General features: G+C 35.2%; 5 protein-coding genes across 8 annotated transcripts; 3 read left to right on the top strand and 2 right to left on the bottom strand.

Moving 5' to 3' along the window:
* Positions 1-3,337: 3,337 nt before the first annotated feature.
* Positions 3,338-17,592, bottom strand: MS3_00006675 (uncharacterized protein). Its single transcript, XM_051214881.1, has 3 exons — positions 17,362-17,592; positions 5,014-6,376; positions 3,338-4,695 (listed from the first exon to the last, which is right to left on the bottom strand). The coding sequence occupies exon 3, from the start codon at positions 4,646-4,648 to the stop codon at positions 4,100-4,102; it is 549 nt and encodes a 182-aa protein (XP_051068063.1). The 5' UTR covers positions 4,649-4,695; positions 5,014-6,376; positions 17,362-17,592; the 3' UTR covers positions 3,338-4,099.
* A 10,082-nt stretch (positions 17,593-27,674) lies between these two features.
* Positions 27,675-33,087, top strand: MS3_00006674 (uncharacterized protein). Of its 3 annotated transcripts, none has more exons than XM_051214878.1 (5): positions 27,675-29,331; positions 29,368-29,507; positions 29,541-29,750; positions 29,798-31,338; positions 32,280-33,087. In XM_051214878.1, the coding sequence occupies exons 1-4, from the start codon at positions 29,310-29,312 to the stop codon at positions 29,804-29,806; spliced, it is 381 nt and encodes a 126-aa protein (XP_051068060.1). In that variant the 5' UTR covers positions 27,675-29,309; the 3' UTR covers positions 29,807-31,338; positions 32,280-33,087. The 3 variants fall into 3 exon arrangements, with proteins under 3 accessions (XP_051068060.1, XP_051068062.1, XP_051068061.1); XM_051214880.1 differs by having other exon boundaries at positions 30,985-31,338; positions 32,280-32,495; XM_051214879.1 differs by having other exon boundaries at positions 30,985-33,087.
* Positions 33,088-33,183: 96 nt separating this feature from the next.
* GRAMD1C (Protein Aster-C) lies at positions 33,184-100,100 on the bottom strand. Of its 2 annotated transcripts, XM_051214876.1 has the most exons (12): positions 99,550-100,100; positions 99,467-99,505; positions 98,574-98,977; positions 92,759-93,052; positions 62,929-63,016; positions 57,717-57,826; positions 52,610-52,792; positions 46,333-46,461; positions 39,063-39,872; positions 36,486-37,126; positions 34,705-34,963; positions 33,184-34,427 (listed from the first exon to the last, which is right to left on the bottom strand). In XM_051214876.1, exons 3-12 carry the CDS (start codon positions 98,895-98,897, stop codon positions 34,272-34,274), a joined length of 2,994 nt encoding a protein of 997 aa, XP_051068058.1. In that variant the 5' UTR covers positions 98,898-98,977; positions 99,467-99,505; positions 99,550-100,100; the 3' UTR covers positions 33,184-34,271. The 2 variants fall into 2 exon arrangements, with proteins under 2 accessions (XP_051068058.1, XP_051068057.1); XM_051214875.1 differs by having other exon boundaries at positions 34,705-57,826; positions 99,467-100,100.
* Positions 79,006-86,766, top strand: MS3_00006673 (uncharacterized protein). The gene is made up of 2 exons (XM_051214877.1): positions 79,006-79,108; positions 81,060-86,766. Exon 2 carries the CDS (start codon positions 85,616-85,618, stop codon positions 86,615-86,617), a length of 1,002 nt encoding a protein of 333 aa, XP_051068059.1. The 5' UTR covers positions 79,006-79,108; positions 81,060-85,615; the 3' UTR covers positions 86,618-86,766.
* Positions 100,101-114,583: 14,483 nt separating the features above from the next.
* On the top strand, positions 114,584-120,273 carry URI1 (uri1, prefoldin-like chaperone). Its single transcript, XM_051214874.1, has 2 exons — positions 114,584-114,665; positions 118,731-120,273. The coding sequence occupies exon 2, from the start codon at positions 118,808-118,810 to the stop codon at positions 119,891-119,893; it is 1,086 nt and encodes a 361-aa protein (XP_051068056.1). The 5' UTR covers positions 114,584-114,665; positions 118,731-118,807; the 3' UTR covers positions 119,894-120,273.
* The last annotated feature ends 1,623 nt before the right edge of the window (positions 120,274-121,896 follow it).

The raw sequence follows: 121,896 nt of genomic DNA, 5'->3' as shown, positions 1-121,896 counted from the left end.
CTACCATCTCAATGCTTTAGTTTAGTGGCATGATACCCTCTAATAATCCCAATTAAACTGAATGGGAATGAAAGGCGAATTTCGGGGAAAAATGCGTGAAATTGGATGACAAAAATTCGGAAATAATTCATGCGAAATTGCAACTTAAGTCGCCTTTTCGTCCACTCTGAAGAAATAATAAAACATATAGGGAACTATTTCCTTAAAATGTCCACCATGAGGCGAGAAATCTATAAGTTCACACCTTGTTGATCTCTAAATAGTCTACTTTTCGCCAAGATTTAAGCCATATTGTCTCACTTTCGCCTGACTCCATTCAAACTCCAGATATCTCCTGCACTTGCGAGATATATATGTTCCAATTGTAGCCTGAATATTCTCGGATTTCGCCTTCGCTTCTATGTGAAAATGGATATCACTAAGAATGCTCATTAGCACATAATATCAAATTTATTTCAATCCTTGTTATTCAGAAGGAATAACATAAGCATAAAAACCCGTATTACATCGGTACGTGTCCATACTAACCGGTGAGTCCTATTACCATCACTGTACATCTGGAAAAGAAAAATACCTTATCGGTTTGTGAACATTTTTGGTGTAGCAGATGACATAGATAAAAAATCACACGTTACATAATTAATTTGTTAAAAGAGGTGCAAAATAAACACTAGGTTCGGGCTCCCTTATAGACATGCACTCACAAACAATGTCACTACCAGATATCTACATGTGCTCATGACTAATCACTGGGCACATAAATATACCTTTATCACTAGATGGGAAGAGTTGTAAGACGAAACCCGAAAAGTCTGCACGAGGTCTTAACTTATGTGTTCCATTTTCACTGACATCAGTTTTGGTTGTCATCAAACAATCGCTACATTATCTGGCCTAATTGGTGTTAACGTAGTATTTCTGTGTGACAAACTTTTCTGGGGTCATAAGGAAGAATGTCTTGGGTGGTGGATAGACAAATACTATCTTGAAGCCTACTTGAGGTGTTCACGTCCGTAATACCATTTGTATTCTATTATTATTCAACTCCGTTCTGACAAAATCTTCTGATTGTTTATAGAACTTAGGATAAGACAAAAAATAGGTTGAAAATGCTAGCCGTTTAAAATTTAGATAAAGAGGTTGTGGTAAAACATTTTAAGGAATTACGGGTTCCCAAATACCTTGATACGGCCGAGGGTGGGGAGAGTCAGTTCTCCCACTCGAAATGCTCTCTCTGGTTTTCATTTTGTTCGATTCAACTTCAAACCTGCGCACGTTTTTATTAGATCTTAAGTTTGTTACATCTTTTTCATCTCACTACTATATGTTATTATTCACATCAGTACTGTGGTTATCAACAATCGGAGCATCCATTTAATTTATCTAGAATTTTCTTATGTTCTTTTATATTCTTTTGTTGTGTCCTTTGCATTTCGATATCACCTACATAAAATAAGATCAAAGATATTAGGTAAGTAGTTGCGACATTCTATATAGAATAGAACCACTGGTCCTGAAAAATTCCTCATGGTGGTCTTCAACTAGGCATCTTGGACCCCACCGATTTTTTCTGTCGTCGTCCAGTTAGAAAATATGTCATCCGTCGAAGTAGACTGCTTCTTATTTTATTTTATTTGAACACATAGATTTTGGTACAAGACGGCACCAAATATATATGCTCCACACAAAACAATGAGAATGGGAAGAGAAAACGGTAAGGAGTATATAAGAAAAAAAGAACAATAACGACCATAGATTAGTGTTAGGTAATGTAGTAATAATAATAATAATGGGGGAAACGGAAAGGTACAACAAGAAGAATTCTTTCAGTTAAGGAAGATACAACCACCCTTTATGAAGAAAGTAAAAGAAGTTTACAGCAGGATCGCCACTAGCTTCTATTCTGAGGCATATCTGATAACGTCTCTAGCCACTGTGTTGCACCATCCCTCGGACCCCAACCAGGGAATCTTGAAGGACCAACAGAAGCCAGTCCTTTGCAACTTTCTTTCATACCACGACATCATGTCATACACTGACCACCTCTCCGCTTTTTCCAACCAGTCCTGGCGTCCGCAAATTATGACTGCTTCTTGTACCAATTTTCTTAAATTTAAATAACAAATAGACCCGGGTCAGGTTTAATTGACTAAATCGCCACCAACAATCGTCTTTGTCTCATGAAGCATCCTATTCTAAGAAGAAGGTTAAGTCAATTAAATTTGCTCCAAAGATGAACATCCAACAGTGAATAATGGCAAACGTCCTTAAAACAAACAGAAGACGTGCTTAAAAATCAACCACATAAAACAGAGCAATCAGTTTATAAAGTTTCAATAAGAGTATGACAATCCAATACAATGAGCACCATAGAAACAGTTTTGAACAAAACGAAGATTAAACGGTTATTAAATACCCAACAATATCAGATACATAGTTTGGATTCAGAACATGTATACAGTAAGGTAATGATAGCTGCAATCAGTCTTAAAATGGTGACCAATACACAAAGTACACATAGCACTAAAAGAAACAGTATAAACTATCGGTCATAAGAATAACAAACAGTAAATACTTCATATCTGAATGAAATCTTTTTTCTTTAGACAGTTTCCTTGCTGCTTTTATATAGGATTTTTCATTTCTGTTCTATAGCGATGCATCTACTCTCCATTACAAATTGCTGAATTTTGTGACTTATAATGATCTGTGCTCAATAAACTGACTTGTACTTGACATGAATTAATTATTAATTTGGCGAATAAATGTAGATATACACTATTATATCGTTAATTATCTATGACCAGTAGATATTACTAATATGAGTACTTAAAATTTAATGAAATTCCATAGAAGATTGGAAAAAATCAATTTTGAATGTTAATCTAACTCAAATCAATTAGGTATCGGTTAACCATATCATTTGTATTCATTGGTGCGTACCTATTATACAAATTTTGCCATCAAGTACAGTTTTTTCTTTAATCTTCTTCGACTTTAATTTTAATCTAACAATACCTTGGAATCAGTTACTACTACTTAGTCTTCTGTATATTCATAAACGTAACTTACTTAAACTTCTGAGCCCGCTTTTTTAGTCATGTAAATAATGCAATAAATCGTCACATATTTGTCATCTTTTAAATTGAATGATTATAATTATAATTACTAAAAACCTTTGGGCCAAACGATGATGGATGTTAGTATATTTTCCTTATACGTATCTTTAAAAAGTCTAGATGCCATGAAACTCATTCATTAAAAAAAACTTAATAAGTTCAAAACTATTCAAGAAAGTTTGTGAGTGAAGTCTAATAGCTTCACTCTAGTGTTAATAATTAAATATATATTTGAATATTCACTAAATAAATGAATAGCAAATAAGAATATTTGCTTCTCTGCTACAAATTCGATCAATGCCCCTATAGCTTTGTGATTCGTACTATCCGCCAATAGACTGTTATCACCGCTTCTTATTGCCTTCTGATTTCAAACACCGTTGAAATGTATATAATAACAGTTACAAAGGTGAATGATTAACGAAGCACAGCCACTACAACATGAAAATTCCCTAAATTTTATAATTTCCCCATGAAACTTAAGTACCAAATCTCCCTACACATTATGAAATTGTAATTTGCAATTGATTGATCACTGGGTGGTGATCGATGCCATGTATATCAGGTCCCTCTTAGTGCAGATCGAATACTATCAACCATGTTGCAATGTGGTCACTACTCTAGGTGACTCGACATTGCGTGCATTATGTTGAAATAAGATGGTAGTGAACAGGAAACCCTGGACCAAGGTTTCGTGCTACTTGGCAGTTATCAGCAAGGTGTAACTCTAATCTTGAGGGAACTGATGGTCGCTGACGGATTCGATCCCTTGTCACCTAGGTTCACAGTCGGAGATAACTGATATTTCTTAAAGTAATTATTCATAAATAACAAGAATGAAAATTCGCTCAGCAAATAGAGAAATATCTTATTTAATAGCATGTTTTATTTTAGTTGAACAATATGTTACAATTCTTGACTCAACCAAACTATGATTATTGTGAACAGAATAAAGAAAATTTATTTCAATAACAATCCATTTAAGCTGATTTCTTAAACAATGTTATTCGTTTGTTTTGTTTTTCACTCTTTGAAACTTCATCTTTTTGATTGAAATAATTATTCTCTTTATTTCGTATCATACTAATTGATTGTCTTATTCTATCATCAGTTTCCGGATCTCTGTTAACTTTTGGTAATGTATTCCTCCATGGTACTGATGCTACAGCTAAACGTGAACATTGTAATAATTTCTGTGAAAATAATTTATTATTACGAGTACATAAAAGAGGATGTTCTTTATGATAACCTGTATAAAAGCATTCTCTGCATAAGACTATATTTGGACAAAATAAACAAGTATATCGTTCACCTGACCATTTGAATTTTTCACATAATTTACATGGAGTTTGTAACCATGTTTCATTCAATCTTTCGTGTTCAATAGTAAGTGGTTGTATTAAAATATTTGGTAATTCATCAGCTCTACAAAAATTGAAAAATGAATTCAGAGGTTTTCCATCGGAGTACAAATGAGGAATAGTATAAATTCGACAGATTTGACCATTATCACTAAAATATTTAGCCATTTTTTTCAAACATGATTTTGTTGTGATTTGCACAAATTCGTTATCACCTGGAGATTTTCAACAACAAAAAAGAAATAACGAAAATAGTACGTTAGCAAAAGTAACTGTAGAAAATCTTATGTAGTTGACAATTAAGCTCATTTTAATACTAATTTTGTGTAATCTGTTGTTTTATGGCATTTCAAATCCAGATATAACTCTTTCCCATAGTAGAAAGATAATATTCAGTACTTAGTTGGGAAAAAGTAAATTCATGTTGATTATTACTTAATATTCATTCTCTTATCATTTGATGATCATTTGTTAACTGATGTGTCATGATTATGTTGACTGAATATTTTGTGTAAAAAATAAGTTTTAATTACCTTCGAATTTACTAAGTTACTACGTTTTCTGAAATTTATTGGCTTTGTTGTAACGGGTGGATTGCAGGTTAGATGGAGCAGCGTTTTATTGATCGATTCAGGTACACGGAAAACACGTAATGAACGGCCTAGGGTTCTGATTGGTCCCGCTCCCCTGTCTAGCCCAGCCAGTTGAGTCTAGAATGCAAGTCACAGCCTCTGAGTAATGAATCATTATATTTCAGCCATACTCTATTTATATACCAAACAAACAAACCACATCGTACCATAAAATAGAGAACAACATTTACACAATATTTAACGAGTGAAATAAATAACGGCCAATAGGAAATGTTCATTTAACGTCCAAGGACATCATTAGACTTAACATGATAATGATTGGCACATTATTCCTCAGCATCCATAACAGGCTTGTGATTAGAAATTATTTCCGTGAGGAAATTATCATATGTTAGTCACTTCAGTAATTTTAACAATTCAACTACGATAGCAAAGGTTTCTATTATCATAAAAGAGTCATCATTATCGGTCATAGGTACTTAACTCCATTAAAACTGTATTTTCCAAGGAATTCATATGTTTTAAAACAACGGAAAAGAACCATTACGTTGCTGAACAAAATCAAGACAGTGAAACAAGGGGAATGTTAATTTTGATGACGTCATTTACTGGATTAGTATAACCGTATCTATAGTTACTTCGCAGATAATATAGTCGAAAATAAAGGTTACTGTATTAGTAACAAAGATAATATAAGTTAGTCAAAAATTAAAAGTGCAGTACGAGTGAAAATAACACGTAGAAGAGAGATATGAAAAGTAGTTTTCTTGTCCAGTATGAGGAAGAGTAGAAATTTTTCTGAAAATGATCAACAAAATAAGATACAGAAAAGTGATTTGAAACATAATTATTTAGTTGACGATTGTACAGCTCCATCATACATGAAGTAAACATTCACGATGTTGTTCCTAATGACAACTAAAGGTAGACGATTAAACCATATCGTTCAGTGAACTCATCAATATCAAGAGTAAATTATAAAATGATCTAAAGAGATTCTTAGCTCATTTTTATTATTTTCATGTTTATTCATCTCAGTTCTGTATTCAGTTTGTTCACAATTTGTCTAAATAAACAATTCTTTATGTATCCACTCAGTATTTTGACTTTATTTCACTATATATATATTTAGATCACATTTTTGATTGATTAATTATTATTATGTGTTACGTCAGAAGTGACTATGTATATACGTAACTATCTTGTTTACTTGACTGGATATCGTACTTTGAAATCTGAGCATATAGTTCTAGACGGGATGATTGTAATTCATTTCTTTTTCCACTGAAGTTAAGAAAGAAAACTGAGAAATAAACAAGAAAATGAATAGAGAATAAAAATGCTGTTATAATGAAAAATGTAGCCTAAGGTAAGAGTTAGTGAATTTCAAGATGTTATTAATCAAATCAATAATCACCAGTTACAGACATTTTTAACACTTTATCCAGTATATCGAAATTACCTGAACTATCTTCTAAAAATCATCATCATTAATCTAAGTAAAATAATTTCATTATGGATTGATAGAATGTGAAAAACCATTGAAAACAAAGTATCACTGGGAAACCTTTTCATCTATATTCCGTATACTTCAACTGTGAACGATCATAGTAAAACACATTATCAGACAGAAAATCCCTGGGCCTCATTGTTAACACAAAACGGATTGATTATTGATTTGACATCAAATGTTTTGCATTTAACAAATCCGATCACTTGTTGTTATCAAAGGACTATTATTCTATTTATTCAGTTGCTGGCTATCCTACTCTAAAAAATAAATGACTTCATAGGTCATGGCTTTTACTGAAACTTTGAGAAATCTACATCGAAAATAGCCATTAAGAAAACGAATGATTCAGTTCTATAGTTTTCCTGGATCTATTTGATTCTAAGATTATATAGAAATACCATGAATGGAATTAGGTCGAGCATCCTAGGAATTATGTTTATTATTTAACTTCTTTAATGATCATAAAATCTTCAAATAATAATGATTGATCAATCCGTGCAGTACAAGTTTACGCTAACTAATAAGAAAATATTAATTATGTTGTGATTTTAGGGCCGGTTTATTATCACTTGATTTATTTGCTAATCGAAATACGACTAATCCAATCTTAGTACTGTGCTAAGCCAATGACGTCCGAGCGGTATAAGCAGCTTAGCGTCCTAATTAGTCCTTTGTTCGTCTAGTCCGTCCAGTTGAGTCTGTAGTGTCGATTATTATGTTAAACCCACATAACTTATTCTAGCTTTCGGACAGGCCAATCTATTCATTCTACTTGAGTCACACTTTTAACCTTGTTAATTATTTGCTTATCAATCTTGGCTGTTTTAATGTGAGCACATATGTGTGTGTCCTTCTTATCTCATTCATCACATGTATGTAGCTTAATTTTGTGTGACTATAAATATTGATTAACGCTTGACTAAACGGAGTTGGCTTACAGGCCTTCTTCAACGCGCATCGTTTCGCTTCGCTCTCTCCCCTTTGCTTCTCCGATATTTTGTCCGGATCAACGATTGTATGAAATATACGTATTCAAAATTCATACTCGTATTTGACTTATTTAATTCCGTTATTGACTAACGCGATTTAAGTCGATGAAATATGCGAGGATAGGCGACATATATATATTGACAGCAATCACTAAATAACGAACATTCATACGATTTAATTGGAGCCAGATCCCGGGCCACTAAAGTGGTTAGCCCGTCGACAACATCGTGCATCTAATTGATGTCAACGTGACGGGCCACTAAAAGTCCAGAACACCAATAACAGCTCCCACTATGCGAATCACTTATTTCAAACATACTTGGTTTACACTCCAACCAAACAGACCGCATCACACCATAAAATAGAAAATAACATTTATACAAGATCAAGCCCAAAAGTGTCTGTGAGAGTGGAAGACTGTAATCAACAAGCTGAACATAACTTAAAACAGTAAGTCGTATAATAATAATCTATAGGCCAAAATGAAGCTTACACTAAGATGAATATAGATATAAATAATCTATTTACTGAACAGTTGTAAAATATGAATATATATACTAGTCCATTAATAGTTCTCAGAAATTACCCGTAATTTAATCTTCACTAGGATATAGCACATTAAACCCATGATATTCGTTAAGTGAAGTATTTGTTGTCTATATCCTATAGAACACATGTTTTGCATTGTTCATATGTTTATATGGGTCTTCTATGCTAAAAAAATCAAGTTTTGTTCAATCATTTGTTAGAAATTTGTATTCTATGACAAAGGTACCTAGTCTTTTAACGTAATAATTTCCATAGATGTGACAAACCTCCTGTTAATCACATGTTTCCTCATAAGATGATCATATTACATCAAGCCAACAGATATTTCTTATACTACTAAGTTTGAGTGAAAAAATGTTAAAGAAGCAAATCTGTTGGACATATATATGTTATATCCTAGCGAAGATTAAAGTACGAGTAACGTCTGAGATCTATTAATGGACTAATATTATCTATATATTCTTATTGTATAACTGTTCAGTAACTAGATTATGTATATTTATATTCCTCTTATTATAAGCTTCATTTTGACTTATAATTTATTATTATACGATGTACTGTCCCTAAATTATGCTCAGTTTATTAACTACTGTCTCCCACGTTCACAGCCACTTTTTGGCTTTATTATGTACAAATGTTATTTCCTATTTTATGGTGCATTGCGGTGTTTGTTTGAAACATATGATTCGCATAGTGGAAACTGTTATTGGTGTTCTGAATTCAAGTGGACGGGCTAGTTGGACATAGGACCAATAAAGACGCTAGGCTGCTCATACCGGTCGAACATCATTGGTTTGGTACAGTGCTAAAATTGTATAAGCCGTATTTTGATTGGTGGATAAATCACGCGATGAAAAGCCGGACATAAAGTCATAACAATATAAATATTCCTAATACCGTTCCAGTATACAGTAAATGAAGTCACGCACACACCGTTTACGTTTTTCAATACAGTTACGTCACAGTATAACAAGATTTCATGTTATTATAATTTCACTGATCAGAAAATATAAGACAAGAAATTCAGTTGGAACAAATTTATTTGATATGATGATGTGAGAACTTGCGTATAATTTACTTATGTACTAGTATATTTTAGAGAAATTGATTTTCATTGGCTTATAAAATGATAATTTATTTTTTCAGACAACTGTCACCTTAATTATCTCAAGTGAATTGTTGGATAAATATTACAAATACGTGTAGTGATTAGTTTTTATCTGCTACCTCAGTGTTTATAACGTTAAAGATTATGTTGTACTCACACTGTTGATTATTTTGTAAACACGAATGAGATTTCGAGATCTAAACGAAGGATACGATCTCTGATCTTTAAACCTCACTAAAGAAATACCCTCGGAAATGTACACTACTTAGTTACAAAGTGGGATGAAACAGTCGTTCACTAATTATCGATTTTCAGTGGTGCTCTAGGTGACGTTCGTTTATCGTAAAAATATCTTCGAACTAGACAAATATCTATAAAAAATACCACATTTTATTATTTACCATTGTTTAGTAATAGGAATACATTAATGGGTGGACACTAAAATGTAAATTATTTCCACCATACGAACAATGGAAATAGCCATTTACAATTAGTAAGTCTGAATAATTCTAAAGAAGTAAAGATTGAGATAACATTGCCGTTTAACGCAAATAATCAATACAAACCCACGAGTACTGTTTTCGGTTCTTCCTAGTTCGAAGCTCTGCAGTACTGTCTACTCACCCTATGCCTAAGGATATCAATATATGCATACGTTTACTTGGCACACTTTAAACTGGACAAAACCGCCCTTTTCCAGTGAACCAAATCTGATTGCCAATAATCACATTTAAAGTAAGCCATACCTTGATTACCATCGTGGTGTGTACTACTTGTACAGGCAGATATAAATAGTATACATCAGAAATTCAAAGTAGAGTTCTTCCGGACAAAAGAGGAAAGTGAAGAAAAGATAAAAGAAAACGGAAAGCAGTTAAAATAATAACAGATATAAAAGAATAATGGAGTTTGTAAAGGATAACTGTGGTGTTTATATGAGCTAATGATTCTTTTGTACTTGATGTCTGCCTGGTTTTGAATTCTTAAAATAATACTCTTATTTGTACTCATCTAGTTCTGTTTGGTTTAAATTGCTCTATTTCGGAGATTCCTAGTTCGTATAATAATTCAAATACTTCTACTTATCCCAATAACTCAAAGAAGATATACAAATAGTGTATTGATTGTATTGTTTCCATACTTTGTAAATGTTGTGTGTGATTTTACATAATGCAACAAACTGTTTCATACTATCCAAGAATATGTTCATTACTCTATAAGTCTAATAAATCATTCAAATTGAACCCTTCAAATGAGTCGATCATTAAAAAAAAGAAGCAAAACAACAATATTCCTATCAAGAATTCATTTATTCATTTTATATTTTAAAGAATCAATAGTAGTACTAGTAATGTGATTTCATTTAAGTCATGTTACCTTAACTGTAGAACTTTAACAATTTTGGAATTTATTATTATTTTCACTTAAATGTCTCATTAAATGCTGATTGACTTTTCAACAAAGAATGATTATTTTAAAACAAGAGGTATATAAGCAGTATTATATATAACGCTACATAAACTGTACTATCCAAGTTAGTTTTTTTAAAAAACAACCTTAGAACTTATCCTCTTTTAATTAACTTTTTGTTTGTTTGTTTGCCGATTTTGTAAGAATTTTAAAAAGATTCAGGTATTCCATCTAATAATAATTTTTTCAGCAGTTTAAAAATCCCCATAGAATATTCAAAAACGAAGAATATTTGAGCGAACAATTGTTTTCAATAACTTCATCATCAGGCTCTACAGTTATAAGTCCATAATTATAATATTTTACAAAGGCCAAAAATAAGGCATGTTTTAATTTATGCATCCAGAAAAAATATATCCAGCCTCTATGTTTACCCTGGCCTACGACTGGATCACCAAATACCTAGACTGAATATTATAAACCTCTTACCCCTTCCTTCCTTCATTTTATTTATTTTCCTTATTATCATTATTTGTCATTATCTATATCTTAATCTTCATATCCATCATTCCCAATTTGTTGACCGTAATTACCTTGATAACACCCCCTTATTACATATTATATTCACACAACAATATTATTATTATTATTATCTCAGTTGACAAAATTATTTTCAATTTTGCAATAGTACTATTATATTATTAGATGGTGGTTGGAGGTAGTCAACAGGAAACCCTGGACCCGCGTTTCGTGCTACTTGGCACTCGTCAGCAAGGTGTACCTGTAATCTTGAGGGAACTGGTGCTCCCTGGCGGATTCGATCTCGTGTCACCCAGCTTCACAGTCAGAGACGTTACCACTGAGCTATCCGAGCCGTGAGTAACCTCCTGTAGGACTGAGATGTAATCACAATTGATTGATCACTGGGTGGTGATCAATCTCATGCTTGTCTAGTCCCTATTAGTGCAGATCGAATGCTATCGATCATGTTGCAATGTGGCCACCAGTTCCCTCAAGATTACAGGTACACCTTGCTGACGAGTGCCAAGTAGCACGAAACGCGGGTCCAGGGTTTCCTGTTGACTACCTCCAACCACCATCTAATCTCAATACATAGTGCCCGCAGTGTCGAGTCACCTAGACTGGTGGCCACATTGCAACATGATCGATAGCATTCGATCTGCACTAATAGGGACTAGACAAGCATGAGATTGATCACCACCCAGTGATCAATCAATTGTGACTATTATATTATCTTATTGTTACTGAATAATTTACTGACCTTTATTGAATGACCTTTCTAATTTGCAAATATTACAATTTTTCGAAGTATATATATATATCGTAACAGATGCAAACGCTCACCATTTTTTTTAACACATAACATTGTCAAACTCATTAAAACATGCCTTATTTTTGGCCTTTGTAAAATATTATAATTATGGACTTATAACTGTAGAGCCTGATGATGAAGTTATTGAAAACAATTGTTCGCTCAAATAATCTTCGTTTTTGAATAATTTTTTTCTCGGAAGCTGTAAAATTGTAACAACAAATCCTCTCAAGTTGAAATCATATGCCAGTTGAAGCTAGACCACCATGGAAAGCCTGGAAGCACCGGACAGCCGTTTCGTCCTAGTGTGGGACTCCTCAGCAGTGCGCGTCCACGAGCCCGCCCCCGCGGGATTCGAACCCAGGACCTACTGGCTTCGCGCGCGAACACTCAACCATTAGACCACTGAGCCGGCATCCAGCGGTGTTAATGTCTAACTTCAACCAATCCACGAAGTTGCGCCACCGTACACCATTGTCTTCAGTGAGTTCCTATCTCACAACAGACCTGGTTGAACTCCACTGGTAACGACTTCTCACTAGAACTCCAGGAGTGTCTCCTGAAATCAGTCACTAGTGAGCAGGTGATTATTATTATCAGAATGGGTTTTGTGGAGATTTTTAGAAATTTCACAAGTTGAAATCATGAGCCAATTGCGAAGCCAGTAGGTCCTGGGTTCGAATCCCGCGGGGGCGGGTTCGTGGATGCGCACTGCTGAGGAGTCCCATACCAGGACGAAACGGCCGTCCAGTGCTTCCAGGTTTTCCATGGTGGTCTAGCTTAAATTGGCTCATGATTTCAACTTGTAAAATTTCTAAAAATCTCCACAAAACCCAATCTGATAATAATAACAAATACTCTACCAAAAGTATTATACTCTATCTGCACATAATCAATGTCTATCATTCAACAACAACAAAAAACGCATTACTCTATTCAATCCAAATCATAACAAAATGTCATGTTTTGATGTAACTCATGGAATTTGTGTTACATTCACATTTCGGTTGACTCTAAGTGTTATGTAGTTGTAGTTATGACGTTTTACTTACTACTTTCTAAATCATTTCCATCATAAAATGAAATTAGTGTCAATGATGATACAAATATATCTTGTTGACCGAATTGATCAGATTGAAAATAAACAACGTAAACAAATTGCCTAATTTTGTTTAACTGTAAACTATTCATTACAATATTTAATATATTATTTCAATAGATTACATAAACTTAGAGTGATATAAGTTAAAATAAGAGTGAAAAGAGGAACCTGAATTATAACAGTAAATTTTTATGATAATAACAATAATGTAGGATTTTGTAAATAAGATTGTAACGGTGAATAAATCCCCAAAATCAATAGCTCTTTAAGTCTTCGACATTGGATGTTGACCACATTACTTTTAATGGACTCACCTAGCTGAAGGCGGTCGGTCATGCATCCACACCAGATCACGAGTGGGAACGCCGTGCTCAACATCCCCTGAAATCGCTAGGCAGATTAGATCAGTAGATCCTCGACATATTGATAGCCTATCAAATATATCTTCCAACCTTCTCGCTTCTGCCTTTTCATTGCACTTAGTGGGTAAGATTCATAGTAGGAGGTGTTACTGGTTAAAGCGCTGTCAAACTCCAAATACCTGTGGCATCTTCAAGATTAATTATTAGCTTTGTTAAGTATATCTAACTTGAATTGTAATAAAGTGTAAGTGTACACAAAAATTCGCCCGACAGATGATGAAAAATGCCTTTACTGATTGCATACATAATCATTAAGTGCTATTGATGTCATTATTTAGTTCAAACAGAATTAGGTTAGTGGATTGAGACGAATAACTTAACTGTTAAAATTTATGTGTTCTAATCAGTGTTATATCTTAACAAAAATATGTGGATGGCAACTGCTAGGAATTATTTATGGACTGTTATCAGATATATATTCTTATTATATAACTATTAAGTAACTATAATATGTGTATATTAATGTTCCTTTTATTATAAGCTTCCATTTGAACTATTGACTACTATAATATGATTTACTGTTCTTAAGTTGTTCCGGATCTTTTATTGAGATCATGCACCAATTGGTGTTAGACCACCACTGGAAACCTGGAAGTACTGGACGGCCATTTGTCCCAATGTGGGACTCCTCAGCAGTGCGCATCCACGATCCCGCTCGCGGGATTCAAAACCACGACCTTCGGCCTAAGCTCTAAACCACTGAGCAGGCATCCATTAGTGTTAATGTCTAACTTCAACCAATCTACGAAATTGTGCGACCTATCTCTATCTCATACGGATTAGCTCGACTTGTTACGGCTTCTCACTAGAACACCGAGAATCACCTCACGAAGTCAGCCACTAGTGAGCACATAGTGATTATTATTGGGGGTTGTGGAGATTGCTAAGTTTTTGATCACGAATCGATGAACGCTAGACCACCATTGAAAACCAGAAAGCCTCTCTCACACACAGCCTTTTTTGGCCTGATCTTGTATAATTGTTATTTTCTATTTCCTGGTATGATGTGGTCTGATTTGCTTGTATATAAAGTGCGAATGTCTGAGATACATGATACATATGGTGGACGCTGAAACTGTATTCTGAACTCAAACGGACTGGGCTAGGCATGAGGAGCCAATGAGGACTCAGGATTGACTCTGGGCTGCTCGTATTGGTTTATGAGTTATTGGTTTGGCATAGTGCCAAGCTCATACAAGTCGGTGTTCTATTGACGATTTAGTCATGTGATATATTAACAACTCCATAGGACATAACAATCAGCAGGCCACTGAAATACACATGAATACTTTGATTTAAAAACTTGTGGCTCAATGTAGAAACCACATTTTTACTGTTTAGTATCAAAGTTATTGATGTGAAGAGAAAAAATAGTAAAGCCGTAATGGAAAACCATAAGCTACTTTTGCGAAGATTATTTCACTTATTTCAAAGTTCACAAAATACTAACACTTAGTTTTCTTCCTGATTTATTCTATAAACCATTAGCGCTTGCACTCCATTTTCTACCAAAACTATTAGTTGTATTTTTTAATGGTTCGCGGTTTGTGATCGTGTTAGTCATCTACTTATTTATGTCTTGTTATATTAATCTAAATCAAGCAGTGTCATCTCTCTCTCCGACCAACCAATCAAGTGACAGGATAGTTTTGCCTTTCTGCCCCGAGGGCGTTAGTCACAAGTCGGACTCACGCGTTCTTAGCCTCAAGGTTAAACTAGGTAGCCTATCGTGTCAATGTCTCAAACAAGGTTAAGATGTAACAGTTATCTTTTATACATTTATTCAGTGACCGAAATATAATAATAGAAAAAATCGTTCAAGTTACCCTGAGAAAGTCCACCTACTAACTGGCACTAAATGACTGTTATAAACCAGTGTGAGGAATTAGAATTATGTTTTACAATTGATGGTTAGGATTATGAATTAGATTTAGTATTTTTATTAGCTAAAATGCTAAAACACTATTTATCCAAATGGATGAATGAGTGTCGCGCCACACTCCAAGACTTGTTATCCCAAATCTGATTGGTTCGCCCATAAATTATAGTTTCACCGATTTTAATGAAAAACGAGTTACAATGGATAGAACTACGATTAATAGTCAACTTGATCAATACTGGCTTAATTAAATTTTATGTATATATAATTCATTCAATAATAATATACTCAGATAATTGCACCTTTAATTTCGCCTTTAGAGGTTTAAATATCAGATTGACCATTTCAACTATTCCAGTAATGGCATCGGTTAATTCTATTGTCAAAACAATTAGTAATGAATTCATTTGAATGAATAACACCCCAACTGATTAGTTGACATAAACATATATTTAGTCAAAAGAAATATTGATTTCATGATTAACATTTTAATAGCGTAAACAAATCCGTTTATTTAATCACATTCTCTTCTTGAAATGAATGCACATAATAGGTAAATGCAAATTGTTTTAACTGTTAACAGTTTGTAGATATCATTATCAAGGCTTGACTTGATAATTTCGAATAAATTAAGCATTGGGTAGATTGTTATAAATAAATAAATTAATATATTTGTAATATCCCAATGAGTAGAAAAATGAGATTTTCTGACGTTTCGTGACTTAGTGTAAGCCAAGATTGAAACTCGGGTTATTTATTTATTTATTCTCTGAATTAGTGGCTTACACTAAGTCACAAAACGTCAGGAAATCTAATTTTTCCACTCATTAGGATATTAAAAATATTTATTTTCAATGTCCAATATATATGTATAGTAACAAGCATTTTTGAACCTTTTACCTCCCTTTATTATGTTGTACAATATATAAGAGCCTGATGGAAAGAAAAATCAATTTTCGATTGATTCACTCAATATGAGTTATGGTTCCGTTTTGATTCACTGTAATGATTACTCAATGTAATGTTTGTTCTCTTTTCCCGTATGATATTTTTATTCTGTATAATATGCGATATTCTTGTATTCGGTTGACATTAAGCCCACGGCAATTAAGATTCCCTACCACCCATTTCTAAAAATTGTATGGTGTGAAAGAAAAATTCTTTGATTCTTTGATAGTTGTCCAAATATCTTCGCTTTCTAAGTCTGACCGATCACAGTTTCTCAGAACGCTTAATTCCAATAAACATAGACACAGTGTGAAAATACACAGAAGTAGGTTGGAGATTTCTGACGACGCTTCTAAGCCTTCCAGTAATAGGGATTTGATTTGTTTTCTTAATACCATGGGAATTCTCATGAAAACTAACTGTAACTGCCTGATTTTGCTAATAAATGGTGCTGCAGGATTAGTATTTGGAATTACATCATCCAGGCTGTTGCGGATTTCGGTCAAAGTTGAAGAAACGCTGGTCCGATCTGTGAACGGAGTCATATTAAAGAAGTCCATTAAAATGACTGAAGGGCGGGTGGGGGTTTTAAAAAAAATTGCCGTGGGGCTAATGAATTTCCTTGTATTCCATTGACATGAACTATGCTCAGTATATGATTTGTTATGACTCAAATTATTTTTCATATATGTAATTTAATCCTAATTATTAATCAAAATGGGTGTACAATCAATATATAAATGAGTGCATTGTCGACAAGATTTGTCGTTGTTGTTGTTGTGTTTTGGAGGTTAATAAATCTTCACTTATGCCAGTCTTTGTGTTCTTACTTTCCCGTCGTGGGAATATATATAAGTAGCTTTAAACGATTGAAATGCAATCTCCAGTAAAGATGATATCCTTATAATATGAAATTTACTCAATGAATGAAAACAAAAGAATGATAGAAAAATACTAGATATTACACTTTTAATGAACATTAGAGAATAGATAGATAGAAAATAGATAGAAAAAAATTTTTTTTGTTTACTTACCATAATAATAAAGACTAAATAATGTATCTCGTTTTAAATTAGTAATCTGAAATATAACTTTAGCAATCCAATCCATATTTAATGATTTCAAAGATCGATTATAATGAATACGACAAACTTCTTGATTAGTATTTGATCTTAATGATGGAAAAATAAATTTGATTAACATTATTATTATTATTATTATTATTTTCTTCAATTCGCAGAAAATTTACTACTGATATCAACAATATCAATTAACTTTTAAACTAAATTATTTTTTAACTTAGTGACTAAAGAAATTTTAAATATGATCAATAATTTGTATGAAGGAGATGTTTACTAATATTCACGTGACTTTATCATGTTACGAAAATTAACCAATCAAATTGCTTTATCATTTATTTATTACTTCCATGTAATAGTAACTATAATAAGAATGATATTTAATTGTTTTTGTAAAAAAATATTTTTATCTTATGAATTCGATGAATGACTAGTGATAATAGTGTGTTGTTATTGTTAAAATTCGATCACAATGTAAAACATTCTTTAAAAAAATATATGAATGAATAATTATTGATCAATGTTTAGAGAAAACATTGTTTTCTTTAAATAAGTCAATAATTTAATTTGTTTAGTGATCATTTTTCAATGGATTGATCATGGGGTGGTGATCGATGCCATGTATATCAGGTCCCTCTTAGTGCAGATCGAATACTATCAACCATGTTGCAATGTGGTCACTACTCTAGGTGACTCGACATTGCGTGCATTATGTTGAAATAAGATGGTAGTGAACAGGAAACCCTGGACCAAGGTTTCGTGCTACTTGGCAGTTATCAGCGAGGTGCAACTGTAATCTTGAGGGAACTGATGCTCCCTGACGGATTCGATTTCATATCATTGACATTGATCATCACCCAGTGATCAATCAATTGTAAATACACCTTAGCCCTACAGGAGGTTAGTCGCGGCCCAGAAAGCCCAGTGGTAACGTTTCTGACTGTGAATCTGGGTGACATACGATCGAGTTCGTCGGGGAAGCATCGATTTCTTCAAGAGTACTGGTACAACTTGCTGACGAGTGCCAAGTAGCACAAAACCTAGATCCAGGGTACCCTGACGACTACCTCTAACCACCGTCTTATGATCATTTTTCCTTTGGATATTTGATATGCAGAATAAATTAAATGTAAATAAAAGCTACCAAGTTCATTTTAAATTAAGATAGTGTAGCATAATAACGTAAACTTATACATGCGTAAAGAAGTGATAGTTAACTGTATGAAGGAATTTAATCTTATTTCTCCCCTTTGTGCAGACTACGTTAGTTACCAAGATAATTCCAAGCTCTTTTCTCCACTAATTTCATTCAGTGTTGTTCATTTAAAGTCCAGAAATTTAACTTCAACATTTTAAAACGTAGAAAATGAGTCATTCATATTTCATTTATAGAATGGTTAGTACAATATAAGATAAAGTGACGATAATTAAATCAATTCATTAATAAAGGTTGCTTCGAATGCCCTAATTTATGACTTTGTGATTGACTGGAGTTTAGTAGTCGGCTATTGACCACTTAGGAACACTGAACCGCTGCATCATGTTATTTTGGAACTCTCAAGTAATACAATGTTGGAGTGATCCGGAAAACTTCTCGCAAAAGACAAGCAATCATCGGGAAAACACTAAAGAGCATTTTATCCAATCAGCGTTCACTTGAAGTCTAGCCAGAAACATCAAGAAAGTGAAAAGTCACATGTAGAGTTTCGGATTGGATGATTACTAAACTGCTACTATGTTTAGTAGCATTCCACAATCTTCGGGAAACCCAAGGACGTCTGAAATATAATAAAAACTCTATATTTTCTGTACTAGAATGAACATTTGGAGTAAAGCGCATCTCGCATATTTTGCACATTTTCTCTCGTGTTCAGGTCGCTGTGTAGTTCTAGCTTGGGGGGTTACGAGAATAGCTTAGGAACCGAATATGGCGTTCAGTTAGCAAGACTTATCAATCAAGTTCAAAATTGCTAGGCCACTGTATCATGAAATGATAAATGAAACCGATATTTTCCGAAATATTTGAATATTTCATTTAGTATGGCCGTAATGAACGCTACTACTTAGTTATGCGTTTGGCAGTCCGAATAAACAAGGATGCAGAGAATGGATTCATTACATAAATTAAGTTATAACCAGGTCAGATATACGCTCGAAGCACGCACACTACCGTTTATGTAACTGCTCCATAAATTGGTGGCGTCCAATAACAATGGGCAGGTGGATATTTTAGAACCTGTTGCATTTTTCTCGAAGTTATTGTAAATATTATTCAAACGGCATTTTTAAAACTGGAAGTGATAACTCGTCATGTTCACTATCTAGTTATTTTGAAATTTTTACAGAATTTTCCGTTCAATATGCGCTCTCATTGGTTGTCTTACTGACTGAACTAAATTCATCAGTATTAAACACACATACGGTAGAACTATAGAAGCCTTATAAAGAACAAGTTTCCTGAATTGTTTCTAGGAAGCTGAAACTGCCGAAGAAGCCCTGTTGGTTTTACTGGACGCGCCTTTAGTAAATGCAACCAATCAAGCATCCGCACCAGACCATGAATGAGTAATCGTTGTTGAGTATTTCTGCGCCAAGTAGTTGGATCAAATCATATACGTGTCATTCGTATATCTTTGGCCAACCAATCACATTAGCGAGACCTACTAGTCAGAAGTTGAATACTAGATTGATTAGGCACATGTATATATCAGATATTGATTTGAGCAAACAAACTGAACGGCTGATTATGCAAATCAATCAGATCCATACATGAGCAATTGTTAGGCCTACGCAGTAAATGACAGATGATTGTGGTATTTGAAGGAACTAATGATATCTTCATACTTCATCATTCGCTCATTACGAACTCCAAATACAAAACGTTCGTTTGCGCTCATCTAATTCTATCTGGTTTAAATTGCGCTATTCCGGGAATTCCTAGTTAGTACGATAATTCGAATATTTTAGCCATCACATTTATGTCGCGATGGAGCATGTGATTCAACAGTTTGATTTACATTCAAACTCTGAATCTTTCGAAGATAACATAGAAAGTTTTGAACTCTGGATTATGACCAAGAAATATGTTAGGGATGATAAAACTGTGGCTATTTAATTACATTCATCGGAAAGGATGCCAACAACTTACTAAGAGCTTTAGCATTCCCAGAAAAGCCTATTTCATTTCCCTACAGAATTCATGAACTACTATAAAATCACGCGAAGTGTACTTCAGACTCTGTGAAAGAGTGAAATTTCACAAAGCGATTCGTCAGGACATCAAGAATTCTACTACATTACTTAGTTATCTCAATCCATTGCGTGCTCACTGTCATGCAGATAACAATTCATTGAGGAGTTGAGAAGCAAGTTACAGAGGTGAACACATATTTGATAAATGCTTACCCTGAGGTAAATTTCACTCGTGTAAATCATGTGCATTTCGTCATTTCAAATATTTAAATGTGGTGAATTAGAACATGTCCAGCCGGTCTGTAGAGCTATTGTTCGTTTTGTCACGTATGATGATAAACCTTGTAATTTAAATTTTACTTAGCTGGGTGTTTTTAATGATCACTTATATTTATTCAGGGTTTCGGAAGGCAGTAACTATATTCAGAAGGGATTATATATCTCCCTTGATTCATTCTATGACAGATGGACTACCATTCTTGATCATAAGGGGAAGGTTGACTTTATTTACCTTAGTTTCTTGAAAGCTTGTGATAGGGCCAACCATATATATGTCTTGTCAATAGGCTCAAATGATTAGGTATCAAATCGCTTTTAATTTATTGGCTTACTTCATATCCAAGAAATCGACATTATAAGGTCAGGGTTAACTTAACCTTCTCTCAGGCTATGGAGTGTTCTAGTGGAGTACCACAGGGTTCAGTACTAAAACCTTTTCTTGATTTATATAAACGATCTTCTACAACAAGTCTCGTCCGACTTATTAATTTTGTTGGTGATGTGGAACTTTGGAGAGAGATACTCAATCAAGGGGATATATTGGCACATCAGGAGAATCTGACTCGATATCAAAGTTGGGCAGATGACAATGAACTTACCTTTAGCACTTCGAAATTTTAAGCAGTTCATCTGAGACACGTTGAAAACTACGGCCACAACTTAGAAAACTGCACGCTAGAGGTATCCCAAGATGAAAAATATTTAGGAGTTCTGGTACTCTACCACTTGAAGTCTTCCGTTAACTGTGACAAAAATGCTTTTCGAGCAAGCCTTGGACTGGTAACACTAAAGTGCATTTTTGGCCAGTTTGACCTTAGAACTTTCCCCAGTTTCATTCGTCCCCATTTAGAGTACGAAAACATAGTATTTCCTCCCTCACTCAGAGAGGATAAGGACACTCTGGAGTGTATCCAACGGCGATCTACAAAATCAGTTCGAGGCCTCAAATTCAAGCCTTATGAAGAGCGCCTCCAATCACCAAACCTCTAACCGTTAGAGTACAGGAGTCTTAGAGGTGACCTTCTAATGGCTCACAGCATCCTAAATACTGCTGGAGACCCCATTAAACACCTACCTAAGTTTAACTCCAACACAAACCTAAGGGGTAAAACCTGGAAACTGGAGACACAACACAGCAGAATGGATTGTAGATACACCTTTTATTCCATAAGAGTTGTCAAATGCTGGAATTCGCCGCCGGCTGAGATAGTCCAAGATACTTCGCAGGAGTCCTTTAAAAGGAATCATGATATATTCTTAAGGATTAAGGATTGTGTCCTACCAATTCCTTTTTCCTCTTTTATCGTTAACTTACCTAGGTTCCTGCCTGGAGGTATTGATGATCCATTGCTACTAGATTTGGAAGCCTTTTAAGCAGAAGCTTCTTCTATTCCGTCCACAACTCTTTGAAGCATTCCCGCTTGTTCTATACATCCTGGTCCTTGCTGCAAAGAAACGTTGGACACTGGCTACTAGACAATGAGGTTCACCAGGTTGAATCTTGTCTTGTTTAGCTCGCAACAATCTGTCTATAAATGTCATGTCTTTAAAGACATGGATTATACATCACCGCCCAAGCCGAGCAACCCAAGTGTTGCTGTACGAAAAATATCTGGTGATTTGGTCGCACAGTCTACCCCCAAGACTGTTCGTCCGGTCAATAAAGAGCCCAAGATTCATAAACGCACACTGACCTCCAAACAACAAGTTATTAAACCTGAACCCATCGTGAAACCTGGTAAATTGACAACAGTTCGGGACGATTCTCTCATTATCATGAACCTCGTTGACAATCCTGACATTCCTCTCAGTCTGCAGGACAAAAACGACAGGATGCTGTGGGGTGAATTGAACAAGAAGCTCGAACTTCCTAGAATAGAGCCTTTGACGGTTACCCGGCTCACTCGAGGAAAGGATTCTAAGCATCTAAATCACCCGAGGCTTCTCCGAGTAACATTTAAGAATGCTACCAACTTAGAGGACGTCTTGCTAGCAAGTCACTTGCTGAAATCCGATGGTAACGTAAGAATATTGCCCGACATACCGTATTCTGAGCGCAATATCATACGGAACGTCCCTAAAGAATCTCGCGAGAAGTTCTTCCGCGGAAGAAACATACTAGTGCAAGGTATACCGGAAAATGCAGACCCTACTCAATCGAATTCTGACATCAGGGAATGGAAATTCATCAAACAGTCCTTGAGGCTCAAACACATACTGACTCAGCATGTGACGAGACTAGCCAAGAAGGACGGTGATCTTAGACCCCGTCTAATGAAGATAACCTTCCCATCTTCCCACATGGCGGCTGCAGTCCTGGAAGCATTTCGTGACAACAGATGTCGATTGCCACCTGGAATCCACATGCACCCGGATAGGCCATATGAAGCTAGGACCAAGCACAAAGGCAAGTTGGAGTTGACCATTCCACTTGTGGACTGTCTAAATGATAAAAACGCGTAAAGGACAGGGCCTACCACCTCGGGAAACCTCATATAGGTGGGCTACCTGTCCATTCACATAAGGCTCATACAGAAAAACAGGACGAAGCTCACGCGTTCCAAATTGAAAGCATAAACTGCTTATATATGAACGCTGCAAGTCTACCAAACAAACTGGATGAATTACGTGAACTTAGTAACGCTAATAAGGCCCGTCTGATAGGAATATCTGAAACCTGGATATCTTCTCAGTTCTCGGACCAACAGTTAGCATTACCTGGGATGACTTTGTTCCGCAACGACAGGAAAACAGGAATTGGGTGTGGGGTAGCCATATACATAAGCTCTTGCTTGGAGGTGCACCAGGTTCACAACCTCGAGTTTAACAATCTTGAGGAATCCATATGGTGCTCTGTTAGATTGGCAAGTACTTCGAGGTGTCTAGTCGGAGTCATTTACAGGAAGCCAACTGCCGACATCGAGTACGATAGTCGTATGCTGGAAGGACTATCCCGCTCTACTCGTTTCGGTTTCACACACATCCTGATTCTAGGGGACTTTAATCTCCCTAGAGTCAACTTCGCGGAACACACGTACACTGGAGGCGACAACTCAATTGAAGCTCGGTTCCTCAACCTCATCGATGACTTAGGCTTATATGAAAATGTGAGGTCGGCAACTCGTTGGAGAAACAGTCAAACACCATCGCGCTTAGATTGTGTATTCACAAACGAAGAATTCCTAGTTGACAACCTCTCAATCCTGGCTCCTCTGGGAAAGAGCGATCATGCCGTCATCGCCTTCAGTTTTGTCATCAAAACTAAGCTAAGGTATCCCAACAATAATTTGCGTTGGAACTTTAAACGGTTGAATGTGCCAGCTCTACATGACTATCTGCAACAGGTGGTTTGGGATGTTCACCCTCATCTCGATGTGGACGGTCATTGGGACTTCTTACTGCACACGCTCTTATGTGCTACAAACCATTCAGTTCCTCAAACGGTTCCCAAAAGCTGCAAGCCACCTACAGTAATCAAGAACCGTACCCTTCGCCTGCTAAGCCGCAAAAGGCACTGTTGGGCGGAATACAAACGAACTAATAACGATGGAGCGTATAGAAATTATATAAACATATCAGGAACATATGCACGAAGGTTATAAGAGAAGACTGGCTTCAGTACCAGACAAAGCTTATGGACAAATTTGCCTCTAACCCTAGAAGCCTATTCCGTTATGCAGCCTCTCTTCGTCAAGCCAAAACAGGAGTCTCTCAACTGCTAGGTCTTAACGGCCCGACCAACAAAGATGGCGACGCCGCTAACCTTCTGGCGACACATTACCCTCAAACATTTCAACCGGCTGACATCAACTTTACTGACGACAGTTTCATCTGCAATTCCACAGGACTCTCCGAAGTGAACCTAAGCGCTGACTTGGTGTTCCGTAAATTGCAGCACTTAAGACTAAATACTTCTCCTGGCCCGGATATGGTTCATCCTGCCATACTGAGGAGGCAGCCTCAATCCTGGCAACGCCGCTTAGCGTGATATTTTCACACTCGCTAAGCCGAGGCAAATTACCGGAAAATTGGAAGTTGGCTCACATCACACCAATTTTCAAAGGTGGTCGACGCAATGAACCTTCAAGTTATCGGCCGGTGGCTCTTCTGTCATTACCTTCAAAACTCATGGAGTCCCTGATATGCGACGGTTTAAACGACTAGCTACTGTCCTTAAATTTCTTCTCACCCCAACAGCATGGTTTCAGGAAGGGTTACTCTTGTATAACCAACCTGCTGACTGCGGTGGACAGATGGACAAGCATCCTCGATCGCAAGGGAAAGGTTGATATAATTTACCTTGATTTCTCAAAAGCTTTTGATAAGGTTAACCACTTGTGTCTTATCAATAAGCTTAAACAACTAGGTATCAAACCACCTCTAATCGATTGGCTTACTTCATACCTCAAAAATCGACACTTTAAGGTTAGAGTTAATTTCACTTTATCTCAGGTTATGGAATGTCCTAGTGGGGTCCCCCAGGGCTCAGTACTAGGGCCTCTTCTCTTCTTGATCTACATAAATGATCTTCCTCAACAGGTAACGTCAGACTTATTACTTTTTGCCGACGACGTGAAACTTTGGAGAGAGATACGCAACCAAGACGATATACAGGCACTTCAGGAGGATCTGACTCGACTTCAAAGTTGGGCAGACGATAACGGACTTACCTTTAACACTTCAAAGTGTAAAGTAGTTCATCTGTGACATGTCGCAAACTACAGTTACAACTTAGGAAACTCCTCTCTAGTAGTATCCCAAGACGAAAAAGATTTAGGAGTCCTGATGCCCCATGATTTGAAGTCTTACGCTAACTGTGACAAAAATGCCTTCCGAGCAAACCTTGCACTGGTAACGTTGAAGCGCATTTTTGGACAGTTTGACGGACGAACTTTCCATACAATCTTCAATAGTTTCATCCGTCCCCATTTAGAGCACGGAAACATAGTACTCCCCCTCACTCCAAAAGGACAAGCTCACATTGGAGCGTATCCAACGGCGAGCCGTGAAATCAGTTCGAGGACTCAAATCTAAACCTTACGAAGAACGCCTCCATTCACTAGACCTTTACCCATTAGAGTATAGGCGTCTTAGAGGTGATTCATTAATGGCTTATAGTATTCTTAACACTTCTGGACATCCTCTTAAACACCTACTTAAGCTTAGTTCGAATAATAACCTAAGGGGTAACACCCAGAAACTGGAAACACAACATAGCAAGACGGAATTTAGACACAACTTCTACTCCTTAAGAGTTGTCAAAAGCTGGAATTCGCTGCCGGCCGAGCTAGTCCAAGCGACTTCTCAGGAGTCCTTCAAGAGGCAACTTGACCTATTCTTAAGGACCAAGGACAGCATCACACTATGATTTACCAATTTCTTTTCCTCTTTTATTGTTAACATACCTAGGTTCCTGCCTGGAGGATTTGGTGATCCCCTGCTACTAGACACGGAAGCCTGTTAAACGAAAGCTTCTTCTATTCCGTCCACAACCATTTGAACCATTTGAATCTGAAACCCATGGCAATTATTTATAATTATTCGTTACGGTACGAAATAAGCTGTTGTCGGTGCTGTTCGTAATTTTGTTTGTTTTTCGGATAATTAATCCATATATCTTCATATTTACTATATCCGAAACTTAAAAACACCTCATCCATATCTTCGTCTACCATCTCAATGCTTTAGTTTAGTGGCATGATACCCTCTAATAATCCCAATTAAACTGAATGGGAATGAAAGGCGAATTTCGGGGAAAAATGCGTGAAATTGGATGACAAAAATTCGGAAATAATTCATGCGAAATTGCAACTTAAGTCGCCTTTTCGTCCACTCTGAAGAAATAATAAAACATATAGGGAACTATTTCCTTAAAATGTCCACCATGAGGCGAGAAATCTATAAGTTCACACCTTGTTGATCTCTAAATAGTCTACTTTTCGCCAAGATTTAAGCCATATTGTCTCACTTTCGCCTGACTCCATTCAAACTCCAGATATCTCCTGCACTTGCGAGATATATATGTTCCAATTGTAGCCTGAATATTCTCGGATTTCGCCTTCGCTTCTATGTGAAAATGGATATCACTAAGAATGCTCATTAGCACATAATATCAAATTTATTTCAATCCTTGTTATTCAGAAGGAATAACATAAGCATAAAAACCCGTATTACATCGGTACGTGTCCATACTAACCGGTGAGTCCTATTACCATCACTGTACATCTGGAAAAGAAAAATACCTTATCGGTTTGTGAACATTTTTGGTGTAGCAGATGACATAGATAAAAAATCACACGTTACATAATTAATTTGTTAAAAGAGGTGCAAAATAAACACTAGGTTCGGGCTCCCTTATAGACATGCACTCACAAACAATGTCACTACCAGATATCTACATGTGCTCATGACTAATCACTGGGCACATAAATATACCTTTATCACTAGATGGGAAGAGTTGTAAGACGAAACCCGAAAAGTCTGCACGAGGTCTTAACTTATGTGTTCCATTTTCACTGACATCAGTTTTGGTTGTCATCAAACAATCGCTACATTATCTGGCCTAATTGGTGTTAACGTAGTATTTCTGTGTGACAAACTTTTCTGGGGTCATAAGGAAGAATGTCTTGGGTGGTGGATAGACAAATACTATCTTGAAGCCTACTTGAGGTGTTCACGTCCGTAATACCATTTGTATTCTATTATTATTCAACTCCGTTCTGACAAAATCTTCTGATTGTTTATAGAACTTAGGATAAGACAAAAATAGGTTGAAAATGCTAGCCGTTTAAAATTTAGATAAAGAGGTTGTGGTAAAACATTTTAAGGAATTACGGGTTCCCAAATACCTTGATACGGCCGAGGGTGGGGAGAGTCAGTTCTCCCACTCGAAATGCTCTCTCTGGTTTTCATTTTGTTCGATTCAACTTCAAACCTGCGCACGTTTTTATTAGATCTTAAGTTTGTTACATCTTTTTCATCTCACTACTATATGTTATTATTCACATCAGTACTGTGGTTATCAACAATCGGAGCATCCATTTAATTTATCTAGAATTTTCTTATGTTCTTTTATATTCTTTTGTTGTGTCCTTTGCATTTCGATATCACCTACATAAAATAAGATCAAAGATATTAGGTAAGTAGTTGCGACATTCTATATAGAATAGAACCACTGGTCCTGAAAAATTCCTCATGGTGGTCTTCAACTAGGCATCTTGGACCCCACCGATTTTTTCTGTCGTCGTCCAGTTAGAAAATATGTCATCCGTCGAAGTAGACTGCTTCTTATTTTATTTTATTTGAACACATAGATTTTGGTACAAGACGGCACCAAATATATATGCTCCACACAAAACAATGAGAATGGGAAGAGAAAACGGTAAGGAGTATATAAGAAAAAAAGAACAATAACGACCATAGATTAGTGTTAGGTAATGTAGTAATAATAATAATAATGGGGGAAACGGAAAGGTACAACAAGAAGAATTCTTTCAGTTAAGGAAGATACAACCACCCTTTATGAAGAAAGTAAAAGAAGTTTACAGCAGGATCGCCACTAGCTTCTATTCTGAGGCATATCTGATAACGTCTCTAGCCACTGTGTTGCACCATCCCTCGGACCCCAACCAGGGAATCTTGAAGGACCAACAGAAGCCAGTCCTTTGCAACTTTCTTTCATACCACGACATCATGTCATACACTGACCACCTCTCCGCTTTTTCCAACCAGTCCTGGCGTCCGCAAATTATGACTGCTTCTTGTACCAATTTTCTTAAATTTAAATAACAAATAGACCCGGGTCAGGTTTAATTGACTAAATCGCCACCAACAATCGTCTTTGTCTCATGAAGCTAAATAATTTAACCGGAGTAAGAAGTGGTTGACACGAAAAGAGAAGTACTGACTTACGATCTCAGGAAGATCGCTACGTAGGTCCAATACAATATGAGTCCTTTCACTACCTAGATAATTCAAATGAAATGAGTCCAATAGATTTTTAATACCAAATAGGAATTCAAATGCACAGATCGGATATCTAGGAACATTATTAAGCATTTTAAATGTCCTATGGGAATTCACCAGTTACAGATTTCTTAAATTGCTTACATGAAGACACCTTTACACAGATAGTTATACGCATCTTGAGCTCGTTTTTATTACCGCTGTTCGTATTTTCTGAGTCTTTCAGCTACTTTTTTTTATTTTTTTGGTATTTGTAGGACCCCGAGGGAGGGACATACCTGGCCCCTATACAGAGTCTACCCCCAAAAACACTGGTTTGGGACACAAAGACCTTTATTATTCTTTCTACGCAAAGATTTTCTGATCGAATACATTTATCAAAAGTATTCAAACACAGATAATAACGTGGTTCTCATTATATTTGGGTCAGTCATAGTTAAACTCAAGCGGTCCTTTGTTACAAGCCAATGTTAAGTGCTAAACTACGCTGTAAGTTAATCTTCATATTAAACGTATATTTAATAGTTCTACGTGGATTGGCTCCTGTCAGCTTTGATGACTCGATTCTCCAATGTTCTACCTTACAAAATAAGTATGAAGTACCGAAAAATCTCCAGTCAAGTTTTGTTACCTCAGAAAAATTATATTCTCGACATTTGCTACACGTAACCTACTTTTTCACTTTTTAACAATTTTAGTTACAGGAAGCATATCTCAATAGATTTCCATTCACTATTGCTAATCCCGCTGTTACCGAATTAGTCTCTTGTAAGGGCTCTACTTTCGTGTGTCGTAACAAGCCCATAGAAACAAAAAATCAAAGTTGTCAGACTGAAACACTTGATACCGAAACAAACTTAGAAGCTTTATCTACAAAAGTAGACCAAATCTTTCACAAGTTAAACTGTGTAAGTACTGTATTATTAATATTATTTAATGCTTTGTTTTATTTTAGCATACATAAGTGATGCTTTTCGGCATGTCGTTGAACATAAATTTGCAAACTTATCTATTTATTTGGAAGCTAACGTAGTCTTATTAAATTCTCGTCTACAATTAACTAGATTTTTCTTTAAAATATTTTACACAAGTGAACAATAGCACTTCTTGAATGTTTACAATTTTGTAAACAACTCAGTTTAATGGTCATGGAATCCATAAACTCATTTTCTTTATATTATGCTTTCACTTTTTTACAACTATTGTTGTACATCAAAATCACTTAGTAGTAAAGGTCGCGTGATATCATAGCTGTCGTTCCTTATTGAAGTTCACTGTATCTTCAAATTATTTACTTCCTTGACCTCTAATTGAATGTGTACTATCAATATTATTATTATATTGGTTGCATTACATACAATGGTAATAAGATTCTTTTGTATAATTGCTAATCCACTGTATCATGTTCAAATAAATCGCCTGCTCATTGTATACCAAACTTCGTGAATGAAGGGCTTATCAGACCTGATGACTAACGATCAATCATCCTATTGTTCGCCAGAGTATGAAATTTCTGATATATTCATATGGTGTAAATCTAAACAGGAGTTTAGCAGTTAAGAGCTAAACCTTTAACCATTGAGTTACAGAATCGAAATTTATTGTCTATTTACACAAGTTGGCTGTATTGTTGCATTGTTACTCACGCCCGTTACACCTCGTAGAGGATCGAAGGCTGCCCACCAGCATAATCCATCCAACTCTGTCCTGGGCAATCCTTTCCAGTTGCTATTCATTCTTTTGATATCTGCTTCCAGTTCCCGACGTAATGTGTTCTTGGGTCTTCCTCTTTTCCTGTTGCTTCCAGGATTCCAAGTTGGCACTTGTCTCGTGATGCAGTTTGACGATTTCCACAATGTATGTCCTATCCACCTCCATCTTTTTATCTTTATATCCTTCTCAGCTGGTTTCTTCGCTCCCACAGTAGAGTATCTTGCGAAGACAATTGTCTAGAATCACAAATGTTCTTGCTATTTATACAAGTGGTCTTATACGCAAAGCAATTGTTTTGTTTAGAACCAATAATTGCTTTAATGAGTTCTTTCAATATATTATCTACTCACGATTTCGCCGACGGTATTTAGTTCTATTAATAAATATTTTTTGTATCTAGTTTACTCATCCGTTTTTGTTTCTGTACAGCATGCACTGAAATCTATTTCAGAAAGCAAGATAAAACACTTCCCCAAATTGTGGTTGGATTTAGGGGAATTAAACTATTCACCAGCGCAGTATAATCTAGGTGTATGGTACGAAAAGCAAGCATCTGAGTGCCTGTCTCTTCAGGATGGTCTGAAGCGACATTATAATAAACAAGCGGGTCATTGGTACAGTTGTGCTGTTCGGGGAGATTCCCATCCACTGGCTGCCTATAATTTAGCATGTCTTATTCTGGATTCTGAAGAGCCCATAATCCATTCGAACTCGTCAGATAAACCTTCCACATTTACAGTCACAAATCTAATGAAACTGGCCGCTGATGGTAATGTCAAACAGGTTAGTCACTTTTTTGGTCACAAGCTTATATACTCAGCATAAGGACTCGCTGTTACAGCATGTACTTTATTGTCATGATTCTAGTTTACAAGTATTATCAGCCTAAATTCTTTAAAATTACTTCGGACTTTATTAGTTATTTTGTTTATGACAGTACATGCTTTCAAAAAGACATCCGCCATCTAAATCAAGTAAGATAACCCAAGATAAATCGATTTATATTGATCAGCATTTGGTTTTTGCGCCATCTTCCTGAACCTAGTGATGAACAGATGGTCTAAATATTTATCCAGCTTACATATTTTCTCCATGATGAGCTATTTCCTCACATAAATTCTATTCAGTCAATTTTCATTTATTTCAGGGATACTGGATGTACAAAGTATAAGATAAACCGGTAATTAGAGTGTTATAACTGAAATGGCGATCGTGATTGATGTGTTTTTTTTTAACTCATCTATGTAAAAATTTAGTATTATTTTGAAATAAATGGATCGCCTTCTTAGTTCCCAGGACTGGGTATTTTAAACTCCCATTAGTGCGTACACGTCCAGCTATGCTAACATCCAGTAATAAAAATAAAATAGAGAATTATCGTATCTGGAATTTCGATTTTCTCCTGATATGAACTGCTAGTTGATGGATAAGGTATTTTCCTACCCCAGATTTTGATTTATGCGATTACGTGATCCAAATCCCACTGTATATTTATTCCTGCCTTCCAGCCAATCAACGTAAATTACTCGACAGTTTTCTTGTGTTGAAATTTTAGGTTCTAATTTTCACCAGTGTAAACCATATTCACTTTTTAATCATCATCAAAACTGAGTCATATTATAGATCTTTTGGGAAACATTTTACCGGAGTAAAATGTTCATTATTTTGATAGATTTTATGTTCTTGTCAAATTATAAGAAACATTCCATTCTTTCCTTATTCAGGCAAAGAAATACTTATCGGAACAATGTATTACAAAAACATAGTTGATTGGTCGATCATTTGAAATTCTTATTTTTTTTCTATAGTTATATTATTTTGAAAGCATTTACTAAAAACTGCATTTCATGACAACTTTCTAACAATCATCTTTTTACTTTAGTATTTTTCATATCCCTCATTATTACTTTGAAATCTCAATAAAAGGCAACTGGAAGAAATTGTTTTATTTTTTCTGAATGGACATGAAGCATAATATAATTCTATGCCACAAAGCCAATATTAGTATTATTACTGTTTACCACTCCCATTGTTTATTAAGAGCAATTCATTTCGCATTATAATAATTTGGAAAGGGAGTTTTGAATACTTCAGTTATTACAGCCAACATTACAAATACGTTTGCGATTTAATTGACTGATAATGTATAGGTGGATAGTGCTAGCAAAATACTGATAGTTCAAAAAAAGAAATGCTAGATTAGAAATTTCCGACGTCTTTACTTTAAAAACAATTTTTATAACTGGCAGTCAGAATTACCAATTCTTATATTTGATTACCAAGCTAAATATTTCATTTTCTGTCTATTCTGGTTCACTTAGACAGCCACCTATGGTCTGACCAACAAACTGGGTTCTGTAATAACATCTTCAAACCCTCATCTTTCCGATTACTGCCTATACTCTTACTACCTCTACCACTATGGATGTGAATCGACACGTATCTCTGCTAATGTGGTATGGCAACTCGAACTGATGTACGTACGTATGAAGTTCTGTGTTGTTGCTGACTGACTGTTTTGATAAATGTCAGTCAGTAACAACGTAGAACTTCGTACGTACGTACATTAGTTCGAGTTGCCATACCACATTAGCACAGAGATGTAGTTGTCGATTCAAATCCCGTAGTGGTAGAAGTAGTAAGAGTATAAGCAGTAATCGGGAAGATAAGGGTTTGGATAAATGTATGCTCAACTTTTTGACCGTCAAATATCAGGGATAGATTTCTTGGCAGTATGATATTTCTATAGATCTTTGTTTTTATCGTTATGTAAGAGTTCACAATAACTGGATTTCCAAGCCATATCATGCTGTTATATGATGTTACCTACTAGGTGGTTTTTCAGCACAGCCTATTATCTATACTTGAGACAAATATTTAGTTCTGTGAGGATGCTTTGTGTTATATTCATGCTTTAGTCTAGCTGATAGTTGCTCAGATACTTCTGTTTGAATTTACCATTTCTATTAGATTAATTAAAATAGTTGCCAAGTGGGATGATATATATATATATATATATATATAACTATTTCCACGCTCGTCCGATTTCTCAAGTCAGCTGCTCTCCCAAGCTCCATAAAACAACGTTGTTATTCGTTGACTAGCGGTCGGTTCAATTATTCACATTCTTATAAACTTCGAAAAAGAATGTTCGATGACGCGAATCAGTCCCAAGTTCTTGATCTTTATTTCTATAATGATAAAGAACTAACTTAATCAACTTAAAAATAGTATTTTTTTGTTGAGATGAAAAGATCAACATAATTATCATGAGTGTAGAAAGAAAGAAAGAAAGAGCCCAGTGTAATGAGAATTGATAATAAATCTAGGAAAAGTGAAGGGTAAATTGAACAAAATGTGGATTTAATAATAAATGTTAAGTAATATAAGTAGTGTGTCCATTTTCTGACAAGGAATATAATATACCCTTACATAGAAAAGAATTCGCTCACTGGAATGAAGAAAAGACCAATAGCGAAATAATACAAAACAATACAGTAGGTTAACCATTATTAACATGTAAACAACGTAAATTATCACAGTTCCAAAAAGTTAAAAAAACATCAATATTTTCTGGTAATTGTATGATAAATCAACTGAAGTATTGACTGATTATCTTACATTCAGCAATTAATAAACATAGTACTGACTAGTTAGTTAGCTTATAAGTAAGAAAAATAAAAGATACATTCAAAATTGCCTGGTGATGATAATCATTAAGGTACATGTTTAGTTTGAGTATCTGGACAATTCGTATCTGTATTTGTCGGAGTCTTCACATTCATACTTGTTTTGATATTATCCTCCAAGTTAGATGGTGGGAATTCTAGAAGTTCTATACCCTGTTGTACTTGAGTTAATGTCTGTTGCATCTAAAATTTAACGAAAAAATGTAAGTGCACAAAAGATTGATAGATCAATTATGTAACTATTCAACAGCTGTATAATATATGAAGTTATATTTGAAATAATCTCAGCGATTGAAATTTAAATAATTCCAACGTTTCGTTCAGTAAATTTGCTGTAACCGACGAGACAAATTTGTCACCAAGACTTACATCACTGGTATATATATATATATATATATATATATATATATATATATATATATATATATATAGGTTCGAAGTAATATTAATATTCTCTTACCTGTATAAGTGTTTTAGATAACAGGTGTATGAGATCTTTCATCACTTTTAATCGTGTTCTTGCCCATTCAGGTGATTTTGAAGCTAAATGATCCTTGTAAATTGGTATAGATCCTCGATCTTCTTGTGGTGATGTTCCAAACAGATCATGAAAATGATTCCGATCATGAGCTGATAGAGGAGGAAATTGTTCCGCTAGTTTTTCTAAAACTACTAGCCGATTATATACCATTGATAAGAATAAGCAAAGTAATAAACCTCTGTGGAAGAGAAAATGCAACAAGGAAGATTCAATGACTGATTTCAGAAAATTAATGACATAGAAATATATATAGTTTTTGGCGAAATGAAGTATTATTAAGTGTGGAAAAAAATTATTGCTTTAAATCCCTATATTTAATCAGCCAGTCAAACCAATTTGAATACAATTTGAGAAAATGAAATTCTTTTTCTGATTCATTGATTTCGTAAAAGCAGTTTTGTTATCTCATCAAAATTAAATTTGGTTCACTACTATGAATCCTTGTCCATTGCTTTGTAACCCCTGAATTTATAAGTACATCGGAATATGTTTCGAGTAGGTACAGTCATGTGAAATGCAGATACAACAATCTGGCGATTGTCAATTCATGGGTATAATAGTTTCCACAAGGTATGATAACAAATCGACTTCAAAAGTCTAACGTAATGAAATACGCCTCACTTATTGAGTCCATAATGAAGTCACAAAAACTTATGCGGCTCTTTCAAATGAAGTATTCTGTGAACAGATGTATTCATTAATAAGAATGGTTGTATGTATGAGAAGGGAAACACCGAATACAGTAGATAGAAACTGACTTGAAATTGAAATATGGAGTAAAAGGGGTACAAGTTAATTTAGTTTATGCTACAGCACTGATTAAATAGTCCTATAAAAAAAGATTATTAGTCGAATTATCTAAAAATAGTCTCTTTATTCGTTATATGTTTGAATATACACAATAATACTGAATTCTAATCAAATAAAGAATTTTCCACAACTGCTACAGGGGTTACATAGTTTTTTTGATGTATCTACGATTCATTGAAACAACATAATGACAAACTTCTACCACTGCATGTCTTCCATTTATGTGGCGTATTAGTCGATTCGGCCGTTTGAACAATGAATTAAGAAAATAAGTCTTCATATTGATTATCTGTCATACAGCAGTACGTCGTATCAAACAACCACTAAGTACATGTTTATGTACTCTTTTGAGTTACATTGTATAGGGATAGTGATGCGGTGAGGTTAGAACCCGTAACTTTTCTGCTTAAGAGATGAGTGTTTCAGTCATTAATTTACTGCTCTATTCATTAGCTCATAAATAATTCGAATATTTTACTGATAAATGAGGAAAGAATCCCTGAGAACACAAGTAGGGACAATCGAATGTATGTGAACACAAAATTACAGAACGTCTGAGAACCATACAGTAAATACTTAGTTTGCAGAATGTTAATTAATTGCCTTACACCTGACTGTTCTTTTTGCGAATATCAGTCAATCGTCTCGGACTTCATTCTTTCACACCAATCACTTTGTTTTCGTCCTCTTTTCTTTGGTCTTCTGCCTCCAGACATTTCACTTTGACTGATGATAAATACTACTTATATCTGTCAACATTAGTAGCACACACCACATGGGGAATAAGTGGAACAAAATAATAAACCTCTTTCTCTGACCAATAGGCTATTAGGAAACTTTCGAAGTGAATTTAACACACAAAAAAATACTTGCGCAAAAATACCACTTACATAACAACTAGTAATAACCAAGCACGATCTGGACGCATAAATAAGTAAGTCATATCACCAGACCCGAATAGTGTAGTTTTATTTTGTTTTTTAACATTTGTATTATCATTTATACAGTTGTTGAATATAGATGATTTCGCTTGATCAGAATATCGTGATGCAGGAACTTTACTACTGTTTACATTCCCTGTAAACAATGTATCAACTTTATTAAGTTTACGATTATTCTGATTACCATTAACACTTTGAATTAATAGTGGATTATTTTGAATATTTGATGGATTTAACGAAGGAGTAATATTGTTTAAGCATCCTCTCTGTTGTGCTAACCAACCACCGGTTAGACGTTCTTCTAAGGATAAATTTGTAGAGAATTCTTTTAATTTAATAGTTATTGTATCAAAGAAATCCGAAAGACCAGAATGACAAGTGTTTTCTATGATACTTTTTGCTCCAAAAAACACTGGTTTCTCATAAATAACTTGTGAACTAACGTGTAGTCGGCTAGTTGTACGATTTACATACAATAAACAATAACGACTAACTACATAGAAACAATTACTTAGTGGTACAGCATGATTTGTAACTTTAGCATCAATGATATATCTTTTCCCAGATATGGATTCACTTGAGAGGAGAGTCTGAAATTCACAACAAAAAGTAAAACCATTTGTAAATATTTAAATTTTGCGTTAATTTATCTAAAATTGAACAAAAGAAAAGGTATGAGTTGAGTAAAAAAAAACGTGAAAGAATAATACATAGTCAAATTAATGAACACTACCGACATATATATTGTTATTTATAATATCTTTAGTTAGAAAGGTAAATAATTATCATTGAAAGGAACATACAGAGAGAATTATTATTAGAGTTCTTTACTGTACAATAAGCAAAATACATGAACTCTAACCATAGACTATAATATTTGTATGATGTTAACTAACACCGTTGATCAATATGAATGGTCAAAACAAACTATTCTGTTAAATTAAATACACATTACAAATAATTGATGGATGTTTGCTAAAACTAACATAATCTATGCGGATATTGGGTATTAGAAAACTAATCAATATTACGTACATGATTTAATTCAAACATTCATCCATAGGCAATATAACCATAGTGAATGATAACAACTTCAAATGGTAAAGATTTAAATAAATGATTATAAATAATGTTCTAAAGAACCAAAGGTTCTCAATCATTATCGAACCCAAAACTGCATATTTTCCTAATTGTCAATGAAGTTAAAGTCATTATACTAAGAGACCAGTTCGCAAGTATGATTGATCTTCGCAGGGGAGAAGGCTTATAAAATATATATACAAACAGATGAAAAAACTTATAACTTCAAAATAATGGCTAAGTTTTGACAAATAATGATTATTTTAGTAAAAAACCAACCAACAATACAATGGGATTAAACTAATATTAGTACTAAATTTTTACATTGACAATAAAATGTAACTGTATATAAAATTAAAATTATTGAGTTTTCACACGTATAAGATCACTTAGGTGGACTGTAACAATGAGTCAATGAAACACGACACTGCATTGTTACTTTCTTTTTTCTTTCAAATTAGTTAAATTCATGTTGAAATTGATAAAACAAATAATGAAAATTCGATTATTTGCTCCATTGTCACAAAATGATTTTTGTGTAGTAGTTCTCCCCCTAAAAATGGTTTTATACATCCAAGAGTTTGGGTCTCTGCCAAGGACGTCCACGTGGTGAAAGTGATTTTACAAAAAGAGAAGCTGAAAAGCGAACGTCTAGGGCTTAAACTCCGCTTTTAAATATGGATAGTTCACCTGAGGGAGCTAGAGAACCATTATTCCAGGCTGACGGTGTACATAGGAACTAGATATGAAGAATAGTATACCGATCTCACAATTGATTGATCACTGGGTGGTGATCAATGTCATGCTTGTCTAGTCCTTATTGGTGCAGATCGAATGGACTACCTCCAACCACCATCTAAAGTATACCGATCTATTTAGACCACTGGCTACTATGGTAGTGCATCTTATGAACTTGCTTAATCGCCTTGTGTATCATGATCTTGTTTCAGAGCTTATAAGATTAGTTCCAAAATAAAACCACCCACTTCAATCTCGGCCTTAAGATATTATCTTGGAGCCCGCACACAGAAGTTTACCACGTCGTCATTAAAAGAATGAATACGAAGCATGGTAAGTTAACTGCATACACAACCAAAAAAATAGTTGCTTTCTTACGAGCACTACTTGTTATTAGTAAGTAGTATGATATTTATTTATACAAAAAGGTCGGACTGTGGACTAAGTTCATCTACTTCAACAACAGCTTCACGAAGGAGACTAAAATAGCAGGTTAAAAAGAGAAATCCATCGTTACAATTTCCTGTTTCTCTATAAAAAAATAGTTTGTCAAAGCATTTTGGCAAAAGAGTATGTTGCTTAAGTAGATAAATAGCATAATTAATTAGGGGACAATCAATAAACGACATTTTCGATTTAGCAAGAATTACTTAGCATTACTTTTAAAAATTTGTCAAAACTTCGAGAAAGAAATTGTAAAATAATTACCTGTTGTTCTACTGCCGTGCATGTTCTTGGGCCGAGTTTCTGTTTTAACGTTAGTGTATAGGTAATAGTTCTTTCAATTTTACTAGAAGTTTCTAACTGATTTAAACAATCTGAGGGACTAGACCACTTAAATATTGGCCATGGAGATTGAATCATTCCAAATGTACCACGATGTTCACTGAATCGCGAGAAGAATTCCGAATCCGTGAAAATACATTGAAATAAGGCGTTAACATTCAATGGAATGTCAGTGTTTGTATACACTCTACCTGGATGGTCGTGACCTGGACCACATGTGATAGGAGGTTCCATAGAACTTACTACAGATGTATCTGGAAGTGACGGGTCCTGAGTATTCAAGTAATTAAGTTGCATTAGTTTTGAACTAGATACTTCATCATGATGGTGAGATCCGAGACGTTTTTTTCGCGTACGTTTCTTTTTCTCTTTTACAGATTTATGAGGCACTTGAAAGCTATCTGACATAACTTCATTAGGTGTAGTTCCTGATGTTAAATGACATTTAACTTCAGGGGTAGGACAACGTTTGATAGTGTTTAGTTGTTGAGACTGTGGTTCATCCCCAATTGTACTGAAGTGACTCGGATCTGAAAAGGATGGAACATGTTTAAAAGGAATATCAGCATCGGATACAACTTTTAATTCATCATCCGTAGTTCCTAGTACGGAACATTTAGAAGAGCGATCGAGATTAACTGGTTGATCCGAATGGCACACATCTTCAAGTGAAGCCGACTTCGATCGACCAGTGAGTTGTGAAGACAGAGATGAATCGGATAAAGTTCGCGGCTGCTTGTGATGAATACAAAAAGAAAATTGGTATATACATACATATGTATATATACGAAAAAAATCATAATGGTGATCATGATTTGTAATGAACTAATACAAATGAGTAAAAAATCTAAGTTTGAAAATTAATGATTTTCTAGTAGATTTAAAAGTGGTTTTCAAAACAAGCAAATTGTACTTGTAACAAGTTTCACATGAAACTGTGTATTTTCAACTATAGTCGTTGTCATGCTATGGGTTTAATAAATCTTCACTTGTACCAGTTTTGGTGATCTTATTTCGCGTCATGGGAATTGCAAAGGTTCCTCGTTTTACAAGTATAAATAATAAGCAATTCCAATATAACAATTAGCAGCAACCAGTCATAACATAAACCTCATATTGATTGATAAGAACGAACAATTATCATTTCAATTTACATAAATAGGGACTTTCAACAGTTTTTTTTTAAATAAATTTTTTAGTTGATATCATTCTCTGATGATAAAAACAAAAACTATCCATAAACTATTTATGATTTTTAACATTAAACCATTTCATATTGAGTCCAGTGTAACCGGAAAATAATTATGAATAAACCTACTGATTGAATTAATATACAAAACAAATTTAAACAAAAAAACATAACTCTAATTGAGAATAATAATAATAATGATAAGTTAACCATTTTCATAAAAAACCCCATAATCCATGTGACTTTCGACTGATTTCAAATGAGTATTTTTATACCCTTTTTTATATGGTCAAATTACAAATGAATAAAACGATGATGGTTTAAACAAAACAAAACAAACGAACACAGTGTGTAAACAATGTTTAAAGAATTTAAAAAAAAATTACTTAATACATTTTCAACATAGAGACAATGAACTAGATTTGTAAGAATACATAATAGAGTTGAATGAAACATCAAGACATTTATTTGTAACTCTATATGTTTTAATATTGAAAAAACAAAACATGATAGTAAAGAATAATGAAATTATGAAAGTTCATAACCGATTATGTCTCTGAATAAAATTATCACTGGTTTTCATAAGAATATAGTAGACGAAGGTTTATTTGACAATTTGTAATTATTGTATTTAAATACTTTAAGAATATTGGAAATATTTTATTGATGACATAAATTAGTATAATCAGATGAATAAACACAGATTACCAATCTGTAAGTTAGATTTAGCCTTGTAAACAATTAATTTTTTTTAATGTGTAATCTACTGATGCTGATGAACTGTCCAGTACAATAAAATGTTATAACAGGTAACTAAAACTTCGTAGTGGAAAACGGTTATCTTATAAATGGATTATCAAAGTTGAGTCCTAAACGAGGCCCTTTTTGAGAAGTAATTTATGTCAGTGACCTAGTGAAGAAAAGTGAACTTGATAGTTAGATAGTTTGATTTACAATCATAAAGTCATGAATTCAGGTCTGAATTCCACTTCATTACTGTTTGAGTACGTGACTAGGATAATTAAAGGTTAAACAAATAGAATGGTTAAGTACAATATTTATTTAAACACAAACACTGGTACAAGGAGGCACCAAATATATGCGATATACACATCATTCGATTTGTGTGAGGGCTGGAATACTGCCCGCGCGCTTAAAACGAAACAGGCGGTTTTCTTAGGCAGCTGCTCCTCGAGCCTTTGACCTAGAGGTCTGATCCACAAGGCAGTGGAGCAATGTTAAGAGATGCAGTGCCATGGTAGCTGGTGACCAACAATAGGTTCATACACCAATTGTCCTCTCTGGATCATGGAGCTCATGTACACCACAGGTTTGAAACCACAGTTTTACAACTCACCCAGGTAGATGAAAGAATCAGTAAACGCTCAGCTTCTAGATCAACAGGTCGGATTCCGTAACGATCGGTCGTGAAAAGACCGAATCGTGACACTATGGATCATCGTTGAACGACCAGTTGAGTGGAATTCGTCACTATACCTCAACTTCTTTGACTACGAGAAAGCACTTGACAATGTGGATAGGTGAACCTTATGGAACCTTCTTCAACACTATGGTGTACCTGAGAAGATCGTCAACACCACAAGGAATTCATACGACGGATTACACTGCAAAGTCATGCATAGAGGACAACTAACAGACATGTTCCAAGTGAGGATCGAAGTCAGACAAGACTGCTTACTGTAGCCCTTACTCTTTCTTTTGGTAGTTGACTGGATTATGAAAAATATACAGTTACTTCTTACACTTGTCTCCAGTTTTACTGATTTTTCATCAGATATCTCACAGTCTGAACATCTTAAAGGTGAATACATAGAAACTATTTTATTTCATACAACTTATGTATTCTTACCTAGGTTTATAATAACAACGCTTTATGCTAAGTTTCCTCAAATATACGTGTTTAACGTAAAAATCATGCACAAATGTAACAGTTAGTATTTTTAAAAATATTCTTCCACCGTCTGAAAGAGTTACTAGTTAGTGAAGATTGTATACAATCATCCCAGTTAAGCTAGAAAACAGATTTCACAACAGATTATTATCAGATGAGAAATTTCCAACACCCTAAAGCATAAGATACTCACAAAGTTATATAGGAGAATTCATCATTGAATCCCAAATTATTAACTAAATAATATCGTTTCCATCAGGCAATCTGAAAGCTTTATTTTCAATCTTATGTACACATGCTATTGAGTTAATTCAAATTAAGGCATAGTGATTATTCAGTAAGCATAGATATTTACCATTGGTTTAATCGGAATCAGTGCCAGTGATTAGAACACTTTAAACAACCGTTTATTTGAATAAAATTCATGTTAATTCCAATACGATATGATGTATTAAACATTATTAATCTTCTTTTAGTTATCTTTAGAACTGCAAACTTTCCATTGATTTATTTCATGACAAGTCAAATTGTTATCACATTATTATAAAACTGTATTCTGCTGATAGTATACACTATTAGTACATATCAGATTAATTTATATTCTGCACATTAAACAATTTAAATTCCATTATTATTATGTTTAACATCAATTACTCGGTGAATTGTGTTTGTTGAGAAGAATCTTTAAACCGTCTATCATCATTTCACAACAAGGAAAATAAGCCACAATGTTAAAACACTGTGATTTAAATGGCTACATTAACAAATAAAATCGATAAAGTTCGATTAACACTAAGAAACCGATAACAATGAATACCGTTACACAACCTTATATATATGATTGATGAGTAGAATCACTGTTTGAGGTTATTTGTTATTTTTAAAAATAAAGAATATGGGTGCATAAATTTTAATCTGATATATTATCATCATATAGTGCATTTGTTTATGTTAACTATTCGAAAGACCATATATTAGATTAAGGCTAACATTGTTCGAAGTGACCTTATATCATATTGTGTAAGTAGACATATTGTTTAATAATTCACTTTAAAATTTCTTTATAATCTAAATAATTCGTTGTGTGTTATTCAAGTTAAGACATCCCATCAATTTGTATGTTTTCAATGTTTATTTATATAAAATATTCAAAGTTTAAGCATTTAGTTGAAATACGCAATACATAAGCTGTTGAGAAATAAAATGGAAATCAAAACGGCAATCTAGATTATTTTGTACGTGTACGCAAATTTACGATTGCATGATTTAAATGAGACTGGACAAAATATCTAATTAGTTTAACACCAAAGCAAACTCTTTTAGATAACTATGATAAAAATAGGATGGCGGTCCAATATTGGCAGTGAGATTGACTGAGGTCTTAGGTAGAATCTGGGGACTCGATGTAATCCCATCTGACTGGTCTCAATCACTGATTGTGCCAGTCTATAAGAAAGGATAAAATTCCTCTTGTGACAATCGCAGAGGAATCAGTTTCACTAATATAGTGTCTAAAATATTAGCTTCAATCATACTTCGACGCCTAACTTAAGAGGAGACTAGAAAAATCAAGCTGGTTTTCGATCTGGACGTGGTTGTATAGACCAGATATTCACACTACATCAGGTCCTAGAACATAGACACACATTCAGACGTCCCACAATCGTAGTATTTCTCGGCCTTAAGGCTCTGTTGATCGCGAGATGATAGCGACCGATGGTTAGAAACCTTGAATAACATGGCTCAAAATCGTTTGCAATGGTGCATGTGGATCCACTCTTTTTGTTCTCCAAAATTTTAATCTTCTGAATTCTTCATGTCCCTTTTTTTCTCTTCCCAAATTTATTTCATTGGGTTATACTCCTTGAATAACATCTTCAAACCTCAATCTTTCCGATTACTGTTTATACTCTTCCTACCTCTACCACTGTGGGATTTGGATCGACAACTGCATCTCTGTGCTAATGTGGTATGGCGACTCGAACTGATGTACGTACTTACGAAGTTCTACGTTGTTACTGACTGACTGATAAACATAGTCTGCATTCATATTTAACATAGTAGCAGACAAGAAATATAATATAAACTGACGTGTGCTTAAATCTTCTCGTCAACTGATAATGAAGTTTTTAATGTAATGAAATAGTGAAGGTAGGTACTAAAAACCCTAGTAAACTTTATTACTTTTAGTCTGTAAACGTTTTCATGTCAAAGAAAACAATGATTCGCAAATAAAATTGGGCATGTCACTAAATATGGCCACAACATTTTAGCAAGTTAATCTGAATCATCAACTTGTTCGTAGAACATTTGAACTATGGATACTGCCATCAGTTATCTTAGAAAGTTTACATTACAAAAGCTAACGATTAAAGATCAGAGCGATTTTGATGAGATACCTAGGCACATGGAAAACTCTACATACTGACACAGATTTCCAATAATGGAGATTATATGTTTAATTATGTTGTAATGTCTAGAAATTTATTCATCAGTGATTGTTTCATTGTATATGCTAGACAGATGAAATTTATTATAGGTTCTGAAGCAGTAGCGCCTGACCTTGTCGATATCATTGCGACACTTAGTATAAGGGGTGAATTCGTATTGGTTTGGTCGGTCACAGATATAACATTTATTTACATAATACAACTGTTAGTTTTATTTGTAAGAGACCGATTCAATAAAATTTAAGCTTTCTAAACAACCTTTAGCATTTAGTTAAGGTAAAAGAAAGTGTAAAGACAGATACGATATAAGTAACACAGATCGAATGAAACAGATGATCTTCTGAGACTTGTTCAGATTACAGTACATTTGCATTTGAGATCTCAGAACTTCTATCCCCTCTGGAGTTTTGCATTTATGTTAGGTTTACAGTGATCTTTGGTGAAGAAAGTACACGACTGTCGAAGTCAATCTTTACCTGCACCACATTCTGCGACTCTATGTCACAAAACTGGACACTCTCAAGACAAGTTGGCAATTACCAAAGGACAAGTCAAACCTAAAAATGTTATGAAACTAGTGACAGAGATTGTCTGATGCACTAAACAATGCCATGGTCATATAACTAAACTTTAGTAGGCTTTTGCAAAATTAGGAAACAGTAATTGTTAACATTTCTTAAATCTCATATAAAGAATGTAACTAGAAATCGGAGAGCGTGGGAACTGTAGCTACCTACAGATTACTTAAAACATTATAAATAATATAAATCACCAAGAGCCTCAGAATTAAAGAACATTTCGAAGTACATCATCAAAACAGACTTGGAACACTAAGTGCAAAACTTATATGACCGTTTTAGATAGTTGTTTGGACCAAAAAATTCAAAGCCATAAGAACTTATAAATTTCAAACTAGTATCACCAATCATAGAGTTATTCAGTGTTGGTAACCCATTTTGGATCATACGAAAGATAATTTGAACTACCATATAACCAACCCGACCATACCATTAAATAACAAAGAAGTGACTACATAAGTAGTATCAAAATAGTTACTTTTTCCAAGACAAAAACTTTGTATCCATTGGTATCCGACAAATTTATGTCGATAACAAATGAGGTATTCTTTGAGTTACAACAGAGAAAAACAAATATATAGATGGACACATACAAAGGAGAAATAGCTTTGTGGTGCACCCTGATTTTCAGCTGTTCCTTAGTTAGTACTGTTTCATGATATAAAACAACCAAAACTAATCTTGGCAAAACTTTATGTATGTATTTAGAACTAAATGACTTGGAGATTCATTTTCAAAGTTCTAGTCAGATATCAAAGATGATCAGCTTCAGATGTGTACGGAATGGGGTTGTTATATAACGATGGCATCAAATCTGACTATATCGAAGAGAAGAGAAGCTTAAAATGTAAACTATTGAGTTGTGACTCATTAGCTAAAGGAAATATTTTCTTAGAGGTTTTAGGTACAATTTCTGACGTGATGATAAGTGTAAATTGCTACTGACAAGTTCCATACTAAGACGGAATACCTATCCATTGCTAATATTCCAGTTGGTATCAACTATTGACAAAAACAAGTATAATAGAAAATGTGGAACAAATAGCAACAAGAATTAACTTACCATATGAGGAAAAGTAGTCGGCACTAATTCAGCATCACCATCTGTATCTTCTTCATCTTCAACCATAGCTAAACTATAATCACCATACATATCACGTATTTGTTGTAATATTTCATCAATACTCATTGTCTATATTTAACATATAACAATTGAAGATATGAAAAAAAGACAAAATGAGAATATTTCTATACAAAATATGAATAATATAATTCACTTGAGTAATAGTACAACATCGATAAGATTTTGTTTCTTGTTGGGAAACTTTAACAAATCAATCTAGTTCAAAGAATTGTTTCGTGGTACATGAGAATATTGTAGTAGTAAGCAATCTGATCGTCACTCTCTTACGTCCTAACTTAATTGTACAGTTGTGCTTTCAATGAATTAAATTGACATATCAAGCACTTTGCAGGATTAGTTAAATTATCGTAAACATCCACTAAGAGTGACTAATAAATTTGTTTGGAAGTACTATATTTTTTCCAAGTAAACATTATGGTTTCTATACAAAGTAATTTTAAAAGTTGAATTCTTCACAGAATATAACTAATCTGTGACTAACAATTATGTTAAACAACAGAAAAGTTGAGTTACGGTTAACGAAAAGAACTTAATCTTCGTTAATTCTATAACTTTTTCTACATGAATTGGAACGATACAAGAATCAAATTAGCTATGTACAAAATGAGGAGATTTGGTAGTAATTATCCAAGATCGTAACCATCATAGAAACATATGAAACAATTAAACAAAACATTAAAAAACTGGCATGTATGTAAAGTTATTTTATAAGGCAACCTACTATTTTAATGAAAAGATAACTTAATTATTTACGTATTATGTGACAGATTGGCAATGGAATGAAGATGTTTTTTAAATAAAATTGTCATTTATATTGTATGATAAGAACATAATTATACAAGTTCTTGATAGTGTTAGCCAACGAACAAAAATCTATAGTTCGCGATATTTCATACAAGGATAAATAAACACACACACACACATGTATGCAGATACGGAGATTGGAAAGTTAACTATTCTAATGATTATAAACATCAAGACCAACGTAGTCTGACATAAACAAAGCATTAGCTTAATTAACTCTGAAATCTATTGAATTATCATAAAAGTAATTTACACTATTTTTTAGAGAACAGAAAGAATTTAATGGTGAGATTAATTGAAACATTTTCTGAATGTTCATTAAATGTGATATACCAGGTACAACATTCACTTTTCTGTTCATTCTATTTGATAAGTAAAGTATATTAGAGTGTAATGTAAAATAAATATTTTATTGCAAGCAAATAAGATGTTCTATGAAAATGTTAATGTCTAGTGAGAAAGAAAAATACACTAATTCAAACCAGAGTTTGAAATGAAATATTTAACGGATATTCCTCTCTAATAATCAGCCATTACTTACTAAGTAAAAGAAATAACGATCAAAGTGCTGAATACAATGAAGTGGAAAATGTTTTGAATAACCTGAACCGAATTTACAGCAAACAATTTTCTTACAACGAGCCAGAAAAAGCGAATCAAATTATTCTTTCATATGTATTATTTTCAGTGAGTTGTTCACAAGCAAAATAACAAACGAAATAGACGTTTAATTATCTTGATGGGAAAGAAATGATAGTAAATAGACCTGTCAACCGCCAAATTTCAACAGAAAGTTTGAAAAGTACAAAGTTTCTTCATAACTAATATACGCTTATTCATTTATCTATGTAGTTTAGCCCTAGATAACACAATAATTACAAGTTACTTAAAGCACAAAAAGCTCTTTCTGATCAGATACAAAGAAGTAATCATAAACCAGTGTTCTTTTAAGAAACTGGCTTCAGCTGATTGCTCGAAAACTGTATCACATTATCATTTACTACAAAAAAAGCTATGGGCAATATGTCCTTTAAAAAAAACACTCCAAGAGTTTGATGACACTACTAGTTTCATGTAAAAAAGAGATAACTAATTTTATTATTTGTTCAATAGACGAACCTGATTAATATTAAACCAAAGGTCAGAAATATCAGTAATGGTATTCAAATCTTGAGCTTATCATTCGATAAACTGATAATCCTTATCTCTATTGGGTCTAGAAAAAGTAATCTTTTTAGTACGTATACGTGATAATTAATTCTTTGTCTATATTTTCATTAATTAATCACACGGTGGTAAGAAATGTCATATATCTCTAGTGTTTAGTGCTGACTGAATCCAAGTTACAAAATAGCCACTAGTCCAAGTGATTAAAGGCGATTAGCAGGAAGCCAATTACACAGGTTTCAAGCTATTTGACGTACCTTACAAAGGATATACTTGCAGTCTAAACGGAATTATTGTTCCACATGGAATAGGGACCTATATTATCCTGCTTTACAATCACATGCGATACTAGACAGCTATTCAGGTTACTTTGAATCTCAGGTCACATAACACTGCATCCTCTGTATGTTCTTTATTGTTAAGATTTTAATTGGAATATATGTCTTAAAAATGATTGAGATTAAAAAGATACGCTCAAAGCATTTATAGGATTTTTCTAAACAAAGGTAGTAAATAATTCAGGCTGGAATTAACACAATTCACTGTTTTTCACGATGAAGTTGCATAACCAGTAAACCTATTAGATATAAAGCACAAACTAGAAAGAAAATCTATGGAGTATGTAATTTTAGAAATTTTAACTAAATATCTATAATGATGCACTATTAATTCAACTACAGATCTTCTAATAGATTCGGTACTAACACATTACAATCATGTTGGATAATGTTCCTGAACTATTTTGGATAAAACACAAATCACAGGATCAGACGAATTGATAAATCTATATGGAAGCGATCAGGAATAAAAATCAATGCCTGAGAATTGCTACGAATTTACTGTGAGGTGATATACCGCAGATAAAAAATAAACGTTAGTTTTAACGATCAACAAGGGGAATCAGTTCTAATAAACACTATAACTGTGTAAGTTTCAGTATATGAATTGTAATAACAGAATACGTGATAACTAAGACAATACCTGTCTGCCTATCCAAACCCAAGCCGATGTCTAAATCTGGAACTTACTGTCGAAAGTCAAGTTCCTTAACTGTTAAGTTGTTTAGTAACTATTATGTCAGTCAAAAGTATAAAAATGAAGAGAATTTCAGACGACCAAGAGAAATTACACAACACAGCAGAAATACGACTACTGAACATAAATTTAGTGAATGTTCCGAAAACAAGATACACAGTCTTTGCACAAGCTATAAACATTAATATCAAAAAAAAGAAAAATGCACAATCTAGGTTGACTCCATGCCACTCCTCCCTCTTATTCATTTGTCGTTAATTAGTTACAGTTAAATAATTCAGTCAAGAAGATACGTATAATATAAAAATGGGAGGATTTCAAGTTTCCATCACATTGGAAAATAGAAAAAACAGACACAGAACTAGCGAGTACGAAATAGCGTGAAATATAAGAATAGATATATATAGATGCTGAGAATAACACCGGTAATTTCTAGTAAATTGTTCATTAGTTAACTATATTCCACCATTTTGTAAGCAAAAACTATAGCTGACATTGACAAGTTTCTCACTACAAAATACGTTTAGTTTCAGTATCACCACAAACTGAAGAGCGTTAACCAAAAAGAAAAACAGTTATTAGTGAGTTTTAGACATTGAAAAACAACTAACAACTTTACAAGTTATAGTTGAAAGACTAAAAAATTTTTGTAAATCTGAATAAAATTCAGAGCAATTGAGTTAGAGACGAGAAAAGTGTATATTTTTTAAAAGTTATTTACAAGTTACAGGAGAAAAAAGTTAGAGAGAGGAAGAAACATGTAGTGTATGGATAAACTCAATCTATCAACACAATGTTAGACTGCAAACGACAATAATAATAGCAACAGGCATAGCTTACCTGATTTATTTGTACAAGTGTCTTGTGTTTTCACACCGGGAAAAGATAAAGATTTCGATATTAGTGACTAAGAGACAAGTATTTCATGTGCTTTAAAGAAAAGACTATTTATTACATTACCAATGAACCGATGTATTCATTTCTATGTTTACAAGTATATATGTACATATGTACTGATAATATATATGATTAGAGAATCAAAACAATATGAAATAAATAAGGGGAATTCAGGCGCATAATTACTGTTGACTAAATCAAAGATTGTAAACACTATGGGTTGCTTCTTGAAAAGAACATCATCATTTACTTATCCACTGTTCAATATAATTGGTTGAAAAATTCAACTTTTTCCCATCGAAATTAAAAAAATAGTCGAAAAATCCAAATAAGGAAGTGGTAGAAAGCAAAACAGTTATCGATCGGCGGTACTTTCTATTAATTGAAGTTAAAAACAACATCGAGACCCTACTCCATTTAATTCAATTTCAGTAACCAGATAGAATTATTTTAACCATATAAAATAAGTATTATGAATCAAAATTGAATGAATACGTATAAATATGTGGCAAAACCGTGACGATACATAATTCATAATTCCTTTAAAAGCACATAATAATTTATAATTTAATGTAGATAGAAATTGCAATAGTTCTTTAATACTAATTTATTTTCAATGTGGGGGTTATGGGTTGTGTTGATTTTTTACATTGAAATCATTAACCAATCAATGTTAAACCACGATTAAAAAACTTGAAGCAGTAGATGGGCGTCTCGTCCTAGTATGGGATTTTCCAGCAGTACGCATCCACGACCCTTCAAGCGTGAATCGAACCCAGCACCTTTGATTTCACGCACAAACATGTAACCTTTAAACCCCTAAGCCGGGATCCAATAGTGTAAATGTCCAACTTCAACCAATCCACGATATTGCGCGATTATCTACCAATTTCTTCGGTGGGTTCGTTTATTTTATTTTTCTAGTTCAAATTTGTCGATCGTAAATTTTAATACTCGAACATTATGACATACAGAATACCATCGAAGAAATCTATGTATACTGAGTAGGATCAAAGTGAAACTGGTATAAAGCGGACTTGTGACATCATAAATCACTATGAGTTTGTTTTATGAATGAATAAGAAAAAAGACACTTTATGGAAGTAAAAATATTTGACTCCATTAAGTTGATTAATAAAACAAGTAAAAGGATGTAAACAGATCTCGACTCTATAAGGTGACCAAGTATATTAAGCATATAATTCTCTGAATGGAATAAATATAACCCGATCAACGAGAGTTTATTTGATCCACCATGCATCAGAAAAAATAAAACACATTTGGTTTATAATAGTATTTCCAACTGACATCCCTTCACAATGAACAACTACAGTTGAAAGTCATTAAACTATGTTGAGTGAACATATTTTTACATTTCACATTTTAAGATGTTCACACTTCATAATATAATATGAAAGTATTTAGAAAAAAATTATTAAGATAATCATTTGTTTATATAATAATCTTGTTTACATTATTATATTTAGCTTTCAAGGCTAATTTCCAGTGGAAAGAGTTATCAAATCCAGGACATCTATTTCCCATTACTGTATATTAGAGTAAAGCCTGACGAGGATCTAATCGAAAACAATATTGAATTATTAGATAATTCACTCCGAGATAATCCAAACCATTTCAAACTAAACTGAGTGCATGGTTACGTTTTCTCTACAACTAATCTCTTGATAAGAAATATAGATGGAAGAAGACAAGAATACCTTATCAACAATGTAATGCATACATATGCAGTAAATTACCATATCATTTATCATATGAATATAAAAATGATCTACAAATTAAAAATGGATGAAATTCATATGAAAAGTGGATTTCCATCAGTGAAAAAAAGTGTTAAAGGAGTCAAGAAATTCTAGTACGGGAATTCAGTCAATTTACGGATACAACAACGTAAGTAACCATAAATATGAGGAATATTAAGTTTTACTAAGAAAATACATTCAAACAGTAAGGGGTAATACTTGAAAGGTATTGTTTAGTATAACAAGTAAACATCTAAATACGTAATAGGAGTAAATAATAGTAGATACTACCACTCACTGTGTAAGCTCATATTGTCAATTTTCAGTTTTAAATTTGTACTGATGTCATTTCGCAATAATATAGTTTTCTTACTATTATCAAGTCATTTACAGTGGACTTATTTATTACGTGAATAATAAGCTTACCTAATAAAGCAAACATAGAGCTGTGGTAGAAAGAAAAAACGAAAATAAACCGAAGACTAACAGTTACTAATTAAAACATATATCCTCAAGTCTTTCGCACACTTTACCTGATGATTACGACAATTTTCCCAAACTTTGCGTAATATTGCATAAGATCGTTCTCTGGAAGCGAATGATGTGAAGAAAAATCGTTCATGATTTTTAGAATATAAAATTTGGATTGCATTTGGTATAACACGAGCGGTTTTCTCTTTGGTAATTGCAACGATCTCATTGACGGCCAAAAATATCTAAAATTATGATGAGTAATAAATATAAATGTGAAAGCAAGAGATATTCACTTCTTAAGGAAGCATAATCCAAAAATCATAATAGTATATTTAAATATGAATAACAGATTAACTGTTTGTAAGATCCATGACGCAAACCACCGTACAAAATATTCACCGCACTAAACAGAGATTCACAAGTCAATTCTACGAGGACATTTTATTCAGGTGACGGTTATGTTTTTCACTTTTTAGGGTTACTTATTAGGCCAGAGCTTATACAAAATGAAATAAATCAGATAAACGAGTCAGCTGTATGATGTAAAACTGTAATCTTTGATATCCAAGAAATTTGATTACATACAGATGATTAGTTAATCAGTTTATATGCCACAATCTGATTAACAATGTACCATTACTAATATTCAACACTTAAATACAGAAACGAATTGGTTTACACTTATACATAATCATTACTCACAGTATAACAATTCAGCATGTTACATTATAGACTAGTCATTAGATATGCATAAATTAACGTAACATCCAAACGTCGACAATAACGTTTATTGAACTTCTATTTTGCATATATATTAAATATTTGTTTACTGTTCACACTCAACCCCATTACTTTTTCTCTAATGAAAGCACCATTCCGAGAACAGGTAATATTGATTGTTTTCGAATAAATCAATATTCATTTGAAAAACCAATTAAACTGACATGATTCAATATCATATATAAGGCGATCATACTATTACTAATAGTAATCATAAAAAACCATAGAAAACCTCAATAAACCAGTAGAAAAAAAAATCAAGTATGTATATAAATATATATATATATATATATAAACACTGAACTGTCAAAAAAAGCCCAGTGGAGATCAGATGACCAGAAATCAATGCATATAATTGACCTCAATCAATAAATGGAGTGCATTTAGAATTGTGTTTCTTGTGAAAAACAGTAAATAATATATTAACCTAAGTAGTTTACAAGTATTACAAGTACAACATTTGTTTTCTAAATAGTGTTTTTCCACAAAAAAGATAATAGATAATTGTGTTAAATGGACTAAATGTGAACGACCAGCAGTTCGATGAAGTAAACAACAACTATAAACTCAAATAACTCTACCTGTAGCTCTTCTAGGGTTACTGCCGATCTCAAGACTGGGTAAAAGAAGAGGGTTGTACATGAGAGCAGCGACCTCATCCCGTAGGAAAACACCTTTTTGAAAAAATGCTAATCGGAACAAACAAATTAAACTATTTGAACTCTACCCTCTGAGTTGAAGGATCATCATTTAGAAGAGTTATGACGCTTCATGGTGAAAGCCGAGATTCTTCGGAAGCAACGAGGCTGATGTCCTTTTCTAACAAATTGAGTAACAATTAATATAGGTACATGGAATACCCGGACAATGTGAGATATGAGGATGACCAATCAAATAGTTACGGAAATGAGAAGATACAACTTGATGGTGCTCAGAATAAGTAAAACACATCGGATCCAAGCTGGACAGCAAAAGCTAGATTCGCTTAGGGTGCCGTTGTACTTTGGTCACGAAGAAAATGTGCCGCACAACAACAAGGTGGTTACTAAGATGAGACTGAAGAAGTGGAAAAACAGCACAACAATACAGTCTTCCTTCGAGATACTGACAAACTTAACGAATTCAAGATAGCTCTCAACAACAGATTCCAAGCCTTACAGGATCTATTGAAGGAAGAAGAAACTACTATGAAGGACAACTGGAAGGGTATCTAAGAAGCATTAACTTCAACGTGTCAGGAGGTTCTGGACCGCAAAAAGTAACATCATAAGGAATGGATCTCTATCGAAAGAAAGAACAAAGGGACAGCAATTAACAGCAGCCGAACAAGAACAGAGGAAGTCAAGGCACAAGCTGAATACACAGAAGCAAACAAGCAAGTGAAGAAGAGCACTAGATCTGACAAGCAGGAATACGAGGAAGACCTAGCAACAACAGCGGAAAAAGCTGCAAGAAAAAGGAATAAGAAGAGCCAGAAAATATACCAGCTGAGGCACTGATGTCAGACAGAGAGGTAACTGCAAACTTGCTCGACGTTCTATTCAGGAACATTTGGAAGTAAAAACTACTGCCCACAGACTGAAAAAAAGATATCTCGCGAAGATACCAAAGAAAGGAGATCTGAACAGATGTAAGAACTACAGAGGAATCACACTATCGTCGGTACCAAGAAACGTTTTTAAGTGTTGCTGAACCGGATGAAAGAATCAGTAAACGCTCAGCTTCCAGATCAGTAGGTCGGATTCCGTAACGATCGGTCATGCACAGGCTAATTCTAGACAATATGCATCATTGTTGAGCAATTGATTGGATGGAATTCGTCATTATACGGCGGCCTGCTTGATCATCTGGGCTACCTGTTCCTGCCATCTAGATATTTCAACAAGTTATCTATTTTTGTTTGTTTTAATATATCATTATGTTTATTAATCGCACAACCTATTCTGCTGCGTTTCTGAAAAGTGTACAACCTTTCGTTGTCAAAGTTACAAAAAACTCAATAACAGACAATGTGGTTGCTGGCAATATACAACGGAAAGAATACACATTATTCAGATGTTCATTTAGTGAACCGCTAACATCTAACTGGCGATCACACAATATTTATCGCCAGGACCGACCAAAAAGAAAGAAACGAAAACGTGTTGAAATACTTTACGCTGAGAATTCTATATTGTACCAAAAATATAATATTGAATAAAGCTGATAATAATAAATAATAATAATAACTTCCTTGATTACGAGAAAGCGCTTGAAAACGTGGATAGGAGAACATTATGGAACCTTCTTCAACACTATGGTGTACCTGAGATCGGCGAAATCACAAGGAATTCATACGACAGACTACACTGCGAAGTCATGCATAGAGGACAGCTGACAGACAGGTTCCAAGACAAGGCTGCTTACTCACCCCATTCCGCTTTCTTCGGGTGGTTGACTAGATTATGAAAACCTCCACATCTCGGAAGAAGTACGGAATAAAATGGACAGCTTGCATGAAACCAGACGATCTGAACTTCGCAGACGAGCTGACCCTTCTAAAACCATACACATGAAGAAATCCAGATCAAGACAACCACTGTAGAGGAAGCCTCTGAAACAGTAGACCTCGACAAACACAAGGGAAAAAGTAAGATCCTGAAATACAACACAGAAAACACCAACCCAATCACACCTGATGGTGGAACTCTGAGAGACGTGAACAAGGGGTATCTGATATTGATGTGAAAGGTAAGCACTGGCAAATTAATGGCCACATTCCTACAGTTGAACAACATATGGAATTCAAAACAACTGTTAACCGACATCAGTCACAATCTTTAATACGAACGTCAAGACAGTTAGTGCTACTATAACGGAGCTGAAACTTGGAGAACTAACACAACTATCATCAAAAAGGTACAAGTATTTATAAACAAATTTCTACGCAAGATACTCAATGTCCATTGACGGGATTCCATCAGCAACAGCCCACTGAGGGAGATAACAAACCAACTTCCAGCTGAGAAGGAAATGAAGAAGACGTTGGAAATGGATAAGACACATATTGAGGAAATCATTGAACTGAATCACGAAGCATGCGCTAGCTTGGAATCTCGAAGGTAAACAGAAAAGTGGAAGGCCAAAGAACACACAGCGCTGACAAGTGGAAACAGAAAGGAATAGGATAAATAGCAGCTGAAAAGGATTGCCCAGGACAGACTTGGATGGAGAATGTTGGTGGGCGGCCTAGGCTCCTCCACGAAATTTAACAGGCGTAAGTCAGTGAGTAATTAGCTCAAATGGATTTCATTCACTTCAACCTAATTAGGTTAATGTGATCAGGTAATATAATAATCCTTCAAACAATAAATAAAGCTCAAATCAAATTCAACAGCTTTATATCGTAGTCAGTGTAATGTGTCAAAGACGATGAGTAAACATATGCAGTTGGTAAATATGTCATTTACCTAAATAGATGACAGTTTACAGACTCATCATTAGACGCATCATTTCTATCTAGTGACCTACAACTGATCACAATATTACCAACTCAGTGGTCTCGCTAAACTTGAATGACACATATGGTCAAATGCTGTGTAGAAAATTCTTTCTTATCATGGATTATATTTGGACAAGAAAAAACGTATGCACTCTTTGATACGTTAAACGAACTTGTTCAACATTCACATCAAATTAACTCAAAGTAAATTATTAAGACCTCTATCCAGTATGAGTAGTTTGTATGATAAATAACGCTAACGGCATATATCCTTTGCAAAATATAAGGCTGATATATCTTTAATTAAAAATAATCCCAACTTGTAACAATATACTTAATCCCAAACCCATTGTTTAAGACATCCCCGGACATCCTCAGAAGCTAGAGTTTTAAGAAGCTCCGTTGTTTCATATTTTTTCGGAACACAAAATATTGTGCACAGACGATTTATCTAAATTTCAGTTCGTCAGGAATCATTCAGACACTGTACAAACGGTAGAAAATCCAAATATTTGATGTTCTTTAAATCAAAAAAGGTGTCCGAAATCGTTATAACTTTGGATCAGTCTATCAATCTCCACAATCATCGACGAAAAAGTTCAATTCACCTGAAGAGAGTTATCCTCTTCATAATGACTTTAATATTTCCTGGGTTTTTCTCAAGTTCCAATGAACGTAGAGGCGGTTCAGTTTGTGTATTTATTCAACAGAGCATATATGAATTTTCTTTATAAATATTTTAATTAATCCACTCAATCAAATATATACTACACTTGAAATGATACAATAAATTTATACTGTCTTAAACGTTTTTTTCTTCTAATAACATCAGTTCTGTTTTAAAGCTTTAACTGAAATAAAAACTCATGCATCAGTAGTAGTACATAAATGAAAAATAAAATTACTTTCTGTTCGTATAGAATTTTTGAGTAAAAGCACACCCATGTTTCAGTAATGTACATTCGACCTTGCAGTAATAGACCATTATTATTCTTAGATAAAGCACATGAATAATCTATTAAACCGATTTTGAGAAACAATGAAAAAAAGAAACAATAGAGTCATACACTTCAAATAAGAAAAACTATGTTATACCGTAATGAATTAAATTACAATAGCTTGCTTTGAATAAAAAGATTCAAAGAAAGATGTATATGAATATGCTAAAATTATGTACACACATATATATGAGATCATACCACTTTTAACAATTTTATCTATGAATATATGTATGCTTGCAAATTTTTGTGAATAACTACTGAAAATGTAGTCAGATACAATTTAGGAAGAAAAAGATAATAATGGATAAGTAATTTATATGGTTGATGTTGTAACTGAATAGTGGCTCTTTATTATAACTGAGGTCGAAATCGCTGATATGACTAGGTGGGAAGAAGGCAAAACTGAAGACGAAAATTTGACAATGTACTAACGGTAAATCCACAAACGATCAACCACCACTAATTAACAGCTATATCGACATGAGATTCAGTTGCATATAATTCAATTACCTGAACAAAGTCAATCACGTAGAACTGACTAGAAACTGGCATAAATCAATCAATAACCTAGTGGATATATGTAACCTAAAACATTAATAGACTTAACTGACTCAACAAACCACTAATGAGTTACATATTTGCCCTTTTTAACAGTTGTTTTTATAATTAGTTGAATAGCAGGGAAGAAACTGAAAGCTAAAAAGAACTGGATGGCTCTTCATCCTGATTTAGGACATTTCATAAGTCTACATCCATAAATTCATAGATCAATTAGTCTAATAACCTAACCATAATCCCTGAATACCAAAAGTGATATATCTGTCTTATTTGGTACGTGGTTTTCCAATCATTGTTTGATAGTAGAGTTTGAAGCCAGTAACTTTATTAATTTGGAAATTCGAACTTCTAATTTTCAGCTTAATGTTTTATAAATATACTATACTCATCGTAGAGCATAAAAGTATTCATTTTGATATCATGTGATAGATAGCGTAAGGGCATTTCCGGGAATTCTTACACAAAAACAAAACAGTTAACTTAGTCCCACCCGATTTTTAATGATTGACCAGCCAGTACCACCAGTGGATGATAAAACCAACTCTGAGCATTCTGCGACAATTCCTTATCATAGCAATACGAACTTATTGTCGACAAGTCACATAAGGTCGTTTATTTCGCTTTTTCTTCTCTTAATATTTTTGCTATATGGTTTCTCCATCTCTTAGTAAAATTTGAAAACAATACAGTAAATACTTCATTTGGACAATGCCCATCAATTGTCCCAGACGCTACTGTTCCTTCATTTCTATACCAATCACTCTTTGATCTCGTTCCCGTCTCTCCGAACTTCTCAACCTTCTACCGCCAGGCATTCTACATTCGATTGGTGATACATATTACTTATACCTGTTGACATCAGTAGCACACATCACACTTGGAGTGATGCGCTATTTTATTTCATTCCTTACGGTTTTATTAATTTATCGATCTATCTCAAAAAGACTTTTCTGTAGTTAAAATAAGCAAGTGGGATACTGCATCACAAGATATTCTGTGACGTGCTTAAAGATTCAAGGAATCACAAAGTAATTTACAAAATTGAAATCGGCCTTTATCTTTCCAGAATCTGAATACAGTAAAAGAATGTCAATATGTTTCGGTACGTGGATTACAAATGAAACATATTGAAACAGTATTACTAACTTTATAAACTTTCGCAAATAATATACTGTTTGCAGTGTTGCATAACAGTATTCAATTAATAGCTGAAACCCGATTTTCATAATACTAATTCTATTTATTGACCTTTGATCTTAGAGTAATATGATGTTTATAAGGTATCTGGTAAAAAACGTAATGATTTATTTGCAATAAAAACGTTTTTATTTAAATTCAGCTATGGCTCAGTAATGCATACACATCTCTCTTATAGCAGTTCTTATTAAATAAGTTCATTATCAAAAATGTTTATTGTCGTACATCAACTTATTTCCCTATGATGTATGAAGAGTATACTTAATAAATTGGAACAACGATCAGGTGTTCCAATATAGTATCAAAACATTTATTTCTAGAACGAAATATAACTCCAGTCTCAAGAGCTTGTCAAATTTGCTCTCAATTTCAGACTTCACTTTACTGTATAAAACCAAGGTTAGGCAGATTTTCAACTTTTAATTTACGTAGAATCATGGATTTCAAAACCTAACTATTTTATAAGAAGAGAGAGAATTTTCACGCACTCAGAACAATGAATAGAAACTTGCACAATTAACTCAATCCAGTTGACGGTCACTTCATGATTATAACTATCTTTGGAATTCCCAGAAAAGTTAGTAATTAAACTAATAAACTTTGAAAGGCATTTTGCCTATGAATAAAATTATGTTTCTCAATCGAAAATGTTAAATATTATCAGTTAAGTTGAAAGGGTGAAATTATTACAAATCAATTACTCTTTCTGCTGAGCAAACATGATTATTGTAGTACACACATTTCGATTATTATCATTATTATTATTGTAATAAAAATTTTCAAAACCATATAAACCTACAAGTGACCTGGATAGATATAAGGAGAAAGTGACAATCGTATCCATCAATATAACCCATTTACCTATTACAGATTTCATCCTTCCGGGTTAATCAGTTGTTCAAACTAGAACTGGGATGAGTTTTGAAATTATCGATTAGTGTAGGTAGCATTATCAAGTTTTAACTATCGAAGAAACGGAACATAATAATAAAAATAGTCACGTAACTTTCGATAATGCGATGAGAAGACGAAGGTTATCAGAATTATGTGATATAGTTGCGCAATACATTTCGAACAAACTGATCACACATATACTTGTTGCTGGCTGTGTTTATGGGATATGTTGAAAATCTAGCTGAAGACTCAATTCAAAATATGTGTCTGTATAAACGGTACGTTGATGACATCATTATCATAGGGGGTAAACGTGAAGATCTGAACCGTCTGTTAAAAGAAGTCAACACAAGTCAAAAACATATTTCTCTTATATGTGAAAACAAGAACAAACAACTTTCTTTTCTAGATATACTGATTAGTAGAAGAGATGATGGTTCCATCCAACGTTCTATATACAGAAAGCCAACATGGACAGGGCAATATCTTAATTTCTAATAGTCACCGCCCAATTCATTACAAACGTCGATTAATAAAGGGCTTATTCAATCGTATTTGTACTAGTGATACTATTGAAGTAGGGACGAAGCTCTTGACTGATAAGTTAATGAATAATGGTTATTCTTTGAAGTTCATAAACCGCTGGAACGGTTGCGATACGACTAGACCTATGACGCTTCTGGCGCCCAAAAAGCGAGTTTACATTATGTTACCATTTAGAGGCGACTCAAATAATCTCATGTTGAAACGGGGACTTAAATCAGCCATTAAACAGGACATTTTATGCAGCCCGACTTGTCATTAGTGAAAAGACGAGGTCTACGTTTCAGCAAAAGCCCAAACAGCACGTAAGTAATTGCGTCAATCAATTTACATGTATCCGCGGAAACACGTACATAAGGAGGAGCAATCGTGATCTGCTAGTAAGGGTGGATGAACACATATTAAAATGGCTACAGAAACAAATGAATTCCAATGGTCAAATAAAATCACAGGATAGACAGACGAAATATTTATTTGCTCTGAAGAAGTAACTTACAACATGAAATCGTGAAGCGTCAGAAACTTAGTTTTCTACTCATTGGGATACTACAGTTATATCCTGTATTTTATTTTTACAAATTGATGGATGAAAGTCAAGGATTTTCAAACTAATAAACCTCATCACTGACAAAAGAGCAAAGAACATTAGCTGCGAGTTACGCATCTTTTTTTCATTTTAACGTTCTTCTACATAGGAGAGTGAATTTACAGCATATTTTTTAATGATATTATTACTCAATCATATACTAGCTTAAATTGTTTACAATCACTCACTCAAATAGCGGATCTTTGCGATGATAATTAGCAATTATATGTGCAAGTGTTATACCTTGAAACTGAGATTCAGTACGAGACCACAGCAATTGTTAATTACAAAAGGATTGAAAATATCCTAATCTAAACGGATTCTGCGGTGAACTTGATAGAATGGCAGCTAATACACAACAGCGCTTGAAGGTGAATAAGTCACACGATTATATGCGATAGAACAGAAGACAAATATTGAAATGAAACAACTCTGTTCAAATGATAACACCTAATAAATCATGGATACATGATGAAACTAGCAAACTAAAGATGAAAACATACAATTATATAACAGCAAAGGTTATTGTAGAAATATGAGCTACAGGTTATCCTTTACAAAAAAAAAATTAAGAGTTAGAAACAAAAAACTAGATAACATGATATCTTCTTAGAAGAATGACAATGACAAAGGATATTATAACGTAACACTGCCATGCTCAGCATATTACAGTATATTAAAATAATGATCATAGGAACATTTCCTAACTCTTTGTAAAATGTCAATAGAAATAGATGAAAAACGATACAAATGTTTACAAACTAATGAATCTAATATTTGGAGAAAAAAATGATAACTTGAATTATCTAGTAACAAACGTTGACACACCTAAATAAAAGATTCATCATAAGACTCCCAATATTATTCACAATAAATGAAACTAACGTGACGAAAATAAAAATAAATGCTATTTGATATAAAAATAGGAATTATTGATTCTTTTCTTATAAACCTTTTAATTTTAACCGCTTTATATTAATAATTTAAATAACAGTGAATATAACCGATATCATTATTTTCATTACAATACATGATAGCAGAGTTTAAAATAATTAATAATCAATAAATTAATATGCAACTCATCACCAAGCATATATTTATGTACTCATCAAGGCTGGTAATACTACCCGGATGCTTAAACCACGGTAGATGGAGCTGGGCTTGGATCTACAACCTAATGGATGGAAACCGAATATCTTAGGCACTATGTCATCGCCCAACTAATATGACACAAAATAAATTCATTATTTTTAAAAGAGTATACACTGAGTTCATATAAAGAATTTCAGTTAGTCATATTAACAAATTCCAATATAATAATGAATTACAATAACTTACCTACAAGTAGTCGTTCAGTATCAACAGGAGTATCACGAAAAATACGTCGAAATTGTTCCAATTTCGTTCGGTAGGATGGAGTTAATGACTAATTTGTATAAATATTTATCATAAGGAATAAAAAATGGAAATTGTCGTTAGGTACATTCTTTTCAGTAAATGAAAAAACAAATAATTTGCAAAAAGGAACTATTACTTAACTGCTTTTTGTTATACTATATGGTAAAACTTAGACAATTTCTATATACTTCAGATAATTAATGCATACTAATAAAATATTCTTTAGGTGAATGAGATCACGAAAAAAAAGATATTTGAAAATAAAGCGGAAAAATATCTATACACAACTAGTGATGCGCAAGGGTCAGCAAATAAGTGTGTAAATTAAAATTATTACTGGGAAACACTAGCGACAATAAAGCTCGCATCAAAGAGAGTCAAGTAACTTCACTTGAAGTTATATCGAGGAAAATAGATACGTTAATTATAATTAACTATTCAAAGAATGCCACCCATTTTGAATATACTGGACTTCACAATTTGCTACCAATTGAAATATAACATACAAAACGTATTAAATAAACATTATATGGAATTAACTTTTGATGTAGATAATAATTAATCAGAAAAACTAGTTGACTATATATCAGCGAAACACAATTAATTCATGGTGGGTAAAAACTAAAAGGATTGTTGCTGTTGTTGTTGTTAGATACACAAAACAATAAAAGATAACTGAAAAATATCTCGCAAAAAAGTGATTATTACTGTGCTGTAAAACACCCACTATACTGACGCTGAACAGATTACTCAATGCAGATAGTGAGTCAACATCATTTTGTGAATTATAGAGACTACAGGTAATCCAGACTTGAAATTTTGAACAGGTGAAAAAAGCTTATGTGGAAATATTAATCAAATTGATAAGATAGAGATAAAATGATGATAGAAATATTTCAGACAAGTACTTTACCATGTAACATTTCCCGCCAAAGTATATTTAGTGTAAGGGTGAACCTAAAATAATGGAGTTGGATTTTCAGCTAGTTTTTAGTCAATCAGAAAACAACCTTTGTAGATGAATAATCTATGATAAGAAAAACAATAATACTACAAAGTATAGACAGCTTTTACGTAATTATTCAGTCTATTGAAGTCTTTGACAGGTTGCTGTGTTTGTAAATCGAAAACTAAACTCTTTCTTACGGATTACAGAATGATGCAAAATACTCTGTAGCCAAATGAATGAGCGTATTTTGCTCAAAAACCCATGAAGCACTATCTGATTAGTCCATCTAGAAAATGTAATGCGACCAGGTTAAGTTTTGTTTCAAGATTAGGGGTTATTACTTAAGGATAGTATCGATTTGTCTGTTATATACAGTCTGTAAGTATAGAATTGAGAATTTGATACGCTTTATAGTATTCTTTTTACTTTATGGTGACAAAAGTAAATTTTTGACATCGTTTTAAACATTTTGAACAGTTTACATAGGTATTTCTACTGCTTTTTATGGGTGCGAAAACTTAAAAGTCATATTCTCAATTTCGACTAACTTGTCCTTATAATATTCTTTTACTATAAATATGGGAAATGAATGAATCAGCGAAACCCATTGGACCCAAGTTGGAGAGAAAAGGCTAGCTACGGGAGAGATGCTGCTATACTCCGGTCACGAAGAGGACAATGCTCCACACACTCAGAGAGTCGCTCTTATGCTGTCCAAAGTAGCACGAAATGCACTTGTAGGATGGGAATCTCACGGATCCAGAATCATCAAAGCATCATTTAAAACAAAGAAGGAGGGGATCTTAATGAATATTATCCAATGTTATGCACCCACCAATGATAGCAACGACGAAATTAAAGATCAGTTCTACGAGCGGCTGCAGTCAATCATTGAGAAATGCCCAAGAAAGGACCTAACTATTCTGATGGGAGATCTAAATGCCGAAGTCGAAATAGACAACACTGGATATGAAGATATTATGGGACGACATGGACTGGAAGAAAGAAAACGAAAATGGAAAAAGATTTGCAAATCTATGTGCATTCAACAAATTGGTCATAGGAGGCACAATATTTCCACACAAGCGTATACACAAGGCTAAATGGATCTCACCGGACCACACTACAGAGAACCAAATAGATCATATTTGCATCAATAAAAAATTCCGAAAAACAATGGAAGATGTGAGAACCAGGAGAGGTGCTGACATAGCTTCAGATCACCACCTAGTTGTAGCCAATTTAAAACTGAAGCTAAAGAAGAACTGGACAACTGGACAAACAGCACTATAAAGGTTCAATACAGCCTTCCTTCGAGATACTGACAAACTCAATGAATTCAAGATAGCTCTCAGCAATAGGTTCCAAACCTTACAAGATCTACTGAAAGAAGAAGAAACTACTATGGAGGAAAACTGGAAAGGCATCAAGGAAGCATTAACTTCAACGTGTCAAGAGGTTCTGGGTCTAAAGAAATACCATCATAAGGAATGGATCTCTACAGAAACACTGGACAAGATCAAAGAAAGGAAGAACAAGAAGACAGCAACTAACAACAGCCGAACACAAGCAGAGAAAATCCAAGCACAAGCTGAGTACATAGAAGCAAACCAGCAAGTGGAGAAGAGCATTAGAGCCAACAGGAAGAAATACGTGGAAGAATTAGCAACGATGGCAGAAAAAGCTGCTAGAGAAGGAAATAAGAAACAACTTTACGATACAACGAAGAAACTAGCAGGGAAATACAGTAAACCACAGAGGCCGGTCAAAGACAAAGAAGGCAAGCCAATCACCGAAATTCAACAACAGCGTAACAGATGGGTAGAATACTTCGAGGAACTCCTGAATAGGCCGGCTCCAATGAATCCACCGAACATCGAAGCAGCACACACAGATCTTCCTATAGATGTCAATCCACAAATGACGGAAGAAATTAGAATGGCCGTCAGACAAATCAAGAACGGGAAAGCAGCAGGACCCGACAACATACCAGCTGAAGCACTGAAATCAGACATCAAAGCAGCCACAAGCATGCTTTATCTTCTATTCAAAAAGATTTGGGAGGAGGAACAAGTGCCGATGGACTGGAAAGAAGGACACCTTGTCAAGATTCCAAAGAAAGGAGATCTGAGCAAATGTGAAAACTACAGAGGCATAACACTACTGTCAATACCAGGGAAAGTCTTCAACATATTGTTGCTGAACCGGATGAAGGATGCAGTAGACGCCCAACTTCGAGATCAACAAGCTGGATTCCGTAAGGATCGGTCGTGCACAGACCAAATTGCAACACTACGGATCATCGTCGAACAATCAGTTGAGTGGAACTCGTCACTATACATCAACTTCATTGATTATGAAAAGGCATTCGACAGTGTAGATAGGAGGACATTATGGAAACTTCTTCGACACTACGGAGTTCCTCAGAAGATTGTCAATATTATACGGAACTCATACGACGGACTACAGTGCAAGGTCGTGCATGGAGGACAGCTGACAGATGCATTCCAAGTAAGGACCGGTGTCAGACAAGGCTGTTTACTCTCTCCCTTCCTCTTTCTTCTGGTGGTCGACTGGATTATGAAAACCTCGACATCTGAAGGAAAACACGGCATACAATGGACAGCTCAGAACCAATTAGACGATCTGGACTTCGCAGATGACCTAGCCCTCCTATCGCGTACACACGAACAGATGCAGATAAAGACAGTCAATGTAGCAGCAGTCTCTGCATCAGTAGGCCTCAGTATACACAAAGGGAAAACCAAGGTCCTTGAATTCAAAGCGGAGAACAGCAATCCAATCACTCTTGATGGCGAAACTCTGGAAGATGTAGAATCCTTCACATACCTAGGAAGCATCGTCGATGGACAAGGAGGTTCAGATGCAGACGTAAAGGCGAGGATCGGCAAAGCAAGGGTCGCATTCCTACAATTGAAGAACATATGGAACTCAAAACAACTTTCAACCAATATCAAAGTGAGAATCTTCAATACGAACGTCAAGGCAGTTAGTTCTACTGTATGGAGCTGAAACTTGGAGAACTACAACAACCACAATCAAGAAAGTACAAGTATTTATAAATAGCTGTCTACGCAAGATACTCAACATCCATTGGCCAGATACCATCAGCAATAGCCTTCTGTGGGAGAGAACAAACCAACTTCCAGCTGAAGAAGAAATTAGGAAAAGACGATGGAAATGGATAGGACATATATTACGCAAATCATCAAACTGTATCACGAGACAAGCCCTAACTTGGAATCCTGAAGGGAAGCGGAAAAGAGGAAGGCCAAAGAACACATTACGTCGGATAATAGAAGCAGATATGAAAAGGATGAATAGGAACTGGAAGGAGCTGGAAAGGATTGCCCAGGACAGGGTTGGGTGGTGAATGCTGGTGAGCGGCCTATGCTCCTTCACGAGGAGTAACAGGCGTAAGTAAGTAAGTAAAATGGATCGCGTGGGGTTCTAACACTGCTGCCCAGTAATTGAAAACCGAATTTTTTTAACTGCTAAACTCCTACTGTACGCTACAGATTAAACCGATCAGTGATTCTCTAAACTTTTATAGCATTCCATACCTTTCATTTATTACAAAGATATTTATGCACATAGGATACTAGACGAGTACACACCCACAAACAAACAAGTGGATCAAGTAAACATCATAGAAGTACCAGTAACTGCAATACATACACAATAATAGGCATGTGAACATGTTACATATATAGACAAGATTAGAAATAAAAATAAAATAAAACATTAAAAAGACGATAACTACCACCACTTTTCATACTGATACAGCATATCCGGCTTGCACACAGATATTTGGTAAAATGAAACCAACAAAATATACTAAAATATGTGAGAAAAAGTAAACGATTCTTTTTCTTCGGTCTTTTTGTGTTCGAGTAAATTACTACTCACTGATTATCAGGTTGAATTCTCAATTAGTTGTCATATTGAAATCTACAGTGAGATAACTATATATGATAAGTATAATGATAATGACAACAATAATCATTTCCATTGGATTTTGGAACGAATAGAATTATATTGAAAAGATTTTGTTGAAAATGTTATGAAACTAAACAAGACTTAATACGTTTCATATAAATTCGAACAGAAAGCTAGCTTTATTTTATTTTTTATGCGTGTACATACATATTTGTTATAATGATCTAATACTTGAGATAATATTCAAGTTCTTTCTAAAGTCTAATTAAAATGTTATATATATATATATATAAAGAGAACTTTATACTTGGAATGTTGAACTTTTAATGATATCCTAATGTTTCTTACATTCGGATAATTATGATAAATAAACCAGAGTTTAGTACGCTGAAAACATGAATGTAAATGAGACAAAAAAAGTAATCATAATCATTTCAGAGTAATGTGATGGTTTGTTTCTAGTGCAAATATGAAAACCATGACCGTGTTTTTAGTAGCAACTTAATTTGACTGAGTTCCATTGAATGGCTGTGCCGACAAAGAAACAATTAACGCCAATCACATTTGAAAATCGTTGTCATCTCGTAAATTGACTAAAGCTGTTATACATATTATTGGGTCTAGAATCCACGAGCTAATTCGTTAAGTATTCTCTCGCTCTAGACCTGAGGACTCTTGGTTGTGAGTGTGCACCTCTGACGAGTTTCGCACCAGAACGAAACCGTTATCGAAAATGAGCATCACAAGATTTGATACATAAGATGAGTAACAAGAAAAAATATAATGCTTCTTTTATATAGTAGAATATGCAATTAGGTAGATGAATTCCGAAATTTTATACTGTGGCATGACCTTCTGAGACCACTTTATTTAGCATAAATGACAGATCTAATGTGTGGATAACTACCAAAACGATCATCATGATACATGGGATTGAATATTCCATACATACAGGTACATAAAAACAAAGGGCAGGATTAGATAATGACAAACTAAAAGAATCACCACGAAAACCAGGAAACATACGACTACAATCGAGAAACTATTAAATTTAAAGAGCAAAAGCTAGGTCATGAGTGAAACTATGCAACGGAAATCAATATATTTATGTAAACAAATAAAAACTAGTTTTGTACAGATGAAAAATACAGGGTGTCTGAATAACTATACAATAATTATAGTGTCGAATTGCCGAAACAAAACGAAAAAATCATACTTCCTGGTCTGAGGGATATAAAGTTGTACACTATTTAGCATTCCAGACGGAAACAGGTAGCTGGAGTGAAATTAGAATGAACAAATTAACATTTGAAAATTATTTAAAGAGTTTTAGTTATCACCTCAGTAAAAAAATAGTGTAAATGCAACACAAAAAAAGCAGATACAAATCACACAGGAAATTTGCCTGTTGAATTTATGGAAATGATTTTGACACAAAGGTTCAAAGGCAACGCAACACTGAAAATCCTCAGTTCATTGGTAGATGTGCATTGTATCGGATTCCCATATCAATATGAAACACCCGTCTAGTACTTTCTGATTTTCAAAATTTCAATTGTCGTACAGCAACTGAAACTTCAATATGTGAGTCAATAGGATACCGACCAATACGAACCGAACCATCGATGGAAATTGAGTTTATGCTGTGAGGACAAGCTGTACTTGGCCCTTCAATTGTTATTATTATTAATGGCGTAATATGAATGAGTATAAGAGCTACCTGGAAGAACTAAGTTTGGGTGTAGAATAAACTACTACAAGCGCAGATCCCAGTGGCAGTAGCAAATATTCAAAAGAGAACCTTGAATATTAAGGTAGAGAAAAGTTTCATGAGAGCAGCAGTTGACCACAGATCAAATGGTTCGTTTTAAGTGATCCGATAGATTAGAACAGAGATGAAGTGTTTAATATTGTCTATTTCCAAACTTTGTTCAGTATTGCACAATAATAATAAAAATGAATGGATATTCTGAATTTAATGATGAACACACAAACTGAATAATTCTAGTCGTTAACTATACAATTCAACATAGTACTTTCAACTTAAAATCTTTTAATACTATTCATTCAAATAATTTATTAGTTGAATTGGAAATATTTGTTCATTTTTAGAAAATACCATTTATTAAAAATAATATTGTGTAGACGTGTCATTATTTCATTAGAATTTGCTAAACAACAATTTATTACATCATAATCATATAAATAACATCGTATTTTTATTAATAAGAGATCATATAATAAAATACACATAAGATCCCGACTAAGCACATGAATCCGATTATTTACCAATGATTAAATTACAACATATGTATATTTAAAAAAGAAGGGAAAACAGTTGTCAATATTTTTGGTTTTATAGAGTGTTAATGAATTAATTATATATGTTATTTATTGTCCATAGGGATTGATCGGTGATCATAATAATAGGAACAGATTATGACCTTTACACTGTTAACAGTAATGATAACAATCAAAGGGTTTTTATCATACTTTATACTTTGATTTAGATGTTTATATTTATGATCTAATCTAAAAAAAAATGGTTAGTTTAATTAAGAAATAGAAATTCTATTTGTTCACTATGCCATAAAGTTATATACATACTGAATAGATAGAAATATATTCTTTAAACAAAACATTTACACAATGATTGTGTTATAATGCTTGATTTTCCTCGTCTACACGAATGAGACGCTAATTTGCCTTAGGTGAATATCTACACACGATACTCTCCAAGTGTCTATTCTGTAGAACTTCAACAGAATTCAGATCTAGAATACATGACTAGCCTAATTAGAACGTAAGTATATTCCCACAGCAAAAACCGACAACAATTACAATAGTAATAAGGCTAGGGAAGTATATAACTCATCTAATATCTGTCAGATCAGTCTAACTAAGCAAACAACCAATCATTATCATCCTCGCCCATACATCAGATTATTAGATAGTATGTCAACTAAAAAATCATTATAAGGTGAACGCTGATTATGTTGTCCAGAACAATATTAAAAGAATAGTATTTTGGCAATGTAGAATTATTTGAACAGTATGGTTTAATTGGGAAGCCAGGATCTGAGGTCTTCTGGGAAGCCTACGAATTATGAATACAATCTTACTTAAGTATACAATGAGACCGTCCCAAAACAAATAACATTAATATAAACATTGTTTTCAAGCATTTCCAACTCACTACAATGAAAAATAAGCCTTTCAAATGATTAATATTACTAACTTACGCCTGTTACACCTCGTGGAGGAGCATAGGCCACCCACCCACACTCTCCATCCAACCCTGCCTGGGAAATCCTTTCCAGTTGTTATTCATCCTTTTTACATCTGCTTCTATTTCCTGACGTGATGTGTTCTTTGACCTTTCGCTTTTCCGCTTCCCTTCAGGATTCCAAGCTAGGGCTTGCCTCGTGATACAGCTTGGTGATTTCCGTAATATATGACCTATCCATTTCCATCGTCTTTTTCTCATTTTCTCTTCATCTGGAAGCTGGTTTGTTCTCTCCCGTTGTTTATATTTCGATACCGCCATTATCTCACGTCATTAAGAATAGATGGATCATGGCTAGCACTGGAAATCAAGATGCGTCTTTTGACCTGTTTGGGACTTGTCAGCTGGATGTACCTGCACACCATTGCTAATATTCACACTAGGACTCGCACTCCGTACCTTTTGATTTATACACCAAACCCATAAAGCAGTCAGCTACCGAATTTAGATACCCAATAACGTTTTAAACAGGTGTAATTTCCGCATTATTATTATCAGAAAGAATTTGAGTTATCCCGTTGCTTGGGATTGGATCGGAATTCACTCCCCAATATTAACAAAGGGATACCTTAAACTATTATGATATAAACATCATACCCATTGAATACGTGAGTGGATTTTTGGAACCAGTAACTCTTTGAAACGAGAGACACTGAGTTGGAGTCCAGGAGCTAACATCAACACAGGGATATAGGTACAACTGGCTGACCAGTCTCAAATAGAATGAAACGCGTATCATAGTTTTCTGTAATAGCCACAACCCATATATACTAGATTGTGAGTAATATGAATAATAAATACGATAATTCACTATATTAATATACACGTGCTTGACAAAGCATATGCATATGTATATATAAACACAAATCTTATGACTGTTACAAATAGCGTCAATAAGGATAAAATTAAATGTCATTATTCAAAAATAACATAAATCAAAACTGACACAGTTGTAATAACTTATAAACAAATACTGACTTGTTTACACATTGTAGATTATTTGAAAAATATAATTATGGATTGATGACATAAGATGTAAAACAAAACAAACTAGTGTTACATGTCGTAATATATGCTCGTTAAAAAAACTTAAATTTCATGGAATGGATTTCATCAAAGACTGAAATCAAGAATAATTGTGAAACATGCAATACAGTTGATTTTTTTTATTTCTACTATGAGCGTACATCACCCATGCAGGAGTTTGACTAGGACCTTCAGGTCTCACAGTGTGAAGACCATACTATAACATCAATGGAGAGCTTCACAATTTCTTTTGAATGCACTATTACGTATCTCAAATTAAGACAGAAACGTTCTAAAAGTGAAATGATGGGGACTTGTAAGTCAAGTCGACAATTTTGTTGAAATTGTGTTGCTGAGAACCAATCAGAAACCGGATAGAGAAAAAACAAGTTTAACGCATACTATACTCCATTAAATATCTATACAAAACGTTAAATATTTACTATCCATGCTATCTGAAAGGAAAAATTGTTTATATGACAGATATGATAAACACTATAATTGAAAAGACGCAACTTAAGTTGAAAAGAGAGTTGCACAGCATTTCTAACTAACTACTACATCATAGTTATTCATAATGTAGTGTCCCTGTAAATAGTACACAAACTATGAGGAAAAGTATTAAAAGAGGTTTAAAAATTTATTGTTGAACTACAATATCAGACACATTCACTAATAATAATAAATCGATAAGTACAGTTTGCAAACTGTTTATCAAAGTGTAGAACGAGTACTTTATCGAGATAAGTCGATATTTACCCTTTAAAGTAGATATTAACAAACTCTAGCAAATATATGGCTGATGTCATACATACATTAGCCCATTGGAATTTGATATATGAAAAGAATTACAGAGATTCAATCAATTTCATTTCGATTGTTTTACTGCATTAAATAATAGTAATAATTATTATTATCATTATCAATACTAGGACAATGTTATAAAAAAATATTACCATTACTATTAGGAATATTATGAATATTAGTTTTCATTCCTACTCATAATTGTAATTCTGAGGATAAAAGAACGAAGAAATAAGAAGAATGGGACAGAGGCGAAATAAATGAGGAAAAAAGAATATTTATCCGATTGGAGGATTAGAGAAACGATGAGTTATATGATACAAAAGTATTTTATCTAATTAATAATTAGAAAAAAGTGAAGATCTACGGATGAATAAGGATAGTTTTTTTATTTGTGATCTATCAGTTTTTCTACAACTAATAGGACAAATTATCATAAGCACACTACACAACAAATAAATACATAATGATTGTTTAGTTTAAGCAGCAATATTACCATTATTAATAGAGGACAGAATACATTCATCAAACAGATAAGATTGTCAAAAGATGAAATCGCTTACCAAAACTTTTGACGAATAAAACATTATAAATGAGGAATAAACGACTGTTTATGAAGAAAAAATCACAAATCCATTCACTCTGTCCCTTAAAATATAAACAATATAACAATCGTCATTAATGGTAAACCGTGACATACTCCACTTTTTTATTGGATATATGCAATTTATTATTAGAAAGTGCTTATAGTGTATGGTTGATGGTCCGATTGAGGAGTCAATAGGTCGAGAGAAAAGTGACAAACAACAAATTAATCCAAGGTAGATAGACAGACACAGAGAAAATATAGGCATATTACATGGTTTGTGTAAATCAAAAACAATGACTGATAAAAAGAAATACTAACTGCGTAACACAATTGAACTGTTATGATCTTGGAATGGAACTCCTCGGCAGTCCGGACTTACAACCCTGGTACAGGAAATCTAACCATGGATCTTCGTTCTCGTGCATGAATACGTAATATCTAGACTGCCGGGGCAATGTTTAATGGTGTACATGTTGAAATCCAATTAGCTCACGATATTGAAAAAACTTCTTCCACTCCCTGTGGTGAATAACCACCTCACATCCGACATAACGGAACTTCACTGGTCACGGCTTCTCACAGGAACTCCAGGAATTAATGCAATCCATAAGCATTCTACAGTCTCCACAAAACCCTATGCTGATAAACTATCATTCAAAATAAATACTGAATATTGTTCCCATCTTGTTTTTAAAAATGTAGAATCATGTCTATTTAACGTATATGGAAAACAAACAAACATCATTTTTTGAAAGTCCGATAAATTATATTTATTAATATGATTAAATACGAGAATGGTGTACACAAACAAAAACACATTGCTTCAAAGCTAGAGCAAGAGTTATTTTTCTTTCAAAGAAATATATATCAGAAAACTTATTAATAAACTTACATTACTAGACAGTATTCCTGGTAAGATTCTGATTAGCCCAACAACTACACCCTTACCATCTAACATGCGTATACATAATAGAATGCTTTCCAACCAGGTTAATGATTTTCATAGTCAATATACATCGCTCAAAAATTAATTTATTATGCTAGCAATGAATTCGTTAATACACCCTAGCTCAAAATCTCTAACAATGAAGCAAATATATTCGCTCTCTATTTTCCTCTTGATCTTGAATACCAGCATCGCTTCATCCACACCTTTCCGCTCTCTCTTTTCGAACTATATTCCCAAAGTTTAGTTTTCTTTTATTGATCATTATTGCTGCGTCATTTTGATTATATTTCTCATTTTTATTTCGTTGTGCTCATGCGGTATGACAACTTCGCAGATTTGTGCGAAGTTCTATGTTATCTGTTTGTCACTGTGACACACCATATATAGAGAAAAACTACGGCTAAAAAATAAATAATTAGCATACGTTTTATAGAATTATTTGATTCTTCTCATGTTTTTTTTGAAATCTATAACATTAAAACTAAGCAATATACAAAGGACTCAATCTCAAGATAAAAGTACGTACACACACACATAAACACACGCAAAGGAAGGTAGATAGAATTTTTTTCCTCGAAAGCCAATTACCTGATAATATGGATGTCTACGACGGAAAGATGAATTTATTTTATGCGGTGACGATGGGGAGTAGACACTTTTATTAGGAGTAGTAGGAATAGGCGTGGGTTTTGTTGTTATTGTACTATTATTGTTATTGCTACAATTGTTCAATGTCCAAAACATGTCCTCTGTCCAATTTAGATCTCCATTCAATGGAACATGCATTAAACTTCGAGGATGACGTCGTTTAAATGGACTGGAACCTTTTGATGATGTCGAACGTAATGAAGAGTGATTTACTGGCATGGTCTAAAATATATACATTCATGTTAAACAGATGTGCATACGGACTTTTAATTCCAAAGTTGTAAACCACACAAAAGGTATCATGTGTTCATTTATTATTATCATCATTATTAAATTTATAGAAAAATCCGTATAAGAAGTTTGCTATGCTTAAACAAGTAGTGAACGGTTAATACGTTAATAGGAGGTTAGATACAAGTGAGAGGAGCCACTCTGAATCCCAGTACTGCTCAATGTGTTCACTCAACAAGACGTATTTGCAGTCGCAAGACGAATCAGCAATATATATATATATATTCTATTGATGGAAGCCTATATAAAGCTATGCTAGAGATTATTACTAATAATGATACTTGAGTACACAACTCTAAACCATAAACTGGTATCAACGTATATTACTTGACAGCGAAATCCTGACATACGATCTTTTTTATGATTGGTATTGACTTTAAAAGCGTAAAGAAATACAAATATCAAAATTTGAGTGTACCTAAAAAATCATTATTTTTATTGATGATATTATAATACCAGTAACTGCCATACTCCACTTATTTTTTCCTTTAAAATGGAATGAATTTTTTTTCACATTTCATGATGACATTATTTTTTCAATTACATCAGAAAAGTAATTGGCAAACACTACACAAGTTTCTTGCCAAAAAGAACATTTCTTCAATACTTTTAATAGTTATAGGTTTTAATTTTTCCTTTGATACATTAAAATATCCATAATTCTTAAACTATTTCCATAAAATACTCCAAAATAAAATTAGAAAATAATTTCTGGTGTATGCGCGTACGCAATATAAGAAGAATGATTATAACATGTACAAATATGTAGTGTCGACCTTTAAACATCATTGGGTTAATATAGGGTAGAAAGCAAACAAAATATAGATTCGACCTCTGGATGTCGAAACAGTTGTCCAGTGCTTCCTTGTTTTTAATGTATGTCTGGCTAAACTCAGCCCGTGATTCAAATATCAGCTGTTTGAAATTTGTTATTTTAAAAACTGTTCAGATTTGTAGGTTTCGATGAATTCCGTTTTTAACCACTTGGATTCAAACTTCTATTTAGTTTGAGTAAGCTAATAGTAGTAGTATCAAATAGCCTCCATACAATATGGCGCAAAGACTATAACTCCAATCTATTAAGTCGTACTTGCACATGTATATTATACGAGAATTAGATGACAATCAATATCCTGTGTTGAACGAAATCAATGAGTAATAAAATGAAATGATCAAACTAAGCCTTAAACATTCGCACTTACAAATAAATGATTGGAGGTTGAAAGCAAAAAGGAGACAGTCAAACAAAGATGTGGTATAAGTCGATGCCTGCTAATTTGAAACGTGTAAGTAAACGTAAACTATTTGGTTGAGATTCGTGTTTTAATTTGGATCAATGGTTGAAGTGTCATAATTTAAAATCAGTCCCGATTGACTAAATGTATCCGTCCTGTGTCTTACCCTAATTCTTGAATTTCAGCATTGTGTTATCATTTGTTTTCTGTGAATCGATTCCTTATTTTTGAAAACCACTGAATATTTCTAGAACCCTAAAATGACAGTCTATAGTTCCAAATACTTCAAATAAGCGCCATGGTTAAGAGTTATATGATGTTCGATTAACAATGAAACGTTTAGTTCCAGTTATATTAGAACCATCAAAGTACTGAAGTGAGTACTCAGTTGTCGGAGACAAAATATCAATCATTTTGAAGAAAAACGATTTGTAATACCATGGATAGATTTACACTATTTACCGACTAATCCAAGTATAATGTAGAAAATAATTTGAAAATATATATAATTGAATAAAAACAACTTTTGCTTAACTTTCATTCCATAATTAATGAACAAGTAGACAAAAATAGAACATTGCAGGTGGTTAGAAATAGTTGACAGGAAAGCCTGGACCTAGGTTTATGTTACTTCGCACTCATCAGCAATGTGTACCTGGAATCTTAAGAAGATTGATTCACCTTATAGGATTTAAAGAATTAGTTGTCATAAATGTCTTACCATAATTTACAACAGAGACATAAGAAATATAAGTGAGTGAAACTATATTTTCTTCAATAAAAAAGGTAACCAAGATTACTGTCAATCATGAAAAACTAGAACTAAGAATGATATCGGCAAACAAAACGGTATAGAATAATACTTCTGTATCTACATTGATAATTTCATTAGATTGAGTAGACATACAGACCAATTCTAATATATGATTACTTTTATCGTATAAATGATTCAACACTAATGGAGTATATCATTATATGACTTAGTTTATTAACACAAACCAATAAAATAATGTTGAAACACAGCAAGAGCAACAAGGTTTCCAGAATAACATGAATTTGTTATTCTGTTTCAGCTTTTCATGAGCTGCATACAAACTAAAATAACAAATTTAACAGTTGAATTCATAAGTCGATCAAAGCTAGACTATCATCGAAAAACCTGAAGCACTGGACAACCATTTCGTTCTAGTATGGGACTCCTCAGCAATGCGCATCCACGATCCCTCACTCAGGACTCAAACCGAAGACGTGCAGTCTCACGCGCGAACGCTTAACCTCTAGACCACTGGGCCAGTGTTAATATCTAACTTCAACCGATTCATGATCTTGCGTAACCCTTCATCCATTGTCTAAGATGGATAACTATCTTACACCCGACACGGATTGCACTCCATAGGTTACGCCTTGTCACTAGAAATCCATCATGAAGCTAATCACTAGTGAGCACATGATTATAATCAGAATGAGAATTTTGTGGAGATTGTAGTAATTAATTATTAACAAACCTGTCCCCTAACCTTTTTATTTCTATTTTATATTATTTTATTGTCTATTGATATCAATCTTTTACATAATCTTAACGATGTTTACATATTTGTTTATTTTATCATGTTGAGGGATTACTTAATCACTTATTAATTTCATTATATTTACGTAAACTCTTTTATTATGATTATTATTACTGGTAACTATAACATCTATTCTACCCTGCATTATTACTTCTCAACATAAATACACATAGATCTCAGATATGTTTATTCATATACTTTGTATCGCTATGCTTATGGTTACTACGATTTCGAATACGTTTCGAACATTTATCTAAACTTCACAGATTAAAGTATGTTAACATATATATATTAATAATCCTGATTGTAGGTAGTATGCGACTAATGAGAAACGGTGAATATAAAATAATAAGTTTATCTTATTCTGCAAATTTTATTGTTTTTACTCTGTTTTCAATTTATCAATAGATTTGGTTGTATAAAATAAAATGATAATTGAGAAATATTTATCTTATGGGATATATTATTTATACTATAATATAATTGTCACACACACTAACCTGGATAAGGACTAAATCATTTCATAGTTCATCATATATGTAGGAGTGTGAAATAAAAAAGTGGTAATACTCGAGATTAGAAATATTATATACACTATGTGATTATATTTGATGTGAAAACACACACATATATAGATACATATATATGTGTGCATATATATAAACGTATGATAACTTTGCATTGATCAATTCAGATATAAAAATGACATATCATTTGTACTCACTCACTCACTCACACACACATAGATATATGCACATAATACGTATACACTCAATACAGTTGTGCATTTTATTATGAATAAAACTAATTAAACCGTAAGTAAACCTTAGAAATTAATTAACTATTCGATGAGATTAATAATTTATGTCAGATTACTTAGATATACAAACGTGATTATTAACATTAGTTTTGGTAATTTGAATCAAATTACACTAGTCGATATTACAGAAATTATTATTATTTGTAAACCAACTATATTAATTGTATCCAACATAGATACACGTATGTGTACGCATAAAACAATCATACCTATACAATATGAGTGCATAAGTCAGATATCGTATAGGAGTAATATAAAGTAGACATATTAGTTCTGATGACCAATAAGATAAGAAAGTGCATGTAAATGAATAAAAAAAAGAAAGATAATAAACCAATAATGATATGATAAACAGAACTAAGAACTGATTGGTCGTTTTATGACCATTTTAATGCTACATTTATCACATAATAATGACCGGATATTTTATGGATAAATGCTAATTTGATCTACAGAGATATTCGACTTAAACGGATACTAATTGTGCTTCTTGAAATTCGCTCAACTGAGGTTTATGTATCCTCCTTCATGACCAAATTATTAGTTTACTCATTTGAATCGTTTCTGTATTTTACCTATCGACTGAACATTCATAAAAAATTCATTACAAAACATAAGTTATGAGTTAGAAAACATGTATTCACAAGGGAATAATTACAAACAAATTGTATCTTTAACGAAATAAAGAAGGAGAACAAGGTAGTTTGACATCAGCTCTGAAATATGTATAAAATATACCATGAACATTAATTTTAAACCACTGTTTGAATGTTGAAAGATCATAGGATTTCGGTAATTATATCAGTAACAAATATTTCGATAAGCAAAGATAGATGGTGGCTAGCAGTGAGATCCAGGACGAACGTTTCATTCTATTTGGAACTCATCAGCTGGATATGCCTGCTTCCAGAGTTTATATTCACCCCGGGACTCGAACCCAGTACCATCCACTTCAAACGCCATCGCTTTATCCACTTAGCTTCTCAGCCCTGATCACCACTAGCTTATGCAATAATGGCGAAGTTTGAATTTATTTGGCATTGTTTATTTGAATCTTCACATCGATGTTTAGGACTGCAATTGATTAATCTCTTACTGGCATATGTGCATCCTGTGAGGATTGTCTAGATATTGCCTTAAGTCACAAGCATTATAAGCAAAGATGGATGGAATTAGATTATCTTTTTCCATCCATTTGAAAATGGAGGAACTAACAGTAGAGAAATATTTCAGAGGAATGACAATGTAAGCACAATACACCCATTGAGTAAAAACAAGAAAGATTGGTTCAGCGAAGAGTTCTCTTTTCAGCGAATTCATTTTCAAAACTGTACAGTCGCAAATCTATATACTTATTTTTCAAGATGATAATAATTACAATGATAATGATAATAAACTTCTGTTAGACATGGTTTGTTTTCAAATTTGGGTGTGAGATTTACTGCTGGGTGACATTTATTAGATTTCTTTAGATGATTCAAATCATATTTGTCACAAATGATAAAAATATCATCTACGTACCTTTTACACAAGTGGAAGTTATTGATAGTTGTTTTAAGTTGGTTGATTTCTAGACTGGCCATGAAGCAATTTTGTTCATACTCTTCTTCCTTTACAGCCATCTGCTTCCCCTTCCATCTTCTTAAACCTTCTATCCCCAACTGGTTAATTTCTGTTTCTATGATTTCCCTGATTACATTTCATCTCAATGTCAACATTTTATCTTATCATACTGAGCCATACAATGATAATTTCCCTATCTATCTTTATGATGAATATTTAAGCCCTTAACAATCAAACTACCATAAGTTGCCCTGATTAAAAAATTTTGTAATACCTTTGTTTATTTTACCTCATTGTTACCATGCCTAACAGAAGTTTAATATCATTATCAATGTAATTATTATCATCCTGAAAAATACGTATATATAATTGCGATTTTACAGTTTTGAAAATGAATTCACCGAAAAAGAACTCTTCGCTGAACCAATCTTTCTTATTGAATGACGATGTCCCAACACAAGCTTTTTAACAGAAACTTCAGTCAAATCACACACTTATTGTATTCAGTTCTCTCACTTTACAAGGATTAAATAAAATATAACAGGGTGATTTAAATTCCTTTATGGGTTCTTCTCTTTCAGTTATAACAGAAATCTATAAGATACATGGGAAAAATGTATATGCTTTTGTAAAGTTTACGCAAGAGGAAAATATCAACTTACACAACAGGTAATATAGACGCAAGTTATTTAGAATTAACAGACTGTAAGGTAGTCATGTCTCGTAAATACATTGTCAGAAAGACAAAGAATTAGTGGTCAGTGAGAAACTAAGTGATTTTCTGAAAACGGGAAATCGATTTAACACATTATGTGACCCTGGCGACAAAAGTGATTGACTAAAAATAGTAAGAAAGTAAGTAGAGATTGAATTAGACAAATAGATTTTGAAACATATTTTAAGAAACAGCGAAAAGAAATAAAGTTTTGCGATACTGCATATTGAAAACTGAGATAACCAAAGTACAATTTCTACAACCGTATCTATATGAATACAGAAATTGAGTTTCAACCTTCTAACGTCGATATGACTTTAATGAGAAGGTTCAATAGGAGGAAAGTATGTGCCTGACTATAACACCCAATAAATATAGCATAAACATATGTTCATTGTTTCATTTGAAATCAAAGTCCCCCTAGGAAGTATCATGGGTATGTCAACAATCTAACTGTCTTTTACCAGGTAGCTTATACTGTTGTAAAATTCGTGAGATCGCAGATTGAGTCTAATCAATATGGGAAACCCATCAAATGAACTGTTGGGATACTTGGCGTAGAATGCTTCATTATACTCTCTCTTCATCACTGTCTGTTTTAAGTCCCCCAAAAGGTGTGACTTAACAAATTCTACACAATAAATGCAAACGCTTACTTTTTATTATTTTAACTAAACTATAAGACGAAATTCGCTAGTCAACCTGCATGCAACATTAATACTTTTAATCTCTAACAAAAATTTAAAGCGAGGTTTATATAACAGGACGTATTAGGCGCAGCATTTAACGAGTAAATCATGGGTTTTAGTCTAAATTCACGTGTTTTAATTTACACTGCTTAGCTTCGCTTGAATTTTCAGAAAAACATGTGAGGTAACCGATACACGTATGACTCAGGTTCTAAATAGTTTATAGCTGATTGAGGGTCAGTGATACTACGTTTCCGCTCAAAGCGAATTAGGTAGAGAGGGGTTCCAATATGCTACTTTATCAGTCGATGACCAAGTGCTTTATCCACTAAGTCACCACCTCCTACACAGTATGCAGTAATGAATATACATCGTATCGACACAATACAAAACAATAAAATGATAGGAATCGACTTAACAATTTCACCACAAAACTCATTTAAACTAGAACGACTACATATAAATTATGAGCTCAAATTTTATGGTTTCAAAATTAAACAGGTTATTTTTATTAATATTGAAAAGCAAGCAGAGGATTATCAAAACAACTTGTCTTCGATATTTTCTATTAGTTTTTGCAGATGGAATAAAATATAACAGATTTAATAAATAACAAAACATAACGAATATCTCTCGCTGTATGAATGCAAATAAATAGATAAATGAAATAGATGAAATTTCGTAATACATCTCATTGCATCAACAATAAACATAATAATTCACTAGTAAGATATCGCGCTGACTAAGTAGATACAATATGAGAAAAACAAATAGCCGTAAATGCTCTGTATGATATTCTGAATTTAGTCCTGGAATTAACTTTTTGCTGAAATAATAATGTACTACTCACAAGTAAAAAAGCTACTTATAATTAAAAAGCGGAAAAATTAGCGTAAAGTAGACATTACAGTGACGTGTAATGTCATGCTTTCAATAGATCAAGAATGATAAAATTAAAAAAAACAGGATTGACATTTTCCGATCCGATGATTCGCATCAGGTACAAACATACTACCAGAATATAACACAAAAGCGATACTCAACAGTATACTTATGACTGCAGTGCATTTCAAAGCTGAAAACTAACTATAACAACTAGGGGAGGAAACTTTCAGGAGAACAATAGTAGTAATAATAATAATAACACGCAACTGTATGATAAAGTGACACAGTTAAGATAAATTGAACGAGATGAGTTGAAAGTAATGGACGGGTAAAATAAGATTATGTAGAGGGTAGAACTGGCAAATAAAATATTACCAAGTACCGCTTTTGTATACACACGATAGGTTGGAGTGATACTTGACATTAGTAGTATTTAGAGAGAATTCATAAAAATATGATAGATATTTTTCCATTTTAATTAACAGACAATGAAAAGTTAAATTATACCCATATGATTTGGCAAGTTTTCTTTTAGTGCATTTTTGTTACAGTTGTTATAGGAAGTGTTATTGGTCAGATATATGCAGTTGATTCTTTCCAAAAAAAGAACTAACATGGTTTGAGTTATACAAACTGAAGAATATAATACTTGCATATTCAATCAGTCATTATTAACATAGAGTCTGGCAAAGACACGTATTGGCCAAAGTTGTCATACTACATAAACACAATAAAATGAAACTAACAAGATAAATTGTCGAAATAATTGAGATAATGAAGTTAGAACAAAAATAAAAACAAGACTAAATATTAGGAATAAAACTAAAAAAAACCCAGAATGGACGGGACATTCAAGATCGAGAGGAAAATAAAAATGAATACATCTGGACAATTGTGAACGATTCTAAGCCATGTCAACCAAAGTTTGTTGTCACTGATTAGTCGAAGTACTTGGTTTTCACAAAATTGGATCATAGTTTTGAAAACCTACACTGTTCCACAACTTCGATTTCAGATAGTAAACAACAGTCCTTACTTTTTTGCAATGAGTACATAAATCGGATTTTTAAAGAACATTTGGTCAATATTATTAAACTTTACGAGTTCACATTCACTTGGTATTGTTTTGCTTGCATCTTCCCATTGAGGTTTAAGACTGCAATTGATCAGTCTGTTATTGGCATATGTGCATACTGTGCGTATTCCTCAATATTGAAGCGAATGTTACTGGGTTCGAGTCCCAGAGTGAACATCAACTCGGAGATGCAGGTACATCCAGCTGACGAATCCCAAATAGGACGAAACGCGCGTCTTGGATTCCACTGCTAGCCACTATCCATCTTTGTTTACGAGTTCACCTTTGATCTAAAAGTAATCTCCGATCAGTTTGATAGAGAGGATGTGTAAAAATCAAAGCAGAACCATTTTACGAAAAATGAACAATAACAACGGATAAATAAACTAAAGAGAAAGGAAACAATATTTAGTAGGAAAAAATAGACATTGCGGAAAGGAAGGAAATGCATACTCAAGCACAATATTATTTATTAGTAAAGTTATTGATTTTACATAAAACACTGGATATAAGTATATGTACGCAAGGAAATAAAATGAAGGAAACGCTATATAGCATATGACGATATTAAAAGAAAGTGACCTATATTCTAAAACACTGATAAATATATATGCATTTTCTTTTAAAAGTTAACAACCCTTCTCAATGCAATTCCAAAATATTAAACGATTAGTTGAATGTTATTTAGTTTAAATAAAAGCTGGAAATTTCTACATAAATTATATTTTATTCCTGCATCCAAAATGTTTTAGAATGTATTACAAAAGCTATTCGGTATTTGCTGTTAATGTGGTAGGAACACCTAAGTGATTTGTGTGTGAGGTATTGATAATAGTAAGCATAAGATAACTATGTTTTGAAATCATTTCTAAGGCAGATTAGGTAAATACTTCAGTTGAAAATGGATCCTTAATAACACAAATATATTGAATACGTGACCAGTGAAAAAGATAAGAGCCAATAACTAATCAGTTGATCAGGAATAGATCATAATACATGGAATCTACTTTTGACAAACACACTGCACCAGAAGTATATATATATATATATATATATATATATATATATATATATATATATATATATATATATATATATATAAGCCAATTTTATGTCGATCTGAACCTTAGAGCGCCGATAGAATTTTATGGATTAAGATGCACTGTGATTACTAGCCTAAGTAACTCGATAACGCTTCACTATGTTTAGACAGTAGCTGGAATAATGCAAGAAACGGACTGCCTTCTGATAAAGAGAGCCAATCAGAAGAATCCTAGTGAGAAAGTCAATCGATGGCAGTCAGAAGTGACCTAAAGGATAAGTGCTAAGAAATTGACAAATTTCCTAAGGATTAGAGTGGCATATATATGAATGAGTATTTGTGCATTTTATTCGGTAGTCCAATACACTTTCTCACTCACTCTTGTGTTCTCACTCAAGTAGTCAGCTGGGGGTTAGCGCGTAGTACACCATGTATCAGCATCAGATTCTGGACACCGCCCGTCACAACTCCTTCAATCACTTTGTATTCCATTTGATCAATTTATTTAATTTGATCTTCAGATTATTCACCATATGATCACCACAAATCAATTAATGATAAAGCAACTCCATAACAAGCCGATGGACTGGAAAGAAGGACACCTCGTCAAGATTCCAAAGAAAGGAGATCTGAGCAAATGTGAAAACTACAGAGGCATAACACTACTGTCAATACCAGGGAAAGTCTTCAACATATTGTTGCTGAACCGGATGAAGGATGCAGTAGACGCCCAACTTCGAGATCAACAAGCTGGATTCCGTAAGGATCGGTCGTGCACAGACCAAATTGCAACACTACGGATCATCGTCGGACAATCAGTTGAGTGGAACTCATCACTATACATCAACTTCATTGATTATGAAAAGGCATTCGACAGTGTAGATAGGAGGACATTATGGAAACTTCTTCGACACTACGGAGTTCCTCAGAAGATTGTCAATATTATACGGAACTCATACGACGGACTACAGTGCAAGGTCGTGCATGGAGGACAGCTGACAGATGCATTCCAAGTAAGGACCGGTGTCAGACAAGGCTGTTTACTCTCTCCCTTCCTCTTTCTTCTGGTGGTCGACTGGATTATGAAAACCTCGACATCTGAAGGAAAACACGGCATACAATGGACAGCTCAGAACCAATTAGACGATCTGGACTTCGCAGATGACCTAGCCCTCCTATCGCGTACACACGAACAGATGCAGATAAAGACAGTCAATGTAGCAGCAGTCTCTGCATCAGTAGGCCTCAGTATACACAAAGGGAAAACCAAGGTCCTTGAATTCAAAGCGGAGAACAGCAATCCAATCACTCTTGATGGCGAAACTCTGGAAGATGTAGAATCCTTCACATACCTAGGAAGCATCGTCGATGGACAAGGAGGTTCAGATGCAGACGTAAAGGCGAGGATCGGCAAAGCAAGGGTCGCATTCCTACAATTGAAGAACATATGGAACTCAAAACAACTTTCAACCAATATCAAAGTGAGAATCTTCAATACGAACGTCAAGGCAGTTAGTTCTACTGTATGGAGCTGAAACTTGGAGAACTACAACAACCACAATCAAGAAAGTACAAGTATTTATAAATAGCTGTCTACGCAAGATACTCAACATCCATTGGCCGGATACCATCAGCAATAGCCTTCTGTGGGAGAGAACAAACCAACTTCCAGCTGAAGAAGAAATTAGGAAAAGACGATGGAAATGGATAGGACATACATTATGTAAATCGTCAAACTGCATCACGAGGCAAGCCCTAACTTGGAATCCTGAAGGGAAGCGAAAAAGAGGAAGGCCAAAGAACACATTGCGTCGGATAATAGAAGCAGATATGAAAAGGATGAATTACAACTGGAAGGAGCTAGAAAGGATTGCCCAGGACAGGGTTGGATGGAGAATGCTGGTGAGCGGCCTATGCTCCTTCACGAGGAGTAACAGGCGTAAGTAAGTAAGTAAGTAACTCCATAACAAAGTGTACACTAATAAATAAATCATGAAGTGTAATATTGTGGCATGATTGTTGTTCATGGTCGGACGATAAAAGAACCACCAATTACAAACTCTTAATTCACCTCACCAAGAATACTTATAAACATATAAGTTGTCAAAATGACTTGGATAATCTAATCTGTTTCATTCACATAATTCCCTATTTTTGGGTTTAAAAAGACAGAATGTAATGAGTTTACTATTTTGTTGCTTACAGTCGTCAACTATATACCAACCAATCAATTTAGTGAAATCAAAATTACTTTTGGTAAATATTAACATATTTATGCGTTAAGAATTGATTTGTTCACAGGAGTCCTAATATCAGTAAAGTAATAATAATGGTAATAAAAGTAGCAGTGTAGTGGTAATAAATATCACTAATGATTACGGTAAATGTTTTCATAGTTTCCTAATAATTACCATTGCATTTAGAAAACAAACATAATTGAAATGATTCTTCAAATATAATTTCATATGAATAAAAAAACACAATGTCTTCACAAAAGAATTCTTTCTTTTTTTTATTTTTCATTGATCAAATACAATCTTATCCATCATGTTGGCTATTCCCACCCCACCCCCCTTCACATGATATACATAGTTTTACAGGTAAAACAAAAAAGACAAACAGTGAAATTTAGCATGAACAAATCATTTTGTTTTTCAGTTTTATAAATCAATAAAAAGAGTTTCACAATATAAAAAACAATAATAAAAAGTTAAATGTTAGTTCAATTGATGACTTATAAGAATACTTATTTCACAGTTATTTAACGTGCAATGATAAGAATAATTTTCAGTTAAGTTAATGAATTATTTTTAAAGCAATACACAGATATACTTGGTATTATTTGGCTTGTATCTTCGCATTGAGGTTTAAGACTGCAATTGATCAGTCTGTGGCTATCAGGACTCAGTAGCTAAGTGGATAACGCGATGACGTTTGAAGCGAATGATAATGGGTTCGAGTCCCAGAGTGAACATCAACTCGTAGATGCAGGCACATCCAGCTGACGAGTCCCAAATAGGACGAAACGCGCATCCTGTATTCCACTGCTAGCCACTATCCATCATTGCTTACAAAAATACACAGATATTTGCAAAAAAGTCCTATATTGAGAAATTACTTACGTAAACTTTAGATAAACATTTATATTTCTCATTTTATATAAACTAGTTCTGGTTATTGTCTAAAAGTATGCATATTGTGTTTAGACTTATATTTTGTTTTGAATTTCATTAAATCTAATGTATTTTCTTAAAGTTACAAATACAGAAGAATATGATAATTTATTTAGGCGTATTTTGTGAACAAACACTTCAAGGTTGAGTCAAAACAAAATGAGAGATTATATATATATATATATATATATATATATATATATATATATATATATATATATATATATATATAGTTACAGAATCTAAAAATAAGATAATACTAACATGTTATGAAAAATAATTTTTTTCCAAAAAAGGTTTAAGATGACCCACTATTTCATGAATCTGAAATAAATGTTTACCAAGAGGTAGTAAGATATGAACAGTTTGTTCTGAATAAGCCTAAACAAAAAACCTTTTTGTAAATATTTATTTTCTAAATTGGAAAAAGGATTAGTTTACAGTTAAATTTTACAAGGTCAAATGTCTGTGTAACACATTGAGACAAAGCCATGTATATAGCCACGGAGAATGAAAATTAAAGACCATCATTTAGCTTTTGATTCAAGTAGGTTGTTACTGATGAAAATCACTTACATGTAGCACAAGTTTTATAGATCTAAATGTATCTATTTATCAATGTATAGGTATGATATGTAGAGTGATTTGCAGTGAATTGAACTTGTCAAATACTGTATTATTTTTTCTGAATGTATATATGTTTGGTATGTCTGAGAAATCCTATAAATTATAACCATTGATACTATTAAATCCACTCCATCTATTGCTCAGCTGTTAAATGATAAATAAACAATGCAGTTGAAAAACTACAATTTAGCAATATTCTTATTTAAAAAGATGATCTGTACATACTGAATAACTAACTGTTCAAATAAATAAGGGAGTTCTAGTGAGAAGCCATGACCAGTGGAGTTCAACCAGGTCTGTTGTGAGATATCAGCTCACTGAAGACAATGGTATACGGTAGCGCAACTTCGTGGATTGGTTGAAGCTAGACATTAACACCACAGGATGCCGGCTCAGTGGTCAAGTTGGTTAAGCGCTTAGCGCGAGACTGATAGGTCTGTTAATGACCTCCCTTCATACGTAAATAATTTAAGACATTAAAGAGGAAGAAGGTATTTGTAAAATCTCACCGAATGAATACGTAGTAATTCCAAAGTTTTCGCCTGGCAATCTGGTCTAAGCTTTTTCTAGGAAATTCAGATTATGCTCTAGTATGAGCGCGTATTTGTCTGCGTCTTACTGGACGTAGGAAAGACGCTGCAAGGAAACTTCTTAGGGGCCTACTTAATGATAGTCAAGCTAAGAGTATATTTCAGGAACAACTAGGAAAACAGTTAGGCAGCCATGTAAGTGATGCCCACCCCGATGCAGCATGGAATGATATCCGAAAAGCTGTGAAAACAGCAATGGTATCTGTTAGTACGGTAAGCCATAAGGTCAGGGAGAAATACTGGATCTCAGCAGCATCGACCGCACTGATAGATGCCCGAAAACTCATCCTATCTGGCTCTGAGCATGACGAAGAGTGGAATCAGCATAGGCGCAGGTTGATAAGAAGCCTATGCAATGGTCCCGTATAGTGGTGGGTAGCGAAAGCAAAAGACATGGAAAAGACAGAGGAAAAAAGCTACAGGAAATCTGAAGTGAGGGAGAGCAACAGGCCCTGACAGGTTTTCCCCTGAGATTTCTAAGGAGAGCGATCCAGTATTAGTAGTGAGATTGACTGGGGTCTTAGGTAGAATCTGAGAACTGGACGTAATCCCATCTGACTGGTCTCAATCACTAAGTGTGCCACTTTATAAGAAAGGAAAAAAATCAATTTGACTATCAGTGTCTAAAATAATGACTTCAATAATACTTCGACGCCTTACCAAAGTTCGTGAAGAGCAGACTAGAGAAAGCCAGGCTGGTTTACGACCTGGACGTGGAGGTATAGACCAGATATTCACACTACGTCAGGTCCTAGAACATAGACACACATTCAGACGTCCCGCAATAGTATTATTTCTCGACCTTAGGGCGGCATTCGACTCTGTTGATCGTGAGGTTCTTTGGCAGTGTTTGTCACTGAAAGGAGTACCAAGGAAGAACATTAACCTTATAAAGGCTCTCTACTCGAACACAACTGACCGAATGAGAGCTTATGGTGAACTGTCATCAGAATTGATTACATCAAGTGGTGTTCGTCAGGGCTGTCCACTCTCTCCATTATTGTTTAAATTTGTCGTTGATGTGCTTTTAGAGATGACACTTTCCTCATCTGAATTTCCAAGAGTTGAACTTTTACCAGGAGATTTACTTTTTGACTTAGAATATGCCGATGACATAGTCCTATTTAATGAAGATGCTGACAAAATGCAGAGTATTCTGACCACTCTAAGCAACAATGCAAGCATGTTCGGGATGCGATTCTCCCCCTCGAAATGCGAAATCTTGCTTCAGGATTGGGTTGCATCGACACCCGAACTAGTGATAGGGAATGAAGTAGTTGAGCCTGTCGACCGCTTCACTTATCTTGGAAGTCTCATCAACCCTTGTGGTCTGGTGTGTGACGAAATCTCAGCACAGATACAGAAGGCTCGACTAGCTTTTACCAACTTGCGTCATTTATGGCGTAGGCGAGATATCCGTCTACCAGCCAAAGGATGGGTTTAATGCACAGCAGTTCGTTCTACCTCACTCTATGGCAGTGAAACATGGCCGGTAAGAGTAGAGGATATTCGTAGGTTACTAGTATTCGATCATACGTGTCTTCGAAACATTGCTCGTATATCTTGGGGCCATCAAGTAAGTAACTCAGTTGTTAGGAAACGGGTACTAGGTAAGGATGGCAAATCAATTGATGTAGTAGTAAAACTGCATCAGTTAAGATGGCTGGAACATGTGTTACGTGTGCCCAACGACCGACTGCCCCGACGTGCGATGTTTTCTGGTGTAGGAGCAGGTTCGAAGAAAACTAGGGGAGGCTAAACCGAAACATGGCACAAATCCATGAAGTCACTGACAAGTGGACTGAGCCATGTTGGTAGGTATAAACTACCTGGTTGGGATCCGCGAGACGATAGCAACCGATGGTTAGAGACCTTGAATGACAAAGCTCAAAATCGTTTGCAATGGCGCAGGTGCATCCACTCTTTGTGTTCTCCCAAATTCTAATCTTCTGAATTTGTCATGTCCCTTTTTTCTCTCTTTCCAAATTTATTTCACTGTATTATACTCCTTGAATAACATCTTCAAACCCTAATCTTTCCGATTACTGCTTATACTCTTACTACCTCTACCACTGCGGGATTTGAATCGGCAACTGCATCTCTGTGCTAATGTGATATGACAACTCAAACTGATGTACGTACTTACGAAGTTCTACGTTGTTACTGACTGACTTTTCCAGGAAATATAATGAAACAACAAAATTATCGAATATAAATACGTACATAGTTCTCCGGTCAATTTTGTACTAAATAGGTCATCCAATCGACATTAACAATGTTCAAAGTAGGTATTTGCTATAGTGTGTAAGAGACATGTTAATATAACAGATTGTGTATATTCGCAAGTGGATCTGAAGTGTGAGAAATTTCATTCATTACATATTGCCTCTGGTCGGTGAATTCTCAAGAAAATATACAAATTTTATATATGATATGAATCAAATATGTCACAGCATGTATAAAATGAAGACAAATAAACAGAATAAAAATGAAGGTATAGATGTTTGTGTTATTTTTATTGTTCCAGTTAATTGTTTAATATATTCAGATAAAACAACTACTTAGAACAGTTGAATGTAATTGTTTTTATTAAGATAATAAGTAATAAATAAGATGGAATAAGAAGTTCAGGTTTATTTATTAATTATTAGTTGCTATGGGACAGCTAATTGTATTCCATCTCCTATTAATACTATTTGAATTTGTCCATATGTGTAGGCCTTAAGCTGCTAGTCCTTCTTTGGAAGAATTAAAATTTTTTTGGACGATTCTTGTGCCACTGAAATCAATATTGAATTTATCATTGTTAAATATGAGTAATAGAATAAGATAGAATACTGATTAGATCTTATTTATATACTACTTATAATATGTTAAGTTTACTACAACCTTAATAGTTCTTCAAACATGAGTGAATAAACGTCATGGCTGTAACTTATGTCCATTGAAATTACACTAATACATAATCGGTGAAAAAGTCATACATTACAGTGATAATCTATAAAATATAAACTAACAAACGAATAGTTATGCAACCATGTACATGAAATAGTTGGCTCTTTGTTTAATATATTGATTAAGAGAATAGTATACTGTTTAAAATGAGAAAATTCACCTTTATATAACGAAGAATTTATTATCATTTCGAAAATGCTAAATTTCACTTGGAAATATAAGGGAAAAAATGACTACATATAATCATACTACCATAATTCTCACATTCACATATTATAATAACAAGTTGGCATTGATAATAACACAAAATAACTAACTGTTTAACACTTACGCTGTAAAGATTTGCAAAACGTCTAGGTCGAGATCGACTTGGCTTTGAAACATTTTGATTGGATAATGCACTTGTAGAACTGGACTCGACAATATGACGGCTTTGAACTGTTGACAATGATGATATAGTCAAGTTGGAATTGGAGCGCAGACCAATCAATGGAATATTTTGACTACTTTGATGTAATTTATGCGAGCCAATTATCGATGATGATGACAAACTTGTTTTGGATGTAAGCAGAGAATTTATTGCATTATTTTGACAAGATTGTTTACTAGTATTATATTGCTTGTTCTTAACATTAAGAAATAACAATAAATATGAATTTTATAATTTGTCAAAATAAAATATAATACTTTTTAATAAAATACACTAAGTTATAGAAAGGTTGTGAAAACAAGTATCCATTAAAGACTAATAGATAGAAAATGAAACCAGTAGAGTAGTCACCGTTGGGGAGTTAAAAAATAGATTTCATCAAAGTCAAACACAGAAAACGTCAGAAAATGTTTTGCCCAATCAGAATTGAATATACGCTTCTCAGAAATCAGTCAGTCAGTCAGCTACAACGTAGGACCAGACACATATGTGCATCCGTCCAAGTTGCCATACCTCATTAGTACAACAACATGAACACTGGATTCATAGAAGTAGTTAGTTCAGTGGTGGTAATATATAAAAGGAAGATTGCATAAAAAGACATAGTACAGGAAGAAAGAATTAGTTCGTAGAAAGAAAGATAAGAAGTGATTTTAATCTCATAGTTTAAGGGAAGACAAAGAGTATATACACCGACACCATTGTGATCGATTCTGAGCCCCCAAATGCCCTGGTACGGCCGAGAGTGAGGAGAGTCCGCTCTCCCTCTCGAAATGCTCTCACATGACCACACGTATATAGCCTCTGCCAGGGAAGTCCTACTCACTGCCTTCTCATGGCATTACTGTTGTTTACGAAATTGAGAGGACGAAAAGCGAACGTCCGGCGCTTTAACCGGGTTGGTGGACATGGAGAGTCCACCTAGGGGAGTTAGAAAAACCCCATTCCAAACCAATGTTGCACATGTGCTCCAGAATCCTGAGGGAACAAATGGCGTAGGAACCAATCGTGGGTCACCGGCTACGATGGGACTGCATCTCCTTACGATGCTTCACTGCCTTGTAGATCAGACTTTCAGGTCGAAGGCTCCGGGTGTGACCCCCTAAGAAAACCACCTGCTTCGATTTGGGCACCCGGGTAGTATCACAGCCCTCACACCAATGAAGTGACTTGTGTGGCGCATATGTATTTGGTGCCTCCTTGTACCAATATCTATGTGTTAAAATAAATAAATAATAATACATGTCACTCACAGTCTCCAACCATTGGTTACGATAGTCACGCGGACCCCAACCAAGTAGTTTGCATCTACCAACATGGCTCAGACTAGAATTTAGTGACTTCAAGCATTGATGCCACGTTTTGGTTTGGCTTCCCCTAACTTTCTTCCAACCATCCCCAACACTAGTCAGCATTGCGCGTCGTGGTAATTCGTGTTCAGGCATACGTAACACGTGGCCCAACCATCTCAGTCGATGAAGATTTACAACCTCATCAACTGATTTACTATCATTCCCTAATACCCTAAGTCTAACCTCACTATTACTTACCCAGTGAACCCAGTAGATGCAAGCAATATTTCTAAGGCATCTGCGGTCAAACACTAGTAGCTTACGAGTATCTTCTACTCTTAATGGCCATGTTTCGCAGCCGTAAAGTAGAACAGAACGAACTGCTGCGCAGTATACTCGTCCCTTAATTGATAGACGGATATCTCACCTTCGCCATAGGTGACGTAAGTTGGTAAAAGCCAAATGAACTTTCTGAATCCGTGCTGAGATTTCGTCAGACACCAACCCATTTAGGCTCGTCAGACTTCCAAGATAAGTGTTGTCAACGCGTTCGACTACTTCACTCCCTATCCTTAGTTCAGATGTTGATACAGGCCAGTTCTGAAGCAAAAATTCACACTTAGAGGGGAGAAGCGCATCCCGAACATTCTGACATTGTTGCTCAGTGTTACCAAAAGACTCTGCATTTTATCAGCGTCTTCACTAAACAGCACTATATCTGCGTATTCTAAGTCGATAATTGAACAAAAGAGAAAAGAAGTGGAGTGTAAGGGCTTAATTCGAAGACTAGTTTGTGTACAGAAAATCGAGAGTATTTATAAAGTAGCATGTGTTCTTGGTCTTTTAGAAATTTCTAGAAAAATAATATAGTAATGGTATAATTAATTATCCAATCAAAAACGTAACATGTATTCGCCCATTATTCTCTGCTTCTCAGAAATATGTAGAAAATGGGCGATTACATGTTACGTTTTTGATTGGATAATTAATTATACCATTACTATATTATTTTTCTAGAAATTTCTAAAAGACCAAGAACACATGCTACTTTATAAATACTCTCGATTTTCTGTACACAAACTAGTCTTCGAATAAAGCCCTTACACTTATTTTATCTTTTGTTCGACTTAACGTACAGAAGTAGTCTGGGGTTGTAGGATGCGGTTAGGAAGTTATTAATAAGCATTTCCAGTAGCAGGCTTATCAGTCACGAACTTACATCTCGAAAGTTGACCACATAGAATATCGTGTGAATTAATCGAAAATACTGACAATGTCGTAAATCGGCGTATTAACTGTGTCTAATTGTAAATCTGTTTGATATGCTACCAAGAACATTGACCGACTGACATCGCCAGCCACTATGCTTGTACACTAAACAACACAGTACTGTAGTGACCTACTTTTATCAAGAGAACGCGATTGGTTTAATGGAAACAATTATTATAACCAATTGTACCAGTGATTGTTTTACTGTATTTGTTTATTTAACTGTACTAAAGACATTCTTCCTTCCTTTGATTGTAACCTTACACGCACTTACGTTTGCTCAGTGATTCCGTTTGTACTCTTTTGGCACGATCTCGGTATTCTTTCGATACCACGGGATCGCCAACAAATATATATCGCTACAACTTCCAATCGCCTTCTGATATCTGGTACGCGATCTTCTTGTAGTGGTGATCATAGTCGACTGCGACTCGATGCCACGCTACAGTACAAAGACTCTCATAGGATGACGACAGTAATGAAAGCAAGATGGTTGTTAACTAAGACAATACATTTTACTTAGGTAATTCTACTTGTACATAATCAATAAAGTTGTTTGTAACATACAATAACAAATTGTCATACTTAAGGTGAACAATGATAGCGCACTTATTCAGTTGTAAAATATAAATAACTGCTAGCATTCAAAACAAGTGGTTTATATATATAGTATAAGACCACGTTATTAGTATTGACCTGGAATTAAAAGTTTAAGGCATGGCCTTAATTTATCTTAATTGACCTTTTAATCATCACGGGAAAAGAACATTTACATATGTTATTTAGAACAGAAAAGGACGGAAAGAACACGAAATATAGTACTATAAACAAACATGTAAAAACTGCTATATCACGAAATTAATTCTGTGAGATATAATTATCATACATACCAGATAAACATTCACATGATCTCCAGTATTCCATTCTATTAAAAACTCGTGCAATGAATTAATATTTGAGGCTTATATTCACGTCAATGAGACGTACAGTCAACTTCCTAGTCCATGACAGCAACAGAAACGAATCACAAATTACGGTGATAATCATATATATATATATATATATATATATATATATATATATATATATAAGCCGTCTGTGGTAGCCGAGGCTGTTCTGTTCAATCTGGTAAACTGGTGACGATATCCATGAGATAATTCCGCCAGTTGATTTATGCCCACTTCCCATCTACAGCATTTTAACTCGGAATTCGAACAAACTCAGAGTTAAAGGAATGTTACAGTTTCCAGTTATCGAAGAAAAACGTCGAATCTTGAGGTTAGGCACCAGGTATCAAAATGAAGGACAGCATGCCACTTAACGAACTGGATACCTGATCTACAGGAAGTAGTTTCTACGTGTTGACAAACAGGCTACTATAAATGGGACTATTAGCAGAAAGGTTTTAAGGTTTTTAAAACGGCTACGTGTTAGCGAGATATAGATTGGAATAAAGCATATTCCGTGTAGGATTGTGTTCGACAACGCTAACTCATTACTTCTTAGCCAGAGATATGCAATACTTATACTTGGAGAAGATTCTAAAATATTATCATGTTAAAAACCATAAATATACTAACGTTTTACTTACTGTGATTCTACTCCCATTCAACCTCGTTATTTGGAATATAACTACGTTCCTGCTTAACCATGTTCTGATTTGGGAACTTGTCGAGTGAAGTGGTGTCTAAGAGTACTAAGCAATAAGAGTAGGTCGGCCGTAATAAGGGGAATCATAACACGCCTAAAAGCCCATAACCGCTGGTTCGAATTAAAGTATACTGCTGTCAGACTGGAATATTAATGGTAACACTAATAGTAAATTGAACTGACTGAGCAGTATGCCTGAATGAAACTCAATATGTTATCATGACAAAAATTGTAAACTTTAGCTTCGAGTTTTTAGCATTTAAGCAGTTTAATCACTATCCCAATTAGTCCAATACAGCTCGAAAATTTACATCTATACGCAACGTATAATGAATTGCATGGAAAAACCCAGATCTTGCTCATCAGGGGTGAAGTATGAGACACGACTTAGTCATGTGCCGCTAATAAACTATGTAACAATGACATAAAGAAGTAGATGACTTCTGCGACATATTTTTAAACTTAGTTGATAATTCAGAAGTTGTAGATATAGACGAACATCATACGTCGGATAACTGTTTGCTGATAATGTGTAAGAGGCAAAGAAACATGGATTTTTGAGTGCTATCAACCAAAATGTATGTTCGGGATGCTTGAATTAATATGTACCAAATCATCAGACAAAACGTCAAGGTAGCAACAACGGTCGGGATGTATCAGAGTTAAGTAATATTTTATATGTAAATGATAAACATATTGGCTGAACTCAATCACAGTTTAGGTCATACCTGCTAGAATGTATTGAAACTTAAAAGTATGAAAAAAAGCAGGGCACGCAAAACTTGGATGTGGACAGTTTCTTGTGAAAAAAAATTATTTCACTTAGTAACGGCGAACGTTAGAAAATTAAACGAGTGATATCCTAAATTACATAAAATTCTAAATAGAAATACAATTCATAATAAATGAAATGATGTCTAAAATAAAGAGAGAATGTGAAGCAATTACCTTCTGGTTATGTTAATTTTCCAGCATGCATTCTTAATTTATACTGGAATCCAATAATGTTTAGAAAGGAAAGAAATAGAGTATGCTGACACTATGGTGAAAACTATCTACACACTCACAACAGCACAATAAATATCAGGATATCCTCTCATGAAGTAAACTGGATTGCAAAACATGGATTTTACTTCCCTTCATAATCTTAGTGAATTTGATCATTTGCATTCTAGAGTTTCCAAATTAATGCAGCCACTTGCCAACGCTACTAATCCTATCATCTACGTAAATTATACTGGACAAATGGAACTAATACAGCCCATTGGTTTGTATAAGTCTTCAAGCCATAATAATTTTATAAAACTCAACGGAACTACCCATTAAAAACGAGTGAAACAGGGTCCGAAACTGAAACCTGATGATGAAAAATCTAATGACTTTCATTACTATACGGCGTGCAGAAATAACACCTCTTGGTTTATAAATTTACAAAGCTTATGTCATTACAATGAATAGCATAAATAATCACAATTTCAAATGTTGAAGAAAAATGCTCTACTTACTTTATATTCTCCAGATCTTATGTGATTGGGTATGGAGGCGAATGAATTGCTTAGAGTGTTTTTGAGAACATAAGGTCCAAGGACACTTGACATAACCGAGCGTTTACCTTCATTATCGTCGAACGGGTCGCCAATAGCTTTCGTATCAACCATATTATTCGATATAGATACTTGAGCTAGGCGATGGGAATCATCTGAGTCTTCTGGGTCCGGTTCATAGATGGTGAATTTGACGGGCAAATGGGAGCAACTTGTGCTTAAATGGGGAGATTTGAAGTTAGAATCTGTTTCAGTAGCGGAATTCAGGAATTGTGTTTCGCTCATTATTCGCTGGTGCAAGACGCTCAGTAAAAAGTGAATAGTTGGTTGCAGCTCTTAAATTTCTTGACATAAGATTTATTAGACTTTAAATTCAGGTGAAAAACAAAAACATTCAAGTGGTAAATGGTGATGAATGGATATGCAGCTATGTATAAGCATAACTGAAAACCGTAAAAATTTAAAACCGAGCGCTATTACTAGAGTAATTCGCTTGTTAACTGCAATTTGATTTGTGGATATTATAACAACATTTATAATCATCTTAAGTAACGTAAAGAATGTCAGTAACAAGAAAGTACGAAAACACTAATACGACTAGCAAGTAGTTTGTAGATGTTTTCGGTAATCAATGCAGTCAGTTACATCTAATTGCACGGGAACTATTTCAAGAAGTCTAGAAGGTTTGATATGGCAAAGACTATTCATCTGTAGTCTTCCTTTAAAATGTAAACAAGTTCCTCAGAGCTCATAAGGTTTCCCCAAATCCTATAGACATTTTAGAACATATGTATGCCACAAAGCCTTTTACAAATGCCAAAAAACCTGAGGACACCTTATAGACTTTTACTCACGTGCATATTATAGTTATATTATAATTGTTTTGTAATTATATATAATTACAAATCATATATGATTGCAAAATAATACCAAGTACCACTTGTCGATACAGTAACCTTAAGGTTATATTGGCTCCACTTTCCAAACTTTGAAGAAGTTCTAATGAAAATTTGGGGGAAATTCTGAGGAAAATGTAACGTCACTCAGTCTTCAAATTATATTACAAGCAATTGAACTATTTACAAGATCTTAAATAGTGCATTTGAGCATTTGTTCCCTGGAAATATCCCGCTACTTTTAAAAAAAACTTGCGAAATAAAGTAGCAAGACAAATGCCTTTCAACTTGTTCAAGTTAAAATCCTCATAATTACCGCTAATAACTATGTACACAGCCTCCCCTCTATTGGTTTATTTCAAAGGAGCTACTTTTAGTTTGCCTATGTGTAACGGATTCAAAACCTCAATCAATCAATGAATATTTTCACTATCAGATTAACTTCATTTCGCTCTTATGCAAATGCTTGTATTTAATGATACTTTTTTTGCTATTGGGCCGCGCACTTAGCGCGAAGCCCAATGACACCGTTAATACCATGATGTATATGTTGTTAACGTAGACCTGTTTTTTCTCAGTCTAACAAAGTTCGGATGGGCTGGAGGAAAAGAAGCAAGATGTCCATGAAACCTACGAAACGAAATGTGAAACTGTATTTTGTGAAAACTTTACTTTTGTAACCCATCACCACGTTACTTGATATTTGAAAATATAACCCATTGGCTGAAATTCCGTATTCTCTCTTCCCAACTATTGACTGCTTGAGGATTGTGTTGGGTTTCACATCCATTCTGTACTACAGTGAACGACTCTAGTATGTGCTACATTTGGTTGAGATGGGATCCTGCTTACTCATATTCAGACACACGGACTATACAGCAACCCTCATTCTCTGTAACCCACAAGTCGTACATAATGATGTTCATCACATCGCGACCGTCCAACTTCATTTAACTCACCAGCTGGACACAGTTGTCTCAACAACGGCATGCCAATATAGAGCAAGCACTGACGACAGTGCAATTCCATCAGCAAGGCCAGATAATGCATCTAGAACTGTATGCCACTGTAGGGCCAGCGAAATGTCATCTACGTTGGTGATCTACACCACCAACTCCTGATTTCGCCGATCGAATTGTCCTGATCGTTCTCATAGGTTATTTATAATCATAGTCGTTTGCTTTTATTCCTAAATTCAAGTGTACCAGGTGTGCCTATTTAGTCATTGGCTCACTTTTTCTCTCTCTTCTTTCTAGTTATACTTGCTCACGTTTCTGCATACTCTCATTCAGCACCCAACATTCCTTCAGGTTAGACAAAAACTACTGCGTATTTGGCGAGCCTGCCGGAGGTTGAAAGTTACACTAATATTCTTGATTCAAAGAATCTACTCTGTTTTGTACACCAATCTGTCGACAACCACAACCATGATAAAGTAATACTACGTTAGCTGAAACGCAGTTAGGTGACTACAGCAACGTAAGGGGAATTAAAGGCAAATTATCAGAGCTCAGGAACATGTTTTCAGTTCTAACTGAAGTCTAGCTCATGGATGTTGAGGTCATAACTCAAGGAATGTAACTATTTGGATGTGATAACAGGCATAAACAAGTTGTGAAATGGAATTATCCAACGACAGCCGCTTGGATGCTACGACCCAGCCCAACACATAACCTTTAATGCTGATTAATATAAACTTATCGAAAATTTTGTTCGTTACTCATATTTTTCATGATTCCAACTAATTTGTATAATCATTGTTACGGACTACGAGATAGTTGTACAAGTTTGACTCTGGATTTTCTAAGTTTTTTATTTGCTTGCATAACATATTGATGACCACTCGCAAACACTGCTGTCGAGGTTCTTCTTGTTCTAATACAACCACTTGTCACACATATTAGTCATTAATATGAATACAGTGTACATTTACGTATTTGTTCACCCACCATAGGATTATATCTGAAATATTACTTTAGGCTACATGCTCTATTTAGGACTGGTGATAACACATTACTGCGAACCTAGTGACTTAGCTGAACATGTTGCATTTACCAGCGAAAAATAATATCCAACTTTTTATCGGCGCATTCATATTTTCGTATACAGTTAACTAACTCTACACTTCATCTCATAACTTGTTACAATTTCGGCATTATCAGTTTTTGGTTCTCCACAGGATCATCTTAGTATTTTTTCAGCGCAAATAAAATCACATACCGGATCAACGGAATACTCTACATTACAGCAGCTAACAGCATATGAGATTACTGATTTACTTGTCGGTAATTTTTAAATCTACAAAACTGAAGAAACAGTGGGTCATCAACGTAGGTGATCTGTGTCAATGATTAGAGACCAGTGAGAGTTCTATGGGAATTATATGCTCTCATAGCCAAACATCGAAGTCACGCCGCGTCGTCAGCATGCAAGGTGGATTACCATTTCTTCATATCCAGGCACTGTGGCAAATTTAATGACTGCATAGGACGAACATAACGGCATTACATAAATGTATTGACAAGAATAAGTATAAGTAACAGAGTGTAACCACTGTCACACGCGCCCGTCCGCAGTGTGTAATGGATTGATGCGCATCAGGTGAGCTTAACCCTGACGAACGTCGGTAGCCTGTTCGGTATTCACTGACCCAACTGCCGAATGGTTTGGCTACGGCCAATGATATTTTATTGATCCCATATACCTTCTATCGATCGCAGTTGAAAAGAACATATAAGACTGCAAGAACTGTGGTGAAACTAGCTATTGCAATCATACTATCATTCGTTATAAGTCGGAGACACAATAACAACGTAGAATTTTTTGCTAGGTATAGAATATAAAAAAGTGGTCCATCAGCAGAATTGTTTTGCAAATTATCCAGAGGGTAGTAATATGCGTATACTAGAACAGCAAGGCAGTATAAAATCTGTCGCATCACTTCAGGATATCCAGACACAGAATTCTTGATATCACTTTGTCTCCTCAAGGTCGCGTGAACTAAAGGGAAGTAATTTTAACCAGAGAGTGACTTTAAACTTATGCCGTCGGACATATCGACTGCTCAAGTTTGAAAATGGACGGTACTTCACCAAGCACACAAATAAACATCCAGACACCAATATGTATTATTAATCAAGGCACAGCCATATTCACAGTGATTTCAGATGGACAAAAATTGTTCGATTTATATATAAGTCAATATCACTACAGTTATCCACACTGATGGAATAATATTACGAACTTACCACGATACAGCTCCATAATCTATACGACCTTGGGTTGAAGTCGCATCGTTATCGAGCGATCATACTTGTATGAACAAAGCGTGAAAATTTGACATTAGATGGCTTTAATTGACCATCATTCCTTATTTATCATGTATTAAAAGCCTAATGTAATTCTTAAAGACCAGTATAAATGATTTGTGTCGTGGTTTAGTATTATTACATAATCATTGCAGATGCCCATAACCGTTACTACATCTCGGAAATTGTACAGCTATTGAGGATCATCTACAAAACTTTCTGTGCCTACAACAGTGGTAGAAGGCAGTAACAGATAACCACTGTGAGATATTGAGGTTTATTTTTCAGGAATTTATTTTGAATAACGATTCCTAAACATAAAATTCACCTGGAAAGAAAGCTTAGCTGATGAGATGCTTACTTTGGGCTAAAAAGAGAGTCTGATAAACTGAAATTTACAGGAATGCATCCCGATCTCAGCCCTTAGCTGGAGCTAAAGATTAATTGCAACACTAGGTTATGAAGAGACGAGAGGTATGTGCGAACCAAGTTAATCGATGAAATCCAAACTATTCAGAAGTGTATGTAAAGGTTCTTTTCTCAACCAAAAGCAACAAGACAAGAGAATTTTTCTGTAAGAGTCTAATAGCATTTTGCCAACCCAGTAAAGGCAGAAATCTTCAATGACTGTTTCATCACACACATATGGAGGTCGAAGAAACATCTACCCAACTTCTAGGATATTGGTGTGGAAACTGAAATACTAACTGGAAGAAAAGTTACCTCGATATGACAACATTCACCTATAATCGTAAAACAGTGAACAGAGAATATTACTTTATTGAATTGTGGTCTAGTTTGGTATTAGTACACTTATCTTTGTTATCACTATAATAGACCTATTCCCAAAATTGTAGATCTGTCATGACGTGACTACCTAATCTATGAGATCTTACGTGGAAGTCGTATCATTGTATTTTCTAACTCGTCGTAACCTGATAATCAGTAAATGACTCTTAGCACTTCTGAAGAACACATTTAAGCTAAGGGTAGAGTAAAATATTTAATATGAATGGGGATTTGCTACGAGGATGACCACGTCTGTAAGGTTGAGCTATACCATACTGATCATTTGCTCCCGCGTTCATCATTGTTGACCTTTTCGTGCTACATGTTGAACATAAATCTTCACAGTAATTACACTCTCAGCTTTAAAGGTCGTATGGTTAGGAACTAATCTCATTACAAGTTCACTTGTATATGACCTGTTTGATGACAACTAAACGCTCCCAACTTTACTCGAATTTATTCCTGACCATCAGTTGCACGTCACTAGGCAACCTCCAGAAAGTGCTCTAACTCTCATATTGACAACTCAAATCCTGCTAAAATTATTTACATTCATATGCAAGAAGTGTTATCACTATAATAGACCTATTCCCAAAATTGTAGATCTGTCATGACGTGACTACCTAATCTATGAGATCTTACGTGGAAGTCGTATCATTGTATTTTCTGACTCGTCGTAACCCGATAATCAGCCTAACTGAGTAAATTATTACAGAGAAGCTTGTATGATCTGTAACAATTTGATCTTGTCTGTAAACTGTCATACATCATGTAACCTAATGTTATTTGAGAATAAATTAATGATAACTTAAAGGTCCAACAACTCCCATAACGATGAGGACAGGATAGTAACTGTAAACTTCAAAAGGAGAAACAAGAAAGATCTGACTTATTGCAAACAATAAACACTACTTCCATCACTGTCCGAATTTATGTAAAGGCTAACTAATTACTAAGTATTAAAATAGTTGGTCATTAGAAACATTCTCTATAATCACTCATACGAGTTCAAAAGAGACAGATTTTGCTTGTTTATGCCTTTGCCATGGAAAAAGGATAGCCTGATAGGACGCTACTTTCCATATTCCTTAACCTTGTGATAGTACTTAACACTGTTCGATATGCACTCGTTATAATGAAGTTTACAAGGTTGGATATCACTGAACTAGTCCTCTACTAGTTTCGGAAGTATCAGTGAAACTGAATATTCTGCAGTGAGGTAAAATGAGTCCATGTGAACTGACCTGTCACAACGTTATGAGCTGTGTACGAAGTCTTTTAAAAGGTCCTTCATTTTTCTGATTTTCATTAAAACCCTTTTAGACAAACATACTAAGTAAGCCGAACCACATGGACGCAATCATCCCACTGGAACCTCACCTTTACGATCCATGAGGTGACTTCCGAAGTGTAGCCCATCAGAGTCAGAAATTTGAAGTCCGATCTCACGTTTTCTAATAAGGAATTGGTCTTATTCGCAAAGTCACTCCAGCCGAAGTGACAATAGATAGATCCTAGAAGAGGCCCAATAATCACATATTACAGATTTTCTATCGTTTTTCATTTGGAACAGCTGTGCTTAGTGAGCATCTTGTAGCCTATCTATCATTAATATAATGGTGTTCAGCTAGCCTATTTATCCCCGTTTGCTTTTTTTAGCTTCGCTTTCCTGCTACCAGAACTTTCGTTTATTTTTTTATTTGAGGAATTTATTTGTTTACCTATGTTGATTAGTTAAGAGATGACCTTAAAAATCTAAGTATATATCAAGACAATAGAGCTCAAGCATTAGTTCGCTTCCTCATTTTGTATATGCATTATATTTCTTATTATCTTATATTGAATGTTTGAAAACTTTGTGTGTTTGAGCAATTAAGCTTGCGCTCCACCTGTGCTGTTTCTCGAGCTAAAAAATACCTGTTCACTACCAGTTTGATTTTTTCTATTGATACAACGAGGGGTACCTACCGGCACGAAGCAACACCTTCTCTTCACCCTTATAAAATCGAGTTTCTTAATGCTTCTCACCAAAACTAAACGAGTCGCTCCCTTGTAATGTAACATCTATTGGCTAAAGAAATACTAATGTCTTATGAAAAATGTACGCAGTCGAACCCACAAATAACCATCGAGCTGGCTGGTAATGGCGCAACGTGTTCGAAAACTTGGAGAAACAGTAATGGTTTGCTATCATTCTCTCACAATCATGAACCTTCAAGACAGCATTGACCTTGCCCTCATTTTGCAGGACAGACATGTTAGAATGCTCTGGGAAGAGTTAAACAAGAACCTTACACTTCCTAAAATAGAGCCTTTGGCGGTCAAACGGTTCATTTGGGAAAAAGACTCCAAGCATCAAAATCACCCAAGATTACTTCGTGTAACACTAATGCTACCAACATAGAAGATATCCTACTGGCTAGTCACTGAAATCAGATGGGAACGTATGGATACTGCCTGATATGCCGTATTCTGAGCGCATCCGGAACATTCCTAAGGAATCTCGTGAGAAGTTTTTCCACGTAAGAAATATCATTGTGCAAGGTAACTGGAAAACACGGACCCTGACCACACTATCTCTAATATTCGGGAATGGAAATTCACCGAGCAGTCCTTGAAGCTCAAAAACATATTGACTCAACAAATGGCGAGACCAGCCAAGAAGGACGGAGATTTTAGACACTGGCTGATGAAGATACATTTCCTATCCTCCCATATGGCGACTGCAACTCCGGAAGCATTGCGTGCCCACAGACACCGGTTGACACCTAGAATTCATATGAATGAGGATAGACCCCATGATGTCAGGATCAAGCACAAAGGCAAGCTGGAGCTGACCATTCTACTTGCGGACTTTCTTAATCATAAAAACACGTAGAAAGGACAGGCACAACCAACTAGGAAAACCTTGTATAGGTAGGCTACCTGTCCATTCACATAAGGCTCGTCCAGACAAACAGGACGTGGAAGCTCACTCGTTTCAAATTAAAAGTACAAACTGCTTATACATAAACGCTGCGAGTTTACCGAATAGAATAAATGAGCTACGTGAACTCGACAGTGTCAATAATGCTCATCTGATAGAAATATCTGAAACTTGGACATCTCAGTTTACGGACCAGGAGCTAGCAATACCCGGGATGTCTTTGTTTTGCAATAACAGAAAAACAGGAATCGGTGGTGGAGTAGTCTTATACTTACGATCCTGCCTGGAAGTGCATCAAGTGCGCAATCAAGAGTTTATCAATCTTGATGAATCTGCAAGGTGCTCAGTAAGATTGTATAACACCACGAGGTGTCTAGTTAGAGTCATCTACAAGAAGCACTTAGCTGAAACGGAGTACGACAATCGTATGATGGAATGATTATCCCTCTCTACTCGTCTCGTATTCACTCGTATCCTGATTCTAAGGAACTTCAATCTTCCTGAAGTCACTTTCGTGGAACATACATATATTGGAGGTGAAAACTCTACTGAAGCTCAGTTCTTCAACCTCATTGAGTTTCTGGGATTATTCGAAAATGTGAAGTCGGCAACTCGTTGGAGAAACAGTTGTATGGCGTCGCTCTTAGACTGAGTATTTACAAACAAAGAACTTCTCACTGACAACCTTTCAATCCTGGCCCTCTTGTGGAAAAGCGATCATACCGTCATAGCCTTTCATTTCATCAGCAAGACTGAGCTTAGACATCCCGCCAACGACAGGTGCTTGGATTTCAAACGGTTGAATGTATCAGCTTTAGAGGACAATCTATAGCAGATGGATTGGGAAGTTCATTCTCAACTTCATATGAATTCTCATTGGGACTCCTTAATGCACGTGATCTTATGTACTACAAGGCACTTTGAACCTCAAGTGGTTCACAAAATCTACAAGCAACCTACAGTCATCAAGAACCGCACACTTCGTTTGAGAGGAGATAGGCCTCAGTACCAGATAAAACATATCGATGAATTCGCTTGCAATCCGAAAACTTTATTCCGTTATGCAGCCTCTCTTCGACAAGCCGAAACTGGAGTTCCCCAACTGCTAGGTCGTAATGGCCTAACCAACAACGACGGTGACGCCACTAAACTTCTGGCTGGACGATACTCTCGAACATTTCAACCGACCCACATTAACTATATTGATGGAAGCTTCATCTGCAACTGCACAGGACTTTCCGAAAAGAACCTGAGTGCAGACCTGTTGTGCCGGAAACCGCAGCACCTAAAAAAGACACTTCTTCTGTTCCGGATATAGTGCATTCTACTATACTGGGGGAAGCAGCTTCAATCCTGGCAATACCACTTAGCTTAACGTTCTTATACTAGCTAAGCCGAAGCAACCTACCGGAAATTTGGAGGCTGGCTCACATCACACTAATTTTTAAAGGAGTTCGACGATACGAAACATCGAGCGTCCGACCGGTGGCTCTTCTCTCTGTACCTTTAAAAATCATGGAGTCCCTGATATGAGACGGTATACACGACTATTTATTATCCATAAGCTTCTTTTCACTCCAACAGCACGGTTTCAGGAAGAGCCATTCTCGCATAACGAACCTTCTGACTGCGAGGGACAGATGGACAATCATCCATTACACCACCCCTAATTGAATTGCTCACTTCATATGTAAGAAATCGATATTTTAAAGTCAGGGTTAACTTCACCTCTCAGGCTATGGAATGTCGTAGTGGGGCCCCATAGAGTTCAGTACTGGCACTTCAGGAGGATCTGACTCGACTTCAAAGTTGGGCAGATGACAACGGACTTACCTGTCTGGAGGTATTGGTGATCTACTGCTACTAGACACAGGTGCCTGCCAAACGAAAACTACCTATATTCTGTCCACAATCATTTGGACCATTTGGACTGGACTTCAAAGTTGGGCAGACGATAACGGACTTGCCTTTAACACTTCAAAGTGCAAAGTAGTCCATCTGCGACATGTCGCAGGCTGCAGTTACAACCTAGGAAACTCCTCTCTAGTAGTATCCCAAGTCGAAGAAGGTTTGGGAGTCCTGGTGCCCTACGATTTAAAGTCTTACGCTAACTGTGACAAAAATGCCTTTTGAGCAAACCTTGCACTGGTAACATTGAAGCGCATTTTTGGCCAGTTTTCCATATAATCCTTAACAATTTTATCCCTCCCCATTTAGCGGACGGAAACATAGTATTTCCTCTCTCACCACAAAAGGATAAGGACACTCTGGAGCGTATCCAACAGCGAGCCACGAAATCAGTTCGAGGACTCAAATTTAAACCTTATGAAGAGCGCCTCCAATCACTTAACCTCTACCCACTAGAGTATAGGCGTCTTAGATGTGACCTTCTGATGACTTACAGTATCGTTAACATTTCTGGACATCCTAATAAACACTTACTTAAGCTTAGTTCCAACACTAACCCAAGGGGTAACACCCAGAAATTGGAGTGTAGCGGTAAATAAATCCCCAAAATAAATAGCACTAAGTTTTCGACATTGGATGCTGACCATATGTTTTAGTGGACTCACCTAGCTGAAGGCGCTCGGTCAGGCATCCGCACCAGATCACGTGTGGTAACGCCGTGCTCAACATCAACCGCAATCGCTAGCCAGATTAGATCAGAGAATTCCGATATATTGGTCATCGCCAAATATACTCTTCCGATCTCCTCGACTCTGTCTTTTGATTTCTCTTGGTGGGAACGAAATATATTAGGTGTTACTGGTAGAAGCGTTGTCAAACACTGAATACCTGTGACATCATCATTGGTGAACCCGACGTGATCTGGTACACCTAATTGCAACTGTGAGTCTGTTCCCTTTTGGGATTTTTTTATATATCATTGCCTTATTTTTTATTTTTTTTTAAACATTGTGATTTTTTTTTCGTGTTTTTTCTTGGATATATATATATCTTTTCCCCTCGTTCGTTATCGTACTTCATACTTCATCATGACTGAACAGACACCTAAAGTACTCAAGCTTAAGACTTTGTCCCCACCTTCGTTTCAACTGATGCCTTTCTGGCCCGACAACATCGAAGCCTGGTTTTGCTACGCAGAAGCCGACTTCCACGAGCACGGCGTGATCGACACACGTGCACAATTCCTCGCAGTAGTCAAGGCACTACCGCGCGAATTCAACAGGTACGTAACACCTAGTATGTTTACTAGTGATGTTTCCGATCCTTACGAAATCTTAAAACGCTCGATTCTTAAACGAGGAGATCTAACCGATCGACAAAGGTTAGATCAACTCTTCAATAACATCGACCTGCAACACGGTTCTGCGACGGACATGTTGCAACGGATGAGAGAGGTAATAGGCCCAAGAACTTTCGACGAAGGTCTATTCAAACAACTCTTCTTGTCAAAACTTCCCCAACAGGTGCAAGCAGTTCTGGTCTCGTTCCAGAACAACGCCTTAGACGAGCTAGCTGCATCTGCCGACCGCATTTTAGAAATTACGAAACCTTCTACTACCGAGGTATTTTCAGTCAAAGAAAAACCTCAAACGACTCAGAATGATATAACCGAGTTATGTCACACACTCACGCGTTATCTTAGTCTTCGTACCGACCGTAAGAGATCGCGCACTCCACGTAGGAGCATTTCACGTAAGCGATCTGTCTCTAGACCACGAGAGACAGATAACCCCGACTGGTGCTGGTATCATAACCAGTATGGAAAGCTTTCCAGAAATTGCAGAAAACCCTGCAATTTTCCCAACACGAAACCGACTGATTCGAAAAACATTTCGGGAAACTTCTAGGCCGGCACGCGTTAACGGCAACCGTAGCCGGCGAACAAAGCCGTCTGTTATTCGTCACAGATGTGACAACGAGAGTTCGCTACCTCGTCGACACTGGCGCAGAAGTTAGCGTTCTCCCAGCAAATCCTAACGACCGGCTTCACGAATCGACCCTAAACTTACAGGCGGCAAACGGAAAACCGATCGCTACGTATGGCAAAAGGTACGTTTACCTTAACGTGGGTTTACGCAAACCCATACACTGGATTTTCGTTGTTGCAGATGTTTCTATACCAATCATTGGTATGGACCTTCTACAACACCACAACCTGATCATCGATACGCGCAAACGGAGGCTAGTAGACGGAAACACTAATTTGTCCGTTTGCGTAACTTCTTTTACTGGTTGTAGAGTATCCCCAGTCACAGTTAAACATATGATAGACCCACTCTATCAACCACTACTCGATAAGTACCCTGGGATACAACAAACTCAACCGAAACTACCGTGTGTAACCAGCAACGTTACACATCACATCACGACTACAGGACCACTTGTATTTTCTAAAGCACGACGACTAGCTCCTGAAAAGCTAAGGTTAGTGAAAAACGAATTCGATCACATGATGGACTTAGGAATCATACGACCGTCAAGTAGCCCATATGCATCTCCGTTGCACATGGTCCCTAAAAAGGACAGCAACGATTGGCGTCCAACTGGTGACTATCGGCGATTGAACGCGAAAACCATTCCCGATCGTTACCCGTTGCCTCACATTCACGATTTGACAGCTACCTTGAAAGGTACAACTGTCTTTTCGAAAATCGACTTGGTTAAAGCGTATAACCAAATCCCTATGGCTACTGACGACATACCGAAAACAGCTATCATAACTCCTTTCGGACTCTATGAATTTTTGCGAATGCCTTTCGGTCTAAGGAATGCTGCTCAAACATTCCAAAGATTCATAGACGACGTTTTTCGAGGTCTCAACTTCGTACACGCGTATGTTGATGACTGTCTAATCGCAAGTCCGGACAGAGAAACACATCTCAAGCATCTGGATCTTGTTTTCGAACGACTTCAAAAACATGGCATTACTGTAAACGTTCAGAAATGCCAATTCGGAACCGACTCATTAAACCTCCTTAGGACACACTATCGATGTTCAAGGCATTCGACCTCTTAGGACCAAAGTGGCGGCCATTCTGGATTACCCAGAACCGACCACCGTCAAGCAATTACACACGGTTAACGGCCTGGTAAGTTTCTATAGACGTTTCATACCCAAATGCGCATTACTTATGAAACCTCTGACCGACCAACTTCGTGGAAATGCGAAATCCATTAATTTGGACGACACCTCACGAAAAGCATTCTCCACAGTTAAGGAACTGATTGCTAAAGTAACAATGCTCGCACATCAGGACACCCGAGCACCCATTAGCATCGCAGTAGACGCATCCGACTCGGCAATCGGAGGAGTCTTACAACAATGGGTTAACAACTCCTGGCAACCCTTGGCATTTTTCTCTAGAAGGTTGCTAGACACCGAATCGAGGTACAGCACATTCGGTAGGGAACTCCTAGCTATGTATTGTGCTGTACGGCATTTCCAACACTACATCGAAGGTCGTGAATTCACTCTTTTCACGGACCATAAACCGCTCACTTTCTCGTTAAGCTCTCCTTCTGACAAGTACTCTCCCCGTGAGTCTCGACAACTGGACTACATTTCGCAGTTTACTTCAGATATTCAACACATCTCTGGAGCAAACAATGTAGTTGCAGACGCTTTATCTCGTATAACTTCCTTGAACAGTTTCCAAGGAATCGACCTTCTTAAACTCGCCGAGCTTCAAAAGAAGACACTGATCTTCAGCACGAGTTATCGTCCACAACACTTAAACTACGCATCAAACAGATGGGAACAGGTAAAGAAACCTTACTTTGTGACACATCTACAGGTAGGGATCGCCCAATCGTGCCGAAACATTATCGACGCAATGTCTTCAACACATTGCACAAACTTTCGCATCCAGGTGTTCGTGCAACCATCAAGCTTATAGCAGAAAGGTTTTGCTGGCCTGGAATGAATAAAGACGTGAGGGAGTGGGCACGCTCCTGTGTAAGCTGCCAAAAATCTAAGGTTATCAGACACAATAAATGTCCCTTAGGCTCGTTTAAAACTCCCGATGCTCGTTTCGACCATGTTCATTTGGATTTGGTAGGACCTTTACCAGATTCAAATGGATACTCTTATCTCTTAACCTGCGTAGACCGTTTCACTCGATGGCCAGAAGCAGTACCTATCAAGGACATCACTGCTGAAACAGTGGCCCGCACCTTCGTCGAACGATGGGTAGCAAACTTCGGTTGCCCTTCAACCATCACTACAGACCGCGGACGTCAGTTTGAATCTGATCTTTTCCGTCGTCTGACCACACTTTTAGGAATCACTCGATTTCGAACGACCGCCTACCATCCACAAGCAAACGGGTTGGTAGAACGTTTTCACCGACAACTGAAAGCTTCACTATCAGCTGCAAACGTTTCACAATGGACCGACGCTCTTCCACTCGTCTTACTAGGTATCCGCAATGCAGTGAAAGCTGACATTGGATACACTGCGTCTCAACTCGTTTATGGAACGACACTTCGACTTCCAGGAGAATTCGTGGATCCTTCGTCCTCTTCAATGAACATGGATCTAACCTCCTACACGAACAGGCTTACAAACGCGATGCGTTCAGTTAAACCTGCTTCCACTCGACCTCAATCAACTGATGTTTTCGTTCAACCTGACTTACGATATAGTACACACGTTTTCGTTCGTCGAGACTCGCATCGACGACCATTCGAATCAGCACACGAAGGACCCTTCAAAGTTCTTCAACGTGAATCTAAGTACTATATAGTCGATAAGAACGGAACAAACGATAGCAACAGCATCGATCGCTTAAAAGCAGCGAATTTAGAAGGAAATCCCATTCACGTCGACTTTCCTTCGGTACAATCGCACAACACGACTCCTACACTCATAATTCCTCAACCGACAACCAACACACACGATGATACTTCGACAGTATCCGAAAATAAACTTAAAACGACGCGTTCTGGAAGAAGGGTGAGATTTCCAGAACATTTAAACGACTATTGCACGTAAGGCACTTCTCGACATTTTATATTATTTTTAAAAAAAAACAATTTTAATATGCTTATATATTTTTATTTCTATTTAAAAAAAAACAAAAAAACAGTTTTTTTAATGCTATTACGTGTTTATGAGTTTATTTTCCATTTTTTTTCCGCCGACATTGTGTTTTTACGCACATACGAGTGTATTTCGACATGCACTTACATTTTCTTTTTTCTTTTCCAGGACGGCTGTAAAAGAACGATGACGTTTATGAGGATCCGAAATTTTCATTGTACATTTTCTTTTTTACTATGTTGTACCTCCGTCCCATATAGTAAGGAAAGACGACCAGACGCTGCTAAATTTAGTAAGCTATCAGAAGAGTGTTTACCAACGACAAACTCGTTGGGTTTAAACTTCTGGCTGGCCACGTCTTAGGGTCGTCACTGCCTCACTAGGGGGGGAGTGATCTGTAGCGGTAAATAAATCCCCAAAATAAATAGCATTAAGTTTTCGACATTGGATGCTGACCATATGTTTTAGTGGACTCACCTAGCTGAAGGCGCTCGGTCAGGCATCCGCACCAGATCACGTGTGGTAACGCCGTGCTCAACATCAACCGCAATCGCTAGCCAGATTAGATCAGAGAATTCCGATATATTGGTCATCGCCAAATATACTCTTCCGATCTCCTCGACTCTGTCTTTTGATTTCTCTTGGTGGGAACGAAATATATTAGAAGGTGTTACTGGTAGAAGCGTTGTCAAACACTGAATACCTGTGACATCATCAGGAGATACAACATAGCAGAACGGACTGTAGACACAACTTCTACTCCTTAAGAGTTGTCAGATGCTGGAAGTCGCTGCCGGCCGAGCTAGTCCAAGCGACTTCCCAGGAGTCCTTTAAGAGGCAATCTGATCTATTCTTATGGTCTAAGGATAGTATCATACTATGATCTACCGATTTCTTTTTCTTCTTTTATCGTTAACATACCTGGGTTCCTGCCTGGAGGTTTTGGTGATCCCTTGCTACTAGACACGGAAGCCTGTTAAGCGAAAGCTTCTTCTATTCCGTCCACAACCATTTGACCATTTGACCATTTGAGGGTTTTTTGTGTTGTAGGTCAGTAACGTGTTCGAAGTCATGCGCTACCACCTCTTGATTTTTCCTTCGACTTTCAGATTGTCCTAATCTCCGGTATGGGTTATTTCTAGTCATAAATCATTGCTTTTATTCTATAATGTTAGTTCACATCATATGCTTGGTATGTCTTCTGTTCATGTTTTATCGTTTTCTATTCTTCTCCACTTGTAATTATTCTGCTCCGCACTCCTAAAACGAGTGGATTAACTAGTTAATGGGATACTACTGTTCTTGAATGTATATGTATAGACATATCTAGCATGTGAAGCAGTAATAAACTATCAAGTATAGTAGGACCGAATGAACTTCCTTGTGTTTGCATTGTCTGAGAATCACCAGTAATTGGTTTTTAGTGAAATAAATCTAGGGTTGCACACGACTGGCTTAATCTGAATTCGAGCTTTCCAGTATCAATAAGTCACTGAGCCTGAAATATTTATAGGTAACATAGTCATAGAATGTGATTTACACATACATAGAGTCAGGTGTTGGAAGCGGATGCTGATAGGTCTTGAATTGTGGTGCGAAACTGATTCATTTGGCTAAATAGAATCTTGACATTATAGCTGATGTCAGTTCCTAACCCTGAATTCCAACTGTATTAGTCATACTTCGAGTTATCCGGATACAACTACCTAGGAAGTGCTATGTATAGATGTAAGAAAGGGGTTGACGTCCTTTTATACATAGCCAGTACTATAAATATACGCTCATTTACTTGCGAATCCTATGGTAGTGAAACTTGTGAAGTTATTAGCTGTGAACTCGCTATCGGATGATGTATATTTATACTTGGTGTCATATGGTAGCCAAATCTGCTTATTTGATGACTATTTTAGAGCACATTCGGCTATGGAGTACGAGTAACATGCTTGATATTCGGAGGCTTTGATGCATCTGATATTAGTTGGACTGAGATGGTCACGGTAGAATTTATAAACTTTGATAGGTTCCTGATAACGGTAATGGAGCATGCATTATTACAGCATGTATCCGAACCCACACGTTTTGGTTCAAACCAAGGTTATTATTTGTTATACTTGGTAATTACTCATCCAACTGAGGATATTGCCAAATATTTTCCCACCGTTAGTGAATATCGATCACGCTGTTTTGTCATTAATGCTTATAACTTGTGACATGATATACGACCCGGTCAAGCCTCTCCCAAATGTATGGAGAGCTAACATATCAGCCATTCAGGAGTGCACTGTTAAAACAGATTGGTCAATAGATACTAGCTCATCAGTTGAAACATCGTCTGTATTTAAAGGTTAGTTCAGTTCAGGTACGTCCTCGTTTATACCATACCTAGTACCACATAGACTGAATAACTGTCCACCATTGGTAACTAAACAAATCAAGAAGCTTCTTAGACGTAGGGAAAAGCAAAGCATTAGATAGGCTATAAAACAGGATATTAGGGTGATTCACAATAAAGACATTCGAATTAATCAGACAACTGAGTGTCAGTTGGACTAGTATGAATGAGCTAATGCATTTAACATTGATGCTTAGTCAGATACTGTGTTCCAAAAATAAGTATCCAATTATATGGATTTGACATGTCTATGTTGAACACCATATATTTTACTACAGAGTGTTATTCCTGTTGTCTCTTTCTGTTTAACGCAGTTGATGCTCGAAACCGTTGATAGACATACCAAAAGTTCTGTTTTGCTTTACATAGAAAGGGTTCATAAAGTGATGCAGTGTTTTGAGTCGTTGGGTTTGCTGGGCAATTACTGTAGCATTATGGCACTGACGTTTACAAACATTGTATTTTATCGGGATAATTTGGAAACTTCTTGCTATAATGTAAAGTTAAAGGTTTTAATGAATTATATCGTTGTTTGAGTATTAAGCTATCCGTTCCTATTTTGATTTCGCTAAACGTACCCCATTATTTGTAAATAAGTCTTGATAACTAGTACTCTGCTGGGTGAACAGTGTATTCATACCATCTCAGAATATATCAAGGTACTAGTCAGATTTACAATGTTGTGGCTACTTCCCGTCTAGTCTCATTTCATGATCGTTTCTTCGTAGTAGAAAAATGTGTTGTTTGTGACCACAAACAAATCATCATGACCAAGATTTTCTTTAGGTTTCTGGCCTTAGTAGTAATCCAACTCCTAGAAGTAGCTCAGAAGCATTGAACTCGGAGAAACCAGTTAATCTTAAATTCTGGTTATAGATGAATATGGTGCCTACATAATAATTTTTTTCAGATTCTACAGTATAAGGAAATTTGCGGACGGGAGACTGCATACTTAATCGTTATTCAAAAGGTCATGATTTGTTTCAAGCATACTCTAGACTGTGATCTGAATAGGTTACATCAAGTACTATTTGTCAAAGCTATGCACCTTTCATAATTTCATTCTGTTATCTTTGCTTTTTTAAAATGTAGCTTTTTGCTTAGAATCAGCGGTGGAAGTAGCTGAGTGTGTTGATCACTTCATCCATTATTGAAATCTCTTAAGGTCTGATTGGCTGGTGGTTGTCGAACGGTTATTGTGGATACGTAATAACCTTTTTGTGTGTATCACGGCTCATGCAAGATATCTGGTCGTGCACAAAAAGAGTACTTTGTTGAGCAACATTTTTCCACATTGTTGGCACTTTTTGTCGCTCTATAATATCAGTGTCGCTTTGATCCAAGCTATACTTTTGGTATGAGGGATGGTAATGCTTCTCGGAAATTTATTTGTTTTAACACATAGATATTGGTACAAGGAGGCACCAAATAAATATGCGCCACACAAGTCACTTCATTGGTGTGAGGGCTGTGATACTACCCGGGTGCCCAAATCGAAGCAGGTGGTTTTCTTAGGGGGTCACACCCGGAGCCTTCGACCTGAAAGTCTGATCTACAAGGCAGTGAAGCATCGTAAGGAGATGCAGTCCCATCGTAGCCGGTGACCCACGATTGGTTCCTACGCCATTTGTTCCCTCAGGATTCTGGAGCACATGTGCAACATTGGTTTGGAATGGGGTTTTTCTAACTCCCCTAGGTGGACTCTCCATGTCCACCAACCCGGTTAAAGCGCCGGACGTTCGCTTTTCGTCCTCTCAATTTCGTAAACAACAGTAATGCCATGAGAAGGCAGTGAGTAGGACTTCCCTGGCAGAGGCTATATACGTGTGGCCATGTGAGAGCATTTCGAGAGGGAGAGCGGACTCTCCTCACTCTCGGCCGTAACAGGGCATTTGGGGGCTTCTTGGAAATATGAACTGAAGTAAATTGGGAGGGATTCGAACGTGCGATCTATTGTTTACAATCCCAAGTAGCTTAAAAACCAAATCACTTCTTGTTAATCCATTCATCTTTTGTGCTGGAATATGGACCTTTGCACAGTAGTTATACTAGGTCATACATTGCATATGATTGTTTGTCTGTAGTAATATGAAGCGAACAAATCATACTGACCCAAGTTGAGCAGGGCAGCTTTTACTGTTATATATACGTAGAGTCAAAAGAGATGATGTCCTGATATATTGAGGTTTTCTGGCAATCATACAAATATCTAAATTCAATCAGTAGGAAGCTGGGGGGTTGTGACTTATGGTTAATGGATCTTGACCACTTAAAATACCTTAATTTGATCCCCATACAATTCATATCATTTTCCAACAGGTTGGTGGAGTTAGATGAAACTATTAAAAATTTGCGTATATTTCGATTTGATTCCTTAAGTATTAGAATAGATCTGTCACTAGGCAGTCTTCAAGCTAATCTTTTGATCTTTCTATTATGTATTAGCTAACCTAGTCCAATTAAGAAGACAGAACGCTGTTTCTTACCCTCAAATAAATGTCTTTAAAAGCTTGACACAAATTTTAACTTGGTTATTTAGTCCTCAGAAATCTGAGGATCCTGAGGTTTACTAATAAGGGTGATATGTAATAACTCCCTCGACGACTTAAATCATAGCCACTTTAATATCAAGGTGACTGCGTTTTAAATAGCTCTAAGAAATGAGATATAGTCCTTGGGATTTCGGGAGGGTTCATGTTCATCATATTATATATGGGATCTGTGCTTTTATTCCAATGAACTAAATAATTTTCTGTTTCATCATTGCTTTAGTAAAAACTTTTTATCTTCGATTTCAGCCCACGTTTACTAAACTTCAAATGATGGTCATGCAATCACAATTGATCTAAATATCATTTTTCAGCACGAAACATCAATGGCAATAAATGAAGAAAATTTCAGTCGGTTACTCACTCAGCAAATTTCTGATATTGAAGCTACTGAACAGGAAATTATTATCCTGGAAAAATATAGATCAGATTATGAGTCTGTTAGTAATAAAATTCAGGAGTTGCAAAAGTCTGTATATAAAGATGCGTATATTCCATTCAGTCGCAAAGCGCTTGTCCGTGGGCGTTTAATTCATACAAATGAACTATTAGTGTATCTTGGTGGGACTGATGACTATTTTGCTGAATTATCTGTCTACGAAACAGTTCAGTTGCTCAGTCGTCGTATTAAACGGTTAGAGATAAAATTAGATGGATTACGTCAACAAAAAACACTGTTAAACGATAGAATCAATTACACAAAACAATTGGTCTCACAAAAGCTAGTTTCTATACCGAAAGATTCCTCCAGTTGTACTCGTGATCAAGTTGTAGAAGGTATTGAAGATGATAAAGAAATTGAAATTAGAGAAGAGTATGATTCTGATGCTGAGATTGAATGGAGGAAAAAACATATAAATAGTCGAAAACAGGAACGTATTTCCCATGCATCAAGATGTTCCCCAGTACTTGCTACTCGTCGAGTGTCGTTTGATTTAGTTGAGCAAGTGCTTGGAGAACAGTATACTGATTATGAAAGTATTTCTAATTCCGAATCTGATTTTGATGGCGAAAACTTGTCGACTATACACTTTCAACATTCAGACACACCTTCACCTATTCCAAGAGAAACAGTAGTCGATGTTTCCACTCTTACTGTTGCAGAAGCTGTCAATTTCGCCCTCAAGATTTGCGATACACACGGTAAAAATAAAGTGTTCTCTGTAGAACCACTCGGTGATATTAGGGAACAGCAACCAAATGTCTTAGCAAAAGCTGTCAATTTTACCTCCGAAATGTCCAGTACAAATCATCAGAACAAAATGCTTCCAACAAAACCATTTGGTGATATAAATGAACGGCAACCAAATGTCTCAGATAAACCAGATATTCCTCCACCCATCATACCAAATGAAAGAAAACGATGTTCACTGTTCCGTTCTTCTCGTATCAGAGATTCCAAACCTGTATAAATTTGTCTGGCGTTGTGCTTTTGTAATCATTCACGAGATTTCCTTTTTTATATTTTTCGATTATCTAGGATCATGATTTTATTCACACTTTGTATATATACTCATCAGATTCTTTGTTAATAGTGTTTGTCGTATGAAATGCAAACACATTGTTTTTGTGCACATTTTATCCTTATTTTGTCGAAAAGGATGGCTTGGTGATTAATAGCATTCAACTTTCAATCAGATCACGGATTCTGTTCCAGCATTGTATACTTTGCTTGGGACTCTGGGTGGCATCAATATGTCTCATACCTAAAGTTTGGCTCAAAGTTCAGAATGGAAACCTGTACTTGATGAATGAGTTTTCTGAAAATAGGATCTGCTAACGAATAGTTTATCGATGACTCAAATGTTACATTTATGGAATAATGATTACTGGTAGCACGTACAAACAGAACTTAGATGTGGGCAGATTTGAATGGTGGCTTGCAGTGGAATTCAAGATATGCGTTTCGTTTTATTTCAGACCTGCAAGCTGAGTGCACATGCATTCCAGAGTTTCTCCCCTTCTAGAACTCGAATCCAGTGCTGTTTGCTTCGAACTCCACCACGTTATTCATTTAGCTACTGAATCTAGACATTTAACTAGCCCGTGCAATTAGGTGAGGTTGGATTTATTCGAACAGGTTGTTTTGAGTCTTTCTGCTGATGTTTAGGACTGGAGCAGACCAGTCTCTTTTAGCATGTATGCATCTTGTGTGTACTGCCTCCATATTGTCTTTAGTTTACAAAAATTATAAACAGAGTTAGATCCAGATCTGCCTACTGTTACTAAATATCGTCCCAAAAAGCGATCCTACTGTAGACTGGTTCCAAAGGACTACAACGTTGACCTAATATTTGTACGAGATATTCATTCATGTAGTGAATCAAAAGTGAATTTATCGTGTATTTATGAAGCAAGTATGCATAGCACGGATATCATGGTACTTTTTCTGTGATAAATCTAGTTAACAGTATCGGAGACGTATACCGTGGTTTTTACCGTTGCAAGCGCGAACTGATGGACTTCTGTTGAAAATCTGGGAGCACTGTACAGCGTTCTCGTTCTAGTGTGGGGATCCTCATCACTGCGCACGCGGGAATTGAGCCGAGGACATTCGGTCTCGCGTGCGAACGCCTAACCTCCAGACTACTAAGTCGGCAACTGCCGCAGATAATAAATCAGGAGTTGGGCACGATCATGGATTGATTGAATTTAAACATCAACACCGTTATGTGCCGGCCCAATGGTCTAGAGGCTAAGGGTTCACGCGCAAGACCAAAGGTCCCATGTTCGATTTCCGCGTGGGGGTTCATCGGTGCGTATAACTGACGAGTCCCATGTTAAGAAGATCTTACCATCCAGTGCTCTCGGGCTCTCAGTGTTAGTCTAACTGTGATCTTTTCGTGATTTGAACTATAAGTATACTACAATTTCCGAAAATTCCCTTCACTTATCTGCTATAATTGTTGCAATCGACTGTAAGCTTTATTTTGTTTGTACACAGTACGTGGACGATATGTAAGTATCTTTGTGTCATCAACTAACTGTAACATCAACGGTTAAAGAGACGATTAGTGTTTTTTGGTCAGTCCGAATTTATCTGATATTTGAATGTGCGGTTGCTTCTGGGCGGACGTGTACGCTTTGACAGGTCAACTATCGAACTGAGTTCTTCCTTGGTCTCGAGTGTTTTACCGAATGCTCACAAATCGATCATTTACTGAAGAACAGCACACTTGAAGGTAGCTGGTTTTTTCAAGAGACACTGGTTAATGTGTGGTCTGCCAGTACTATTTCGACCTATTTCACTATGAAGAACGATAAGCACAGGAGCCACTATGATCTGCGATTTGTGCCCCGAAGATTTAGTATGGATGCTTTAGAAGTTATTGCCAGTTTAAAGTTGTTTAAGGATATCCTTCTCCTTGCGATACTGTCGTGTTTCCTACTTTCGCGCAGTGGTTAACCCTGTCCC

This window comes from Schistosoma haematobium, chromosome 2, assembly GCF_000699445.3.
Source record: "Schistosoma haematobium chromosome 2, whole genome shotgun sequence".
Taxonomy (NCBI): domain Eukaryota; kingdom Metazoa; phylum Platyhelminthes; class Trematoda; order Strigeidida; family Schistosomatidae; genus Schistosoma; species Schistosoma haematobium.
The sequence above is the reverse complement of the archived record's forward strand: the minus strand, read 5'-3'. Positions and strand labels throughout refer to the sequence as shown.

Bases quoted from the DNA above. Each gene is read 5' to 3' on its own strand.
- MS3_00006675 (XM_051214881.1), bottom strand. From the start codon at position 4,648: ATGGCTAAATATTTTAGTGATAATGGTCAAATCTGTCGAATTTATACT.
- MS3_00006674 (XM_051214879.1), top strand. From the start codon at position 29,310: ATGTTAAGTGCTAAACTACGCT. The intron at 29,332-29,367 runs GTAAGTTAATCT...TATATTTAATAG, and splicing joins GTTAAGTGCTAAACTACGCT to TTCTACGTGGATTGGCTCCT. The intron at 29,751-30,984 runs GTAAGTACTGTA...GTTTCTGTACAG, and splicing joins TCTTTCACAAGTTAAACTGT to CATGCACTGAAATCTATTTC.
- MS3_00006673 (XM_051214877.1), top strand. From the start codon at position 85,616: ATGATCACCACAAATCAATTAATGATAAAGCAACTCCATAACAAGCCG.
- GRAMD1C (XM_051214876.1), bottom strand. From the start codon at position 98,897: ATGAGCGAAACACAATTCCTGAATTCCGCTACTGAAACAGATTCTAAC. The intron at 93,053-98,573 runs GTAAGTAGAGCA...CTTAATGTTAAG, and splicing joins TAAGATCTGGAGAATATAAA to AACAAGCAATATAATACTAG. The intron at 34,964-36,485 runs GTAAGTGGTATT...TCTCTTCCACAG, and splicing joins TGGTTATTACTAGTTGTTAT to AGGTTTATTACTTTGCTTAT.
- URI1 (XM_051214874.1), top strand. From the start codon at position 118,808: ATGGCAATAAATGAAGAAAATTTCAGTCGGTTACTCACTCAGCAAATT.